This window comes from Carassius gibelio, chromosome B17, assembly GCF_023724105.1.
Source record: "Carassius gibelio isolate Cgi1373 ecotype wild population from Czech Republic chromosome B17, carGib1.2-hapl.c, whole genome shotgun sequence".
Classification (NCBI taxonomy): Eukaryota; Metazoa; Chordata; class Actinopteri; order Cypriniformes; family Cyprinidae; genus Carassius; species Carassius gibelio.
In genome coordinates, this window is record NC_068412.1 from 18332062 (window position 1) to 18437841 (window position 105780).

The 105780-nt window shown below is 37.6% G+C and overlaps 7 protein-coding genes, 3 long non-coding RNA genes and 1 pseudogene across 13 annotated transcripts; 7 read left to right on the forward strand and 4 right to left on the reverse strand.

The window, feature by feature from the left end:
- The first annotated feature begins 2191 nt into the window (after positions 1–2191).
- LOC127976246 (phosphatidylinositol 3,4,5-trisphosphate 3-phosphatase and dual-specificity protein phosphatase PTEN) lies at positions 2192–14197 on the forward strand. 2 transcript variants are annotated; one of them, XM_052580530.1, is made up of 10 exons: positions 2192–2928; positions 5962–6046; positions 6197–6241; positions 6331–6374; positions 7331–7569; positions 7690–7831; positions 8560–8628; positions 9915–10081; positions 10410–10727; positions 13113–14197. In XM_052580530.1, the coding sequence occupies exons 1-10, from the start codon at positions 2844–2846 to the stop codon at positions 13296–13298; spliced, it is 1380 nt and encodes a 459-aa protein (XP_052436490.1). In that variant the 5' UTR covers positions 2192–2843; the 3' UTR covers positions 13299–14197. The 2 variants fall into 2 exon arrangements, with proteins under 2 accessions (XP_052436490.1, XP_052436491.1); XM_052580531.1 differs by lacking the exon at positions 8560–8628 and having other exon boundaries at positions 2193–2928.
- A 9679-nt stretch (positions 14198–23876) lies between these two features.
- fas (Fas cell surface death receptor) lies at positions 23877–48636 on the forward strand. 2 transcript variants are annotated; one of them, XM_052580505.1, is made up of 8 exons: positions 23877–24044; positions 24428–24536; positions 25241–25369; positions 25646–25760; positions 26262–26359; positions 26530–26651; positions 26780–26798; positions 48288–48636. In XM_052580505.1, exons 1-8 carry the CDS (start codon positions 24009–24011, stop codon positions 48578–48580), a joined length of 921 nt encoding a protein of 306 aa, XP_052436465.1. In that variant the 5' UTR covers positions 23877–24008; the 3' UTR covers positions 48581–48636. The 2 variants fall into 2 exon arrangements, with proteins under 2 accessions (XP_052436465.1, XP_052436464.1); XM_052580504.1 differs by lacking the exon at positions 48288–48636 and adding an exon at positions 27134–27488.
- On the reverse strand, positions 37829–39121 carry LOC127976225 (uncharacterized). The gene is made up of 3 exons (XR_008157749.1): positions 39071–39121; positions 38878–38942; positions 37829–38475 (listed from the first exon to the last, which is right to left on the reverse strand). It is a non-coding gene; the product is annotated as an uncharacterized LOC127976225 (long non-coding RNA).
- Positions 39202–40412, reverse strand: LOC127976224 (uncharacterized). The gene is made up of 3 exons (XR_008157748.1): positions 40172–40412; positions 39471–39722; positions 39202–39293 (listed from the first exon to the last, which is right to left on the reverse strand). It is a non-coding gene; the product is annotated as an uncharacterized LOC127976224 (long non-coding RNA).
- LOC127976220 (interferon-induced protein with tetratricopeptide repeats 1-like) lies at positions 44956–47113 on the forward strand. The gene is made up of 2 exons (XM_052580502.1): positions 44956–45059; positions 45470–47113. The coding sequence occupies exons 1-2, from the start codon at positions 45055–45057 to the stop codon at positions 46767–46769; spliced, it is 1305 nt and encodes a 434-aa protein (XP_052436462.1). The 5' UTR covers positions 44956–45054; the 3' UTR covers positions 46770–47113.
- Positions 48637–49863: 1227 nt separating the features above from the next.
- LOC127976221 (interferon-induced protein with tetratricopeptide repeats 2-like) lies at positions 49864–51680 on the forward strand (annotated as a pseudogene).
- A 5589-nt stretch (positions 51681–57269) lies between these two features.
- LOC127976222 (interferon-induced protein with tetratricopeptide repeats 1-like) lies at positions 57270–62819 on the forward strand. Its single transcript, XM_052580503.1, has 2 exons — positions 57270–57558; positions 57752–62819. Exons 1-2 carry the CDS (start codon positions 57554–57556, stop codon positions 59037–59039), a joined length of 1293 nt encoding a protein of 430 aa, XP_052436463.1. The 5' UTR covers positions 57270–57553; the 3' UTR covers positions 59040–62819.
- A 202-nt stretch (positions 62820–63021) lies between these two features.
- Positions 63022–71353, reverse strand: slc16a12a (solute carrier family 16 member 12a). Its single transcript, XM_052580501.1, has 7 exons — positions 71258–71353; positions 70465–70690; positions 70011–70114; positions 69269–69412; positions 68115–69093; positions 65537–65796; positions 63022–64420 (listed from the first exon to the last, which is right to left on the reverse strand). The coding sequence occupies exons 2-7, from the start codon at positions 70608–70610 to the stop codon at positions 64284–64286; spliced, it is 1770 nt and encodes a 589-aa protein (XP_052436461.1). The 5' UTR covers positions 70611–70690; positions 71258–71353; the 3' UTR covers positions 63022–64283.
- LOC127976227 (uncharacterized) lies at positions 64972–68277 on the forward strand. The gene is made up of 3 exons (XR_008157750.1): positions 64972–65062; positions 67981–68016; positions 68140–68277. It is a non-coding gene; the product is annotated as an uncharacterized LOC127976227 (long non-coding RNA).
- Positions 71354–73046: 1693 nt separating the features above from the next.
- Positions 73047–86422, reverse strand: pank1a (pantothenate kinase 1a). Of its 2 annotated transcripts, none has more exons than XM_052579764.1 (7): positions 85610–86422; positions 80549–80901; positions 79577–79830; positions 77596–77772; positions 76937–77060; positions 76281–76406; positions 73047–75789 (listed from the first exon to the last, which is right to left on the reverse strand). In XM_052579764.1, exons 1-7 carry the CDS (start codon positions 85833–85835, stop codon positions 75730–75732), a joined length of 1320 nt encoding a protein of 439 aa, XP_052435724.1. In that variant the 5' UTR covers positions 85836–86422; the 3' UTR covers positions 73047–75729. The 2 variants fall into 2 exon arrangements, with proteins under 2 accessions (XP_052435724.1, XP_052435725.1); XM_052579765.1 differs by lacking the exon at positions 85610–86422 and adding an exon at positions 84281–84510.
- Positions 86423–93073: 6651 nt separating this feature from the next.
- LOC127976517 (5-hydroxytryptamine receptor 7-like) lies at positions 93074–96477 on the forward strand. Its single transcript, XM_052580977.1, has 2 exons — positions 93074–93787; positions 94618–96477. The coding sequence occupies exons 1-2, from the start codon at positions 93180–93182 to the stop codon at positions 95447–95449; spliced, it is 1440 nt and encodes a 479-aa protein (XP_052436937.1). The 5' UTR covers positions 93074–93179; the 3' UTR covers positions 95450–96477.
- The last annotated feature ends 9303 nt before the right edge of the window (positions 96478–105780 follow it).

Consider the following 105780-nt stretch of genomic DNA (forward strand, 5'->3'; position numbering starts at 1 on the left):
TTGAAAATCAGTTTATATGAGGTCATGGCCCAAATGTAGGCATAATGCACCCCAGAATAGTCCCAAAATCTGTTACGGGTGAATAACTCCTAAGATGATGGATGCATGGATTTAGGGAGCAGGGCTGAGACTGTGCTCCGCTAGACCCTAGGCATTCCCAAATGGATTTAGGGGATTCCCAATTAGACTTAGTGTGGATAAAAGCATTAGATCCAATATGTTCTAGGTAACCCTATTTAAATCTGCTGACTGCAGTTGCAGTGCTGTGCAATTCTGAAAAGGTTACAGTGAGTATGTACAGGATGTGTGGCACGGATTTTCCCAGGGAAAAAGCATCTATAAAACAAGCTGCTGGAGGCACGGAGACTTACTTTGGGTTAAGGACAGGACATACTCACCCATTTCCCTAAATATTGCCTTGTGTTAACAGTGTTTCCTAACACATGTCCCCCCAACATATTTTAAGTCATGATTTACTAACAAGTTAAATTGGGTGTGTTTAATTAAGGAGACTGTGTAGACATAGCCTAGGTGTTCTAGCAAAAAAAAAAAAAAATTCACCCCCAAAAATGTTATATAATTTATTTCATGCTCAAACTACCACGTCTATATATCAGTGTTATTTTAGTATTATTTGTATACATTTATAATTTCTATTTCTAATTTCAATTGGTTTTATTTTTATAAATTTCTTTAAATATTACTATTTAGGTTTAATTTATTTTAATTTATTTCCAATTAGATTTTTTTTTCTAATAAGTGTTTCAACGTAAACTTATTTCAGTTCAGTGCCAGCGCAACATTTTTTATTTAAAGGTTTTTCATCTAATATTTTTTATTTTATTTAAGCTTTATTTACATTAAAAATCCTTTCAACAATAAAAATTCAGTTAATGTGCTAAAGCTGAATTTTGTCAGCATTTAGACATGCACTAATACATTACATTAATATTAACAAACACAGATAAAACTGATTTTAATCTCATTTGACATGTCAAATTAACCTTTTTAATTCCTTTATTCTTCATAGTGCTCAGTTTTTGCTTAGCTTATTTCATAATAAACTAAAAAAAAAGGTGCTTCACGATCACATAGAAGAACCTTTATGTCTAAATGGGTCCATAAAGAACCTTTAACATCTGAAGAACCTTTCTGTTTCACAAAAGGTTCTTTGTGGCGAAATAAGGTTCTTCAGATTATAAGGTAAGAAAGAGATGGTACTTTAAAGAACCTTTGACTGAATGTCCATATAAAAGCAGTAGATTATTTTCTAAATAATTTTTAATAAACATTTACATCCTTTTTTTTTTACGTTACTTAACAATATAAATAATAATCATATGGCAGTGTGTGCTTAACAGGTCATTAATTTAGTGGTTTTCAACCAAGGGGCTGGGGAGGGTGGGGGGCCTCAGCAAACTTCCAAGAGGCCTTAAGATCACTTAAAATAATTCATATTAAAAAAATTCCAAGTGTTATTTCTAGACCCAGAAAGACATGTAAAAAATTATGTACATGGACATTTTATAATTAATTTTAAATTGAATACATTTTACACCATGTTTTGTTGTGTATACAGTAAATTGTGAATAAAACATTTATTTTTTAAATCCATGTCCTTATGGGGGCTCTGTTGTGGACAATGGTGTCAAAATGGTTGAGAACACTGCATACGTTTTAAAGTTAGAATTGAGTTCATAGTTATAAATCCAACGAGAATGCAAGAAAATGATATGTTTTAAATATCTTCTCCGTAGACCCCCAGAGTACCATCACAGGGGCCCGTGAGGCCCACACAGACTCCGTGCGGTAAAATCATCTACGAAAATATAGGTTACTCACTCTATTGGATGTGTGTGGGGGAGAGAGCAGCACTCTGCACGGAACGAAACAATGTACCGACACCGTGCGTGCACGTGACCGCTCTGACAGGGAGAAGCACTGCGCACATCCTCACATTCATATCCTTCCGCCCTTCAACGCGAATGTCGCTTTATTACCATCGCGCTTGGGAACTCGCTTCGTTTCCTTTCTACACAGCGTTTTGTAGAGGTAAATATTTTTCTAATATTTTTTAAAAAAAAAACAACTGCTCGTATCGCTTTTTTAAACATTAAACGGCACGCGTCCGCGCACTATTTCTGCTCGTGGCGGCAAGATATGTTTTTTTTTCTCTCTGGTAAAGGTGCCGGATTTACGTTCTTTTTTCCTCCGTGGGAAGCCATGATGGCAGTTTGAGAGCGGAGCTGCGGAGCGACCTGAGGAGAGATGAGTCCCGCCGATAAACCGCACACCGTCACGCTTCTCCAAAGGCTACCGTCGCATATCTAACACAGTTCAGGTGGAGACGGTCATTTGTCATTTTTCACGGAACCAACTTGGCCATCCAGCCACGACGATGATCATTCGTTAGGAGGGTTTTGAGGGGGGTTTAGCAGCGGTGGCTAGCGGGCGATGCTAGTCGGGAAAGGCTCGCCTGTGGGTTTTCTTCTTCGCGCGGAGATGGAGAGGATTCGGTCCTCTCTCTGGACCTGATCACGGCGCGCGCGCCAGACACACAGACTTCTGCCACACTATTGTTGTTGTTATATCGGATGCGTTCCGGTTTGACCGGGCCGCGGGATCGGAGGACATTTTCAGCAGCTCGGAGGACTGAGCGTTCGGGACCGAGAGAGTCGGGCCTGCTGCGCCGGAACGGATAGAGGCCCGTCTGCGAGAAGCTGTAATCCGGCCCGCTGCGCCGGACCGACCGGGCCACACACACACACACACACTCAAGGTTGAGAGAGACGCAGAGCCATTCCGAGCTAACACACAGAACTGAAGTGTTTTGAACTGCTGTCATGGCAATGACTGCTAAAATTAAAGAAATAGTCAGTCGGAACAAGAGGCGATATCAAGAGGATGGGTTCGATTTGGACTTAACTTGTATCCTTACTCCTATTTACTGTCTGAGCTACTTTCTAATCTATTTGAGATATGTCTTGTGTTCTATACCGATATATATATATATATATGTGTGTGTGTGTGTGTGTGTGTGTGTCAGATCAGGTAAACGACAGGGCTTTGTGAGAATGATGTATGCTTTCCCAACATGGCTTCCTTTTTTAATGTCTTTGTATATGTTAGGTAAAACCTTTTTAAAATGCTTAGTCATGACGCTCTTACGGTCTTAATAATGAAATATATTTTTTAACCTCTGTTGTAGGATACTGACATCTGGTTTGACAGCTACATGGCTGTAATGGCAGATAGTCGCTTTCCAGACTTCCAATTTTACATAAAGTGATGCCCTGTCAATTTGTTGAACATAAGTGTGCTCGACAGCTTCTATATAAGCTTAGCACAACAATGAGATTGAACAAATCGGTTTGTATTGACAAATCCGTGATATCTTCTACTAGCTAATGACGGTACTATTGATCATGTACATGCATGAGAGAGGTCTATTCGGTGAACTTAATGGACAATGCAGTGTGGAGTGTGTTCGAACCTGGCTATTTTTAGAAATCTTTGAATCAATTGATTTCCTAACATGCATTTGAAGAGCAGTTGAGTTGTCCAGGATGCCCTGTGACTCCACAGAAGCTCCAAGAAAATATCTAGCATCTTTAGCCTATTTAAAAGGTAATTAACCAGTCATGTGTTCAGGTCAGCATGTAACCTGCTTTGTCATCAAGTCCAAATGCTGAGGCCAAGTGATAAATTATTGTAATGACTCTGATGTCCAAAAGATAAAAACATTTTATTTATTATATCTATAATAGTGGTTGACCTATATCAACGCACTCATGAACTCCCAAATCGTTTCAGTTTTAATGAATTTTAATCACAATTGCCAAAGCTGTCAGTTGAATTAGAATCGGACATGTCGGCTGATTAAACGGCTTGGCCCAGAAATTGATTTATTATTAATCCATAAAACAAAAGGAATGTTTAAATCTTCCTTTGCATGTACATGCAAAGAAAAACAGAAGTTTGGTGGAAATTCCCTTTTGATTGTGAACTCATCATGACTGTTGAAGGAATTCTAGATCTTCATTTACTCTCAGCATTTAGACCTCTTCCTCATTTTCATCTGGCCTTTCGTTTTTAACAATCTGGCTCTTGTTTGCAAACACCATTAGTGCAGGGGGATGTAGGTAAGGTGTGAGGTCTTTCTAACCTTCACGATTTGAAGAATGATGCAGATGTGATTGTTCTTGTGCAGTATTTGCACCAGCAAGCGGTTTGACATCACTGCTGCTTTAAGCCTTGTAGATTTGAGGAAGTGCGGCAGGTCAGGTGTTTGACAGTAAATGGCCTGCTGTTTTTCTTAGACAGGCATGTTTAAATGGGATGAGTTGACAAGTGTAAGAGTAATCTATCCTGCTGGTCATTGGTAAGCTCTGTGATGGTCATGGTTGTCCACCATTGCTTTTTCCCCGGCTGCAGTAAATCTCACCTCTGGTTTTGCAAAGCTGCACCACTTGCGTACTGAGCATGCTGGGAAAGGTCCAATGTCATACAGGCTGTCAGAGCTGCAGATTTTTAACGTATCACTCTCTTCATCAGAAACATTTATTTAAATGACTGCGTTCTCTGTTGCTTATGCTACATTTGTCACAGCTTTACTTTCGCCTTGATTTCTGAGATTTTTTTTTTTTAGTTTATGTGTGTGTGGTTTAAGTGTCATTTTAGTATACTGTCATGCAGCTATGTTCAGAAGGGTGGAGGGTGTTTTAGCATTCTGGGTGGAAATGGTTTACATGTTAAAACCACTGGCCCTATCAGTGTGACTGTGTGTACATTGCTCGGCTGACATTGAGCTATTTCTTAGCAGCTGATGAAAGAGACGGATGCAGTGCAGATGCCTTGTTCTGTTGTCGGTGTTGCACGTTACTTATATGTGAAGAATGTGCCTTGATTGACTGGGAATACGATTATTGAATTTGTTGTCAGAAGAGTTTTGAAAATCCTTGTTAATACTTTGTTCGCCGTTGTCTTATTTTGAGGTGCCATTGACTTGACATTTTCCTTTCCATTTACAATCCACTCACATTCTACACATACAGTACAATTCACCCTCCTTTTCCTTTCTTTTTTCTTGTAGTTTGTTGAGGGTATGTTAGTTTTGAACACCAGCTATTTTAATGCTTTAGATTTCTTTAACGGTAGTTATGATGTATGAGTCGCTAACCTTTTTAAAGGAATTGGGCTAAAAATAAGCGTGACTCATCTAATTAAAAAGCTTCTGGCTTTCTATTCTGACAGTGTACCACAGGAAACGAACAGAACTCCCTCTTTCTCCACCGTGTTGTGTTCGAGGTGTGAACCTCCCTTCTGCACTCATCATGGTAGCGAGAGCGTACAGTAGAAATGCCTGCATATGCACAGCGAGCAAGGAAGTGAGAAGCGAAAAAATGGACACGAATGAGGCTCTGTAAGGAGACTGCATTGTCTTGCCTTGTCAAAAAGCTGCATGATTAAGTGTGAGCTGCATTTGAGCGCAGTGGCGGCCTGGTGACCTTTGACCTGTTTGGTGTAGGTAAGGATTGTAAGGCAGTTTGACCTTGTTTGCGCACTGTAGGTAGAAAGTGCAGACGCTCCTGTGCCTACTGTCTGACGCTTTACTAAAAGGTCAGTGCGTAATGATGATGACGAGATTGTGACATTTATATTTTACAGACAGCTGAGCTTCTGTATCACAAGCTTTGCCCTTGTTGATTTTGAAGTCTTGGTTAAGTTACAAGCTATCTAAACTACTGACTGCATTATTACAGAATTATTCTTCCTTCCCTGTAATGACATATTCTGGGAATCTCTGTCCAAATATCCAACATTGTTGCTTGTTTATGTTTCTGTGTGTTTGTCTTTTTTCTTGTCACTTTTGGGTGAACTACTCTTTGTGAGTATAAGTTTAATTTGTAAGACTTGTAAAGTGTTGTACAGTCACCTTATTTTCCTTAACAAGCATGTCAGACATATACCCCAACATAATTGCCATGGGCTTCCCTGCCGAAAGGTTGGAGGGAGTCTACAGAAACAACATCGATGATGTGGTGCGGTAAGTTCAGTTGGAAAAATGTCCCATCTCTTTTAGTTCCTCTCACTGTACATTTGACAAAAGTGTTTTCACAAGTTAGAATTAATCACAGTATCCAAAAGAAAATACTGTCATTTCAGTCTTTCTCATGTGTTGTTGTTTTCTTTCCAGATTCTTAGATTCAAAGCATAAAAATCATTATAAAATTTATAATCTGTAAGTATTTGTTTTTTTTGAGTACTCACACAATATAAGTGATTATTGTAAGAGTATTGGGTGTTCAGAGCTGTGCTTTTTCTTTCCAGATGTGCTGAAAGACACTACGATGCATCCAAATTCAATTGTAGGGGTGAGTACATCTAGTTTCATTTTACAGTATTACATTTTAATTTCTAAACTGGAGCTTTTAGGGTTTTAGTTTTTTTGTCTGCAAAGTAGTGATGACATGAGTCTCGCTTTAATTACACCTGAAATAAAGAAATTAGCTCTTTTCTTTTAGCTGATATGAAACCGTTCCATTTGACTTTTAAGCTGAAATACAAAAAGTTTTGTCTAGACTTGCAGTCTGGAGGAGTCAGTGCTAATTGTGGAAAGTCATAGCCAGGCTACAGATTTTAGGTGGTCCAAATCAACAACAAACCGCCTTGTGTATGATAAAGCACAGAATTTTTTGTAGATTCAGATATTTCTTAAGTTTTCAGTTGATAGCCCACATTATATATAACTGATCATATACAACTGATTTCAGTGTCTACTTCAGTTGTTCAATGAGATGTTTGGTATTGATGGGAAGTTAAGTAAAGTTTTTAGTGTTAATTACAAGCACTGACCGGCAATAACACTTGGTGTCAAGTCTTTCCTTACATGAAACCTTTAAAAATAAGTTCTGCTGTTTATGAAAAACACAGAAAGCAACTGGTTTGATGTCCGTTTTAGTTAGTGACCATTCAAAGTAGCAGATTTTTATTTTTTCAGATGCTGGTAGTGTGTCTTTCTCTTCCGACATGGTTTTGTGTGTCAGTAGTAGCTACGTGCAGCATCATTGTCTTTTTTATGTTTCATGACAGGTGGCAACTTGCGTTAGAGTCCACTTTTGCCACCTACTTTGTTTGAGCGTCAACCAGATTATTTACCATGTTATTATATGTGTAGTATTAACATCAATATTTCATGAGATCAGTACCGGTGTGATCTCGATCATAACGTTCTCATTCTCAGACCTATTCTGAAAGACTATTTATGTTATTCTAAAGATGATTTTAGTACAGAGTACCGAATCGTAACTTTTTTTTTTTTTGTCTTTAGTGGCTCAATATCCCTTCGAGGACCATAACCCGCCACAGTTGGAATTAATAAAGCCCTTCTGCGAGGATCTGGACCACTGGCTGTCCGAAGACGAGAACCATGTGGCAGCTATCCACTGCAAGGCAGGCAAAGGCCGCACAGGGGTCATGATATGCGCCTATCTGTTGCATCGCAGGAAGTTCTCCGAGGCCCAAGAGGCACTGGACTTTTATGGGGAAGTCAGGACCAGAGATAAAAAGGTACAGTTTGGTTCTGCATTCTATTTATAATTTTGCATTAAAGATGAGGTATCACAGCTAGATTGCATTGCCAAGTATTTCCATGTAAGTCACTGAGCCATTTTCATTTTTCTTTTTCAGGGGGTCACCATTCCCAGCCAGCGCAGGTATGTGTTTTACTACAGCTACCTGCTGAAGAACAGGCTGGATTATAAACCCGTTGCGCTCCTGTTCCATAAAATGGTTTTCCAGACTCTGCCCATGTTCAGTGGGGGCAACTGCAGTAAGTCTTAATGTCCTTTAACCTTGTCTTAAACATGACAATGTGTCGCAATTCAGCTTTTTGGAATGATGGTGTGTAAAGAAAGCATGTCTGTATATATGTTGTACATACGAAAGCCTGAAATGTTTTGAAAGTGAGTCATTTGATAAAAAGAACCTGAATATGCTGTCATGTGGGGATGTGGTCACACTCACAAGGAGCTGCCATGGTGCTTGTCATTTTAACCCTGTACCACATCTTTCGGCTATGTCCCTAACACTCTAACACTCATGGGTACGCTGTCTTTCTCTGTTCCTGTTTTCTTTTCTGTAAAAATTTCCCTTGAGGACTCTGTTCTGACATATCAGCTCCTGCAGCCCACAACACAGTCTCGTGTAAAGTGACATCACAGATCGCGCCCTCTGTCCTCCCATCCCCCCATTCGTACATAGAGTGCTAGTTCATGTTTTTGTTCACGTTCGTGGGACTGTACGCAACAGCCAGGCTGTACACCAACTTGAACTGCACCCTTCATCAATCCCATTTTTGGGAAGTTCATGTATCGAAATTGGAACTAAAAGTGCAGAGTCAGTCTCAGAACTCCCATGATTCAAAGGTAGACTCCAGAGTTCCAGACCCTGTGTGTGTGTGTGTGTGTGTGTGGCTGTCATGCTGGGGCCAGTGCGGTGCAGCTGGGCTCTTGGCCAGGCTGATGGTGGTGGTGTTTAACTTCCTTCTCTCTCTCTAAGGGGACAGTACTGTTAAAAACAGGAGTGAGGTGAATCCCCAGGGCTTCAAGAAAGGCAACTGGCACTGGGGTAAAACGGCATTACTTTACTACTACTACTGTTAAAGGAATCGTCTTCAAATGTTAGAGAGGTCCTGCCCTGTACTGCATTCGGTACAGTTCAGTACAGCTTTTCTCTCGTCTCTTTCAGGCAGGAGCCCAGAAACATGAAGTAGAAAGAAGTCTTAAATACTTGATCTGCTCTTAAACCCTCGGAGATGTTCTGCTTTCATTGAGATAAAAAAATAGCAGTTTAATAATTAAAATAATCCAATTGTAAATTAATCAAGTTACTCTGAATAAATATGCTGCGCATTTAAGTGGGCGGTATGACCTAAATTTCATGTTATGGTATGAATTACATGTTTAAAGTATCAAAAATGCTATTTTACGGTTAAATTATTGTTACTAATTATTTCATTTTTTTAAATGTTATATGTGCTATATATTATTGATACATGTACAATATATATTTTGTACTATTGGATAGTTTAACTAGTTAAATGTTTGTGGTTGCTAAAACGTGCTTTTAAAAGTAGACACTCACCAAGGATGCATTTATTTGATCAACAATACAGTAAAAACAGAAATATTATGAAATATTACAACTTTTCGGATAACTTTTTTTCTTTTTGGAAAAATTTTTGAATTTTATTTTATTCTGTAGTAATGGTTGCTGAAAACTCAGCTTCCCCATTACAGGAATAAAATAAAATTAAAAAAATGCTTATCTTATGTTAAAAACAATTGTTCTGCTTAATATTTTTGTGGAAACTAAGATAAAAAATATTTTTTCTTTAATGAATAGTTCAAATAAAATATTCATTGGATATATAATTTTTATTTTTTTTTACTTTGAAAGTCTTAATACTTAATAATTGCATGCTTTCTCTTTTTTTTTTTTTTTTTCTATAAATATATGGGAAAATCTATGGGTTGACGACGTACTGTCATAGTGTTCTTGTTTAAAAGAAGAACCTCCCGGTGTTACATGCTGACTGTGCTGGGTGCATGCAGGGGTTGGGCGGCTGGGTGCTTGTTCTTTGATGCATCTCTTCCTTTGCATCAGGCCCGTTCCTGATCACTGACATTGCCTTGACTGATGATGTCAGAGCCGGGAGTGGAGTTATTTCACTCCCTGTGGGCTCCTTGATAATTAACACCTTACTTTATTTCCTCTTTGCTCAATACAATGCTTTGGCTTACCTTTTCTTTTCTTTTTCTCCTTTTAAATTTATTCCCACCGTTCTCTTCTTCCTCCCTGTCTGTCTCCCTCCCTCCCTTTCTCACTCTCTCCATCTCTCTTCCATCAAACAGACCCTCAGTTCGTTGTGTATCAGTTGAAGGTAAAGATCCACACGTCAAACCCAGCCCACACACGGAGGGAAGAGAAGCACATGATCTTTGAGTTCCCTCAGCCTCTTCCGGTCTGTGGCGACATCAAAGTGGAATTCTTCCACAAACAGAGCAAGATGATGAAGAAGGTAGGTTATCATGTGAACTTTGACCTACAGGATCTTGACCCCGTTGTCAAGACTGCAGGGAGGTGTTGCCTTTTGTTAGTTTTTCTATTGTTTTACATCTTTGCTTTAGCATCTACTACGTCTTTTGGCGTGTGTTCTGAATATGTTTGCTTACTCGTTTAAATTTTTTCCTCTCCCAAAAGAGCATGCCTGTCCTGTGTGTGTTTGTTTTTTGGCTTTATATAAATGTGTTTATAAGTGCAGTTGTTGGAATGTGTATTTGTGTTTGTAAACACTTGCCATTTATGGCCACCCGATGCCCAAATGTAAACTTAATGTGCGTTCGCAGGATAAAATGTTCCATTTCTGGATAAACACGTTCTTCATCCCGGGTCCCGAGGAATCTGGGGAGAAAGTAGAGAATGGGTTGGTGGTCAACGATGTGGATAGCCTCTCCTCTCAGAGCTCTCTGGCCGAGAGGGAGAGAGAGAAGGAGAGAGGGATCGCAGCGGGAGGACTTGAAAGAGAAAAGGGAGCAGAATGGGGAGGAGAGCGAGCAGGAGTAGCGGAGGGAGATAAAGACTACTTGATTCTGACCTTAACGAAGAACGACTTGGATAAGGCCAATAAGGACAAAGCTAACCGATACTTCTCACCCAACTTCAAGGTGAGGGCACACCATTCAACACTGAAGCTTGAGGACTCTATAAAGCAAACATACTCCAGGTTCAATGTTATTATTATTTCTACATTTGCATAATTTCAAACATATTTGGTGGCTACAGGTTAAACAAATCTAATAATGTGAAACCAAGTCTCCGAAAGTGAAATGACAACAGGTTTTGAATGAAAGACATATTAAAATGTTGACAAACTCAAAGTTGTTCCTTTAGATTTCTGCCAAAATAAGGGTTCAGAGATTTTAACGGCTTGAGGTTTGTGTGGAAGTGAATACATTACGATGGAAATGTATTACTATTGTATTGTACTTTTTGAATATTCTATATATTTATGAATAAGTTAATAACTGGTTTTACTGGCAGGAACACATGATTTAATTTAGAGACGATTGCTTGAATATTGCAGCAATATTGAGACCTCAGCAGTATGGGGTTTTGGAATATTAAAATCACGTTTCAAATCCCAATGTTTGTCAATGTAATTGAATATGTTTTTGATTTAAATCGTGCTGCTTCAGTACATTTGACTGATGTCAAAGTCATTACTTAAAGTCATTACTTTATCACAGGATTTTTCTCTAAATGACTGGACTGTTTTATATTTATATGTATGTATGTATGTATGTATGTATGTATGTATGTATGTATGTATTAGGGGTGTAACGATACGCGTATTCGTATTGAACTGTTCGGTACGACGCTTTCGGTTCGGTACGCGGTACGCATTATGTATACCGAACGGTTCGTTGGACTAATTCATTATATTAAAAAAAAAAAAAAAAAAAAAAGAGAAATATAATGATATGCGTTCAACAAGGTAGCCCAATAACCCAAACGACGTAACAGGCAACGCCCCTGACACTCCCGAAGAAGAAAAAAACACCAACTTATATGTTTATGTTAGGCTACTCAGCAGGCGCTCGCTCACTCAGTACGCGCTGAAGGCTCGTTGCAAAATGGCCAATGCGTTTAACAGACTAGAAAAAGAAGATCCTCCAGTAACCAACAGGTCTGGTGTTTGGGTGCACTTTGGATTCCCTTTAAGCTATAATGGTGATGGCAAGAGAGTGGTGGATAAAAAAACAACGGTATGTCGCATCTGCAACATGACAGGGTACACCAGCGGGAATACAAAAAAAAAAAAAAAACACCAGCGGGAATACTTGAAACATGTCAACTCATTTACGCCGACATCACCTTATTGTGTCAGTATCTGGGAAAAGACGAAAAAAAGGAGAAACATGCACGCAACAAACTATCCCTGCAGCATTTAGACACCGGTATTATAGCTTACAGGGAATCCAAAGTGCACCCAAACACCAGACCTGTTGGTTATTTTAGGATCTTATATTTCTGGTCTGTTAAAGGCATTCGACATTTTGCAACGAGCCTTCAGCGCGTGCTGAGTGAGCGAGCGCCTTAGGGGCCGTTCACATATCGCGCCTAAAAACGCATGGAAAACGCTAAGCGCGTCTTTCTCCTCCTTTCCAAAGCGCTCGGGCAGAAGCGCTCATGAGGCGTCTGTCTTTGCTAAGCAACAATGACGTGCTCTCTCCATGAGACGCGGAAATTTCAGCGAATGATAAATGGATTTGCAAGCTCTAAAAATCGCTTGCAGTAGCTCTGCTACTAAATTTATTTCAAAATTGCAATACATATACAACTGTGAACAGCTGTTCCTTCATCTTGGCTGAGTTTTCAACGTTGCTACGGGAAAGGATGAAGCTGATTGGTTGGTTCTTGTCACATGACCCGCGGTGCGCTTGCAGCATTCTGAAAAGTTGAGATGTTTTTACATTTTGCTGTATCTAAAACGTACCGAACCGAACCGAACCGTGACATCAGTGTATCGTATCGAACCGAACCGTGAATTTTGTGAACCGTTACACCCCTAGTATGTATATATACTAACACACACACTACTAAGGTTTGATGGTGTCAAAGGTTTGGGGTCAATAACACTTTATAGAAAAATTATATTTTAGTAGCAAGGCTGTATTAAATTGATAAAGTAACAGTTAAGACTATTTTTATTTTTACTTTCTATCCAAGGATCCTGAAAATATGTAATTATGGTTCTGTCTTGTAAAATATTAAGCAGCACAACTGTTTCCAACACTGATTATAAATAATCGGCATATTCTAATGATTTCTGATTATGCTTCACAGCAATATATTATAAAGCATTCTGCATTTTTGATCTGCCTTGAAGAGCAGAAGAAACTTCTTAAAAAAAAAAACATAAATCTTACTGAACAGCAGTGTGTTAAAAAAAAAAAAAAATGCTGACTCATGTATTTAAGAATCTGTTTAATTTTGTGCTCTGCAAAGCACTCATATTTATGCTACCCTCTTTCTTTTGTCTCCGTCAGGTGAAGCTGTACTTCACCAAGACCGTGGAGGAGCCCTCAAACTCAGAAGCGAGCACTTCAACTTCTGTCACTCCGGATGTGAGTGATAATGAACCTGATCACTACCGCTATTCAGACACCACTGATTCCGACCCAGAAAACGAACCTTTTGATGAGGAACAGCACGCACAGATTACAAAAGTCTGAACACTTTTTGGCATCTAAACACACACACACATACACAAACAAATACATGCCGGACAAAAACAAGAAAAACCAACCAACACCAGTGAAATAAAAAAAAGGAGTAAACTTGAAAATAAACTGAAGAGAAAAGGACCCTTCCTCCCCTCCCCCTCCAACAGCTCGAGGACAGTCCTGTCGATCGCCATTGATCACGAACGAAGAAAATATCCTGACCAATATGTTATTTTACTTCATTTTGATGGCTGAATTTCATGTGTGGATAACAACACCATTGCCTGAGGTGGGAGGGAGGGTCCTGTAGCTATTCTGTGTATATAAAATCCCTTTTTTGTGTCAAAGACGTTAAAAACCTAGGCAATCAGGCGAGGAGAGGAGAGGGGAGGGGAGGAGAGGTAGAGCAGACCACACATCTCTCCTTCTCCCCGTCTTGACCCAGGCCAGTGCTGCAATCACCCTCTCCCCCTCTCCCTCGCTCTTCCCTTCCTTACTGTGAATGCTTCTCGTGCTGTCCGCAGGCGCTAAGACCTTTGACCCCTTCCTGCGCGGTGTGTGCTGGTGTTGCGTAGTCTTTCAGGCTGTTGTACAAAGGCTACGGTGTGCCAGCGTCCCTTTTCCTAGCCTCACAAGCTCCCCCGCCCCCACCCCACTGTGTATAACGATAAATTATGCAGAAAAACACGACATCCCATGTAATTGTCGTTGTTTTTTTTTGTTTTTTTATCCTAAGATAATAAAAAAATATAATACATGAAAGCGCAGGGAACCAGTGTTTGCAATAATGTTAACACTCAACATTTAAAGGACAAATTGGTGTGCATGATGTCATTGGAGTCAGTGTCCATGTTTAATAAATGCTATATGTGTTTTTATTAAAACAGAAGTGTCAGAACTCTCTTAAACGGTCGTCTGAGATCAGTTCACAAAGGTAAATCGGTAAATCAAGACATCAAGCTGTGATTGTTTGTATTGCACTATATATATATATATATATATATATATATATATATATATATATATATATATATATATATATATATATATATATATGCACACACACACACACTCAAACACACATACGTACATGGAGTATAGACACCATATTGGCTGATATTTATTGATCTTAGTTTATCAGTGTTATATTTCGTTTTAATGCTGATTTCCTTTATTTTACACTGTTAGCTGAGCCTTTAACAAGTTGAGCCTTAAAACGTTAACAGTACTTAGATGTTCATTTTATTTACTGAAGATAACATTTGTTTTCATATTGTCCATTATAATGTTATTTCTGTGTCCGTATTTAAAATATATATTTTTTTTTTCAGTGATTAAAGTACACTATAATTAGGGGGTTGGTAAGACGTTTTTTAATGTTTTTGAAATTTACACTCACCAAGTCTGCATTTATTTGATCAAAAATACAGTAAAACATAAATAATGTTTAATATTACTGATTAAAATAACTATTTTCTATGTTAATATATTTTTATGTAGTAGTTTGGTCCTGTTAGGGCGAAGCTACATTTTCTGCAGCCATTATTCCAGTCTTCCGTGTCATCTCATGATCCTTCAGAAAACATTTTTATTATCAGGTTGAAAACCGTTGTGTTGCTTAATATCATGTTTTTTGTTTGTTTTTTGATGAACAAGGTTCAAAAGAACAGCATTTATTTGAAATGTAATTTTGTAGCAATGTAGAAGTATTTACTTTTACTTTTGATCAATTTTATGCATCCTTGTCGAATAAAAGTATTAATTTCTTAAAATGAAAAATAAAAACTTACTGACCCCAAATATTTGAACTATATAAAACATAGATTTTAAATATTGGTTATTTGTTAGTTAATATGAAATATTTTTGCTTTTAAGGGATTGGACAGAATTTTAAACAGTGATCATTTTCCCTCTTTCTCCTTAAATATTTATTTGTCATTTTATGAGTCATAAATCGAAGCTTCCTTTTCAAACAAGGTCATTGCTGGATGCCCGCTCTCTTCTGGCTTCGTGTTTGTGCTGTTAAACGTTCTTGAGTTGGGAATGTAGAATGCATTTCATATTATACATGTATGAAATGAGGGACTTCTGTCAGATTTCCAGGTTGATGAGGATATATTTAGATTGACATAAATGATGCAAATCCCTCTGATGGTTTTAGGCACAACACTTTAGTATCAGAAGCAAATGTTGGTTCAGGCAGCTATTGATGGCTTAGTGCTTCATAGCAAGTAGTGAAAATTTAGTCTTCTAATTAAGATGCTAAAAGAAATCTTGACAGTTACTGTGGGAATCACTGGTCTATCCATATATTAGGCCAGTCCTGATGCTGTCTCTACATATCTGTAGGTTTCTGCTGTCATTAGATTAGAGCGCATAGACATGAAGGAAAATATTAATCTCATAACAAAGAGGAGAGGGCATAGATATATAATCCGTCCTTCTCCTCATCTCTTTGTCTTCTTCCCTATTGCGTTTGATTTGTCTCTCGGTCAGTTTTACCCTCCCCTTTGTCCGTTCATGGCATCCTGTCATATCTCTTCTGATGTTGATAAAAACATCAAACTAGACTCGCACCAGCAGGGACGGGAACTGTTCCGCTGCACTGTAATTGGCTGCCCAACAGGGAGTCATAGCAACCAGCCCTGAATGACCAATGAGGTGCTTGCCCTCCTCTGTCGGCAAGCACCACTTCTTTCATCAGTAAGAGGTTCAGTCACCAAGAATGGCTGCGCCTCCAGTTTACATCTTAGAACTTGTCGCTGATGCAATGCCACGACAATCTGGCAACCGCTATGCCCTCTTAACCACAGTTTTGGGGATTTTAAGAGTGTGATTTGATTAGAGTTTGGAAATCCCTTACTTTTGACTCAAAGTCATTCAGTATTTCATTTAATTGCAGCATTAGCATGGCCACGTTTTTCTCGTTTTCTTTCTCTGTCTGGGAAGTATTTGCTCAACCTGGCAACCCTTCATCTACACTGTGGGACAGTATGAAACTAATCTGGCAAAAACTTACAGTTAGAGCACAGCTGTGCTATGTTTGGATTAGGCCCAGAATGAAACAGGAAGTGGTGATTAACTGGCCTGGGGGGCAGGTTCTGCATTTCTTTAAAAGAGCTAAACAGCCCTGAGAGAGAAGTAAGGCGGCTGTACTATTTTTGTTCTTTGACTTAAACAAAATATAGCTGTGGTCCCAGATAAAAACATGAAGTGTAGGCTAGTTTCAGAATTAACCTAATTACTTCTGTTGACCTAAAATGAATATTCTGTATTTGATAAATGTAGCCCAAATAACAGCGTTTGTGGCGTAATGTTTATTATCAAACAAATATTGAGGTTACGGTGAAGCACTTTTAATGTAAGCAAATGGGGCCAATGTTCAAAGATTCAGAAGCAGAAATGAGACTTTAATAATTCTGTTTGAACTTTATGCGTTATTTCAGCTTTAAAATTCACATTCGGTTAATAATCCCATTTTGTAAAAGCATCGAAATAATCTTATGAATAATTTATCCATTTATATGTTGTTATTTGTAAATCCATAGTTTTTGATTGGAATGTCATAACTTGATCTTCTGCTGAAAACAGAATTTTTCTTTGAGGTTTTGTTTTTCATAATAATTTGCATGTATATTACAATACGGGAGAAAAGATATCGCTACTTCCTTATTACCACAACTTTCAACAATGGTGTTGTTTATTCGTGCCTGTACTATTCAAACATTTAGTAATTCAACACTGACATACTGCAAGTTCACTTTTCACTTTTACTGCAAGTACCTCACTGTCAGTAACTCAGATTTTTGCCTTTTTTAAAAAAGAAAAGGATAATTGGAGTTGAAATTAGTCACAAGTGGTAATCAACATTGTGCCACAAGTGCTGCTGACTGAACTTAACTTTTGTTGAACCAGAAATAATCCTTTAAGGTCTGTCATGCTCAAACATTGCGATTGTCTGTTTGTGGACAGCGCACCCTTGTCAAGAAATAAACACCACCCCTTCAGGTTTCTATGATTAAATCCAGTAGGTTACCTGTATAAAAGCAGAAACTGAACTGATGTCTCAAAGTCTCTGAAGGAAAAGCTCAGCACTGTACTTACAGAAGAGCTGCAGCAGATACCGGGTGTCAAGAATTTGCAATTTATGGGGTTTAGTATTCAGTGTGTGTGCGCTCTTTCATTTTAAAGAGTGCTTGATTAGACAGAATCCCAAGGGGAAAGGATTAGAGGATTATGGCGTGTTTTCCCCGGAGACGATGGGCCACGCTAGACCAGGCTAACATCCGTCACAGCCAAATTAATATGGGGCTCAGATAACAGACACCAATACTTCTCATATCAGCGCCGAGGAGTGTGTCCTCTCCATGAACCCGGCTTACTGTCACACATCTCATATGTGCACAAAGGCGATCATAAAGAGGTCTGAAATGGCTTCGAGTCAACCCCAGATTATGAAAACCACCGAAATCTTCTCAGTCTTTGTTGATGTGAAACATTAACATGTCATGATATGAACACACACACACATTAATACCCAACGGAAAACACACACAGGGATAAAGATAATGTGTGAATGTGCAGTCGTCCCAGCTCTTATATTTTTAAGGCCACAAAAGATGTATAAGAGCCAATAGCTAAAGAGAATTGGACCAATCACAGGAGCAATGAAGCTACAAATTAAGATTTCTAATGCATCTTTTTTTTTTTTTAGTTTTCTCAAACTGGCAGTGCTTGTCATGTAGGAAAAAGCTTCACCTGACAGTTCTTCACTCCTACAGATGACAAATGACAAGAAATGTGACAAAGACTCTAAAGTCGAGACCAGTGTGTTTTGTGGTTTCCATGTCTCGGTGTTGTCACACATGAGTAAAGGGACATATGAGACATCAATCAGTCTTTCAGTTTTATAGCCTACAGAAGTGCTCCATTTGGTATTGTGTAAGGGAAAGGTGTGTTGATGTGATAATCAAAATAATTCTTTTTTGCACTCTTAGGCTGTTAATTTTAAATTCTGTTTCAAACTTATAAATCAATAATTGCCTAGAAATCATCAATTATTATTAATTCACTGGTGATGTAACTTTGAAAAAGTGAGTCATTTATAGAACAGGCACTTAAAAAAGTTCCACTTGTCTCAAGATCCTCTGTTTGGAGAATAAGAAGTTTCTAGAAAGTTTCTGTGGCAACAAAAATATCCGAATAGAAATGTGTTAATCATTCTCAATGGGAAATTTCCCAAGTAACATTGCTAAAAAAAAGTTGCCTGGTGTATCCTCAGACTTAAAAAAATTTCCTGAAGAATCCCCAGCTTTTTTTTTTTTTGTGATAAATTTTAAGTTATCAAATTTTTCCCATTATGAAGATTTTTGTACAAGTTACATGGATGTTAACTGTTCTTAATGGAACCACAGAACCAAAAACGGTTACATCATCCTTTAAATGTACAAACCAGATTCCAAAAAAGTTGGGACACTGTACAAAAAAAAAAAAAAAAAATCCAATGATGTGGAAGTTTCAAATTTCAATATTTTATTACAACATAGATTACATATCAAGTGTTTAAACTGAGAAAATGTATAATTAAGGGAAAAATAAGTTGATTGGAAATTTCGTGGCATCAATACATCTAAAAAAAGTTGGAACAAGGCCATGTTTACCACTGTGTGGCATCCCCTCTTCTTTTTATAACGGTCTACAAATGTCTGAGGAGACAAGTTGCTCAAGTCCCATTCTTGTCTAATACAGGCTTCTAGTTGCTCAACTGTCTTATTCTTTTTCCCATCTTGCTCTTCATGATGCAGCAAATGTTTTCTATGGGTGAAAGGTCTGGACTGCAGGCTGGCCATTTCAGTACCCGGATCCTCCTCCTACGCAGCCATGATGTTGTAATTGATGCAGTATGTGGTCTGGCATTGTCATGTTGGACAATACAAGGTTTTCCCTGAAAGAGATGATATCTGGATGGGAGCATATGTTGTTCTAGAACTTTGACATACCTTTCAGCATTGATGGTGCCTTTCCAGATGTGTAAGCTGCCCGTGCAAAACGCACTCATGCAACCCCATACCATCAGAGATGGAGGCTTCTGAACTTCAAATTGTGATTTGTCGGACCACAGAACAGTTTTCCACTTTGCCACAGTCCATTTTAAATTAGCCTTGGTCCAGAGAAAACACCTGCGCTTGTGGATCATGTGTAGTTTTTTTTTTTTTTTTTTATACCTATAGAGAGTTTTATCCACCAACGGCGAATGGCACAGTGGATTGTGTTCACTGACAATATTTTCTGGAAGTATTCCTGAGCCCATGTTGTGATTTCCATTACAGTAGCATTCCTTTATGTGATGCAGTGCCGTCTAAGGGCCCGATGATCACGGGCATCCAGTATGGTTTTCCAGCCTTGACAACTTACGCGCAGTGATTGTTCCAGATTCTCTGAAACTTTGTATGATTATTAATTTTCGCCACAGCATTGGGGGAATTGGTGATCCTCCGCTCATCTTGACTTCTGCGAGACACTGCCAATTGACCTAATTGGTCCTCCAGCTGTTCCATATATGTATTTAACTTTTCCGGCCTCTTATTGCTACCTGTGCCAACTTTTTTGGAATGTGTAACTCTCATGAAATCCAAAATGAGACAAAATTTGGCATGATATTTCAAAATGACTTTCAACATTTCATGTGTTATCTATATTCTATTGTGAATAAAATATAAGTTTATGAGATTTGTAAATTATTCCATTTTTTTTTACTCACAATTTGTACAGTGTCCCAATTTATTTGGAATCAGGTTTGTAACTTCATATGGTATGAGTCTCAGTGATATTTATCAGTGAGAAGTGTGTAGATTGTCCTCTGCTGCCCTCTGCCAGTAACAAAGCAGAAGTAAAACATCCCATAATTAACAGCAGGAGCTCAACCAATAAGAAAATCACAAAAACTAGGTCACACAGCTGGGAGTCAGTCTATAAAGAATGTGTGTGGCTGCAGTGTTATGTAAGAACATCAGTCTCAAAATCAGACTTCCTGTCTGTTAAGAGATTGAATTACCCCCTTCCCCCCACACACACCCATAAATGTAACCTTCCTGTGTGTTTCTGAAAATTATGTAACATTGTGGTAACATCCAAACAGAGAGTGTGCACTCACTCACATGCAGTTTCTGCATAGAATGACCACAGCAGCCAAGAGGTCATGCTGAAAAAGGTTGGTAGTAGCTACCAGGTACTTAAAATTGAATCTGCCATACTGGTTTAAAGGAAGGTGGATTGTTTTAGAGAAGGTCACAGTACCTCATATTATATTCCAGTATAATTTTAGCATTAAAGAAAAGAAAATGATCACCAAAACTGCTTTTGTTTTACCTGCAGATGTCAATTTGAAGTTTAAAGGGGTCGTATGATCTGATTAATTTTTTTCCTTTCTATGTAGTGTTACAAGCTCTTGGTGCATGAAGAAGATCTGTAAAGTTCCAAAGACTAATTTCTCAAATCCAAAGAGACATTCTTTACCAAAGTTGAGAGTCAACCAGACCTACCTAAATGGCTCATTCTAGCAATATTTGCATAACACCAACCAGATGTTCATGCAAAGAAAGTAGGCGTAACTTTGACTTTCGCTATAGTGTTGCTGCGGATGTCGCCATTGTGGAGATGCTGTGTGTTTCATTGTTCCTTGGAGATGTTCTTCGACAAGAGGTCCATTCCAACTCGGCTGCACGGCCATCAGTATGGAAGAATATAGAAACAAACAATTTGTCACATGTCTAAACAATTCGCAGTATACAATGTCAGGTTTATTAAAAATAAACAATAGAATTTACATTTTAGATTTTTAAGATGCATGATGATATTTATTATATATATTGTTAAAAATACGTAAGAAGTTATTAAAAGCTTTCTCAGATCATCTGTGTCTCCTATTTCTTTCAGCAGATCCCATTAGAATTTTTTTTTCTCTGATGCTCTTGAAATCACAGTACAATTATTCATTTTTTTATCAAATGTAAATGAAAGAAGGTGTTTGTTATAGTTTCAGCCCATTTTAGTCCATGTAAGTCCGTACAGTATATATTTTTGGTTAAAATAATTATCTTATTTCAATTCATCCACTGACAATTACCAGCAAAACATTTACAAAACTATCAGAACCACTCATCTACTCAAAATATGTGATCCCAAACTTTCATAAATAAAAGCTCAAGTCTATAGCTAGCTTACCTTTTACAGTTAGCCTCTAGTTCACGATTGTGATGCCAAAGGACTTTTCCTGATGACACTGAACCATTTCTGTAACGTAAATTGTGTTCTCATGTGATTAATCATGTAGCCAAGAATACACAAATAGCTGTTGTAGCCATGATATAGTGAGATTGGCCTGTTTCTGAAGTTGTGCTTGACATTGTCGACATGCGGCCTCTTAATCCTTGTGCTCGACATGCAGTTTTTTTTTAATCCTTTCTTATTAATATGTGTAGATGTAAGCTGTGTAAAATATGTTTGTGTTGAATGGTTGCAATTTGAGTGCAAAATTATATTCGTATGTGATCCCTTTGACCTTTTCTTCTTTTAGGCTGACTTGTTTTACAGTCTGGGAAGCGAGGCAAACAAACACTTATTAGCCACTTTTCCACTGTGCGAGTGCGAGCCAGTGCTTTAATTTGTTAAATTGTTTGTCATTTGCTTTTATTTGTGTGCTATTCTCCTCTTGTTGTGTGTTGCATTGTGTAGTGATTTTGTGCAGGGCCGGGCCTGCATCAACACTTAACGTCCCGTGGTGTAACGTTAGGTGATGTGGGTGCCATGACACTGCTGTGTGGTTTGTATTACCTAGAAAGTTGACACTGAAATTGTGATTTTTAAAGGTTACTCTGTTTGCGGTGTCTGCTGTGGGTCTTTTTTCTGTCTTTTACAGGTGGTAGGCATTGTTTAAGTGCAGGCCCAGCACTCCTTGCAGTTTGGAGGAGTGCTATTTTCTACTTCTGTGGATTTTATTATTGATGAATGTTTTTATTGGAGTTTTAATTTTGTTATTTGTGAATAATAAAATTGTGTTATTTGATAAACTACGTTTACTGCTTCAAATCAAGTATTGTAATTTGTGGAGGGCTCCTTCTGCCCTAAATAAGATGGCGTATTCAATTTATAGCTTCTACACTACAAAATAGTCAACTGAAGCATGTCAATTACATGTAAGAAATTGTCAGGAACAAACTATATGTATTAGTGTAATTTTAGGAAATAAAAATAACCTAAAAGCAGTAATAACGGTGAGAGACGGAGAGTTGTGCTGCTGGCAGCTGAGTTGCTGCCCGGTTTCAACTTCCTCCACTCCAGTTTAAATGTGCCTCGAATGTTCAACGCACGCACCCATCAAACACGTCAAAGCATTTACATAAATGGTACGTAAAATCTGAAACTTGTCCCTAAACTTGATAATATTATTAAACTGAATAGTTGGCCTAAATTTAATGAGAATGCAAAACATTGTTTTAGGTCAGTAGCCTATATATATATATGTATAGTATAGTCAACATTTGAAGTGGATCAAAAAAAAAAAATCGAAGTTGTCGTAAGATGAGAATGGGTATTGTTTTGGTTTTAGGACAACTGATGAAAGGTTTTGAACCACTTCAAATGTTGACTACTTTATATATACACATTGATTAAAAATACATCTCATGAGACATGAAGCAGAACCTGATTTTACCAAGTGAGACATGTTGGGACAACATCCTTGTTGACCCTGGAACAACATTGTGATTAACCAATCAGATTTGAAGAACAAGTTTATAGATTTTGTGAAGTTTAAGCTTACAATCACTATTAGGTGCTTGTACATCAGTGTCATTCATCCATCATTTCCTCTGATTTTAGGGATTACTCATGGTTAAGGTTAGGTTTAGGTGTGGGGATATGGTCAAGACTAAATTTTTTGAGTAAAATGTTGTTCCAGGGTCAACAAAATATGTTTACCTAGGAACACATCTAACTCAGCGATATCAGGACGTGAATATAATATCAACTATAGCATTTAAATGTGAAATGCTATTTTCAGCCTTTATTTCAATATATTTAACAGTGCTTCACATTTCTGTGAATAAATTAAATTTCCGTTGGGGTAGTTCCATTGCAATAGGTGGTACAAGCCTCAGAAAGCTATCTTAACTGTTTGATAAAATGGCAAGTTTCCAAGTTAAGTATGTTAGATGCTAAAGCTTGAAAATAATGGATTTTAAAGATCATTTTAGTCTACACATGTTTGCCGTAAGAACGATCTGTAATGTAAATATAGCCCAACAACGGGGATTCCCTACAGAGGAAAGTCCGCAATTTTACCTCGAATCGGTTCTTTCGATCAGTTCGATTTAGTGAACCGGTTCGTTTGATTCATTTACATCATACCGTTATTACGTGCTCTTGGGGAGCTATACAATAACTGTTACTCGCTAAAACCAACTAACATTTACTTCGTTCAATGAGTATGCGACTTATTATATTCTCGAGAACGGTTCGGACCATGATTGAGCGGTTTTGGTAAAAACAGATGTATAGGATTCGGCTCAAAAGAACAATTAGCTCGCGCATAAGACACTCCCTCTAACGTCACTTTCGTTTCAAAACGTTGTTGATAATGTAACTTGGAGGTTTGGGAGAATTTATCACAAACGTTACTACTAGAAACGTTGTTTCTTTGTGCCGTTTACTCTTAAAGACATGAATTTCTCCAATCTCGTATTTCTGGTCTATGCGGTAAGTAAAACTTTAAACAATATTCAGTTTTTATGGTATATAATACTGTTCACTGTATATACTGTCAAAAAAGCCCCCCTCCATCGACAATCAAATCACTAGAGGAACACAGAAATGTATGGAATTGGTTTGTACAATATTTGTTGATTGCTATTTTACAAATAATTGAATACAATTTAGTGTAAAATAGTGTAGTACAAACATACTAACGTTAAACATTTCTTGTACTTTTAAGTTTATCTTTCGATTTCGTTTTGTCTTAGATTGCGGTTACACCATCTTGTGTTTCAGAAAGTATGCTTGAAAAGAATTTCAACTAGAAAACGTTACTTTAATTTCATATTTCATCTGTTAAGTGCAGTTTTTCTTCCCGTGTTTTTCAGGTGTTAATTGTGGGACTGACAGAAGGTAGTCCCCGGCGCACGAGACGCGGCGTCTGTGAGCTCGGGACTTACCGGCATGAGGGAAACACCTGCTGTCTTTGTCCCACAGGCAAGAACTAATGTTCACACATACACGGTGTTTATTGTTAGCGAGGTGGACATCGTTTCTTATTTCACATCAAACGTGTAGCGTTAGTGTTTAGATGGGTTAACATTCAGCAGGTTTTTATTTTTCTGGTTGAAGATCCATCTTATTACTAGCCTGACTACGTCAGACTTCCTACTTCCGCTCAATTTCATTTCGCTTCTGTACTCTGTCTACGAAGGAAAATGAAGTAGCAGAGTCTGGTATTACCAGGCTATCTTATTACGTGGCTACCTAACAAACAAACATAAATAAATGAATATTCAGCTTAGTAATATAAAGTTTAGTAAAGATAATGTTCCATTCCATTAAAATATTTGTATAAATTTCCTACCGTAAATATATCAAAACTTAATTTTTGATTAGTAATATGCATTGCTAAGAAATCATTTGGACAACTTTAAAGGTTTCAAAGCTCTGTTTTTTTCTTTTCTCACCATCAGATTCCAGATTTACAAATAGTTGTTTCTCGGCCAAATATTGCCCCATCCTTACAATCCATACATCAACTGAAAGTTTATTTATTTAGCTTTCAGTCAGTTTCTAATGGTCAAATTGACCCTTATGGATGGTTTCATGGTTCGTAAATATTTAAGACATCTATGTAATTATCTTCATTTAGAAGAAACTAAAGGATGTTATGGAGTATATAAATGTGTGTGTTACAGGCTACCAGGTCTTAAATCACTGCACAGAAACAAATATAACGTATTGTGAGAGGTGTAAGGATGGCACCTATTTGGATCACCCAAACAGTGAACACCAATGTCAGCCTTGTAAAGTCTGTGATTCCAATGGTAGGTCTTAACACCTTATTAGTTTTGTCAGTTAAATTGTGATTTTCTGCAAATCAATGTTTTTTTGTGTTGTTTTTATACCATCTAATAAACATGAATTTTAACAAATGGGCAGAAAACAGTCAACTCTTATTTAGAAAATATTTGCCAAAATCTCAATAATGCAAGAGATGGGGCTGTTTTCAGATGGTAGTATTTTGCTTCTTGGAGCCCAAATGTAAGCATAGGCAAAACTATTGTAAAACGTCTTATTTCTGCTTTCTCTCCTTCCAATAGCAAACATGGAAACGAAGGAGAGATGTTCACCATTTCACAACACTGTCTGCTGGTGCAAGGAAAATTATTACTGTAAAAACGGTGACCTGTGCAAGATCTGCAATCCCTGTGACATGTATGTAGTCAGCCAAATCCCTTTTCGCTCTGAAATGAATTACATATGTCTGTGTGCATCGAATGTTAGAATGGAATTTACTGTAAAAAGCTGTGTGCATGCACATGTTGCTCCCATTCAAACCAAATACAATCTGTGCTGAAGCAGACTCAGTTTGGGGAAAACACTGAAATGATACTGTAATAAGTTATCTTTTTTTTCCTTCTCTCAAAAAGATGAAATAGAAAAGTAATAGCAATGCGTGTGCTTTAAGTTTACATAACAATACATAGCAATATTAAATAACTGTAATCCTGGTACATCTGGTCTAAATGTTTGCAATTCCTTTTTTTTTTTTTTTTTTTTTTTCGTGTTTCTGCTTATTTGATTTAAAAAGGGGTTTGCTAACAGTTGCTTGAAGATTTGAAATTTAAGTATTATTATACTTTCTCAGTATATTGTATATTGGTTTTCAGTTTATGATTCTGTCTTCTCTCTGTTTGCCTATTGTTTACCCAACAGGTGTGATGAACTTGGAGTGAAACAAGAATGCACAAAAAGCAACAACACTGTGTGCAATGAACCCAAAGAGCTCACACATCGACAATCCACAAGCACAGGTAAGGGCTGCTTTAACACTGATTTCAGTACATGTTAAAATGCTAGTGTTCCAAGAGCACTTCTGTGTACTCGCAGTATAAGCAATAACTAAAAAAAGTCCTCTAAAGCCTATGCAGTATAAACGCTAAATACGTTACAGATAATTGACTAATATGATTTCATATTTCAGGCACCATTGTAGCTGTTGTGGTGTCGCTCATACTTTTGGCTGGTGTTGGTGTGGTGGTGTTCTGGATAACACGCAAACTTTATTTAAATGATAAACAGATCCCATATTTAATTACTCGAAAGGTATTTTTTCCCCTTATTCTAAGCTTCCGTATCACCCTTGTGGTGTTACAGTGGAACTGCATGTTAATTTTTTGATTAGCATTTTCAAATCTTTTGTGACTGATGAATATATTTGTTTCCCCATATAGGAAGACCCTCACCTGAAAGGTATGTTTGCTAGTGAGAATTATTGGATATGTTTGCATGTGTTTTTAAATACATCAAATATCAGTATCCTCCCTTTAAAATTTTTTTTTCAACAAATCAAATTTTTTGAATTCATGTTCAGTTCATTCACTCACTTTGATTACCAATAAGTTATATGTGATATTACAACCTCTTGACCTAGTTATTTGTTGGTAAAAAAAAACTTTAAAATAAGTGCATTCCTTATTTTAACCCCTGTAAATATAACTTTTCTGGAGAAAATAAAGTCATTAGATCACAGTTCAAATAATAGCAGAATAACAAGCTTAAATCAGTGCTGTCTTCTTTTTCTGTAGATTTAGACCTGAATCCTCACCTATCAGAAATTGCTGATGTTCTGGGCTGGAAAACAATGAAACGTGTTGCCCAGCGGAGTGGCATGAGCAAAACTGATATTGAGGAGCAAGAGCTTAATCACCATAATGATATGAAAGAACAGACCTTCGGACTTCTGCAAGCTTGGTCCGAGAGACAAGGTTTACATGGAGCTTACCCAGCTCTCATCAAAACTCTTCATCACATGAATGAAAGAAGAACAGCAGACGAGATCCAGAAAATCATTGAGAAAGAAGCAATAGCTCAGCCATAAACTGAATGAAAGTTGTGAACTAAAAATGCACACCATTAAATTACAACTTTGTCTCGACATTAGATATTCATATTTCATATTGTGAAAACTGTTTGAAAATACCAGTAGCCAAATAAGAATTTATTTTCTAGTCTAAATGATGTTAATCAGTCACAACAAAAAATTCTAAAAATTAATTATTTGCTATATTGCTTCTTGTCATTGACAGTTGGCAGCAGGCCCGGTTCTACGGCCAAGCCCCCTCAAACGAAATAAAAAAAAACCCCTCAATTTAAAGCTGCAGTAGGTAACTTTTGTAAAAAATATATTTTTTACATATTTGTTAAACCTGTCATTATGTCCTGACAGTAGAATATGAGACAGATAATCTGTGAAAAAATCAAGCTCCTCTGGCTCCTCCCAGTGGTCCTATTGCCATTTGCAGAAGTTCATCCAATCCCGGTAAGAAACAACCAATCAGAGCTGCGGTCCGGAACTTTGTTTGTGTTCAAAATGTAGAAAAATGTATATAATAAGCTAGTACGCCATGAATCCGTTTGCCAAACCGTGTTTTTAGCTTGTCCTGAACAGTGTTGTGGGTAACGCGTTACAAAGTAACGCGTTAGAGTACTCTAATTACTTTTTTCCTGAAATTTGTAACTTAACGCGTTAGTTTCGTGCGTAAGTAATCAGTAACTTCGTTATTTTTTTAAAAAAGTAATCCGTTATTTTAAGGAAAGGAAAATCCCGACTGCAGCCTGCTTTTTGTCAGACAGTAGTCCTAGGTCTACTGTGCCACCTGCGGATGTATCAGCGGAGCCGAAGCTCTGCGATCGTAAAGTCAATGGCTGTGATGCGTCGGTGCCCTGAGCCTGACCCTGTGTGTGTGTGTTTTTTTTTTTTTTTTTTTTTCGAACTCCCGGCAAGATAGCAGAGTGGACAGCGTTTGGTTTATGGAAGTACGCACATTATTTTCAATTTGTCAACGAAAAAACGGTAAAATGCACACTCTGCTTTGGTGAAAAGCTTCTGTCGACCGCCAAAAATTCTACCTCAAATTTAACGCTACGTTTTAATCACTACTTTGAAGAGTAAATGTAAGAGGACTGTGTTAAAGCGAATTTAGGCTTGTGACTGTGAGTGACACTTTAATAATAATTAGTTCGGCTATTAAGCGATTTGTCATTTGCCTGTGTGGCGGTGAAGGATTTAATTCGGTTTGTTATCATTTTTGTTTGAAAGGCAGCTGTTAATTTCTGTTAGATCATTGGCTGGCTGGTTGTTCATCATTTCTAAATGGATTTAAATCTGCAAGCCTGTTTAAGGTTGTGTTTACAAGTAAGCATACTTGTACTTTGATAACTGCATTATTTAAAGTTAAAGAAAAATCAGGAGTTATCTTGTGGTGCTCATAATATACAGTAGCCTAGGCTACTCGGGCTGGGTAACGTTAGGTGAGAATTTTGATTAATAATATATTCTGTGATAATAAATAAATAAAATGCTATGTGGAATAGCCGATTGCTGACTGTCTTTCCTGTTATTGTTATCCTGCAGTGTTAATTTAGTCGGATGACTGACGTTATTCATTGTCGGGATTCACGACTTCTAGGTGCATTTAAAGGGGCCGGGGGCTGTGTCTGTCGTGTGTGAGCCGCTGCAAACGGCTTTTAATTTTTGGTAACGCATGAGTACTCTAACGCGTTACTTTTATGAATAGGTAACGCTGTATCATAACTGATTACTTTTAATTGATGGTAACGTTGTAACCTAACTAACTACTTTCCAAAGTAACTATACCCAACACTGGTCCTGAATCACTAGGGTGCACCTATAATAAGTGTTTATATTCTGACTATTTTAGATTGCTTCGGGGGTACCGCGGCGGAGTTACCCAGTACCTTTGTGATTCTTCATAGACATAAACAGAGAGAAGTAGTTCCAGCTACGATGTTCTTCCGCAAGACGCAAGCAGTTCTGTTTATTAACCGCTAGAGTGTCAAAAGTTACCGACTGCAGCTTTAAGGTTGTATTAATGGCACTTTATTGCAGAATTGGCAAGCTATCCAGTGCATGTGCACTTTGGAGATCAATTTCTGTTTCAACATGTTTTTGCAGCATTGAGCAATGTAGCCAATCACAGACATGTCTGTTCATTACTCGAATAAGAGGCATTTAAGTTAGAATTCACTCACAGTGCTCAGCAGGAATCATCTCATTATAACAGAGTGTTGAAGCAATGTAAATAAGAGATTTGTTGTGCAGCATAGAGAAATTTAATGATAATAACGTTCTTTGTGAGATCGCTATGAACTAAGATGAGTGACAGCTTTTGAACTGAGTGCTCTTTGTTAGTGATGGCCGATTCGTGAACGAATCGTTCAATTTAACCGGTTCTTCTTAGTGAACCGGTTGAACCAGTTCACCAAATCGAACTGAATCGTTTGAAACGGTTCACGTCTCCAATAAGCATAAATCCACAAATTACTTAAGCGGTTAACTTTTTTAACGTGACTGACACTCCCTCTAAGTCAGAATAAACCAATATCCCAGGGTAATCCATTTACTCAAACAGTACACTGAATGAAATGCTGTGAAGACCGAACTGAAGATGAACACCGAGCCGAGCCAGATAATGAACAAACACGCCCACTGCTGGAGCAGTTCTCGTTCTCGAGTCAAGAACCGGTTGCTTCGGTGTTCGGATCACCAGTACACTCAACCGAGAATCGTTTCTGTCGGACGCGTCCGATTTGAGAACCGATGAGCTGATTCTCGTTCTCGAGTCAAGAACCGGTTGCTTCGGTTTTCGGATCACCAGTACACTCAACCGAGAATCGTTTCTGTCGGACGCGTCCGAATTGAGAACCGATGAACTGATGATACTGCGCATGCGTGTAATTTTGTAAGTATTTTGTTAAACATCGGAAAGTGTGATAAAATAACTATATTTTATTTTGATTTTTTTATTATTATTTGTTTTAGAATAATGTTTCCAATCTGTATATTGTATATAATGTATAGGCCAAATGGGTTTTCAGGGAAGTTGGACAATAATTAAGACTCTAAAGACTCTTATGTTTAATAGGAATAAGGGATGATTTATGAGATATCTGTACTGTATTTATAGTTAATGATGACATTCACAAATTGAGTTTGTAGTAAACAGAACATGAACACCAGTAAAGCAGCTGATGACACTGAACTGCAGCACGTGCCGGTTAGAGCGATTCTCGTTCTCGAGTCAAGAACCGGTTGCATCGGTTTTCGGATCATCAGTACACTCAACCGAGAATCGTTTCTGTCGGACGCGTCCGAATTGAGAACCGATGAACTGATGATACTGCGCATGCGCGATTCAGCGTGAAGCCAACTGACTCACAGCATGTCTGAACCGAAGGGATTCTTTTGGTGATTGATTCTGATTCTGTACTAGTAACGTTATGAGCGGGTATTTTGAGGGCTTGGATGAAGGGCAATCTGGCGAAACGTAAGTTCATTTAATAACAAATACATCGCAATGGATTATGTTTAGTAAGTGGATCATGGTTTCTGCGCTGATGACACCTAATTTATTTACTTTATATCTTCAAGACTTAAATCCTCATATGCACATTATTGCTGTTACTGTATTTAGGTGTTGTTGCAAAACTCAAATGTAAACTTTTCATGATTATGAGGTTTTAACTGACTAAAGTTATGATTAATGACTTTATATATTTGAATGTTTGATAGACGTGACGCCATTATGTCATCGCCAATGACGTCATTACGTCGAGCGTGAAAGAACCGATGAACCGGTTTTTTCAACCGGTTTATTGAATCGAACCGTCCGAAAGAACCGGTTCGCGGAAAAGAATCGAACTTCCCATCACTACTCTTTGTGCCATAGCATTACACCACTAGTGTGTATGTATGTATGTACACTAGTATGAGTGTGTGTGTGTGTGTGTGTGTGTGTGTGTGTCAGGGCTTGAAAAATTGCTAACCTGACGTCCCGGCTATTGTTTTATCCAGTAAGACTTCCAAATTGTACTGCCCTGCCTGACAGGCTATCTTGAATAGTGATACAAATTTCCGAACTTGATTAGTGTTGTTCACTACCACAAGAGCTGCTGAAACCGTTCTACTCTGCCATCATTGAATCCGTCCTCTGCACTGATTCAGCTCAGCTTCTAAATCTGACCTAAGAAGACTACAGAGGTCTGGACTGCTGAGCGAATCATTGATACAACCTTCCATTCTATTCAAGAACTGTACTTATCCAGAGTAATTAAAAAGGGCTGGCAAAATCACTCTGGCCCCCTCACATCCATCACACCCCTTCTTTGAACTGTTGCCATCTGGTTGATGCTACAGAGCACTGAGCACCAGAATGACCAGACATCGGAACAATTTCTTCCCCGAGGCAATCCATCTAATGCACACTTGATAATAACACACAACACTATTTATACACTATTTATACACACATACACTTATTTAACACACATTCTTAGTTTATACTTCAAATTTGCACATACCTGTACATACAAAACTGCCTATTGTAATATACCTGCAATTTTCAATTTGTATATTGTTATTCCTTACCTACTTATTTGTATTTTTTATTCTTTTATTATGTGTTTTTTATTCTGTCGCTGTCATTCTGTTGCACTGCAGAAGCTTCTGTCACGAAAACAAATTCCAGGTATGTGTAAACATACCTGGCAATAAAGCTCATTCTGATTCTGATTCACTCGCTTGTAGGGTTGAAATGGATCGTAGTTGATCATTTGCACCTGTTTCTAAGTCTTGCTTATTTATTTATTATATTTGGAGCTAGTGTGCTGGTCTCTGCGCACAATCATTTCAAAGCACGCATAGAGAGCCGGGTTTCAAGCGGCATCCTCCCGCTCTCTCTCCTGAAGCCCGTACGGAAGTGAGTTACACTGCAATTCGTCAACTGGCCGCTAGAGGCTGGCTGCAAAGGGGAGTCAGTCCCATAGACTCCACGTGTTAAAATCCCAATCTTTACAGCAGAAAAAAACAATAGTCAAAACAAAAAGTCAAACAATTCAAGTAATTAACTTTTATTTTAGAGTCAATGTCTTTTTCTCTCAGTATACCTCCACCCTGAATTTTTGTCCACAGGTTCTTAAAAAGTATTAAAAGTTTATAAATCAATTTAGAGAAAATAAAGGTACTTAAAGTGTCTTAAATGTAATTTTCCAAGGTATTAAATTTTGTATCACCTTTTTATTGTGTATATTTGTCCGAACAGTGGGGTTCTGTTGATCCCACTCTCGCTGAATTTCTGACCATTACCGCGTGCTTCCGACTGCACTCTGGGCTACTTGGCGGTAAGGAGGCCAAGCTTACCTTCGATAACACTCCACCACACACATGATGGTGTTCAAAGCATTTTCACAAATGTAAGTTACCATAACTCTCTGTAAATGTTAACTGTTAACTAGCATGACATGGCTAGAAAATGAACTTAAGTTACCAGTGTATTAAAGCGTAACGTTAATCAGTTTTAAATGTTGTACATCTAGGCTACATTGCAATTTATTTGGTGACTGTGTTTGCAGTCTAACCTGCCTATGAAATGTTGGAGTGTGATCCTGCTTTGATTACAGGAATAAATTAGTTTAAAATATATTAAAATAGAGAAGTCATTTTAAATTGTCATAATATTTCACAATATTACTGTTTATTATTATTATTATTTTTTTTATCAAATAAATACAGCCTTAGTGAGCAGAAGATGCTTCTTTTAAAAACATTAAAAAATCTTACTAACCCCAAACTTTTGAACGGTAGTGTATGTTGCCCCCTGTGTATAGATAAACTGGAATCCTTAGGAATAGAGGTTGTGATATGACACGATTTCTTTATATTGTTACTGTCAGACATTACACCTGCACCTGAGATGGAAGATCCTGAGAACCCACTCCCATCGCCGGACACTGTCCACACCACTCATGAGACTGAGCTGAAGACTTTGCTGGATAATAATTGTGGTTGTGTGCTGTTGACCAATGTGTCCAAGTATTGTTGTGAAGGTGTCATGTTAGAATTATACACCATGCTCACATCTAATATGTAAAATGTTTTTTTTTTGTTTCCTAAAAAAAGATTTTGTAATGTCTCTTCTCACATGTAATGTTTTTTTTAGCCATGTCTGTAAATAAAATACTCAAAGATTGAATGTAATTCTGCCTCCTTTATCTTTATTAAGGAAGAATTGTGCAAAATCAGTGTTTTTTGGTTGCAAACACAATTACATAACTTAAATAGTAGTAACAACCAACTTCAGTTTCTTTACATATTTAACATGTAAATACATTTAGATGAATACATTTACATTTATAAAGAGTCGAAAAAAAATGATGAGAAACTGAAAATGTATGAGGTAGGTTGTGGATAAGTCACAGACACATGACTCTTCTCTGGCTGGTGCGCTGCTGAGTCCCACGCAGTCTAAATGAACGGTAGTGTATGTTGTATAGGACAGTTCTGATTATCGCAAGCAAACATGTCATCAAGCTCTTCAGGCTGTCTGCAAAAGCACCACAACACAGCCTTTTCACATGCCCTTCTTTTGGGCTGGAGGGTGTTACCTTGACCAGACGCTCTGCTCGTAAGGATCGAGTCCTTTGATTCTCTTTATTTTCTCGTCATATCTCATCTTTGCATTAGGAGTTAGTTTTAGGCGGTATGCTCCGACAATGTTTTCTTTAGCCCGCTGCATTTTGTAGGATTATATTCAGTTTTCACGCTAATTTTTCATTATTTTCATGGCAGAACACTAGCCTGCTATGCCAGACGATGTTGTTAACTGGCCAAACATACCCATAATTCTTTGCATTCGGATGACGTTGCCGCCCAGTTGGTCTTCTTCTTCTTCTTCTTTTCATTTTTTGGCAGATTGCAACCATGACTTTTAAAGGTGCATACCGCCACCTACTGTATCAGAGTATGTAACATGAGCTATATCCATTGGTACTACTTTATATCAAATAATAAAAAAAATAAAATAATAATAATAAAAAAATAAAATAAAAAAAATTCTATATCCTATTGTATATCCCTATATTTTTTAGATATTGTATAACTGCTTTCTGTGTATCCTTTACCCCATCTCCTGTTGTGCCTAATAAACCTTCAAGGTTCCACTTCCTTCCTGTCTGACTTATCTTTTGTTTTAGCCTCATCCTCTCATCTCTATATTTCTTACAATATAGCAATACATGTTCTACATCTTCCTTGGACCTACATTACAAACATTCATCTGATGGACTTTTGCCCATTAAAAACAGTGTTTTATTTAACCCTGTGTGATCAAACCTTAGCCTGGTTAAAACACTCTCCTCTCTTCTGTTACTTCTATTCACACCCTGAGCATTAATAGATTTTTGCAAGCTGTAATATTTCCTTCCACTTTTATCCACATCCCACCTATCCTGCCATTTCTTTAACATTTCTTTTTTAATTATCGCCTTAGCTTCTCCTTTTCCAAGAGGTATATTTATGACATTGTTCATCTTAGTTGATTTTTTTGCTATATTGTCTGCTCCCTCATTCCCTTGTACACCTGTGTGGGCAGGTACCCAGCAGAATCTCACATCTATCCGTAGTCTCTGTAATCTAAATAAACTTTGTTGAATTTCTAGCATTAGATCTTCTCTATTAGATTTCATATTTTGAATACTATAAAGAGCTGCTACAGAGTCAACACAACACACCACTCTGTCTGGTTTTACTTCCTCAACCCACTGCAGTCCTACAATAATCGCCATCATCTCTGCCGTCTACACTGATGCCTGATCGGGTAATCTTTTCCCAATGCTTATATTCATTGTTGGTATATATATTCCTATTCCTACCTTGTCCTCTTCATCTTTAGATCCGTCTGTATACATATCTAAATAACTGTAATATTTGTTCCTTATGTACTGACTTGCCAAATGTCCTTTCCTACTCTCTTCCCATTCATTTTTTAATTCCAATATATTTAAGTCTATCTCAGTTCTTGGAAATAACCAAATAGGGATATTACTGATAGGTGTAGGGGAGTTAAACCATATATTATTTACTCTATATTCCTCTGATTTAGTCTTTATTACCCATCCAAAACCATTACCTTTAAAAGAACTATACTCCCAACATTCCTGAATAATGCTCTTAGCATGGTTTTCAAACCCACATCCACTTAAGCGACTCCAGTATGTAAGCATGATTTTATCTCTTCTCAGGTCTGAGGGCACTTCTCCTAACTCAACCTGTATTGCTTTAATTGGTGTTGATCTCATTACACCTGCACAGATCCTCAATGCTTTATTACTAACTCTATCTAACTTCAATAAATGGGTTTTAGCTGTTGCTCCATAAACATAACATCCATAATCTATTGTTGACCTCATTAGAGCCCTATAAATATACATTATGATTGTTTATTTGCTCCCCAATCTTTCCCCACTACCGCTCTCATTAAATTTATGACTTTCTTGCATTTTGATTCCACCTTTTCAATGTGTATTTTCCATGTTCCCTTTTGATCTAACCAAATACCAAGATATTTAAAATGATCTACTGTTTCCATATTGTGGCCATATAACTGTAGCTTCTGTTTATCTATCCCTTTCTTCCTGGTAAATATCATATGACAAGACTTACTTGTAGAAAGCTTAAATCCCCAATTATACGACCATTGTTCTACCTTTCCTATTGCTTCCTTGATTTTACTTCTCACCCTTATGGCATCTCGTCCTCTTACCCATATGGCCCCATCATCTGCATACAGAGCTGACCCAATCCTTCTATCTAGATTCATAAAAATATCATTGATCATAACATTAAATAAAACTGGACTAATAACACTGCCTTGTGGAATTCCATTAACAATTTCAAATTCCTCAGATACGTCTGATCCCACTTTGACTCTAAATCTTCTTTCTGACAGAAATTCTAATACCCAGTTATATAACTTACCTCTAAATCCCATTTTATTCATTTTAATTAGTAACCCCTCCCTCCACATGGAATCATAAGCTTTTTCAATATCAAAGAATACAATACTCATTATTTCTTTCATTTTAAATGTTTTCTCTATCTCGTTGCTTACTTTCACAACCGCATCCATTGTGGAACGCGCCCAGTTGGTCACATGTGTTAGCGATCTCTTATAGGTGTTCGAGCTGGAAGCATTAACGATTAGAATAACAAGTTAAGCAGGCTAATTCAATGTTAATGGCTATCAAGTCACTGCTATTTTAGTCTCTGTTACTAATGTTACAAATTTTATCGGACTTGATAGCCATTAATGTTGAATTAGCCTGCTTAACTTGTTATGCTAATTATTCATATGATCATCTAACGCATTCTCATCCCGCAACTCCTTGCCATCAACTGGGAAATACCGGGAAATACACATAAATACAAACAGCCAGACGGAGGTACCCTGACCTAAGCCTAGAACGCCCTCTGCTGACGTTTTATCGTAGGCTACACAGACATGCTTTTCCAAAATGTGAAACACTTCAATAATTAATGAACCAGTCTGCACACTACTACAGGCTATCTTCAGAATCAGAAATACTTTGATCTTTATTGATATTGATAACCCGGGGGACAATTCTTGTGTCACAGTTGATGTCTACATCAAGACATTTAAAGGAATATAAATAATAATAGAAGTTGGTAAATAAACTAGTAGCCTATATACATGTAAAAAGTATAAAAATATGCTATAAAATATGAAGAAGAATTATAAAGGACTATGGAAATGCAGCATACAAGATTTATATTACTGTATTAACAGAATTGAATTGATTGTGATGAACAGTACTAGTAAATAAATAGAAACAGAACTGCAGCAAATTCTATTACACTGAATATTAAAACAGATAATATTGCACAGAATGTGAAGTATTACATTGCACTACAGTACACTCTAAAAACTGCTGGGTTGAAAACAACCCAATTTGGGTTATTTTGACAACCCAGCGCTGGGTCAAAAAGGGACGAACCCAGCGCTGGGTTGTTTTAACCCAACCAGTTGGGTTATCATATTTAACCCAGCCTGCTGGGTTGCCTTTTTTATGGTTTAAAATGACTATATTGCAGGGTTTAAAAAAACAGAGCGGGTGTTTTTTTTATCACTATTTCAGAAGGAAAACTACTGTATTTAGAAAATGTTCGATATCATTTCGCATGTGCTTGATAAGGCAGCTTTTGTGAGCTCAGTACCGCTCTGCAGCCGTTACCGGAGAAACCTACCTCTCCCGCTCTTAGCGCCTCCTGCTGGCAGAAAATAAACTCGCAGAGTGCAGCCATGTGGGGAAACAATGCATTTCTACGTTAAAATTAACCCAAATTGAGCTAGGCATTAAACCTACAAATGTTGTTCATTTTAAATATCACTTTTACACACAAATAATAATTATCAAAAGGAAAATATTTATTAAAAACAAGAGAAAAGTCAAAAAGTAACATGTTAGAAGAAATGCAGAAAAGGATGGCATTAACAGCTACAGAGTTCATAAACAAAGCATTGAACATTTGATGAATATAACTTAAGATCAAATTGGACTTTGTTCAATTGTATATATTGTATAAAAATATACGAAAACACATACAATAAATTTACAATTAGTTAGGTTTTTTCCCAACTATTCTGGCATGACAGTACACAAATAAATCACAACATTAACTTTGATATTATAACATTTAACAGACGCATGTGTGTGTGTGTGTGTGTGAAAGAATGTGAGCAGGTGTATGAATGACAGAGTGTAAACTCTTCTACTAAACACAGAAAAAGCACTTAACTTTTTTTTTTAACAAATTATACACTTACAGTTTGTTTCATAGTCCATGCATACAGATCATGCATCACGGTCAATTTTCATGATCTCTTTAGCATAACTGATGTAATCATGAAGAAACCCCATCAGCACAGCATGTGACATCTTCTACATCATCCAGGGCAGCGTCCTCCTTTAAAACCACTGCTGTTTAGGGGAAAGAAGATTCTCCTCTCTGACCAGCATTCATCCCAGTCACCGCCTGCTCTTCATCAGTGGCCTAAGAGAAACACATTTGAAAAAATTAAACATTTAATTAAACTATCCATTTTCAGGTAGAGGTGTATTCACATCCGTAAGGATAGGTAAATAATCGGTGAAAGTTTCAACACTTTGTGCGGTTGTTTAATGTCTCAGTCCACCACAGCGCTTCAGAATGCTATAATGGCAGCACTAGTGTGAGGACATGCAATATTGTTTGATATATAAATATCAGAATTTACTTCTACAATAACTCTATATTTATGAAGCTTGAAAATACTGATTATCTAAACTATAAATGGATTAACAAATATTATGAGAAAACTAAAAATATATTAATTTATGTTGTAAAGACAGACAAAAGTCTTATAGGTTTGGAATGACTTGAGGGCAAGTAAATGATTTTTTGTGTGAACTTTACCTCTACGAGCGAAGACCAAGAATAATGACTCTCCAAATCAGACAACTCCAAAGTTGGTTTGAGTTCTGCAATAAAAAACACAGACATCAATGGTCTTAATGAAATGAGCACGTAATCACACTGTTGTTGCATCAAAATGTGAAGTAAACCGGCAGGAGACAACAGAAAAATTTATTTTCTAAAAATAACTTACAGAAAATCTCAAGGGAATGATGATCTCCCATGTCTCTTGCTTTTAACATCTACAAAAACAAAAAACAAACATTATTTTACTCTTAGTAAAAAAACAACAACTGATAACATGAAATTATGAAGTCTACTTGCCTTAAACGATCTTTCCCTCTCTTCAGAAGAAGCTGAGAAAACCTCCTCACACAAGCAGACTTGTGTGTCCTTAACTCCAGTTAGTTTGAGTTCTGCAATGGTTTCAATAAAATATTAACATATACATACATATATATATATATATATATATATATATATATATATAAAATCACACTGTTTTTGCATCAAAATGTGAAGTTAACAGGCAGGACACAACAGAAACATTAATTTTCTAAAAAAAAAAAAAAAGTAATAATAATTTAACTTACATCAGTCTCAAAAGAATGAAGTTATCTTGTCTCTGGACTGCAACATCTAAAAAAACAACAACATTATTTTAGTCTTAGTAAAAATAAAGATACCTTGATGTTATTCTGAAGTTTACTCTCCTTAAACCGTCTGTCCCTCTCTTCAGAAGAACACCTCCTCCTCATCCTCACACAGGTCTGTGACTCCTCACACAAACAGCTTCTGTGTCTTTAACTCTCAGCACGAGGACAATGAAAACAAGCTTGACAAGTCTGAAATATTACATGTAAAACATACTTTTAACAGTTACCACTTCAACAGCCTCAAAATAATTATGCTAGTCTTTACTACACAATGCCGTTTCCTTTAGGAGACAAACATACATTCAGTTTAACCGCGAAAAAAGACAAATTCACATGAGCGTAACCGTGACCATAACCGTCTTTTTACGCCTCAAAGAGAACAGATAATGTAAAATCTTATGTAAATATGCCAAAATACATTCACAGACGTTACATTAAAAGTACATCCTCCGTTCAGAAACGTTACATGAGGCAGTTAAGACCTCCGTGTCCGAGGCGAAAACCGCGTCCGTTTTTTTTATATATATATATAACGTTAAGCTCCTTTGTTTCCGCCTTTCATAAAACCTTCCGCCTTTCATACAACCGGGTAAACAATAAAAGATAACTTTACATTTTGAATATTTAACGTTACTTACCATAGTCTTTCACTCGCTTCTCGCGTCTATCACGGTGAGAAAATGGCGGCTGCTCGCACTGGAGACGTACGATTTTGACGTGACGTGCGTGCTCTCCTTCACGTCCGCGTCCTCAACCCACCCCGCTGGGTTAAAAAAGAGAGTTATTTTCAACCCAAACTTGGGTTAAAACATCCCAAAGTCCTATCCAACGGCCTCAACCCAGCAGTTGGGTTGAAAAAACAACCCAGCGTTTTTTAGAGTGTACAGGGTCCAGTTTAATAACAAAGGGTCCATGACCATGTGTCAGACACTTCACTATCTTGAGGCCATGAGTTAGCTTATCTTGAGGCCACGAGTTAGCTTATCTTGAGGCCACGACTTAACTTATCTTGAGGCCACGAGTTAGCTTATCTTGAGGCCACAAGTTAGTATCTTGAGGCCACGAGTTAGTATCTTGAGGCCACGAGTTATTATTATTTTTTTTTTTGACAAAGTGGTTCCAGAAGGGCTCCGTAGTTCTGCGATTTCAAGAGTGACAAAATAATCCTTCTACAACAGAAGGGAGTGTCCAAGATTTCAATATTTCTGAAGGGAGCTGCTGAAAGAGATGTAGGAAGCGCTGAAAAGGTTAAGTAACCTAATATGCATTTTTTTTCACAACATATATCGCAATGAATCTGTTATTTTATTTATTTTTTGCATTTCACCTGCTCTAGCTTGTTTCCATCTAATAAACCTGGAACTGCAGACCAAATATTGTTGGCTCTGTGTCAAATTGCTTGTTTTGTTCCTAGATTCTTCAGTGCTGAAGGCCTGCTGCATCCAGCAGAGTCGGAGTGAACCTACTGTAAGACAACATCTCCAAGATGCTATTGACCACAAGACTAGTACAGTAAGTCAAACCTCAAATATACAGTACACTAGTGTTCAAAAGCTTGAAGTTGATACAATTTGTAATAATTATCTTCTGCTCACCTCTGTAGTAATTATTTGATTAAAATATGTAAAAAGAGTAATATTGTGAAATATTATTACAATTTAAAATAGCTGTTTTCTATGTGAATACATTATAAAATAATTTATTCCTGTGATGTGCAGCTGTATTTTCAGCATCATTCCTCCAGTCTTCAGTGTCACATGGATCCCTCAGAAATGCTGATTTGCTGCTCAAGAAACTTATTATCAGCGTTGAAACAGTTGTGCTGCTTCATCTTCATTTTTTTTGTGGAAACCGTGATGCATTTTATTCTTCAGGATTCACAGATGAATACAAAGTTCAAAAGACCTGCATTTATTTGAAACAGTGTTACATGCATTAAATTGTTCAAAATCATCTAACATTCAAATGTTTGGAGTCTATGTAACAACGAATCCAAAAAAAAAAAAACATTTCAGCACGTCTGTATTTTAACATTGATCATAATCAGAAATGTTTCTTGAGCAGTAAATCATCATATTAGAATGATTTCTGAAGATGTGACACTGAAGACTGGAGTAATGATGCTGAAAATTCAGCTTTGATCAAAGGAATAAATGACATTTTAACATAATATTCACATAGAAAAGAGTTGTTTTGAATTGTAATAGTCACAGTGTTACTATTTTACTGTAATTTGATTCAATAACAGACAAAAACAGACAACAAATAATATGTTTATTAAGTGATCTAGAAAAATTATTTCAGTTTAAACCTACTAGATTAAAAATAGTACTCAATGTACTCCATTGATGAAATAGTAATAGTTATCTCCCCAACAGATTCTAATTTGAAAGAAGTTTATAATGCATGTTCGCTACTCCCAATTCAGAAGACTGAATCAGCCTGTGTATCTGAATGTTTCTCATACTCACTCCTCTCTGCCGTGTCTGAATTTGGGATTTTCCTTAGCTGTCAGTTATAAACATCAAAATTAAAAGAAATAAACATTTGAAATATATCAGTCTGTGTGTAATTAATAAATATAATATACAAGTTTCACTTTTTGAATGGAATTAGTGAAATAAATGAACTTTTTGATGATATTCTAATTATATGACCAGCACCTGTATATCATTGCTCTTTTGTTGATTTTGATTGCTTCCATTGTCCTCATTTGTAAGTTGCTTTGGATAAAAGTGTCTGCTAAATGTAAATGTAATGTTAATGTGTATTTAACTATATTTATAAATATTTATCTGTATTTTTTTTTGTAATAATGTAAATGTATTAGTTTTATATCTATACATGCAGTTGTATTCATGTATGTATATTTATTTGTCTAATTTTTATATTTTAACAAAGCAGTTTAGACTACATGAGTGTTTTCTTTATTCTGGATGAATTAAATATTCTTTTGTGTCTAGAAAGGGTAAATATGGGCCATATCTAACCCAGAAGTCAGCCACAACTGGGACGGATCTGGGCCAAATCTCAGAAATGGCGTGGTCGCCCATGCCATTTGTGAGATGTGGCATGGATCTGGTATGGGTCAGGAGGCAGCAAAAGTGAAACCTTCCTCAAGGAAAGAGCCGGCAGGGCAAGCAGCTGAGGTAGAGCTGACATCAAGGGTGGAGCTGGCAGACAGTGGAGCTTGGGCAGCGCTGGCAGGGCAAGGAGCTTTGGTGGTGCCGGGACCTCACCTGGCTCTGGGAAAGCCTCTAGGCCTTAAAGGATGGAAGCAGCCTTCTTCCTCCTCCTCAATTTCTGAGAGGGTGGCACTGCAGTTTCATCTGCCACCTACGGGGGCCTGTAGCCTCTTTGGCCACCACCAGGGGTGCTGCAGCTTCGTCACCTGCCTCTGGGGGTGCTACAACCTCTTCGGTCACCACCAGGAGCGCTGCAACCTCATTGACCTCCACTGGGAGCGCTGCAACCTCTTCGGCCCCCACTGGGGGCACTGCAACCTCCTTGGCCTCCACTGGGGGCACTGCAACCTCCTCGGCCATCCCCGGGGGCGCTGCAGCTTTGTCGGCCTCCTCTGGCGTTGCTGCAACCTCTTTGGCCACCACCGGGGGTGCTGCAGTTTCTTTGGCCACCTCTGGGGGTGCTGCAGTTTCGTTGGCCACCTCTGGGGGTGCTGCAGTTTCGTTGGCCACCTCTGGGGGTGCTGCAACCTCTTCGGCCACTAATGGGGGTGCTGCAACCTCTTCGGCCACTAATGGGGGTGCTGCAGTTTTGTCGGCTGCCTCTGGGGACGCTGTAACCCCTTCTGCCACCACTGGGTGCGCTGCTACCTCTTCGGTCACCACCGGGAGCACTGCAGCTTCGTCAGCTGCCTTCGGGGGTACTGCAGCCTCATCGGCCACTTCTAGGGGTGGCAAAGTGGATCCATTCTTCCTCCTCCCCCTCCTCTGTTTATGAGGGGAGGGCACTTCATTCTCGTCAGCTGCAATTGGGGGAGCTGAAGCCTCATCAGCCGCCACGGGGAGCTCCAGCACTTCTAGAGGCGTTCCAGCATCATCAGCCGACACAAAGGGCGCTGCAGCCTCCTCGGCCGGAGGGTTTCCCTGAGGAGCTAGGTAGTCTACGGACCCCACAAACGTCAGGTGATCCAGCCCTTTCATCCTCCACCAATTGAAAGGCTCATCAAGGGCATAATTCAGAAGGTCCTTGAGGGCTGCATCGTTGTAGTCCAGCCCATCTGGACTACAACGCAAATTTGAACTCCATTGCAAATTTCCTCACGTCAGTTCCCGGTTGATGGAGGGAACTCAATGCTGCTACCTTAAGCATGCGTTGGTAGAGGGGGCTGCAGATAGTGGAGGCTGGTAGATTGAGTGAGCCCATCTTCCGCTGAGTCCTCTGTTGGCTGGTTCGTTCTGTCATGGTCGGGAGCAGGGATGAGGTGAGGACTCAAAAGCAGACAGATAAGAGCATTTACTAATCATAAAATATAAACAAAACTACAACAAAAACTACCTCAAAGGGGAAAATACAGCAGGAAAGGCAAGGCGAACATACACACATCCAGCAATACTTTGAACATAACATTAATTAACGAACCAGCAAAGGACTGCAGACACAAGGAGAATAAGTATGACATAACAAGATGGGCGGGATCAGACAATAGACAGGAGAGAGAGCACATGGCACCAAACAAACACAACACGAGCCATGTGCTCACAGAAAAACAGTGTCATCTGGTCGCCATCCTGGGCACACCAGCTGAAGACTGTCACATGGCATTGATAAATTATCAGACAGTGTCCCATTTCACTTTTACCCTGTATTTATGACATTTAACCGAACACCATATGAAGTATTTTTTTAGTTAATAGATTTCCTGTATATCTAATTGCAAGATTTAAGATTATTAATTCCATCTAAATTTCAATATAAGCATTTCTCAATACATTATTAAAATATTAATTGAAGATATTTAATGGAATGGAGTTAAAATTAACTAAAAATTGACAGCTGTATTTTTATTGTAAACTATCGTAACAAATATTAATAAGTACTTTATCATATGTATCGCTCATTGTTACCAAAGTACCATTTTTTTTTTTTATGAATATGAAAATCACTTCAACCTTTTAAACGGCAACCCAGTTGGGTCTTTTCCACATATTGTTATCAATATCACTTTGGACCACAGAATACAAAGTACAGCTTTGATATGTTGTGCTGTAAAACCTGCATCTAAGGAGTTCATGCTTGATGAAGGCAGGCTTTAAACTTTATGACTGTCATTAGTTAAACTGCACTTTATTAAATAAATAAAACCTACACCAGAATAGAAATTTCCAAGAGAAAAATCCTGAGCTGACGTGTTCAATGACTTTGTTCAGATAGATAAGCAGGTGGTTTTATGAGCTTGATCATTATAAATACAGCATGATCTCTCAGTGACTCACATAAAGAACAAATCAACACTGCCAGAAGAAACATCTCTCAAACCAGACAACCACTGACCATTAATATGGAGTAAGTTGTTTACCATTTAAATCAAAGATGCAAAAATGCATGACAGATTTTTAGATTGTATGTGGGAAAAATGTTTAAGTCTATAAAAAATTTTGGTAGCACTTTATTTTACAGCCCTGTTCCTCATGTACACAGTATGTACTTATTATAGTAATTACAATAACTATGTAATAACTAGGTACTAACCCTGAACCTACCCCTAAACCTAACCCTACCCCATCTAGTTACCTTGTGTTACCAGAACTTTCTTAGATAAATACACTGTAAGTACAAGTACATGTTAGTACACGTACTGTAAAATAAAGTGCAACCAAAATTTTGATTATCTGTCCAATGGCTGCTAGATATTCAATATTTTATGTAAACAAACAGCATCTTTTTTTTTGTTCTGAATGATTCTGTAACTCCAGCCTGAAACAACGTCTTCAGAAGCTGGAGTGCTACTTCACCTGGGATCTGGGAGACAGTAAAAATGAACTCAAGACTTTACTGAGTAACTTGAATGATGTGAACCAGGAAAGATGTATTTGGCTGCTTCACTATTACAACCTGCTGGGCTACATCCAACAGACTCTCGGCTTCAACACAGAGGCGCTGATGTACCTGCACAAAGCAGAAAGTGTGATGCAGGAGCAGGGAACAGAAGAAGCTGCAGTCCGGCTGCAGGTCAACAAAGCTAACCTGGCTTGGGTCTACTACCGCATGGGAGACATGAATAAGAGCAAAGCATACCTAGAAGAGGTGGAGAGGCTTCAGCGAATGCATCCTGCTCCACCTGGATGTGCTCTACATCCTGAAGTCAGTGGAGAAAAGGGCTGGACGCTGGTGAAGTTCAACAAATCCAAGAAGCATCAGGCGATTGATTATTTTAAGATTGCTTTGAAAGCAGAACCAGAAAGGAAGGAATGGCACAAAGGTCTTGCTATAGCCATGAACAAGACATATAAAATTCATAACTGCTCTCCAGAGCTTAACACAGAAGTTCTAAAGCAGCTGAAAATTGCACATGAGAACGAACCAAACAATTTGCTCCTTCACGCTCTTTATTTAGAAAAACAGTACGAGGTGCAACGAGAAGACAATGAGAGACAGATGCAAAAGTTACTAGACAAAGCTCTTGAAACTGGAGACCAGGAGTGTTTGGGTACTATTTTCAGGTATTTTGGAAAAATTTCTGTAGATAAAGGTATTGAAGCAGCAGAGAGAGCTCGAGAAAAGTTCTCCACCTCAAACAGAGTGTTGAAACATCTGGCAAATTGCTATAAATGGAAGGTTTTCAATATGAAGGAAGACAACATGGAAAGGAAGACACTGGCTGTAAAATCTACTGAGCTGTTTGAGGAGGTTGTCAGACATTATCCTGACTCACTCAGAGAAACGGTAGGCCTTGCATCAATGCACAAGTACGCAGGCAACAGAAAGAGAGCAGATGAGATTTACCAGCAGCTCCTGTCAAATATAGATGATTTACCTCCCCACAGCCAACAGTATATTTACTATAGTTATGCCTCCCACCTACACTACTGCAGACGGTCAGAAGATTCAATCAAATTTCACATGAAAGTGGCAGAAATCCCAGCTATTTCAGAGGACAAAAAAAAGAGCATTAGGATTCTTAAAAAAATTGTCATGAATTCCAAAAATCCTCGCTGTGACAAAATTGGGAATTTTCTGAAAAGTCTTCACATTGATGATTCAAATGTGCTTTAATGCAACAACCTTTAAAAATCATTATGAATGATGTTCTCTCTGTTTTACCTGATGGACAAACTTTAATGTAGAATTTTTGCTCTGTCAGAAAATTAGAACTGGTTGAACTTGTTGTAAAAATATTTAATATGTCTCTCTTTTTACCTTTGTGGAAGTCTTTGGCTATTTAATGGCATTGTGTGAAGGACTGATGCCATTTAGGCCATTCGGCACTTATAAACTGTAGTATAAACGGCAGTAGTTTTCCATCCCATTAAAAAAAATCACTTGTTAAATGGAACTTGTTAAGAAAAATGACACAATAAATCTTTATTGTTTATAATTACTTCATCTCCTGTTTCTGAGTGGTGAATTGATTTTGAATACACACTGAATCGGAAATTGCCAGATGAAGATATCTAACAGCAAAAACAGGAGGAACCAACTAAATACTTTTTAAAGGCAGACTAACTTTGAATACACTGACACAAATGCTCATTATAAAATGGTGAATATGTAAATTAGAACAGCCAATCTGAACTACAGTCGGGTTACACCCACACAACAGCATCAACATTAAAAGACCCAAATGTTACTTGTACACAAAGTTTTTGGAATATATATAATGATTACCCATAGTGCTTTATAGGTGTGAAAATAAGAGTTTGGTTTGATCCAGTAAAACCTGGTACTTCAACACATTGATTCATGTGCATTAATGCAACAAAGCAGCTTGCATTTGTGGTAAACCACATGATAACTTTGTACCAAAACACCAAAATGCATTATGTTTGAAGATATCATTATGAAAAACTACTACATTTAAAGACAGAGCAAGCAGTTTCTGTGCTACTAGTGTCACCTATAGCGTAATTACAGCTATAATAAAGCATATCTTCAAACCACCTTTGTCTCGCCAAATCAAGCATCAGAAATACAGCTCTTTATGGGTCTACAAAACTGAAAGCAATTCTCAACAGGTAAAAGTTGGCTTCATTCAACAAAAAGTCCAACAAATTTAATTTAGCTGTCAAGAAGAAACTCTGCAAGCTCACCGGCTTGATTTAAACTTAAACATTCTGTCAAATTCTTCTATCTTGTAAAAACACAGCGTTACTCCTGTTTTACTCCTTAGGAGGTATGCAAATAGATTTAATTTAAAATAAAACCGAATGTAATGATTGGACGATATACATAGACTAAATCTTTATGAAAAACACTGACTGAGCTTCAATTTTCAGTAAGTAGTTATTGTTGTATTAAGTGTTACAAACTATACAAACTGTTACAAACTTTACAAACTAATCAGGGGTGAAAAAAGGGACAAAGGTTCAAACCCCCTTCCCCATTTTCAATACAAAAGGGAAAAAGTGTGTTGTATAACATCCCCTTTAACTCAAGGTGGTTGACCCCAGGCAGTAGAATACTTCAGTTTCAATATATGGGTTTGGGTTTCTGGAGAAAATAAAGTCATTAGATCACAGTTCAAATAATAGCAGAATAACAAGCTTAAATCAGTGCTGTCTTCTTTTTCTGTAGATTTAGACCTGAATCCTCACCTATCAGAAATTGCTGATGTTCTGGGCTGGAAAACAATGAAACGTGTTGCCCAGCGGAGTGGCATGAGCAAAACTGATATTGAGGAGCAAGAGCTTAATCACCATAACGATGTGAAAGAACAGACCTTCGGACTTCTGCAAGCTTGGTCCGAGAGACAAGGTTTACATGGAGCTTACCCAGCTCTCATCAAAACTCTTCATCACATGAATGAAAGAAGAACAGCAGACGAGATCCAGAAAATCATTGAGAAAGAAGCAATAGCTCAGCCATAAACTGAATGAGAGTTGTAAACTAAAAGTGCACTCTATTAAATTATAACTTTGTCTCGACATTAGATATTCATATTTCATATTGTGAAAACTGTTTGAAAATACCAGAAGCAGAATTTGAATTTCTTTTCTTGTCTAAATGATGTTGATCAGTCAAGACAGAAAGTTCTAGATATGAATTGTTTGCTGTAGATATGGTCAATGACAGCTGGCAGCATAATAACCAAAAATAGGTCATTTTAGACTGATCTGTAAACAAAGTCAAACAATTCAAGTCATTCACTTTTAATTTGGTGTCAAATGTCCTTTTGTCTCAGTATACATCCATCCTAAATCATTTTATTAATTTAATATTATTTGTAATTTATTATTTAATTAAATCAAACTGTTAGTGCTCGGCTATTTCACTTGAAATGGTGTAAGATATTTCAAGTAAATTGCTGAGTATATCTTCGAATGTGCCAAATCATCGTATTTAGAGCCACAGTGGCTCAATTTGAACCAATTTCCTTCAATTTCCTTCAAATTCTTCCAGTCAGTGCAGCATATAAGGGCAAAATTTTACAATTTCACAAATATAGTGTTATATAGATGATCATAGATTTGTTCACTGCCAGCTGGCGGAACGATAACCAGAAATACATCATTTTGGATGAAACTATCATTCAGTCTCATTTAAGTGTTACATTTTTTTCGCTTATATTTTTCTCTCCACACTGACTTTATATACTTATATACTTGTAATTTAATATTATTTTTAATGGCTTAAAATGGTACCCTGTTCATCATAAGTAGGTTTTCATAATGAATTGTATCGTTGTTAACAATGCCATCTGTAAGTGCTGGGTCACTTCACTTGAAACAATGAAAGATGATGTTTCAAATAATTGCAGCCATGTTTGCTGAGGACATTTGCTGCACAAACTTAAATTATTTTTGTAACAATTGTGTCAAGCCTTTAAATGACACAATGGCTCAAACTCAACCAAGTTGACCTTGTTGATTGTGGGAAGCTGCTCCAGAATAACTATACAACATAGCTATAATGATAACAATGCAAGTCATAAATAGCTTCATCCTTTATATTTATTGGATATAATTACGCTGATATGTTCTGTGGACATTGCACATTTTCATTTTCACGAAAACAAAACCTTGCAAAGAACAGAAACTTATACGAGAAGGATCTTGACCCCGTGTGTTAAATGGCCTTGTTTTGGAGATAACATTGTCATTATAAACACATAAGAGAACTCATATAAAGTGCAGATCACTACTGCTGAAAAAACACATCTACCAAACTAGATCACTACTGCCCATCGTGATGGAGTGAGTGCTTTTTTCTCTCTTCATTAATTTATGAAAAAAATCTCATAATGTGGATATTTAAAGAATCAGTTATATTATAAAATATTGTCTTATTGTTTTTCATTTAAATCATTTTTATGCTGTTATTTTTAGACCTAATACCTTTATTTTTAAGATTACTTACCATGACTTCTTTTCTTCTCATAATTGAGGATTTATTGTTGATTTTCTTTTATTTATTTATTTATTCATTTTTTTTGGTACAACATTCAAATCAATTTCTCAATGTCCTCTGATCTAAATGTAGTGCCAGCAGTGAATATCTACTTAATTTTTCTCTGTAAATCCAGTTCCCCACTGAAAAGCAACCTCAAGGGCCTGGAGTGCCACTTCACCTGGGATCTGGGGCAATATCGAAATGAGCTCCAGGGGTTAAAGAGGAACATGCAAGATGTGGAGCAGCAGGCGTGCATTAGACTGATCCACCATTACAACCTGCTGGGCTACATCCAACAGACTCTCGGCTTCAACGCAGAGGCGCTGATGTACCTGCACAAAGCAGAAAGTGTGATGCAGGAGCAGGGAACAGAAGAAGCTGCAGTCCGGCTGCAGGTCAACAAAGCTAACATGGCTTGAGTCTACTTCCTTATTGGAGACATGAATAAGAGTAAAGCATACCTAGAAGAGGTGGAGAGGCTTCAGCGAATGCATCCTGCTCCACCTGGATGTGCTCTACATCCTGAAGTCAGTGGAGAAAAGGGCTGGACGCTGGTGAAGTTCAACAAATCCAAGAAGCGTCAGGCGATTGATTATTTTAAGATTGCTTTGAAAGCAGAACCAGAAAGGACGGAATGGCACAAAGGTCTTGCTATAGCCATGAGCAAGAGATATATAAAGTCTGAATTGACTCCACAGTTGAAGGATGAAATACTACAGCAGGTGAAAACGGCAGCAGAGATGGACCCAGATGATTTGTTCCTTCAATCCTTTTACATACTAAAAAAGTTTGAGGTGCAGGCAGAAAAAAATGATAAAGTTGTACAAAGTTTACTAGAGAGATCCATTAATACTGGAAACTTGGAGGGTTTGGGTTATATCCTTGAATACTTTAAGAACACTTCAATTGAGAGAGCGATTCAAGAGGGAGAAAGGATTCAGGAAATGTTCCCCACTTGCCCTAAAGTCTTGAGAAACCTGTCAGATTTATACAAAGCAAAATTGTTCGCTATGAAGGAAAACAGCCAGGAAAGGAAGATCTTGACTCAGACATGCATGAAGCTGTTTGAGAAGGTTGTCAAACATTATCCAGACTGTGTCAGAGGATGGTTAGCTCTTGCAACTGTGCACCGTTACGCAGACAACACTGAGAGAGCAGATGAGATTTACCAGCAGCTCCTGTCAAAGAAAGATGATCTCCCTCCTCATACACAACAGTTACTGTACTATAGTTATGCCTGCCATCTACATCAGAGAAGACAGTCCAGAGATGAATCAATCAACTTTCTCATGAAAGCAGCAGAAATCCAAAACATTTCAGGGGACAAACAGAAAAGCATAATGATTCTTAAACAAACTGTGAAGAATGGCAGAAACCCTCGCTGTGAAGAGATTTCACAATTTCTCAAGAGAGTTCTTGATTAGTAAATGGTCTCTTTATTTCACTTATTCACACAAGGTGAATAAATAAGTGTGAAGGTGAGGTCATTTTTACCACTGTTTGGTGCATTTTCTTAAGTGTTTTACCAGGAAACCATGCATTTTTTTAAGGAGGTTTAATAAGAAATCACTGCATTGATTTTAACTAAAAATTAACTAAAAATACAGCTGTATTTTTATTTTAAACTAACATTAACAAAGATGAATAAGTACTTTATCATATGTATTGCTCATTGTTACCAAATTATTATATATTATATTATATATAGTATAATATATTATATTATAATAATATTGTAAATATGCAAATAACTTCAAACTTTTAAACGGCAAGCCAGTTGGTCTTTTCTGAGCTGAGTTTAAATATTTGGTAACAATTTATAATGCTGCATTTATTAACATACGTTAACTACATTAGTTAACATTAACAATAAAAATACTTTTAAAGTGTCATGATTCTGCCCTCGTGTCCTTGGTTTTTCCCTAGTCTTGAGGCAGGATCATGACAGACCCATGTTTTGTGTACAAGCACATGGCCTTGTCTTTGGGCCATGTGCTTGTGTTGTCTCGTTCCCTTGCCCCGCCCCCCTTGTTATCCTAGTATTGTCTTGATTGTCCCATCTGTGCCACCTGTCGTGTCTTGATTAGTTCCCCTATTTAGCTTTCCTAGTGTGCTCTGTCTTGCGTTGGTTCATTGAAATTTGTACCCTAAGATTTGTGACTGTGATTTGTGATTGTTTCCTCGTCTGAGATTGTTCCACAATTGTGATTGTCATCCCTGAAGAAGTCTTTGTAATACCGTGAGTGTTTGTTTATAGTTAGTGTTAAGTGTCTTTATCTTGTCTGCCCAGTCTTGTTTTGTTATTCAGTCTTTTCCCTAGCTATTGTTTTCCCCCTCGTGGGTTTTGTTTTCCCCTTTTGTAAATAAACCCTTTTGTGTTGAGAACCCTGTCTGCACCTGAGTTCCTCCCTTACCAAAACCCTGACAGAATGAACCGAACAAAAAGGAACTCAGCAGGCAGGAGGTCCCCCGAGGTCCAACACTTGTTGGAGTTCTGTCGTCAATGTTGGATGTCATCCCCCACCGGCAGGAAGGGGGTCACCCTCCCATACTCGCCCGAGGGGGAGTGGATCCTTCAGAATTATGCCCGGCTGTGGGAGATCATCTCCCAGGAGGAGCCACAGAGGTCCCCTCCACCTAACCAGCTGCCAACGATCCCAGAGGGTCGTGTCCTGGCCGTGGCAACCCTGGGGGATCAGGCAAGTCCCTCCCAAGATCCTGAGGCACCTCCCACTACCTTAAGTCTCCCCAACAAGCGAGGGAGACTGTTTTCATGGGAGTCAGCTTCAGAGTCTTCGGTGTCAGAGGCTGCCCTGCCCGAGACCAAACTCCCCCAACCCGCATCTGACCCAGCTGTAGCCTCTGCACCGCGCCCGAGGAGGAAGAGGAAGAAGGGGCCTGCCGGTCCTGTGACCCTGCCTCCTCCCGTGCCAGCAGCGGAGAGCGCTGGCGTGCCCGTGCCAGCAGCGGTGAACGTGCCCGAGCCAGCAGCGGTGAGCGCTGGCGTGCCCGAGCCGGCAAAGAAGAGAGCTGTCTGCAGTCGTGAGAGCGGAGGAGAGTGCCGCGGCCGACTCTGCAGCAAAGACTCTAGTACAGTCTGTCTCATCTCGTAAGGAGATGCCAATTATCCTAGCTGCTAAAGCCTTCTCAGATTATTTGTCTAGTCTTGTCCAGATCCTAGAAGTCCCCGTCAGTCCTGTCTTGTCCCCAGACCCTGTCCCCAGAAGTCCCGAGTGTCCAGCCGTTGTCTCCCCGTGTCCTGTTGTCTCCCCGAGCCCAGTAGATGTCCCCCCCGTGTCCAGTTGATGTTGTCCCCCCCGTGTCCAGTTGATGTTGTCCCCCCCGTGTCCAGTTGATGTTGTCCCCCCCCGTGTCCAGCTGTCGTCTCCCCGCGTCCCGTAAGTGTTGCCCCGCGTCCCGTAAGTGTTGCCCCGCGTCCCGTAAGTGTTGCCCCGCGTCCCGTAAGTGTTGCCCCGCGTCCCGTAAGTGTTGCCCCGCGTCCCGTGTCTGCTCCTGTCATGTCCCCTGTCAGTTGTCCCGAGACCCCTCCCCACCCCTCACCACCCAGACCTGCCCGTACCCCCCGTCGTCAGCCTTCGTCCTGTCCTCCTAAGATTCCTACCCCACCCACCCTGGTCTGTCCCCCATGAACTTTGTGGTCCCGCCCCCTCCCCTTCCCTGTTTGTTTTTTTTGATTTGTCACCCTAACCCTGCCGTTGTGTACTCATGTTTGCCTTTGTTATTTGTCATGTCTTGTTGGTTTGTGTCTGTGTCCCAGTCTGTCATGTCAGTCATGTCCCGTGTTTGATGTTCCCTTGAGGAGCGTCTGGAAGCCGCTCCTTAAGGGAGGGGTTCTGTCATGATTCTGCCCTCGTGTCCTTGGTTTTTCCCTAGTCTTGAGGCAGGATCATGACAGACCCATGTTTTGTGTACAAGCACATGGCCTTGTCTTTGGGCCATGTGCTTGTCTTGTCTCGTTCCCTTGCCCCGCCCCCCTTGTTATCCTAGTCTTGTCTTGATTGTCCCATCTGTGCCACCTGTCGTGTCTTGATTAGTTCCCCTATTTAGCTTTCCTAGTGTGCTCTGTCTTGCGTCGGTTCATTGAGATTTGTACCCTAAGATTTGTGACTGTGATTTGTTTCCTCGTCTGAGATTGTTCCACAATTGTGATTGTCATCCCTGAAGAAGTCTTTGTAATACCGTGAGTGTTTGTTTATAGTTAGTGTTAAGTGTCTTTATCTTGTCTGCCCAGTTTTGTCATTTAGTCTTTTCCCTAGCTATTGTTTTCCCCCTCGTGGGTTTTGTTTTCCCCTTTTGTAAATAAACCCTTTTGTGTTGAGAATCCTGTCTGCACCTGAGTTCCTCCCTTACCAAAACCCTGACATAAAGCATTCATCTTAGTTAATGTCAATTTGAACATTTCTTAATATATTATAAAAGAAGAAAAAAGTGAAAGTGATTTAAAGGTCTCATATCGTCAAAACTAAAATTTCCAGTTCTAGGGTCTATTTAACTACCATATAAGTTTCAAATCAGTCAGTCCACAGTAAAATGCACCCAGTCTCCATAAAGTAGCTGTGATTTTTTTTTTTTCATGAACCGTTGTGATTTCTCTAAAAAGTTGACGTCAGAACTGCCTACATGGCAATCGCCTTCAGTCATCACCCCAAACACTGCCCATAGTCCCAACTCCTTTTTGCCAAACCCCAACGATCATTTCTGTCCAGTCCGCTTGTTTTATAGCATTTAACCACAGCTTTTCTATTTATTTATTTTTTTGTCTGGAAGTAGATATGCGATCAAATTTCTAATTTGAGGCTTTATTATGTCAATTCTGGCACAAGAAGATGATATTTTAAGCTCCTTTATGTAACCGAAACTGTGCTGCTGCTTTGAATGGGCCGCCTCAGACAGATTCCCCTTTGTTTCGCTGCCTCCAGATAGTGCTGAGACGTTGGCTGACCCTAGTTACCTGTGGTTGGCCTGGCTGAGTGTCATTCACAAAACAACAGGCAAATAAGAAGAGAGGCTCATGAATATTAATTAGACAGGCCAAAATGTACATATTCTCAGCAGATCTCCTGGAGCTGTAAAAATATATTGAGATGGTTTTTGGTATTTATACCACAAATATATATTCATAAGGACATCAAAACATAAAATAAAACTCTAGAAAGTTGTAAAATATGTGACCTTGAAAATCAAACATTTTATGTTGAGATTTAAAGCTGCAATTTTACCATTTAAAATTTTGGGGGGTTAAAAATGATCCGAAATCAATATTGGAGCAAGTACATTACCAGCCAGTGTTCAAAACCATCACCTTACTTTAACCCAATTCACAATGGTTAGTTTATAATAATTTTTTCTAATTTGTATGGTAAAAGTAGGTTTTTGCATGATATTTGAGCATGCTGCAGCATCATTACTTTATTAAACATAAAGAAGTTGTCCTGGCTACTATGGCTATCACTTGTGTGGATCCGGCAGGTGGCGGATCATTTATAACCTTTTCTCAAAGCAGCAAGAATAATTAAATGTATCATTTTGAGGGCGGATTGTAATCCAGAAAGGACTATGCGTTTATGAAACACGTATGAAATTAAAGCTGCAGTCGGTAACTTTTGACGCTCTACTAGCTGGAACTACTTCTCTCTGTTTATGTCTATGAAGAATCACAAAGGTACTGGGTTACTCCGCCGCGGTACCCCTGAAGCAATCTAAAATAGTCTGAATATAAACACTTATTATAGGTGCACCCTAGTGATTCAGGACAAACTAAAAACACGGTTTGGCAAATGGATTCATGGTGTACTAACTTATTATATACATTTTGTAAATTTTGAACACATAAAAAAGTTACGTACCGCAGCGTTGATTGGTTGATCTAGAGCGGGAGCGATGTATTTCTGCAAATGGCAATAGGACCAATGGGAGGAGCCAGAGGAGCTTGATTTTTTCACAGATTATCTGTCTCATATTCTACTGTCAGGACATAATGGCAGGTTTAACAAATATGTAAAAAATACATTTTTACAAAAGTTACCTACTGGAGCTTTAAATTATATTCCAGTTTTAAATGTGCTTCTGATTACAGATAGCCTAGGATTACACAAGATTTGTTTTTTTAAAAGACAACCAGTTTGAAGGGAGCATAATTCGCTTTTTTGGAGATAAAATATTTTCTTTACATGAAATTCAAATGGTATGACAATTGGAGATTAGACTGGACAGAAATTGCAATCTACACGCTAATACACACTATAGGTAATGCTGATGTTGTTATAATTAATCATTTGAGGATAAACTATAAAAATTCTAATAATTTGCATGGTTTGATGTGATATGAGCTAACCGATCTAGATTAAATAATCCTTGGTATCACGATTTATTGAAATGCTTTTTTCATTAGTTAGTCAGAACAAACTTGGCAGACTTTTTACTTACTTGTTCAGATGACAATATACAGTGAAAAATTCTTATTTGGGTCATATATTCCAAGACAAAATCTGTGATTGCAAAGTGCAATAAATATCCAGACCAGTGCGGTTACTGACTGCCACAAATATTTAAAAAAACAACAAAAAAAAACTGATTCATCCGCGTTGGAGACGTGCCGGTTTTGTGCACAATTCTGTTAGATTTGCTAGATTATTACCCCACTAGTATTGGTAGATTAGGGTTAGATGTGGGGGAGGGGTTAGAATAAGGCACTAGTTAGGATTAGGCAATCGGGCAGCAATTTCAGCGAGGGGGGATAAAATTTGCCAGGGGGTCAAAAATGAGCACAATCCATGCAAGGAAGATAATTCTGCAAACAGCTGTTTTGAGACAGAGATGGCGACAAAGAGGCAAAATTTATGGACATCAGCTTTAAGGGAACTGAGGTAACATGAACTAAAAATGAACAGCTGTATTTTTACTGTAAACTAACATTAACAAAGATTAATGTGTAATGCTGCAACATATGTATAGTGCATTGTTATAAGTATAATTTTTTTTTTATATATATATATGTAATATGGTAAATTTGCAAATCACTTAAAACTTCTAAACATCCAGCCAGAACAGCAATACAGTTTGTCTTGCTCACATTATATTATCAATATCACTTTGGACCACAGAGTACAAAGTACAGTGAATCATGGACATGTTGTGCTGCGAAACCTGCACGTTAGGAGTTTATGCTTGAGGAAGAAGGCAGGCTTTAAACTTTATTACTGTCATTAGTTTAACTGCACTTGAAGAAACAAAACCTAAGGCAGAATAGAAATGTCCAAGAGAAGAATCCTGAGCTGACGTGTTTAAAGACTTTGTTCACTATAGATAAGCTGGTGGATTTATGAGCTTGATCATTATAAATACAGGAAGAATCTCTAGGAGACTTCACATAAAGAACAAATCAGCACTGCTAAAAAAAATTCTCAAACTGGACCACCACTGGAGTAATAATGGAGTAAGTTGTTTACCAATCAAATATGCATTAATGCAATCTGATGTACTCTGGGAATTTAGACTGCTTTTTATACTGTACTCAGAACTGTTTAAAGATTTTGTAGTCTATTGAAAATGTTGATTATCCTTTCAATGCCTGCTAGATATCTGTATGACAACAATCTTTTTTCCTCCAAATATTTCTGTAACTCCAGCCTGAAACAACACCTTGAGAAACTGGAGTGCCACTTCACTTGGGATCTGGGCCACTATCGAAATGAGCTCCAGGGGTTGAGGAAGAACATACAAAACATGTTAGAGCAGGAATGCACTTGGGTGGTTCACCATTACAACCTGCTGGGCTACATCCAACAGACTCTCGGCTTCAACACAGAGGCGCTGATGTACCTGCACAAAGCAGAAAGTGTGATGCAGGAGCAGGGAACAGAAGAAGCTGCAGTCCGGCTGCAGGTCAACAAAGCTAACATGGCTTGGGTCTACTACCGCATGGGAGACATGAATAAGAGTAAAGCATACCTAGAAGAGGTGGAGAGGCTTCAGCGAATGCATCCTGCTCCACCTGGATGTGCTCTACATCCTGAAGTCAGTGGAGAAAAGGGCTGGACGCTGGTGAAGTTCAACAAATCCAAGAAGCATCAGGCAATTTATTATTTTAAGATTGCTTTGAAAGAAGAACCAGGAAGGAAGGAATGGCACAAAGGTCTTGCCAAAGCCATGAGCGAGGCATTTACAAATCATAAAAGCCCTCCACAGCATAGAAATGAAATTCTAAAGCAGCTGAAAACTGCACATGAGAACGAACCAAACAATTTGTACATTCATGCTTTTTATTTAGAAAAATACTCTGAAGTGCAATCAGTAAGCACTGAGAGACCAATGCAAGGTTTACTAGAGAAAGCTCTTAAAACTGGAGACCTGGAATGTTTGGTTACTATTCTCAGGTATTATAGAACCATTTCTGTAGATAAAGCTATTGAAGCAGCAGAGAGAGCACGAGAAAAGTTCCCCACCTCAAATAAAGTGTTGAAACACCTGGCAAATTGCTACAAAAGGAAGGTTTACAAAGTAAAGAAAGACAGCATGGAAAGGAGGAAGTTGGCTAAGAAATCTGCTGAGATGTTTGAGGAGGTTGTCAGACATTATCCTGACTCACTCAGAGAAAAGGTAGGCCTTGCATCAATGCACCACTGTGCAGACAACACTGAGAGAGCAGATGAGATTTACCAGCAGCTCCTGTCAGAGAAAGATGATTTCCCTCCCCACAGCCAACAGTATATTTACTATAGTTATGCCTGCCATCTACACAACTGCAGACGGTCAGAAGATTCAATCATCTTCCACATGAAAGTGGCAGAAATCCCAGCTAATACAGATGACAAACAGAAGAGCATAAACGTTCTTCAAAAAACTGTGATGAATGGCACATACCCTCACTGTGAGGAAATTATAAGTTTTCTGAAGAGAATTCATATTTACTATTAAAGTGTGCTTTATTATAACAACCATAAAAAATAAGTAGAGAAGAGTTTTCTCTGTTTAACCTGATTCACAAACTATAATAAAGACATGGTGCTCAGTAAAGAAAAAAAAACAAGAATTCAAAATTATATAACATTAATTTGTTTTGTGTTAATGAGTGTTGGACTTGTAAAAAAAAGTTTTTCTTATTTTTCCTCTGCATAGTGTATTGTATAGGTATTGTGTGATGACCTGAAGGTGAGGGACATTGGGTCATTTGATAGTATTTTAAAAGAATGTTCATGACAAATAAAGTTTCCCATTTCACCTTCATTTACCCATTTTGAGAACATTTAAGGGGGGGGGGGTGAAATGCTATTTCATGCATACGGAGTTTTTTATACTGTTAAAGAGTTGGATTCCCATGCTAAACATAGACAAAGTTTCAAAAATTATTTTTTTTGTTCCAAAAATACTCCTTCCGGTTTGTCACAAGTTTTGTAAAGTTTTTTTCGAGTATGGCTCTGTGTGACGTTAGATGGAGCGGAATTTCCTTATATGGGTCCTAAGGGCACTTCTGCCGGAAGAGCGCACGCGTGCCCGTGGAGCAGAGCAGAGACATTCACTGATCAGAGCGAGAGCGAAATGTCACAAAAGAAGTGTGTTTTTGGTTGCAAAGGGCAAGACAACCCTGCACAGATTACCAAAAAAAAAAACATTAAGGGACCAGTGGACGGAGTTTATTTTTACAGAGCATCAATGGAGTTGTACAAGTGTTTTTGTTTGTTCCCTGCATTTCGAAGATGCTTGTTTTACAAACAAGGCCCAGTTTGACGCCGGATTTGCATATCGTTTATTTCTTAAGGATCCCAATGAAAAAGGGTCACGATCGTGTGTTGGAACCGCATGCGGTGAGTAAAACTGCTTCAAATATCTCTGTGTTGTTAACTTAGCTATCGGCGCGTGAGCACATCAAGTAAACCTTGTACACTTTTAAAGAAAAAAAAAGACGACATAAAGTGGAACTTTCCAAAACCGCTAAGCAAATATATACAGTTTCAATACATACCACATAGAAACGTCCTGCTGTAGTCGTTGCTGCTGCTGCTCTCGTTCAGTTTCAGCCTCGGGATCTGATTCTGGATCATAAATATACGGCTGAATCTGACTGTAAGCCATGGTTTGTTTTGGATGATGGTTTTTTTCCTCACGGTAATGTCACAGCTTCCAAACGCTCTCAACGCAAAAGCCTTCTGGTGCTCGTGATTCTTTAGCTCCGCCCACACGTCACGCCTCCAGCCGGTCGTGTTTTTCCGGGAAAAATCGGCACAGACTATCTTTCTCTTATAAATATAATAAAACTAAAGTCTTTTTGGAGTTATGAAGGATGCAGTACTACTCTATAGGTACTCAAGATTAACAGGATATTGAGTGGAAATGAGCATTTCACCCCCCCTTTAACCCAAGACAATACAGAAAAATAATAAACATTAATAGTTTTTCCTCTGCAATTAATTTCCAGAATGACTATCATCTCATTTGGGATAGTCTCAAACATCTAATGAAGGACAAGAAGAGTGTAGTAAATTTCCATCCCATAAAAATTCACTTGTTTAATGTAACTTAAGACAAAGTTAATAAATAAATATGTATTGCTTATATTGGCTTCATCTCCTTTTTCTGTCAATTTAGGAAATGGTGAATTAATTTTGAATACACATTGAATCTGAAATTGGATGATGAATATATATCTAGCAGCAAAAAGAGCTGGAACCAAAAAAATACTAAAAGGCAGATTGACTTTGTAAACACTAGCACATACTGAGAATACAAATATTCATTATGGTGAATATGCAAATCTCCTCAACTGTCTAAACAGCTGACCAGAAAATACAGTCGGGTCACATTCACAAAACAGCATAAATATCAAAAGCTCCAAATGTTATTTGTAGACAAAATTTCTGGAATATATCTAATGTTTATATTATAAGTTATGAGTTTGGGGATTCAGTAAAACCTGGGTCTAGTTGATAAAACAACACAGTGATTCATGTGCATTAATGCTGCAAAGCAGCTTGCATGATACATTTATACCAAAACACATGCATTAAGCTTGAGAAACAAGTCTCTAGACTTTTATCATTAGGAAAAACTTCACTGCTTTTCGTAGCAGTTTCTGTGCTAATACTGTCACCTAGAGGAATTACAGTACAGCTATAATAAAGCATATTTTTAAACCACTTTTGCCTCCCCCAAATTAAGCTTTACAAATACAGCTCTTTATATGAGTCTATTAAACTGAGGGCATTGTCTCAACGGGTAAAGGTTGACTTCTTTCAATAAAAAGTCCAACAAATTAGAAATACTTTTAAGTTTACCTTACCTGGCTGTCAAGAAGAAACTCTGCAAGCTTGCTGGCTCAATTTTAACTTAAAATCTGCATGAAATCAAAATGGACTTTATTTACTCTATTAGCACACATTGCTAGTCTTTATGTGAACAATTAATCCATCCAAGTTAATCCGCTGTAAAAAAAAAAAAAAGATTTGTCATGGTAATCTTTAATGAAATCTGAACATTTAAATGCTTCCGCTCTGGAATGGCATTCCTTCTCTGAATATGTTCATTTGACAGCTTGGGCAGAATATCCTTAAACAGACCCTCCAACGCCACAGCCCTGCAGAGGCAATGGTGATAGACCCAAAGTCTTTTTTTCCTCAGTTACTTTATATACTGAAAACGTCTGAGGTGCAAGCAGAAAACAATGATGAAGAAATACACATTTCTAGAGAGAAATAGAGAGAACCACTGAAACCCAAAACTATTTTTCAGTATTACAGAAAATATTCAGCAGAGAGAGTTTTTCAAGAAGGAGAAAGGGTTCAAGAAAATTTTCCTAACTCTACTGAAGTGTTTAGAATTGTAGCTAATTTATACAAATGGAAGGCTTTCTTGATGAAGAATGACAGTGAGGAAAGGGAGACTTTGTCTAGGAAATCCACTGAGCTGTTTGAGGAGGTTATCAGACATTATCCCGACCGTCTCAAAGTAAAGTTTGCCCTTGCATCACTGCACTGTTACACACACAACACTGAGAAAGCTGAGGAAGTTTACCAGCAGCTCCTTTCAAGGAAAGATGATCTCTCTCTTGAATAGTTATGCCTGCCATCTACATTATTTTCAATAGTCCAAAGATTCAGTCCTCTATTACGTCCAAGGAATGACAGATCGTAAACGAAAGAGTATTAAAAAAATCCTTTAAAATATTATGAGGAGGAAAAGAGACCCTCGTTGTTTGGAAATTCAGCATTTTCTTGAAGGAATGGAGACTTAAAATATATTCTAATGCTACAGACAAGTTATAAACACTGTACCAACATCATACAACAACCCTTTAAAAAAGTCATTATGGAGGATGTTCTCTTTACATTTCACTCTATGCAGAAAACATAATAAAGAAATGGTGGTGAAGAAAAAAAGAAGACATAAAAATGGGACAATTATTCCCAATCACAAATTATAATTCCCAATCACTAGTCTATATTAGAATTCAATGCTATAAATTGTTGTCTTAATGGATGTACAGTATTTTCCAGCACTAGTTACATTAATGTTTAAAAAAACAAAACAAAAAAACAACAACTTAGAGCTGGATCATGTGCTTGTTGCATTTAATTATAACTACTAAAATACTTTTATACTGTAACTGGTTTGATTTGAGACCTTCATTTCTGAAATTAGGATTTACAGATGTGTTGATTACATGTGCTGCTGTTTCAAATAGAATAAACATTTATTATAAAACACTGATTTGTTTAATTTATTTCTCATTTCTAACTGATCAGATCTGCCAGCTTTGCTGATTTTGAAACTTTGTGTTTTCTGTTTGCAATAATATGTAAATAAAAAATATATATATATTTTCTCAACGATGAGAATTGAGTTTTCTTTTCACATTTTCCAAAGAAATGTAGCCTGCCAATGGAGAGACTGAAGATACATTGGACAAACTGAAAATGATCTATTGTAACAGTGTTCCAGCACAAAACAAGGTCACATACAAATAAATGTGTACTGTTAAGAGTCACAAGGTATTTGATGTGCCATCTAAAAGATTAAATCAATAGATTACATTTGATTAATTTATTTCTCTTCTTGTAGAATACCCATAATTATTTTCGGAGGGAGAATATTGTCCATGATCTTTATATGAAATACAGGTTATCTCTATCTGTTTATATATAGCATCTCATATTATTCTTGTTTCAGTGACATTTAGCCATTTTTTTAATCCATGAAGTCCAAAGAGTCTATTCACCAAGGTATTCTCTGAATGACACACACAGAATAGTCCAAAGAAAGCATTGTAGATTGATGCATAATAAAAAAAAATCCATTGCATTTTGCCATGTTTAAAAATGTAGAATTGAAATCATTTAACATAAAAATGTACAAAAGGTTATCATATTGATAACATTTATGATACTGAAAAATATTGCATTTGATTTAAATGTTTTAGGACAGTGATGGTTACAGTGGTGTAAGTAGCTGTGTACACTTCTCAATAGTTTGGGATCTTTAAGATTTTTTTTTTTTTTTAAGGAAAAGTCTGAGACTTTTATTTTTTTTTAAATAAAAGTTTAAAACTTTTATTTTGCAAATTATTCCATCACAATAATAAAGTAAATTGTACAATGCATTAAAATCAAAATACAAGTGTTATAGTATATAGTCAATATTTGTAGTAATATTGCTTTTTTATTGTATTTTGATCAATGCTGCCTTGGTGAGCATAAGAGACTTAAAATCTTCAAAAAAATCTTACAATCTTGCAGATCCCAAACTTCTGAACAGTAGTGTACATTATAAAAACACTGACCTGTGAATGAAGCGGTAAACGTGTAACTAATGGACAAAGCACATCTGTTCATTTCTCTGACTAGCCAGTCAGATATCAGCTGAGAGAGACACATTAAAATAACAAATAAGTATCAAATACAAAACAAGTTTTCTTGGTAGAAAACACGTGTTTAACCAAATGGAACATAAATCCTGTATTTCAGCAGTAGAGCAGTTCTTTTTTTCAGTTCTGTGTTCATTTATGCTATAAATGCATGGATTTGTGGAAATCAATCTGACTGATAAAAGCTTCAGATCAGGAACACGTGAAAACTCTTTAACTCCGGAGGGGCACTTTCATGTTTCTTGACATCGATATTGCAGTGTTTTTGTACCACTTTAGAAATCTCCATTGTACCTGGTTGTGAGTCAGTTTATGCAATAGCTCCCTCTAGTGCAACGGATGATAACTCTCACAGCAGCCAGAATCACAGCACTGCAGATCAGAGCGACTCCACCGAGGAAGAATGTAGCTGTGTAGGAGCCTGTCTGATCCACTAGCCAACCTATGAGTGAGAGAAAACACCAGTTTCATAAAACACTAATTTAGTTAAAGGTCCCCTTCTTCGTGATTCCATGTTTTAAACTTTAGCTAATGTGTAATGTTGTTATTAGAGTATAAATAATATCTGTAAAATGCTAAAGCTCAAAGTTCAATGCCAAGCGAGATATTTTATTTAACAGAATTCGCCTACAAAAAACGACCCGTTTGGACTACAGCCCTCTAGTTCCTGCAGTAATGACGTCACTAAAACAGTTTTTTTTGACTAACCACCGCCCACATGAATTCACAAACAGGGGGCGTGGCCTTGTTGCACTCCGACGGAGAAGAAGGAAGAGCTGTTTGTTTTTGTCGCCATGTTGTTGAAACGCTGTTATTTTCATCTCTGAGTCCAATCACCTTTGTTTGGGCTTCCCAGGAACGCTGTACTTTGAGATTAATGGTTACAATTTATGTTTAACTCGGTTCCCGAAAATTATAATGCACATGTAAAACTATGTGCAGCTCATTTTGCTGAGGACAGCTTGCTGAGGACAACTTTCTCAATCTCAATCAGTTTAATGCCGGATTTGCACAAAGATTATTCTTGAAAGATGGAGCAGTTCCCTCTTTGTCTGGAGAAGGCGTTGTTTATGGACCACAACTGGTAAGTGTATTTTATTTTTAGATGTGATTTTTAGGGCTGTGCAAAAAAACAAATGAGGTTTTCATGCGCATCTCGTCAGTAAAAATGCTCCTGTGACTATAAATACATCTCCAGCACGTGCGTTCTAGCCCAATCGCGTTACCAGGAGGGCAGCCTGCTCTCAGCTGCTGTCGAATCACAACACAGGAACCGCTGGCCCAATCAGAACCCGTTATGTATTTCTGAAGGAGAGGCTTCATAGAACAAGGAAGTCATCAGACCGTTTTTATGACAGTGAAAACAGCAGTATACAGATAGGTGAATTGTGTGAAAAATACTGTGTTTTTTTACACGCGAAACATGAACACATGTTATATTGCACACTGTAAACACAATCAAAGCTACAAAAAAGCGCGTAAAACGGGACCTTTTAGTTAAGCAGTTTATTTAATTTACCTATCATTCAGTTAAATAGAGTGTGGAAAATCTGCTGACCTCCAATAGGTGGGCTGATGAGGTAGGGGATGGCATGAAGAAAGTAAACAACTCCCAGAGCCGAGGTCAGGTGGGTGGAGCTGACGGTGTCAGAGGTCACCACAGGAATAAGTGCCACATAAGCTCCATCAAAGTAGCCGTAGATGAGAGAAAAGGGGACGAGCAGGGAAAAACCATTCAGCAGAGGCAGAAAGAGACAACTCAGCCCTTCTGACCCCACAGCCAGCATGTAACTCACCACCCTATACGGCCTCAAACACCTGAACACAACACACATAGAAACAGATCAAACCACAGTGTGATGGATAGGAATTTTGAAGAATTAAAAAAGCAGTGGTCCAGAATCATTGAATAAGTAGTGCAGGAATCTCTACTGTTTCGAGTGAGAATTTGATCTCAGTAGCCATTTATGAGCACTATTAATAGCACACCTTTTGTCAAGCTTTTAAAAACCAAGTGCACACTAAAGTCTCATAAAATATTGGTGTCCCAGACACCAATATTTTAATGATTCAGAACATATGAATTACTAGGTAAGGTAAGATTTCAGTGTGGAGATAACAGAGCACACTGTGTGAGTGTATTAGCACTGTTTGTTGTTTGCTTTTGGTATCTGTTTGAGCGTTTGGGCCCCAGAAAAGGTGACGTGTGACATTAGACTTAGCGAACGGATAGGGTTGATTTCCAAACGTAGTGAATGTATAGTTTTAATCTACTTTAGAAGACATGAATATGAATTTAAAAACAGATTACAATATAATATATATATATATATATATATATATATATATATATATATATATATATATATATATATATATATATATTAGGGGTGTAACGATACGCGTATTCGTATTGAACCGTTCGGTACGACGCTTTCGGTTCGGTACGCGGTACGCATTATGTGTACCGAACGGTTCGTTGGAGTAATTAATTATATTTGAAAAAAAAAAAAAAAAGAGAGAGAGAGAAATATAATGATATGCGTTCAACAAGGTAGCCCAATAACCCAAACAACGTAACAGGCAACGCCCCTGACACTCCCGAAGAAGAAAAAAACACCATCTTATATGTTTATGTTAGGCTACTCAGCAGGCGCTCGCTCACTCAGTACGCGCTGAAGGCTCGTTGCAAAATAGCCAATGCGTTTAACAGACTAGAAATGAGAAGATCCTCCAATAACCAACAGGTCTGGTGTTTGGGTGCACTTTGGATTCCCTTTAAGCTATAATGGTGATGGCAAGAGAGTGGTGGATAAAAAAACAACGGTATGTCGCATCTGCAACATGACAGGGTACACCAGCGGGAATAAAAAAAATAAATAAAAAAAAAACAGCGGGAATATCTGGGATATATGCGTCAGTACTATCTGGGAAAAGACGAAAAAAAGGAGAAACATGCACGCAGCAAACTATCCCTGCAGCATTTAGAAACTAGTAGCTTACAGGGAATCCAACCCAAACACCAGACCTGTTGGTTATTTTAGGATCTTATATTTCTGGTCTGTTAAAGGCATTCGACATTTTGCAACGAGCCTTCAGCGCGTGCTGAGTGAGCGAGCGCCTTAGGGGCTGTTCACATATCGCGCCTAAAAACGCGTGGAAAACGCTAAGCGCGTCTTTCTCCTCCTTTCCAAAGCGCTCGGGCAGAAGCGCTCATGAGGCGTCTGTCTTTGCTAAGCAACAATGACGTGCTCTCTCCATGAGACGCGGAAATTTCAGCGAAGGATAAATGGATTTGCAGCTCTAAAAATCGCTTGCAGTAGCGCTGCTACTAAATTTATTTCAAAATTGCAATCCATATACAACTATGATCAGCTGTTCCTTCATCTTGGCTGAGCTCTCAACGTTGTTACGGGAAAGGATGAAGCTGATTGGTTAGTTCTTGTCACATGACCCGCGGTGCGCTTGCGGCATTCTGAAAAGTTGAGATGTTTTTACATTTTGCTGTATCTAAAACGTATCGAACCGAACCGAACCGAACCGTGACATCAGTGTATCGTATCGAACCGAACCGTGAATTTTGTGAACCGTTACACCCCTAATATATATATATATATATATATATATATATATATATTATATTTTTTATGCCTAACTCTAAAAGTTTTATAAATTGAACAGGCGTCTAGTGTAGATGTAGCTCTTAAAGGGATAGTTCAACCAAAAATGAAAATTCTGTCATTATTTACTCAACTGCATGTCGTTTCAAATCTGTAAGAACTTTGTTCATCTTCGGACTACAAATTAAGATATTTTTATTGTTTTTGACTTCTTTGCACACAAAAGGTATTATCATAGCTGAACTATTGATGTCACATGGACTATTGTAACGATGTCCTTACTACATTTCTGGGTCTGGGAACATTTCAGTTGCATTACTGTTTATGCAGGGTCAGAAAGCTCTCAGATTTCATTAAAAATATCTTAATTTGTTCTCCACAGATAAAGAAAGGTCTTACAGTTTGGAACAACATGAGGGTGAGTAATTAATGACAGTATTTTCCTTTTTGGGGAAACTATCCCTTTAAATGTCTGTAATATGGCAATTTATGGGAGAGTTCACAACAAACTCTTACTTTCTATCTGCAATCCATCCAAAAGTGATAGTTCCGACAATCCCTGACACTCCAAGTATGGACATGAGTAATGCTGCCTGTTGTGGACTGACACCTGCACTCAGGGAATATGGCACAAGATACACAAATGGCACACTGCAACCATATGCAAGGAACAGGAAGGACACCAACAGCAATAAGAAGTCTGGTATCAGCAGGAACGAATATTCTCTCAATACTGTTTTCCTTATGATAGACCATACATTGTCACTGGACTCCTTCAGTAATTTTGTGTTTGCCACTTTTGACAGTGCCAAAGTACTGTGGTTAGTGTTTGATTCTGGGATAGTTGTGTCCTCTTGGTTGGTTGTCAAACAGTCCAAGTCACTTGATTGTACTAAAGCTGGGACTGAGATGTCTATATCTGAGCACTTTGGCTTTGATTCTTTGTCCCATTCATCTGTGCTTCTGATCACGGTCTCTGAGTCCTCTGAGTCTTCCTGTCTAAGGTTTATTTCCACATTGGAGTGTGTTTGCTTGGCATCAGAAGGCTCTGATTCCATCCATTCTTTTCCATCATTCTGCATACTCTCAGCATGTTCATTTTCCCCTCTCTTTGTCATATACGTATGTTTTACCTCCACCAATCTTTGTTCCTGTACACTAACCTCCATACTGTGCCCTGCATCAGCAAGTTTAACATTTAGGCAATCAACCTTTTTGCCACCCTCCAAGTCCATCTCTTTCCGTCTCCCGCTTTGACTTTCCAAAGGCCTCATAAGTGCTCCACAGACACACAAGTGGGACACCAAACCCCCCAGAATGAGCAGCGCACCCCTCCAGGAGAAGAACTCAATGAGGAGTTGGACAGCAGGTGCTAGTATGAAGGTTCCGATGCCGCTGCCAGACATGGCGATCCCGTAAGCCAGCGCTTTTCTCTCGCAGAAGTAAGAACCCACCATGGCTATTGCAGAAGTGTAGCTGAGAGCAAATCCCACACCTGTGCAGAGAATCAGGAAGGTTAGTATGCAAGACTATGGATATGCCTAGTTTGTTGCAAATTGATATAATTGCAGGGTAAGGTGACTACAATAGCTTCCCTCAAATTATGATTACCAGTTCAGTTAAAAATAAAAGCTTGTATGCTGGTGTATGTGTGCAAATCTGAATCAAACCTGTAAGAACACCCATTGTGAGATACAGGAACTCCACACTGGTGGCCAGTGAGCTGAGCAGCAGGCCGGCAGTGGAAAGAAGCCCACCAAACATGATAGCTACACGAGAAGAGAGGCGGTTCCCTATATAACTGCCCAATGGAGCTATAAAGTGAATGAATAAAGAATGAAGAGAAAGTGGTAGATAGCAAGATAAATACTGAATATTGAGTAATAAATATACAATATCCACATATACCAATAAATAAAATGAATATTATTTATATTATTTATGACAAAAAAAAGTGTTTTAACAGATGTCAACAAAACATTAAATGACACTAAAAAACTAGCTCCTCCATCTGCATATGATTTTATTAACCTCTACAGTGCTTTTAAGAGTATGTTCATCTCTGTGTTGTATTTATTAATAAATAAGGTTTATGTAATCTCAAACATTTGACAAATACCATGAAAACTAATTGCTTAAACTAAGTAAAAGAATTGTGAAAAACAGATTCCATAAATATGAAAACGTGTTTCTGTGAACATTCTTTCTCACCAGCAGCAAGATAAATCAGGTTTAGAGTGGACTATGCACTGTAAACCTGTCAGCAGACTTTTTTTTTGAAAACAAAGTTCTCCTAAAATCAATATAGTTTTATACAGTTTGAGCTGTCACATTTGAGTCATAGAGTTTTTCAGAGAGAACACTGGTGCGGGGGTTCATTTTTTTTTTTTTAAATTTTGGCATGAATCTTACCACACAACATTGTGGTGCAGTCCAACAGAGAGTGTATCCATGCAGTTGCAGAATAATCTCTGGAAAAGTATGACTGGAATTCCACAAAAAAGATGGAAACACACCTGCAACCAGCATGAGAAAGTGCAGATTTGAGAAAGCAATATGATAAAAGTCTTCTGGTGCTTAAAGCAACATTCATTTTATTCCTTTTAAGCACTATACTGCTTTAAAACTGGGTATTTCTCCTGGGGGAGTTATTCTGCTTATTTAATGATCTAATATTAAAAGACATGAGTAATTCAGTCTTGGCTAGTGACTCAGAATTTTTTTTCAATAAGAGAACAGGAATCTTGGTTGAGTTTAAAGGCCATTTCTGCAGCTTTTAGTTTAATTTAGGCTCACATTAAACTTAAAAAAAAAACAACAAAAAAAACACCACAGTAGGTGGTTCCTGGGGGAGTAACGAACGAACCTAGTGACTGCACGTGTGCAAACAGTGGTGAGGAAACAACCGGCTACGATCATCCAGCCCCATCCGCCATCAGGAGCGGCCGCTGAATGTGGAGTTTTTTCACTCATCTCTAGACTTCTGCTGGACAAGATGCTTCCTCTCTTCATCCTCTCCCTCACTCTCTCACTCCTTTCAGCCTCTTGTTTTCTCTTCTGTCCAGTTTCAGCTGGTTTTGCTCTCTCTGGCTCTGTTTGGGACAAATTTACTTGCTGTTTTTCTCTTGTTTTCATCTATAAGGGGCTTCTAAATACCATTAAGCAAAATCTGTAGGAGAACCATACATTTTATTTTTTTACTTTAGCCTTCTTTTAGAACTTACCTCAAATGACAATGTGGTGCTTCGATTAAATAATGACTAAAAGTGTATCACTTATGTCTCTAAGATCAAACGGATAGTTCAGCCAGAAAATTAACATTCTTGTCATCATTTGCTCACCCTCATGAACGTGTGGATGCTATGGTTAGTGAGTAGTGACTAAGAGAAAAATAAAGAAATTAGAGCCTGTCCGAGTCTGCCACATAAACACTCCATGATACAGAGTGTGACCAAGTTACTACACACACACACACACACACACACACTAGTCTGGTCCAAAGGGAGGCAAAGAACACAGTGTGTCTTCATCAATTCCAAGAGAGAGGGCCAAAAACTAATTCATGGGGCAAAAGTAGTTACTTTATTGCAAAAATGATCAGACATGGAAAAAAAAACAACTTGACTAGTATTTGCTGGGCTTTATTGGTATAGACTCACCTCAATCTATGTCTGTTAAACCACAGTCCAAATTTATGCGATGGCTTTCAGTCATCAAATTAAAGACTCAGCAGTCAGCCTCGCTGAAGGTATACATCTTCTGAAACTTGAAAAATGAGAGATAGTCATTAAAAACATCTTACTAACCCAAACATTTGAAAAAGACTACTGTTCAAATGTTTGGGTCAGTGAGATGTTTTTAAGTATTTTTAAATAATTTATGCTTTTATTCAGCACTAAATTGATAAAAAGTGACAGTAAAGCCATTACAATGTTACAAGAGACTTCAAATAAGTGAAATTCTATTTAACTTTCTATTCACCAACAAATCCTGAAAGAAACTGATCACTGTTTCCACAAACATAAGCAGCACAACTGTTGTCAACAGTGATAATAAGAAATGCTGATGTATGTCAATAACCAAAGGAATGTACTATGCATATCCTGTAAGCGATAAACACTTCAGAAACATAGAGCCCGAATAGTTGAATAATCTTTGAATAGATGTAACCAGGAGAGGTCAGAAGAGTGAATGTAAAAAGAATATCTCTGGATCAATGCAGGTACAAGCATAACATGTTCTGTCTTTAAAAACATTAGCTTGACAAATAATTATGAATTAGCAGATGAGAAGAAGAGTCATAACAGCTGTGTACAATCCCTTGGGGAGTTTTCTCAGCAACATACAAACAAACAAAATACATGACTGAACGTTTGAAGAGGTCTAAGAGAAACGAACTTACTCCGAAACACACGTCCCAGTGTACAGAATCTAGAGCAGACGAGGAACAACAACAACCCCTGCTCTCCTCCAAAGTGTGGTGGTCCACACATCGGCGCACATGGCTCTGCATCACTGTGCGGCGCGCGCTTGGACAGGACAACAGGGCGGAAAACAACCAGCCAACGGGTGGAAGTACAGGGGACCTCTTGCTTTCAAGTCAGAAGTCTAAAGTAAACTAGCGTTAACTGCAGTCCTGGGTCGGATATTTGCCATGTTTTCCCTCTCACCCCACCCTGGGTGCATATTATACAATGGCTTTAAGGGGGGTCGACTGTTTTAATAGAATTTCAATAGGACGTTTTCAGGACAGTCTGTTGAGGTTCGTCGCAAGCTCTCTTTTGGTCAAACACAGTAGCCTACAGTTAACTGTCAACTTAAAATTAAAACAATTTATATCCACACTAAAGTTCCGTAAGCCATATTTAAAATGTAAAAACTATCTTAACCAATAATATGTTTATTTTTATTTTATTTTTTACCGCGACTGATTATCGTCGGTGAAAATACAAGGCCAACATAGCTTTTAAACTAACTTCTGTGATTACTTAATTATTTTAAAATTCTAAACTGAGACATTGATATGTAAAAAGATTATGTAGTTTTAAGACTCCGCCCTCGCCGTTTGTTTCTAGTTCGAGTTCCTAGGGTTCGAGCTAAAGCTTTATTAAGGGGGCAAGTCAGGAGATAACAGGAGATCAGCTGTTTGCCTATGCGTATTACCCTAGGGGGCAAGGTGAGCCACTCATTTGCTTTTGAAAAGCATTTATCTAGTACGTTTTTTTAAGGTAATGAATAGTTCAATTGTACGTGACATTTTTGTCCTCCACCTTTCTCATGTTCAGCTTAGTTTAAAATTTGCATTGTCACCGTGATAAGACATATATATATATATATATATATATTTTTTTTTTTTTTAAGATTTGCACAAACTTGTGTACTTCTTGTCTTCATTATTAATTGTAAGCATTTTAAAATGGGTGACAATTGAAAAAAAAAACCAACAAATTAATTTTTTGTTTTTAAACTTTATTATTCTTTAAAATGTCCTTTCTTGAGTCTATGCATAATTGCTTCCAATTATACCCAGTCAATCACACAGACATCAAATCTCTCTCTCTTTTTTTTTAACAAAGCCACATATTTCAACACAGTGTGGCTTTAATGACAACTGAGAAATGAAAAACAAAGACAGTAATATTGACATGTTTGTACAATCGAATAATAACAGCACAAAGTATCCAAGAATCATCAAACAAGCAACTCATAGTATAATTTTGTTTAAAAATGTCAGTAGGAATTAAAAGAAAACTCCAAGATACCCATTGTGTGTCAAAAGCCCATTTTCACTCTTTATAACAGTGTTACTGACAAAAGTGGCAAGCAGGACACAAGCAGCTCTCTTAACCAAGCTGCTTTCAGCAATCAACATTTAGCGTAACTGACTTAAATGCATAGCAAGAGTGAAGGGTCACCATTTAAAGGGGGAGAGAACCAAATACATTAAAATGATCTAAATAAGGATTTGTATTAGTACAACCGTCTGTGATATAGACTAATACTGCTTTTAAACTTTAACATCTGTGGATTGTGGATTCCTTACTAAACAAAACTGCTGTAACTGGCAGCTGGTTTTATTTCTTACTTGCATGACAACAAAAGTTACTTCAAACCTTACCAAAGTTTGCAAAACATGAAGCTGTGTTGTGTGGATTCAAGTCTAATGCAAAATGAATGACAGCTTTACGTGTAGCATAGAATTGTGCAGTGCAATTACACAGGCTTGAATACTTAAAAAAAAAAATACTTGCATCTGACTAAGATTGTGGAAAGAACAATTTGTCAGTACCATAAACGTACTATCTTCATCGATGTTAATTATCCATTCAGCATTCAGCTCTCATATTGATACACTGTATGGTATACAAACTAATTTAGAATGAGGAGTTTAAAACCTGATAATTTTCTAAAAAAAAAAAAAAAAAAAAAAAAATCCAGTTAAAAAAAAAAAAGAAAAACCTGGAAAAAAAAAAATCCAATAATTTAATGCAAAATGTACAAGGCCAACCAAAGCCATAATTAATTATAAAGGTATAAAAAATTTTCAAACATACATTTTTTATCGTTTGATTTTATGAAATAAAAATAAAGAAAATGTATATAAAAAAAATTTGTAAAAAAAAAAAAAAAGTAGTTTGCGATTGACATGTGAGGTCCCCAAAATCTAATTCAGAATTGAAATAACAAAAAAAATTAAATACAATAAAATAAAAACACAACCTAAAACAGCCGCAGAGGTTAAAAGAACAGATAAATCACATAGAAGGCGAGAAAGACAGCAAGGAGAATTGAACAACAGAGTTAACTAGTAAGGGAGTGGTGTTTTTGTTTTTAATGACATATGATATTGGACTTAGAAAGATTTTAGAAATACTCTAATGCTAGGCAACTTTTAGGAGAAGTAATGTGGTACATGGCCTGGTAAAGCAGGAATACTGGCATTGGCAGGCTGTCTGGTTTGACCTCTCCCAGTCTCAGTTTGGCACTACAATGAAAACACAACGGCTGAGTCTTAGAACTGTCTAAACATGTTTGATATTTGAATACTGAGGAACGGGGGGTTGTGGGTAACTGCTGTGTCATACTGACTTAATCTTTCTGTTTTGTCATCACACAGCAACTTTGAGTACTCTAGTACCATTCTAGATAAGAGGAAGGCAACCAAAGAGCAGGAATATATATATAACTGTGTACATCCAGAAAAAAAATTAGTTCTGGTTTAGACAGGAAAAAGAATGGAAAAAGGCAGGATGAAAAAGAGGCAAAGTTGGACAAAGAGGACAAAAATGTGGGATTTTAGGGGAGCTTTCTATCTGAAGTGCGTGTCAGACTGGCCACTTGGTCCCACCGAATTCCCTTTCACATATTAGTGACACCCTGAGCTTTCTGTGTATCATTTTACAAATAAAGGCTTTGTGTGATTCAGCGTAAATACATCTTTAAAAAGTTAAACCATTCTGATATAATTCTGAAAGTGGACTGATTCCTGTTTAAAATTAATTTAATGCATAAACGCATATAAAACTCTTAACTGTAGCGAAGAGGAAAAGTGAAAGGAGAGGCAACCGGAAAAAGGTTGCTCTATGCTGTATAGAGCCCAGTGTCTTTTCTTTACTATGAGGATTCCTGTCAGTCGGCACACATCTAACATAGCACCCGTGGCTTAAAAATGAACTAGAATGGTGCGTCATACATCATTTTGGGTCTGAACAGCAGTTTAACACAAAAATCATTTAACCAGGCCTGAAAACCGAAACCAGTTCATGCCGAATACTCTCTCAGCTGGTGGGCATGACAAGAATAGCAAAACTTTAAAAGGGCAAGTTTTGGCCATCAATAAACTCTCCCTGTTCACTACACAATATTTACAATCATTACAAAATGAAAACAACAACAAAAACAAGCAGAAAACAAATTAGCAATAAGGTTACGCTACCGTCAGCAGTCTTGAGGGAGACTAAGTTACTGATAAAAATAATGTTTAGAATCTTATTTTAAAGGCTATTTACAGGTTAATTACTATAATGGCTTCATTTAAATTTCCCAGTGTTCCAGTTTTCCTGTTGGAGCTTCTGTGTAGAAGTCTTAACGCAGTTTCTGGATCATCAGAGATGATGATGATATCTTTCCTTTATGCATCATCAGACGACTTCAGCAGTTCTAGAAAAGCACCAACAGCTCCAAAGTATCCCTGAATCGCACATACACACGTTTAAGTGTACATATAAACATACATGTTTTCATTAAACTACCACTGTAGAAGATAAATTATTCTGAGAATTTTCACTGTTATACACTACTTCAAAAATTTGGTTCCAGTATTTCTTTTTCTCCAACATTAATAATAATGTGATATCTGTAATATCAGAATCATACTGAGAACTAGAGTAATGACTACTGAAAATTCAGCTTTGCCATAACACAAATAAATGTCATTTTAAAATACATTCACATAGAAAAGTTGTTTTAAATTGTAATAGTATTTCATGATATTACTGTTTTCAATATATTTAAGATTAAAAAATGCAGCCTGGGTGAGCATAAGAAACTTTGTGGTATGTTTTAAATAAAAAACATTAACATATTTCACAGACCTCAGTCTTTTTAAATATAGTGTACTTCATTTTGAGAAAATAAATCCAACAGATTAAAAATAAATTATTAAAACAGAGAGAGAATTACCTCATGTTCCAGGAAAAGGGCCCTCAGCTGGCCCTTGGACCAGAAGTCCATAGCATAGGCAAGAAGCTTGGTCGACACAGTGTTTATACGTAGAAAGTTCCCCACAAACACAACCCGTTCGATTTTCTACAGGACAAAACAGAAACATCGCTCAGCATGACTAGGCCCGGATAGAATGCGTGCATGTTTTTCACATTTTCTGCACTCATTTTGATAGAAAATGTACAGAATCCTGTGGAACAGATTCAAAAAATATTCTATTAGTTAAAATGAGTGCTGAGTACTGCTGCAGGCCTACTGTATATTTCATGTGGGTCGGTTTATAACTCTAAATTAGGTTGTTTCCTGCAGCACCAGCAGGGGGAGTCCCGGCACAAGCTATTTGTTTTATGGACTTTTTATAGGAGGTGCTCAAATTGGTGTTTTTGATAAAAGTAAAAGCACTATGCACTTCATAGATAGTAGCTAATGTGATAAAATCATGTATTCTCTGCATATTGTTGGGAGTTTCTGCTCTGATGATGTTCTGTACACCCTGAAAGCCCTGTACAATGCTGCTTGATCACCAGGCTACAAGGCAACACTGTAGAGAAGCCCAGAGTGGCCAGACAGATGCTCACAGCTGCTGCTGACTGCACACACACACACACACACACCTCATTAACTGCACACATGCGTGCGATGGAGCCAATGTTATTTGTAATTGTGACGAGCGTGGCTCGGGCCAAGTCCTCTTTAGAAATACTCTCCCTCTTCTCTTTGCTCATCATGTGTCCAAAGCTATAATAAAAAAACAAGAAACATATCCACTTATCAGACACTCAGAAGAAGCTGCATTCCTGTTGCATAATAACATAAAGCTGGATAATGCAAAAGTCCTATGGGACTCCCAATAATTTAATGTACAATTACTATAGACTATGCATCTATGATAAAAAAAAAAACAAAAACAAAAAAACAGTAAAATAAATATAGATTGAAATGTATAAATAATTTTATAGGTACACAAATAATGATTTATAAGGTTATAAATGTCTCTAGTTTCCTGATTTAATTAATTAAATGCATCTGTGCTGAATAAAAGTATTAATTTATTTTTTAAAAAAAAGGGAAAAAGCAAATGATGGCAAACTTTTAAACAGCAGTGTAAATTCAAATAGCCATGTAAAGGAATTGGGATCTCATGTGTTTGTGTCACATGAAACAGATAAGCCTACACGCAAGACCCCATAAATACAGCTCAGAAGCATCGCATTTTATTTGTGGATCTTTGTCATCTGACACCACGCACACAAACACTGAGTGTCTTTTGTACCTTGAAGCCACCGCAGACCCTTGTAGGCCGAAGCGCTGGTAGTCACCTCCATAGATGTCCTTCACCAGTTTGTCCACGTTGGTGCTGTCCCCTTTGCTGGCCATTTCAAGGGCCTCTTCAAATGTCTCACAACCCGTCAACAGGCAGCAGAGTCCCAAAAACGTCCCTCCACCAAGACTAAAAAGAGCACAAAAAAAAATAAAAAAATAAAAACATGGTTACATGCCAAATCTGAAATGCACAAGTGCATTTATAAATGCATACAATTTGACCTTGTGACAACAATTTAAACTATGTGCCTATGGCCAAGGTTGCAAACAGGCCAGCTTACAAAAGGAGACAAGTAACAAGTGTTGTGGTAACTGCAACACAAAGCAAAGTCTACATCATACCTTATATCACACATACACGACCAAAAATTTAGAATAATTAAGATTTTATGTTTTTGAAAATAGTCTCTTATTCTCACCAATGATGCATTTATTTGATTTAAATAAATTGATTAAAAATACAGAAAAATAGTAATATTGTGAAATATTGCCATTTTAAAATGATTGTTTTCTATTTTTATATATTTTAAAATGCAATTTATTCCTGAATTTTCAGCAGCCCTTAGTCTTCAGTGTCACATGCTCCTTCAGAAATCATTCTATAAGCTTATTTGATGCTCAAGATACAAGTCTTATTATCAATATTTTAAACAGCTGTGTTGCTTAATATTTGTTTGGAAGCTATTAACTAAAATGAAAACGTTTGGGGTAAGAAAGTATTTTTATTCAGCAAGGACGTATTTAGTTACAATAAAGATCAAAAGTTTCAATAAAGACATTTACAAAAGTAAAAAAATTTTTTAATAAAAATCACATTTCAAATAAAAGCTGTTGTTTGGGGGGGGGGGCGGTATTTGTTATCAAAGCAGCAAAAGCTGTTTTAAATATTGATGATAAGACACTGAAGACAGTGCTGTCAAAGGATTAAATTACATTTTAAAATATATTTAAATGGAAAAAATAGTTTAAAAACTTACTTTGACTTGTAACAATTTTCCACACTACTACTTATTGTACAGTATTTAATCCAACAAATGCAGTTTTGGTGAGCATATAAACATTAAATCATTTGAATTAAAATCATCAAACCTTTGACATGTAGTGTAAATGAATAAGGTAGAAATGACTAAACTGAACAGGATCAAATTGACAGGAAAACACACACAGAGGTTTGTCAAATTTGAGTAATAGCTCCTGATCCTCCTGCAAGTGGGACAGATTTGCACAAAAGCTTTAACTACTGCTGACAAATCTCCTCCCATCTGTCAATCACGACAGAACGGCTGTTCCATTCTGGCACAACCACATTTAAAACGCTCATCTGTTAACTGACAGTGAACTTCACAACCTATTCTGTTGTCAGTCACATCTGAAGATGACTCAATCTCATGTTTCAAAGGGAAAAATAAACACGGCAGGAGGTGATTGTGTTCTTGTGCTTCTAACAGGCTTTTGATTCTATGTCCTTGATTGATGAGGAAACAATCAAGTTCATGTGGTTACCAAACGGCAAATGTAAACTCATATTTCATGCTGGAGAGGGACATCTTAAGATAAAAGCTCCATGGTGTGGATGGATCTCAACAAAAATTGCTCATAGAGAATACAGAATAAGCTATATATTTTTGAATAAATGTAAATTACAACCAGTATTTTGTATTTTTTTTTAATGCAGTTATCAATAATAAAACATCCCTATGTGAATTTCTTTTGGAAACAAATGGATGAAACCAAAATACTAATTTTATCACACACTGTAGTTATTGAATGTAAATGTAGTTATTGTGTAATGCACTCGAAATTGCTTTAGAATCTGCCAAATAAATTGTAATTGTTAATAAACTTTATTGTCTGGCAAAGTCTGGCCATGTTACTGACACTCCTATTTGTAGGTTTCTTCTATATGGTGCAAAGTGCTCAGCTGTGCTGACCTGGAGCCCGTCACTCTTTTGTAATCATCTTTTGCATAGACTGCCAGAATGCTGACGCCCGAGCCAATGTTGACCAGCAACATGGGAAAAAGGTTGTCAAGACAACAGGGTCTCTTGATGCAGTTCTGTGTGTCGGAGGGGTTCTCAAAGTAATAGCACTCAGGATGACCGTTAAAACCGACCGAGTCAATGTACAGCAGACCCTGGATTAGGCAATCAAGCTCATCCAACTTCAGCAGCTCAAGGTCTGCCATCTACAAAGAAAAAAAAGAAGGATTCATGACTACTCATTGCTCTGAAATGTACACATTTCATTCCCTTAAACATATATCCAGATTTTTTCTTGAACATACTTTTATTAATGAAAAAACTGCATAGCCTTTCCATTGAGCAGTTTGGACTTCATTACCAAACCATTTTTTTAAAGGTCAGTTTAAAAGTAACACTGTGTCCTAAACACAATACAAAAAGCAATACATTTAAATCTGTCTTGATTAAAAAATAAATTAAATTAATAAATAAATAAAAAACAAGATATATATACAAGTTCAAAATGTGTGTCAGTAAGATTTATCTTTTATCAATACTTTAATTTAATTAACAAATTAATACTTAATAAAATGGAATTATAAACGTTCGTATGTATATAAACATATTTTGAATGTTATAATTTCACATTATTTCTGTTTTTACTGTTTTTATAATGCAGTAAATGCAGCCTTGCGGAGCATAAGAGACTGCTTATATCAAAGGCTTAAATATATATATATATAATAAAATTAAAAAGACTTTTGAACAGTAGGCTATTTAATTCTAAATAAATAAAAAGAGCATAGTATTTAGTATTTATTTATATACACAGACACACACACTTCTCATTGGTCCAATATACTACTCCACACCGCTGTTTATTAACCATTTGATTTTACTGTCAGTTCAGTTTGAATGCCATGCTGTGGTACATCTCCTTACCGTTCTGAAATCATTCTCAAACTTGTATGCCCCGCCACCTGTGGCACACAGTGTGGTATGCAGGCTGGAGAAGTGCTTATCTCTGCCCATCTGGATGAATCTGTGCATGGCAGCGGTGGGGAAGCGGATAAAGTGCAGGTTCCCTGTGCGACCGCAGATTGTCAGGTTGCGTAGCTCCAGGTGTACATCACGGACACCAGTTTTGCCATAGGCTGTGTTGGAGGTGAGGTACCTGCGTATGCTCTTCAGATTCTCCACCTCCTCCTGCTCCTCTTCTGCAGTGATGTCTTTTGGCTCGAAGTAAACAAGCTTTACTAAACTACCGCCGATATCCATTCCAAACCATGGAAAGGCTAGAAAGAGATAAAGAGACTGATCAACATGATTGCATAAGTTGTGTACCAAAGATAAGACAGTAGATAAACTGAACTGGCAAATAAACTCTTCTAAAGAACCCTCACGTACACAATAAATAATGAAAGGTGGGTTAAAACATAAGAAAAACAACCTGACCATATTTTCGCAGTAGGTAAACAACCGTTCAAAATATTTTTTTCTCACAAAGAATTATGCTCTATTGTACTTTTTGTTCAGCAAAGAATTCTAAAAAAAGCACCATGGCTTCCACAACATTGATAAATATATGTGTGTGTGTGTGTGTGTGTGTGTATATATATATATTAGTGGTGGGCCGTTATCGGCGTTAACGTGCTGCGTTAATGCGAGACTCTTATCGGGCGATAAAAAAAAAATATCGCCGTTAATCAATTCTCAAAGTTGGGTTGGGAGCTGGGTCTAGGCGAGCTATGATGACTTTCACCTTGATATTTTATATAACCGACTGGCTGAGGTCAGCCTAAAAAGATGCTCAGAAAAGTTGACCGGCCACTCCTGCACATCGTCACGAAAGCTAATATTTTTCACATGTTTTTACGCCTTACTGCTTGTCGATTTAAACATTAAAGCATCCAAACACAAGACACGGAAAAGCTGAACAGAGTAGCTGGTTACTCGCGCTGTGTTCGGTGCGGAGAGAGAGAGAGAGAGCCGCGTATCACGGACAGCGACACTGAACCGAGCGAAAGGCGTCTCAAAACACTTGAACATCGAATTTGCTTATTTTTGCTCTTGTGCCGACAAATACATACAAAATATGTCAAAATATCCACCTTGGAAATTATGCTCGAAAAAACTGTCAATTATTTCTTAAGTGAAAGTAAACAGTTGAGGGAAAAAAATGGGATGTGTATTATATTGGATGCGTTCATCGTCTCTTAAAGTGACCGCGCCTAATTTAGCTACTGGCTGCTGTAATGTTAATTCAAGAAAATGAAAATGAAAATTACTCACTGCTCTTGACTGAATTACTTTGTAGTTTTAACAGTCTAACCAAAAATTATTCAGACACCAGGTATAATTTTTGATATATATAGCAAAACTGTAATAATGTGAGACATTTTGAAGGTGTCTGAATAAATGTAGGTTTGATTGTATATTTCATTTTTACATTGAAGACTATCCAGTGCTATTTTACATTTAATTATTTGGTTTCTGTACCTTGACACCTACAAACTTGAAAAAAACTTAAACATTGGTGTGAAACAGGCGTAATGTTGTTTGGACCTTGTGCAATGTGGAATTAGTTTATAGCTTTTACAAGCACTCTGTGATGCATTTTGGAAACAGGAGATGAGCCCTTTTCTAATGTACCACATATTCTGAATGCCTTCGGTAGAATTCGAATGAGCCATTTTAATCTAGATTAATCTAAAAAAATCTTATCGACCCCAAATTTGTAAAAGCAAGTTAGCTAATTCAAACATTGCAAGCAGGTCGGCTAAAGAGAAGCGGAGACTTGCTTGCCCCAAGCAACACTGCAGCATCTGATGAAGAGTCAGGCAGTTACCATGGAGACAGCCACGAGGCTGCAAATGGCTGCTCTAGGATGCTTAGCAGGTGAGAAACAGACTTATAAGCAGCAGGGGGAAAGTCTTATATAATCATTGGTAATCATTACTGATGTGACTCTTACATCAGGCATTCACTGGACTGACCCCAATGAAAACTGGAAGAATCAGGGCAGGTCAGGGACACAGATCTGAACTCGAATAGCCTTGTACACCCAGATCAATCTGACCTTCCAGGTATAAAACACTAAGCTGGTGCTGCACAGGTGACTTGTCTGCAACAGAACGCTCTCTGCTACAACATCATCTCAAATGACCCTCACACTTCTATCCCCCTCTAATATAGATGTTGGTGAATGCTGGGAGGCTCATTCTGGACCTCGCTCTCATTTCAGAGAATGCAAATCAAGTGGACGAGAGCCCATCTAAATGAATATGCATGTGCTTTGCTTCCAAAGTTTTAAAAAACACAGGGGTAATTAATGTTATTTGAAGTGAAAAATGCAGAAGAACATCCCAGCCAGGAATGAAACAATGTTGCCTCTTCACTGACATGAATGACCTGAGCCAGAAGCAGCAGGTGAACAGGGGGTGTGACAGTGGTCTGACATAATGACATCAAACAGCCCATGTGGGTGAAAGGTCTGTTTACTTCCCCCAGTTAACCGAGGCATGAAGAGGGAGAGAGACGGAGAGAGAGAGAAAATTGGCAGGCATGGTGTCCATGTGAGGGGCTGGGAAAGGCAAAGAAGTGGCGAGAGAGAATGTGACCAACGAGAAAGTGAGTGTCCATGTGAAAGAGAAGGGGATTGTGCAAAAGAGCAAGAATGAAGACCACTGAGCCTGAATCACCCATCAAACTAGAACAGAGGAAACATTGCCATCACTAAATTCAACATTAATGTCAGACCTACAATCACTCGGTATTACCTACTTCAAAAGCAGTCAAAATATTCATATACATACATTTAAACACAATAATCTAATCTAATATAATAATAGTTTTTTTATATTCACAAATATTTAATGCCAGTCTGCTTTATGTGCTTGTGGTGTGTGAAACATAAGAACTAAAACCTGGGACAGGCCAAAACTTTGCACTTAACTACTCAACATCCTGCTGTTTTGATAAAATAACAATTTAAACTTCCTTTTCCATGTTTTTACTATCCTTATTTCCCTCCTTCTTCTAGCTGGTGCTATTCTGGACAATGTTTTAAAAACAGTACTTCTTGTGTTATTGCCTCCTTATAATAAATCGCTTCTTGGATTTTTTATTTGTCATTTTGGACAAAGGTGTCTGCTAAATGAATAAATGCAAACGATCAGGTCATACAAGTCTTTCAGACTACAGAGATAAAAATATCTTTGAAAAAATCTAAGGTTGATACACTACTCTAAAATATTGCTTATGTGGTGGTAAGAATACATTCCAACACTATGACCATGGGTTGAGCATAGATAAAATAACAATAAAAAATGCTGCAACAAAAGTGTTACCACACACACAAAACAGAGCTGGAGCAGAGGAATGTTGACAAGCTGGCCTGGCATGCAGTCTGACACAACTAAAGACTCACTCAACTGTGTGAACTCTATATTAAGCTTTCATTTTTCTGCTGCTGTTACCTTTGGCAACACAAAGTAAACCTGACATCAAGACACTTTGTCTTACAACATTTCTGCGCTTTAGTAAATACCAAAGAAAAAATCTAATCCATTTACAGTGTCACCAGAGGATGTTGCAAAGAAATAAAATTACTATCAGAGAAATTTCAGAGAAAGTGGATGTTTTACAACATCACACAAGAACGAGGTGTCTTACCTGGCTTACTTGAACACTTCAACTTCATCTTACTGGTAATCCTAATATATTCAGGTGCAAACAAAAAAAAGCCCAAACAGCAGGAGAGCACACAGGCAAAGCGCAATTAATAGTCTAGTTTGGCTTGTAATGCATTATAACTACACTGTAAAAAGCTGAATTCTCAGAGTCGCTTTGCAAAAGTGAGTAAAAGCGGAAAATGATGCATAGTGGAGGGTGGGGGCGTTTCTGTCTAGCCCTTTAAACCGGCCACGCGAAGACAAAACTCATGCGCTGATTGGTCGAAACGCATCGAGCCTTCCCATCAGCAGCGGTTTCAGCACACCTCCTGACTTCACAACGACCAATCAGAGAGCGAGAAGAACAGTCTCACAGGTTTCTTCAAAACAAAACACACTCTTCGGAACACGAGACAGACACGGCACTGAAAAGACGACAGTATGTAGCTTGGGAATGCATTTTTAAGCCAGAAGTGATTCATTTTTATATACGTTTGAGAAGCGTTAAAAACTGTAATGTCATCATTTGCTGATACGAACGGAACGCCACATTAAACCAATCTGACAAGGGTATACTACTGAATCTACAGCGTAAAACATACGAAACCGGTGTAGACCTATTTTCGAAACAATGACTCTTAAGACTCGGTTAAGAGTCGGTGGTGAATCACAAACATATATTGTGCTTCCAATGTAGTCCAATTCCCGGACAAATGACTCTATTGAATCGATTATTTATAGTGAAACAAAACAAAATACTTCGGAATCAGTCAAGAGTTACTGATTTATCGGGCTAAATGAACCGGAGATTAAGTTACAGTATTTTATCTAAAAATGTGTCAGCTCCTTTTGTATGGACTTTATAAACCTAACGTTACTTGTTCTCTGGAATTTTGTTACCTCACAATTTTGGCAACATTAGATTAAATGAACATTTCAGTTCTTTTTTTTCTTCTCGAAAGTACTTAATTAAAAAAAATCGATAAATTCCTTAAGATTCTGAACCCATACTTTGGACTCAAAAATCGTTATTACGTTACCTGAGGTCGATACATCTGTAACATTACAAGAAGTGAATTCGCACATACATTTTTCCAATGCCAGTTACTGTCCCATTATTAAGGGTAACTAATATATTGTACCATTACACTGGCTAAATTAATTTTAACCCTAACAAAAACGGCCATAAACCATTACTCAATGTGTTAAACATTGACACGGACACGTCCTTACCAGTGTATCTTTTGGGATAACTGCATATCAGACTCTGCTGAAATCATATACGTACAAATATTATCTGCTGAGCTCTGGTGTCTGACTATAAACTTACGAGGTCTGTTTTTCCTCACTGACTCGATTCGCATCCGCAGCCGACACCTCTTGGGCGGGGACCCGTTGGTTTGAGGGTCGTGGTGAAGATGGTGGAGATTATCCTCCGTCGGACTGAACGGGCTGCAGCTCCCGTTGCTCAGCTGTCGCCGGAGTGGCCTGTGCATGCCGTTTGTGCAGCAAGGACCCGATCCTTTCTGATCCATCACTGATTTGGCCTTATCCATATTTCAATGCACAGAAAAAGCCTACAGCGCACGGCTCCAGAAATAAGGTTTGAGGCGAGCCTCAAAGCACATACACGCGCTGGATGTGTCGCGCTCTTGAGATAAGACAAGGCTCGTGGCTAATGAACTATGCCAAATGCACGGATTTTTATCTAAAAACAGCCGCAGCGATGATAAAATCGCGTGTTTACGAGTGTCGAATCGTAAACGATGAGCGCAAAACACTAACACAGGCTGTGATCGAGGTCACTTTCGGTCATATTTCCACTCTCCAGTCCTGGCGCTGCGGCAGCCACCCCGTCAAACACCCGGCTCGTGACGTCACCAGAATGGCTCCACGAACCAGATTTACAGCCTAGCACGCGCACTCACACAGCCACGGCGTATCGCTAACAATAGATCAAAGTACAGAACGATCTTTCCTAACAAGTTATTCGAGAATGTCTTTGTATATTTCCCTTTTGTCTGCGAGGTACGGTATGTTCATCTGTGCCACTCATGTTGTGTGTTAATAATAGTAGCCTATCTATCTATCTATCTATCTATCTATCTATCTATCTATCTATCTATCTATCTATCTATCTATCTATCTATCTATCTATCTATCTATCTATCTATCTATCTATCGTCAAATTAATTATTTAAATGGGTAGCAATTGAAGCGATTTCTCTGCATGTAGCCTATGTGTGTGGGGTAAATGAGGTCAAAGGGGAGTTTCAGTTTGGTGGTTCTCGGGTGTCAAGTAGGCTAAGTATCATGAGAGTAAGGAAGGACATTAGAAAGAGAAAGACGAAGGAGGCTTCAAATTAGTGCGTTATTTACCAAAATAACATTTTATGTAAGTGATGCAGGCTAAGTTATTTGAAATAAATTGGTTTTAAATCTCTATGATGTGAGTTCATATTGAAATAAACAAATGCAGACATTCCTAAATGGCAAACCTACACGCCTTATGCAATCTTAGAGCCTACTAAGTTTCCGAAATGGCAGAAAAAAATACTTTTCCCACCTCATCCACTTAGAATAACAAATCTAACAATTCTGCAATAAAGGTTAATGAAGAAAAACATTTATTTCTATTCTTTATTTCAATAATGTTTTGTTTTGTGGAAATTATAAATGATTGAAAATTTTATTTAGCTTTTTAAATTATGATGAAAATGTATTTAGCTTTTTCTTGGTGATTGTTCTCAACTGGCCTGGCCACCTAATGGGGAAAAAGAGTAACTGACAAGTAATACTGAGTGGCAAAGAGAAGTAAACACCACACTAACCGGAGGCAAGTCTCCAATCAGTGGTAACTAACTTTGGTCAGTCCTTTTAGTTAGCTTCAGAAGAGTATATCTGACAAATAATAAAGAGTGTTAAAGAATAATTGCATCATCAAATGTCATTTCATTCACTGTGTACATTTCTGGAAAGTACTGTGGGCGGTACTTTTCAGAATAGATACATGCTGAAATAGCTACAGGACTGAGAGGGGCCAAATCATTCGGGAAACTGCAGCGAATGTGACATCAGTGACCTCAACTTCTTGGAAAGCCAGGAGAGAACCGGACATCTCACCCATAATGTAATGAGGCCAAATGAAAATTTAAAAATTTGCTTTTAATCAATGAAACAAATACACACACACAAAATTTGATTGGGTCCGATCAAATAAGCAAATAACTGAAAACAAATAAATAAAAAAATACTAAAAAATTAAAATAAATTATTAAACATTTTAATCATGCATATAGCTTTTAAATGGTTTAACTATTATATAATTAACACAGAAATCCAAGCATGACGTCTTTCATACAGGAATTTGTGATAAGCTCTTCTTATCTGATGTGGTAGTTTTGTTTTGAGCACAGCAGATAGACCGCATTATTCTTACAGTCAAAATGAAAAAGAAGTTACAAGTCTTCCTGGAATATATGTGTATGTTTCAATGACTTTCAATTAAACAAGAGTCATTTTTTAATCCAACGTTTCCTTAATATACAAAAAATCATTTTTAGTACAAGACTTTTGTTATTTTAGTTATTTTTTCTCATCCACCTTATTTTAAAATGGGGCACACACAGAATACTGTTGTTTTTGATACTATCCCATGCATAGGCTTGACCCGTTTTGTCTATATTTAAAGTGTCTTAATGTTCATAAGGCACTGGTCTGAGTACTCAGTGTTGTTCAACAGCTGGGTATTTTGTGATGGTAAGACAATTCTGTATGCACAGTTGCAGGATGCAGGGATACACACATAGTTTTAGAGCGCCCTCGTCCCAGCTCAATGGACAGGTTTCAGTGGCCATGTTTAAGGCAGCTTTAGACATCCTATAGTGGTACCAGTCTCCAAAAGCTGAAGACAGAAAAATAAACCAACAGAAATGTGTGTTTTGGTTTGTTGAGAAAAACAGACCAGATGCAGCTATAGACAGCTCTAGTTAATTTCACCTGTGGCCACTCACAGCATATTGCTATATTTGTATATTTGTAGGTGTTAATTATTTGTGCCCTGCTCAGAAAAGTAACATGATATTCAAACTGATTTATTTTGGGAAGCTGACTTGAATGGGAATAGAAACTATTGTGGAAAATGGGTACAAGTTACTTTGCATCACTATGCAAAAAGTTATAATATGCTAAATGTTCATATTGGTGGGTCCTCTGGCTGATTTTTATGCTCTTAAAAAGGATGTAGTAATTAACACTTTTTTAAATGTATGACTATTTAACAAACTATGTGACATTTTGTTTTGAAAAAAAAAAAAACTGTCCATCAAAATAGTCTTTTTTTATTTTCATACAGTAAAGCGCCGGGCCATGGCTCTGATGGTACCTTAGAGATTTTAGATTCACACTCACTAAAAAATTCAGAAAACGCAGATTTTTCTTTACTATACTATAACATTACATAAATACTGATAAGTATTCATATAAATAAGTAATAAATAAACTGTGATAATAATTAAATGGAGACATTGAAGCGCATTGTAGGTATTTTATGAGTGACCAGACATGAGCTATTCCCACAACTATGCCCACAGTGACAAGTAATTATTACAACAAAGGGAAATATGAGCAATATGAAATGCCTAAAATTGTCAAATAGACAACAAAGGCAACAAAGTAAAGGCTACATTTTGTAATTTATTCGTACATGTTAGGCAGCTAGCTAGCAAGTCTTATTAGCATACCCATACCTTTCATTTAAATTCTGTGCATATGATACGTACAGTGGAAAATGACATACTCAAACTTAATAATTTCATTTTATGAAGCCTAGATTATCCTAGTCCTAGTCATGGTCTTTTTCAAAAGACATTAAGACACTTTTCGGTGAATTAAAAGCAAGTAGTAAGGTAATTGATAGTAAAACAAAACTACAGAAGCTTTAACTTATTTTAAAGAAAATAAAGTAAAATGAAATAAGAAGTTAACTCAAGCCAAAAAAATTCCACTGTGTCAGTGTTGTCAGTTAAGATGTTCTAAAAAGTCTTTTTCAAAATAGGCCTACTACATAAACATCACGGTCTAATACACAGGCTGATTTTTATCTTTATATTGACATTTTATCCTGCTTCTCTTCTATGCGTCACTTCCTGCCTTGTGCCCCTGATCATTTTCTTTTCACTCATTTATTTTAGAAATGATACTTTAAGAGCACATAAATGGCCAAACTATTTTAACTGTGTGCGCCATGCATAATTAATACATTATGATGATGTATTATAATCATGTCATGAGAGAAAGTGTTTAAATTAGTCCAACATGACATGTTGTCAAATCTTATCTACATTATTTTAATCAGTTTGATTAGCGGTAATTGTTTTTAATGAGTCTTATGTTTTTCTTTGCTTGATTTATTGTAAATTAAGACACATTTAATTAGCCAATTAATCTATTTTCTAACAAATATGCTTTAGGAGTGTAGAACAAATTTCACATCGGAACTGGTCAAACAGAAGGCAGTTGGTTCCAAATGGAGCCTAAATACATGTAACTTTCAAAATTCTGTTTTTCACACAAGCTCATCTGATGTTTGACAGCTGAGTTAATCTTTTATAAAGTTGTTACTTGGATAATTGATTCCCCACCTGAAGCCAAACCGTGTTCAACCCTTATTTTCTACATAAATGGAGAAAAACTCGCTCTTGACATATGATTAGATACCAACCATTGTCTCATATAGATCTCACTCAGCAGTCATGTTCACAGTGAAGGGGTGGGGGGTACAGGAACACAAATGTGTTAGAATCTTATATATATATATTTCGAATACATTTGAATATGCCCCTTTAAGTATGATTTCATCATTAATAAAACAGATCCATTGGTCACCTGGGCGGACACATCTGATAAACTGGTTTCTCCTTTACATAGCTGAAGAATTTAATGATCAAATCCACGTGGTTTCACAAAGGCAGCTCTGACACTCTCAGCCGCTCTCTTGCCTGTAGACATCCAGTTTCAGGACGGTCTTCCAGATTTTGAGCGGCGTCCATGTTTCTGCATGTGGCAATCATGGCTGCTAGAGATTTGTTTAAGAGTAGATATCTGCAGAACTCAAAAGCCCAGACCTCTGCTCGCGCCTTGCACAAGCGCCTGAAGCCATGACTCCCAACGAAAACAAAATGCACGTGAATTTGTATTAGCTGCCCTCTATAGGAGGAAGGAGGACACTTGCACAACAAACTAGTTTTGCAACTTACGTGTTTCCGTACTACATGATGTCCTACATATAATTTGTCAATTACTTTATAAAATAATTGTTTATTCACACACACCTAAGGGGGAAAAGTACAATGCTTGACTGTTCTTAGAACCAAGTTTTCTTTTCTTACATTTAGACAGATGTTCCCTGTATCATTTTAATCAACATGTTTCTATGGTACACTGAAAAACAATAAGCATATAAGTTTTAAAGGCTTTTACTGGCAAAATAAATAAATAAAATAATAATAATTATTATTATTTGTATTATATTTATAATTAAAACAATATATTAAGTGGATATTTAAAGTGTTTACTCTGGCATGCTGGCATCCATTCTTGCCTTATTAGTTATCGGAGCTGATCACAATATGTGGGCTTCTGTTTGTCCACTCACCTTTTGAAGACTGACCACGTTCTCTATGGGATTAAGATCCAGGGAGTTGCATGGCCATGGATTTGGCCATGGACAGCCCAATTTTATAGAAAGATGATGCAAACCCCTCAGAGCACCTCAGATGATGCTAACCCTGAAACAACATACAGAACTAACAAATATGGCTACATAATAATTGCTGTTAATAGATTTCATCGTCTGGTTGAGTATATGTCTTGTATAAATTTTTCTGAAAAGTCCTGTCATATGCACATAAACTGACAGTCACCACTTATAAGCTACTACTAAATATTGTAGAAATGTAATTTTCTGTAAAGTTGCTTTGCAATGATTTGTATTGTAAAAAGTGCTATACAGTACAAATAAACTCAAATTGAATTGACTTGAATGGCCACAGATCCAAAATTTCAATGTAGTGATCTTCAAGCCACTTCAATTTTGCATTGTGACTTGGTGCTCCATCATGCATGGATAATTACCAAATTGCTCATGGATCGTTGGAAGAAGAAGGAAGAAGTCACTCTCGCAGGATATTTTAATACAATTCTTTATTCATGGCAGTTTTTTGGGGCAGAATTATGAGAGAGCCCACTCCCTTGGTTGAGCAGCAACCCACATGGATGGTCTCAGGATGCTTCACTATTGATACAACACAGGACTTTCTTTTCCAAACAATCAGCTTTCCAGATGTCCCAAACAGTCGGAAGGGAGCTTCAGAGAAAATAACTTTGCACCAGTCTTCTGCTGTCCAATCTCTTTACTTCCTGAAAAATTTCAGTCTGTCTTTGACCAGCTTCTTTGATGCCCTTCTTGACACCAGATCGTTGTCCAAAAGCCTTGGCCTCACCGTGCACACAGATGCTCTCACACCGACCTGATGCCATTCCTGAGCAAGCTCTGGTCTGGTGGTGACAGGATTCTGTAGCTGACTATTCAGGAGGAGAAGGTCCTGGCGCTTGCTGGACCCTCTGGGACATGCTGAAGACTTCTTCAATGCAGTTGAACCTCTCTCCTTGAAGTTCTTGATGATCTGGTAAATGGTTCTTTCAGGTTTAATATTGTTTGCAGCAATTTCCTTGCATGTGAGGTCATTTTGATGCAAAGTGATGATGGCCGCATGTGTTTCTTTGGAGGTAACCACTGCTAACAAGAACACAATGATTGGAAGCACTTCTTCCTTCCATTTATAGCAACCATAATGCTTTTACAATCTAATTAGTATGCTAGTGAATTTTTTTTTGTTTTTTTTTTTGTGAAAAGTTCAAAATTAAACTTTAGCCAATTATTTAAAAAGCACTCAATAATCTAGAAACAATGCACTCTTTGCAAAACAAAAAATTTATGTCACTGACAAAACTTTTGCCCTTGACTGTAGTTCATATGTGTGCTATGCGCGCACCTGAGAAGTCGTGCATTCAGTGCACACTCGGGTAATAGCGCTTTTGCTCTGTTTTTATATTTTGTCACTAGGAGGCGACAGTGTAGCTTGTTTCTGGATGAAATTTCCACTTTACAAAACGATTCTGTTTTCCCGGACCCGGCTGGTTGGTGTGGAATCATGTTCTTCTAAACTGGAAACAGAACAGTTTTGAAAATAAAAAGCATGACTTTCCAGAGAACTTCTGTTGGCCCATGAATTGTTACAAAAAACGGGACAGATTATACATCGTAGTGAAAAAAGCATTTCAGTTGTTTGTGCTGTTTTCAATTACACTGTCCTGGTGGTTAGGCTATTATTTTAAATAAAAATAAATAAAGTGTAATTAAATAATTAAATCTATTAAATACTAGTGTTAAAACCCACCCAGTTCGGGTTGCAACACCAGCAATCTTTTTCTTGAAATAGTAGATTCAGGAATTATTTTAATTTGCAGAAGATAAAATGGTAAAATCAGAGACACAACTCTATTTTGTTAATCCATTCAATTCATTATCAATTCATGACTATTTTAAATTTGGTGTGGTGAGGGAAAAAAAGACTGACATCTTGCATCTGTTTGCTAAAGCTTTGGTTACACCCGTTAATGCTTAAAAAAAAAGAAAAAATTCTCTCTCACTCAGTTTTTGTTAGAACGAATAAAAAAGGCATAAAAGACAAATCAACGATCTCATCTAAAAATAGAGAAATTAGCTGCGCGTTAGTGACTAAAGGCTAATCGGATGCGCATCACTCATTGCGCACGCAGTTGCGATCTCGTGCCATCATCGAGCGCTCTGAAAAGTTCAGGGATAAAAGAAGCACGGCATGGTGCTGGCTGATACCAACAGATCAACTGTCGCGCAAAGCCACGGAGAAACTATGAAATCCTTGATGGGTGAGGAGCGCGCGCTTGAGACAGGTGCAAGCGTGGAAACTTCTAACGGCATGATGATCTCCGAGGTTCTTATCCCTCGCCTATTCAAAATTGCGCACGAGTCAGGAGAGGTGGCAGTGGCTGCGGGCTCCGGATCCTTGGAAATGAAGCCTTCTAGCTTCCCGATCCTTCTGGAGATGATGGAGGTGGCGAACGGCACGCGCTGCGCGGAGCAGATCCTCAGCTACGGAGAGGTCGAGAAGGTGCTGATCGGTGGTGTGCTGACCATGCTCACGCTCATCACCATCTGCGGGAACTTGCTTGTGGTCATCTCCGTGTGTTTCGTGAAAAAGCTACGGCAGCCCTCCAACTATCTCATCGTGTCCCTCGCGCTCGCGGACCTCTCCATTGCGCTCGCGGTGATGCCGTTCGTCAGCATCACGGACCTGATCGGTGGCCGCTGGATTTTTGGCAAGTTCTTCTGTAACGTGTTTATAGCCATGGACGTGATGTGTTGCACCGCGTCCATCATGACCCTATGCGTTATTAGCATCGACCGGTGAGTTTATTTTTTATTATTGATCATCATAATCATGATCAATGATCATGAAAAAAGATTTGACAACACTTACAATAACATTGTTATCATTAGTGAATCTATTAGGTATATCATGAACTAACATCAACAGTACTTATTATAGTATTTGTAATTTTATGTTAATATGACTTATGACTTAAACTAATATTTTTAAAATTAAATTAAACTCAAGTACAATTTAAATTATAAATGTATAATGCATATATTTAAAAATGATTTTTTTTATATAATCTATCATAAACAAACATGAGTTTAGAATGAACAAGTGTATTCATAAATTAGTATCCACCTAGATTTTTTTAAGTTTGACTTAAGAATATTATCTTAAAATAAACCTTTATTCATCTAAGTGAATTTTAATTCCCAAATAATGTAATTATTTAATTATACACAATTGTTATAATTGTTGTTAGTTTCTAGAACATTAACTGATGTTAACAAAATATTAAACCATATTGTAAAGTGTTTCTAATTACACATTCAGTTCTACTACTATAAAGTAGGTTTCTTTTAAATTAAATGTCTTGAAACTCTGTGTGGCATGAATTTTTATAATGAAATGGCATGCTGTGTTGCAGAAATTCTTTTTTTGGGTGTTGACTGTTTTGATCAGTCCAGTAAAGAAACTGGATAATGTCTAAATCAAATAGCTTAAAACTGATTGCACAAAATAGTCCATTACATATTTATTATAATATATAGCTGAAGCAATTTTTTGTCATGATAATATGACTTTAAATAAAGTCCTGTCTTCTTACGTGTCCATGTACTGTATTTTCTCTCTATCACAGGTACCTTGGCATCACCAGACCCCTAACTTACCCAGTGAGACAGAACGGCTGGTGTATGGCCAAGATGGTGCTTTCTGTCTGGCTGCTTTCTGCATCAATCACTTTGCCACCGCTCTTTGGTTGGGCACAGAACGTGAACGATGATCGTGTGTGTCTGATCAGCCAGGACTTTGGCTACACTATTTACTCTACAGCTGTTGCATTTTACATTCCCATGACTGTCATGCTGGTCATGTATTACCGCATCTACCGTGCAGCCAAGCTCAGCGCTGCCAAACACACCATCACCGGTTTCCCTCGTGCAGGACAGGAGGAGGAAGAGGAGAATGAGGTGGAAGGGGAAGAGGCTGACGGTGCGGAAGAACATGTGGAAGTGGATTGCGTAACTGTGGCAATAAAACTGCAGAGGGAGGTGGAAGAGTGTGCACGTCTGCCGCGACTCCTGCGAGGAGTGGGCAAGTGGAACTCGGACCGCAGGAACATCTCCATATTTAAGAGGGAACAGAAGGCTGCGGCCACGCTCGGGATTGTGGTTGGAGCATTTACCGTCTGCTGGCTTCCATTCTTTCTCCTCTCCACGGCCCGGCCCTTCATCTGCGGAACAGAGTGTAGCTGTGTCCCCCTGTGGGTGGAGAGAACGCTGTCGTGGCTAGGATACGCCAACTCACTCATTAACCCCTTTATCTACGCTTTCTTCAACCGTGACTTACGCACCACTTACCGAAGCCTGCTCAGCTGCCGTTACCGCAATATTAACCGCAGACTGTCAGCCGCCGGCATGCATGAGGCCCTACGACTGGTGGAAAGAACGGAGGTGGTTGTCTCTGGGTGACCCCGAACTGTGCAAACAAAGTTCAGAGGTCAACATTTGCACAGGAACTCACAAGCCTAAATGGTCATGATGACATTTAGGATTGTGTCATGTTTGGACAGTACACAGTCCAAAACAGTGGTCAAATTAGGCAGAGGCATGTGTTATGGACAAAGCAATTGAATTTTCTCATCTTTGCTGACAGAGGAACATAATCACTGGCTTTCTTTTAGTAGAACAAGAGAAAAATACATATAGTTGATGAATCAATTTGAGTCACACACACACACACATATATATATCCACCAGTATCCTGATATCTTGTCAGTCGAGGGACTCTGGATATACAGATCAATAGAACTGTAGGGAGAAATCGGTTTAGATTTATTTATTCTTGAAAACAGATAACCGCTCAGCTTGGTTTCTGTGTTAAAAACGTTTATCGAGCCATGAGAAACTCAATTGTCAGCTGTCAGCACCTGTTATTTCACATAGTGTGATTCATCTGTGTCTGAATCTTGCGCCTCTGTGCTAAACACAACTAAAGGCAAACCATTTCATTCTGCACATGCCCACTCTGTATAAAATCACTGACTGTTTTATGTATTGATGGAAAGCGCATTAAAGCACATATCTAATGTCAGGCTAAGCTTCTTTCTGCAGCTGTGATTAAGCCAGAAGGAACAGGACGTAATCTGATTAGAGATCAGTAATTAAAGGGATTTTGATGAGATTGACTCGGGTCTCTTTTTTTGTAGGTATCTATTTATAGTTTGATTCTGCTGGGATCTTATGTGATTGGCTTGTATGTCGCTATTATTTATTTATCATACATGCCACTGAAAAATTCATGCAATTGTAATCAGATTCACTCTTTTGAGTCCCTCACAATTAAGTGTGCATAAAAATATCAACAAATTTGTAATGACTTTTGTACTTATGTCTACCTGTGTAAATATTATAAACAGATGCACCAAAATGTAAAGATATCATTGTCTTTTTACTGTAGATGTTTTAATGTTACTCCTTGTGCATATTTTGAAATAAAGGATCAAAAAACTGGAATTTTTGTGAAGTTCTTGCATTTACACTTTTGAATCAACCTTATAACATTTCCAGATCTATAGAAAAGTGCTGCTAAGTTACCTCACTCATTTCCCATTTTTCCCAATTAGATGCCATTTCTATGACTTCACCTTGAATATTGAATTCATCCAGGCGATGAGGATAAGAGAAGAATGGCGGGAGAAGGGAAAGAAAAATAAGCGAACTGCATAGGAGGTGTTCCCATTCACTTAGAATCACTGAGGCACTTATTATGACTCAAATGCAATTAGTTGCCCAATCCTTGAGAGAATTCTATTTAAAGGGTCCAGTGTGTCGACCTGTGACAGCCACCTGTGCAGCTGCTGCAAAATCCATTCACAGAGAGTCTGCACTGCTGCTGATGATAATGATGATGGACCTGATTTCACACCAACATGAATCTGCTCTGGTCCATGAGTGTTGTATGAGCTCTTGCTGACACATAGAAATATAATTTTTTTATTCCCACTGAGCTTAAGAAATAAAATATAAAGGCCACCCTAGTGGGTGATAGACTGGAGGACTGTAAAATTACAGGTCAGAATAATTCCCTCATATTTCACCCAACTGAGAAAATCCTTTCCGCTGTTAGAGCGAGACAGGAGAATTTTAAGTGGGCAGTAATTACCTGTGCTTTTCTTTACATATTTCTTTTAGATATCTCTCATTTTCCTCTATCTTTATTTCCTCTTCTCCAGCGACATTTAGGTCTTCTCTTCATCCATCATTACACAGATTATTGACTCACCTGAGTCCACTGCTTCTTATGGACACTAATTAATTATTTTTGCATAAATTAATTACATTTGTAGTAATTAATTCTGAAAATCACATTATGCTCAGCTAAATTATCCCACTGAAATACATTTTATATTTTCTGTAAAGCTCAATTGAGTCCTTAGCACTCACACTTTGTCAATGGATGATAATCATAATAATACAATTTCCTCTTACGTTCCTCTGTTCTTGCTGTAGGGGTTGCAGTGGGTTGTTGAACTGCTCTTTTACATGATTTCTGTGCTAGAAAAATAGATATGTCTGCATTTTTCATCAGGCTCCCTGCTATTTACATATGAAGTGGCTCAGAAGTGTGCTGGTCACAAAAATCACTCAAACTACCTGCTGAGAGAAAATGAGAGAGATGAGAGCACTGAGAAGCAGAGGAAAATAACAAGAGGCTTCATCTGTGAGCACTCTGTGCATTTAAGACTGATTAACTCATACTTGTGTTTGACTCTGCTTTTCAAAAGTATTACATATTCAAGAAGGCTTATTTCACTATATAACAGTAATCACAGATGCTAATCATGATTACAGAATTTGCATTGTGCAAAACATTTTGTAACAATCATTGGCATTCAGAAAACAAAAATAATGACATCTTTAAAGCCGCATTTTGATTGGGCTGTTTATCGAAAAGACACATTGTTGCTTGTCCAAAATGTTACCTGTTACTCCTCAATGCCCCTTAAGGAGGTCTTTTACACTCAGATTTACTCAGTCCTGTCTTACTGCTTCTGTCTGTTACTCTTTTTCTATTTTTTTTCAGGAGGTTGTGTCAGCTGCACGGCACTGCACTCCTCGCTGCACTGATTATGTGAAGACCCAAGGACTGGCTCAATTGTCAGAGCAGGTTATTATTATAATGGTTAATGCAATTATGTCTATGTAATAATACTTAAGTGACTGTCTGTACATCTGGCTTCCCTCAAGTTATGTTCCTCGGGAATAAGAACTGAAAGAAAGTATTATAAATGAACTAAAATTACTCCATTCAAGTTCCATGCTCAATTTGGTAAACTACAAAACTGTATATTTGAAGCAAAGTTATAAACAAAACAATAAATAAAACAATAAATAAAAAAGATGTAATATGACGCATGACAGGGTCCTCACACAAACTGCAAAACTGTTCATTGTCCTGATTTCTAGAAAAAGTTTGTCCAGAATGTAAGGTCTTAAAAAGTATTAACTGTAAAAAGTATTGAGTCACTGCAGAAAGTCAAATATCTGAAATTGTACATAAATACACATCCTTGTTTTCACTTTGAATTAATTTGTGTTTTTCTGAGCTCACTGGCAGATATTTGTTATTTGTTTTAATCATGAACTCATTTCATTTTGATCAATTTTGTACAAGACAAGACATTATTACCTTATTAGCACAAAGACAGAGAGACACATGTTTTTAAAGCACTATGCATTATAACCAATCCCATATGATTATGTTGAGTTTATGAATGCAAGGTCCAATCAGAGGCGTTCAGACGAGACATTGCCGAAACACGCTGTTTCATTACCGTGGGAATGGGGCGAAGCCAGTGGAGTGATTGAGAAATGAGCGACACCTGCTCGACCCACCGGTCTCAAGTCCCACGGAGGAGATGGAAGGATATAAAACAGGAGCGACGACAGTGAAGGACGAGAGAGGACCAGGCCTGGGTTTTAGTTTGCGTTTTGGTTTTATTTGTGTGTGGCAGTCGGCCGTGAGGGGCTGATGCACTGTTTTATGTTTATTTTGTAATTAAAGTTTCAGTTTGATTGTCCGCCGGTTCCCACCTCCTTCTTCCTGATGATTGTGAAGTTTGTACATTGTTACAGACACCATATCTGGTACTCAAGTAAATAAAAATGTTATGCAAAGATAATAGATTCCACTATTAGGCTAGGATAGGCTACTTTACTAGAGAACTGACATGCATGTTCTTGCACATATTTGAGAATCGAGATATTTCATTTCATATTTTGGGAATGGTTTGTAATGTTGATTGTTTGTAATGTCTTGTGGAAACAAAGTGATGTGTGACGGTTTAATGGGTTTTTTCAGTAGGGACATACTCCTATATCAGTTTGTGGCTGCTGTGTGTCACATGACAAGCATGAGAGAAACCCCCCCACTTCACTCGTGCCTCCTCCAAAATGATGCCCCTGACACTACAATACAAAATTAATAAATCAAATAAATGAAACATGATGAAACATGACATGGTGAAAAATGACTGAATGAATAATAGGCTATAAAGTACCTTAAGATTATTATTATTATATTTTTATTATCATTATTATTAAATTATAAACAATAAATAACTTTTCTATGATATTGATTTTTTTTTTATATGCACCTGTATATAGATTGCATCTGTCCTTTTTATCTTATCTGTTTTGGCTAAATGTTGCCGATCTGATCTGAAACAGATACAGAAACAACTCTGCGGGAGCCCTCTTTAAAATTCTGTCACACCTAATAGCCAGAAGTACAAGTTTGCAGTTTAAATGCCTCAAAGCAAATGTTTTACGCACACACACACATGTTTGTTTTTCTCCCATAGGCGTAATGGTTTTTATACTGTACAAACTGTATATTATATCGCCCTTCACCAACCCTACCCCTAACCCTAATCCTCACAGGAAACTTTGTGCATTTTTACTTTCTCAAAAAAACTCATTCTGTATCATTTATAAGCATTTTGAAAAATGGGCACATGGGTTATGTCCTCATAAGTCACCCTTTCCTTGTAATACCTGTGTCATACCCATGTCATTATACAGAGTTGTGTCCTGATATGTCACAAAAACAAGAGCACACACACACACACACACAAACCTTTTCACACACATTCCACTACATAAATTTTCAATAACACCAAATCTGTGCCTGTGAGAAGAGACGGAAAAGTACATGCAAAAGCTGTCATGTGAGAAGACAAAACTGTGGAGTGCAATAATTACTATGTTACTTTTTGCCATTACTTCAAACCCTCAGACAAAAAAAGAAATATAGTACAGTTTCAAAAGGTAGAACTTACTTTGTTTACCTCTAAACTGTGCTTATTAGTACCTAAATGTTACATATTAATACTTTTTTGACTGTACTGTAAAGATCGCAAAACAATTTCAATTAAAATTTAAAATAGACTTACAACCATATAAAACAATCACCTGAAAAGAGAATACATGTATACTGCATACAATTTTAAAGAAATCTGTCACAATTTAAAAAACATACATAAGACCAAGATATTATTATTGAGATAAATTGGAATGTATGTCAACATCTTTGCTATCAGTATCCTTAAGTCATCCCATTAATTAAATGTTTAATATGCATTAGGGTTCAGGTTTAGAGAAGACTATTAAAATGATTTATTGGCTTACACACACACACACACACACACACACACACACAGTCTGAAAGTAAATGGATCTAAATAGATGGTTTCTCTCTAAAGCCAAGTAGATTAACTTAATTAGTCCAGTCAGCAGTGTAACGGTAGCAGACACATTGCGGCTTAAGATTCAACTATTTTCTGTACTTCAAATCCTTCACTATGAAGCCTTTGGCAATTTCAGTGTTTGCCAGAAAGGTTTTCGTGAGATTTTGATTAACGAGTGGTGCAGTAATGTGAGTGGCATATACTGAAAATCAGATATAGGCTCATTCCTCTTTCCCTAAATTGTTTCTTTCATTCATTTCTTAACATTTTGTTCTCCTCTATTCTCCAATTACTAATTTCTAATTATCATTGTGTCCCTTTCTGCCAAACCTGCGGTTAGCAAACTTAAATAAACCGCTCATAATGAGTCCACTTCTCTCAGAGCTGATGGTGGCAGGTCTTAGGGTATGCTGATGACAGCTTTATTGTGCTATTAAAGGAGCTTGCATAAATCAACAAAATTATGAAGGAAAGGAACATAGAGAGAGAGAGAGAGAGAGAGAGAGAGAGAGAGAGAGAGAGAAAGAGAGAGAGAGAGAGAGGTGTGTTTGTCCTCTTCTCTGCTTTACAGAGAAGCGCCTGTGCTGCGGTTTCAATTGAATGCAGTAGTGTTTTGTGAAATCTTAGGATGATACTTTGATCATAATGTAATTAAACCAGTGTCTTGAGAACAGAAGCATCAAACATCACAATCTAGCTTTGATAGAAAGGTCACTTATTAAAATAGCCTATATAAGGATAGAAATCAATTAAAACATATGTAACAAGTCATGTGTAAAGTTGCACATTCTAATATTTAATTTGACTGCCTTAAGCTTAGATTATATTGTACCACTCTCCTAAAGACTTCATTAGGGTTAAGTTCAGGACTCTGTGGCCAATTCATACATGGAAATGATTCCTGCTCACTGAACCATTATTTCACAAATTGAGCCTGGTGAATCTTGGCATTGTCATCCTGGAATATGGATGTATGTACGTTTTTCAACATGGTTGTTTCAGAAGTAAAATCAATGCATCAGTTAGGGTTAAAATAATAACTGCAAAATGTTTATCTCTGCAATCATGATCCAATCCTAATTTTCTTGTTTAAATTAATTTATTTTGGCCAGGCAGTGTATTTCAAATCACAAAAACAGAGTGCAAGCAGTTCATTTAATAAATAATTTGAACACACAAACTCATGTTACTGGTCTGGAATACTCCAACTTATCTTGAACTGAATTAACTAAAATGGCTACAGAATCAACATATGACACATTTACTGAAGTGTGAATTTTCAAATTTCCATTGCCTTCAATGATCCATCTTAAAAGGTTCTGTGTTCCCAAGGAACCTAATTCATTTAGGTGAATTCTAAAGTGAACACAGATGCACGCACACACACACACACACACACACACACACACACACACACACTACTTTATAAAATTGTACATCTAAAGAACTACAGGATACAAGAAAGTGAGAATTGATTAGTGACCAGGGTGAGAGGACTCCCTGAGGAGCTGATAATTTGAGACCCTTTTGACCTAGAAATCTTTACATCATACAAGATTGACCAGCTCAGCTTAGACACTCGCATCTGGTAAGATACTTCAAAAATTATTTTATTGAGTGACCTTAAAAGGGGCAATATAAAACAGAAATAGTGTTTTGGTGCCTGCTGTGTGTCCCGTTCACGCTCTGCAAAGCATGGCAATCAAGCAAGGGAACACAGCAATCAGACAAAATGCTCAACATTAACCTCAGGACAACAAAACATCTTAATAATAAAAAAAAAAAAAAAAAAAGGGAAGAAGAACATGGATTCACCCATGCTCTTTATTTAGTTGTAAAACGTGAAAAAATGTAGTGCTATTACATTAAATTAAAGGTCAAAGCATCGGGTGGCGACCTTTATAGCAGACGGTCAGATCTGAGCAGACAGCCTTTTACTGATCTGCTGCACCCGTACTGCTCCAAGCAGTTTGTCTATGAAATGCCATATGCCATCCACCTCTGGCCACAGTTTCAACCATGCTGGCAATCCCTGCATTAAGGTTAAACACTTCTTTTTTTGACAGTCCTTAAATGAATAGTTCACCCAGTAATGAATATTAGCTTAAAATGTATAGGCAAGATGTAGATGAATTCATTGGTGAGTAAGTGAAATTTCTCATCTACATCTACATCTAGGATGAGCTAAAGGTCATTCTATAAACGAATAAACGTATAAACTAAATTCAGGTTGGGTTATGACCTTGAATGCGACAGATCTGACAGGTTGCTGTCCTTTTTACACAGTTTTCTTTTGCAAAATTACAAATTCAGTTCTTGACAGTTGTATCTGCATTCAGAACTTCTGGATTTTGTGCAACATAATTCTCTTTTAGAAAACCTTATTCCCTGCAATAATGAATAAAACTGCATTTTTACAGTCACATAAATGACATATCACTCCATTAGAGCCTTGTTTTAACTGGCCAGACGGAAATATGTGTTTTTGTTGTATGGTTGCCATTTTAGTTAAACTTTCTTTTAAATTCTTTTAAACATTAATTATGTCTCTGCAGATAACAAAAGAAAAAGACAACTGGCCAAGTGCTACCCTGAAAAAAAGCTAAACTATTCTTTTGTCCTTGCTTTCTTCCAAAAACTAAGTTCGGCTTTAACTTAGTTTAAAAGTCATACCTCAAAAGTAATTCAAGCCAGGGAATGAAAAACTCCTGCTGGCTGGACTAAAACTAGCTGCAGCAGCAAGCTACATTTTCCCAAATGGTCTCCCACCAGTGTACCAGCCAGGCTCTGGTCTGCTTAGCTCGTAATTTTTTGGATTCTAGAGAGCATTTGATTGGTCAGAAGATTTGATGAGAAGAGGAAGTATGGTGTGAGGTAAAATTAAAATACGGTGAGCCATTTTGGCGGAAGTGACGAATTGCAAGCTTTCAATGCATATATCTTCTAAATGCTAATACCCAAACAACTTTCATTTTGATTTCATGGGGACTTTAAGTTAAGGTGTTTGTGGTCACAGTTTCAGTCGGAATATGTTGGATATGTTTTACATTTCTACATTATAAAGAATTAATAAACCATAAACTCCTTAATTTCACTTAAACAACTTTAAATATAATATGCATGCACAATAAACTATTGTAAAATTTATTTACATCAATCAGAAAGGTTTTGCAGGTTTTTATAAAATTCTAATTAATAAGAGTCATAATAAGCATATTTCCAGTACATTTCTCAGGCTTGCACGGTATCATCTGCTCACTCATCAAAACCTTCGGGAATCCTCTGCAAACTTCGCCACAACTCATTTAGTTCTTGTTGAGTCCTCTGTAATCCTCGCAAACTTTGACAATTTGTTGAACTGGCTTAAAACAACTTTATTTTTGACTTCATGGGGACTTTAAGTTAATGGTGTTTGCAGTTCACCCAAAAATGAAACTTAGCCCATAAATTACTCACCTTTAAATCATCCTGTATATGTCTATATGACTTTCTTCTTTCATACAAATCCAGTCAGAGTTAATTAAAAATTATCTTTGATCTTTCAATCAGTGGGTTTTTGTCCATGAGAAGTTTAATAAAAAGCGCATCCATTGAAAAAAAGTTTCAGCTCCAGAGGTGAACAAAGGCCTTCTGTAGTGAATCTATGTGTTTTTGTAAGAAAAATATCAATATTCAAAACATAATAATCACTTTAATCTAGCTTGTCCTCACTGTTGTAAAACGGAAGCAGTTCCGGGGGAATGAAGTATGAGGTCAGCGTGATCGTAAGTTCCATATAAGGGCCAACTTGACTCTTAGCTACGTTTACATGACTACAATGTAGTCAAGAACGCATTCGTTTTTCCCTTGCATTTTTTTAAGTTGCCTACACAGCAACGTTTTCAAAATGATTTGCGTTTATACATATCCGTCAAAACAGGCGAAAACGCTGTATTACGTATGCCAGGCCAGTAGTTGGAGCTGTCACCTGTTAGTAAACGGTACCTGTCAGGAAGTGACTATTATATGTTGTATATGATCATAGACAGTAAAAGAAATGGACACAGCGACCCCATTGGAACTCAATTGAGACAAGTGAAGCCCATTTTTAGCGATTTTTAGCACTTCCGTTTCTGATGCGCAGACTCAAACTAAGCTTGATGACGTCAGCAACCTGTCTGACAGATGTAAATCTTCTAGTAGCTGTGCGTGAAAACTGCCATCGTTAATCTTGCAGAGACGGCGAGCTTGAGCAGGGAGTTCTTTGTCGTGAGTGAGCAGGAGTAAGTATTCTGATTAATTATTTTGGATAGTATTTTAAAATGTAACGCATGTAATGTGCAACAGAGAGTCGAGTGGTTATGACGCAATCGTTAGCCTATTTTTACAAAAACTGTTTCTACGGGGCCATAATGTAACATAGAAGGTAATGGAGCCCTTTATACATTGTCGTGTATCTTTAGAAATAAATCATGGACAAATGGAGTCTTTAAACGCCTCAGATGTAAAGTTATTCATTTACATTAAAGTTATTCAAACTCTTAAGCAGCTTCAACAGTACCATGTACTCTGCCATTGTTGTGTATGTTTGTTTGCACTTGCCTTTTAAATCGACACGTACTGCGCATGTCTACATACCTAAAATGTAGCACACATGACGTCACCATTTTCAAAGATTCCCATTTTGGGTGTTTACACAGAAATGACAACGGTAGCATTTTCAAAAACTTGCACTTTGAAATGCTGTTTTAAAAAATAGACAGAATACACATTAAACCTTCAACCAGGCCACTGGACTCTACTTTTTGATTCTTAAAAGACCATTGCAGAAGTTCAAGTGGAACAGCTATGCAGCGGAGGTGGTAAAATAGCATTGAAGGTGTTATTTTGTGCTTGTCTGACATTACATTTTCATTAATATAAGGTTTCTCCTTTCATGTTAAATATTTGACTAAAACACATGGCCTACATGCCATTTATCGGTACTTTTATTCAGCAAACATGTAAAATGCCTTTTTTAATATTACAAAAGTAACAAATAAATACTACTATTTTGAACTTTCTATTAATCAA

Excerpts from the sequence above, each read along its gene's own strand:
- LOC127976246 (XM_052580530.1), top strand. The coding sequence starts at position 2,844 with ATGGCAATGACTGCTAAAATTAAAGAAATAGTCAGTCGGAACAAGAGG. Across the intron at positions 2,929-5,961 it reads GTTCGATTTGGACTTAACTT|ACATATACCCCAACATAATT; the intron begins GTATCCTTACTC and ends CAAGCATGTCAG. Across the intron at positions 7,570-7,689 it reads TCAGGACCAGAGATAAAAAG|GGGGTCACCATTCCCAGCCA; the intron begins GTACAGTTTGGT and ends TTTCTTTTTCAG.
- fas (XM_052580505.1), top strand. The coding sequence starts at position 24,009 with ATGAATTTCTCCAATCTCGTATTTCTGGTCTATGCG. Across the intron at positions 24,045-24,427 it reads TCGTATTTCTGGTCTATGCG|GTGTTAATTGTGGGACTGAC; the intron begins GTAAGTAAAACT and ends CGTGTTTTTCAG. Across the intron at positions 25,370-25,645 it reads TAAAGTCTGTGATTCCAATG|CAAACATGGAAACGAAGGAG; the intron begins GTAGGTCTTAAC and ends TCCTTCCAATAG.
- slc16a12a (XM_052580501.1), bottom strand. The coding sequence starts at position 70,610 with ATGAAGAGAGGAAGCATCTTGTCCAGCAGAAGTCTAGAGATGAGTGAA. Across the intron at positions 69,094-69,268 it reads CACAATGGGTGTTCTTACAG|GTGTGGGATTTGCTCTCAGC; the intron begins GTTTGATTCAGA and ends TTCTCTGCACAG. Across the intron at positions 65,797-68,114 it reads GGATGGATTGCAGATAGAAA|GTGTTTGAGGCCGTATAGGG; the intron begins GTAAGAGTTTGT and ends TGTTGTGTTCAG.
- pank1a (XM_052579764.1), bottom strand. The coding sequence starts at position 85,835 with ATGGATAAGGCCAAATCAGTGATGGATCAGAAAGGATCGGGTCCTTGC. Across the intron at positions 77,061-77,595 it reads GGGTCTGCGGTGGCTTCAAG|CTTTGGACACATGATGAGCA; the intron begins GTACAAAAGACA and ends TTTTTATTATAG. Across the intron at positions 76,407-76,936 it reads GCATGTGTGCAGTTAATGAG|AAAATCGAACGGGTTGTGTT; the intron begins GTGTGTGTGTGT and ends TTTGTCCTGTAG.
- LOC127976517 (XM_052580977.1), top strand. The coding sequence starts at position 93,180 with ATGGTGCTGGCTGATACCAACAGATCAACTGTCGCGCAAAGCCACGGA. Across the intron at positions 93,788-94,617 it reads TGCGTTATTAGCATCGACCG|GTACCTTGGCATCACCAGAC; the intron begins GTGAGTTTATTT and ends TCTCTATCACAG.